The sequence below is a fragment of the Theropithecus gelada genome, chromosome 4 (genome assembly GCF_003255815.1).
Source record: "Theropithecus gelada isolate Dixy chromosome 4, Tgel_1.0, whole genome shotgun sequence".
NCBI lineage: Eukaryota > Metazoa > Chordata > Mammalia > Primates > Cercopithecidae > Theropithecus > Theropithecus gelada.
In genome coordinates, this window is record NC_037671.1 from 28653934 (window position 1) to 28776725 (window position 122792).

Below are 122792 nucleotides of genomic sequence, written 5' to 3' on the forward strand. Positions count from 1 at the left end.
GTCCTGAATTCAGAGGGTATAAGGGGTAGAGATGCCAGAAGGGAGCAGGGACGTATGCAGAGACCATAGACTCCCTCTCCTGCAAGTGCAAAAGAGGAATGACTAGGAAATCTGACTCTGTACTAGGAGTGACTAATGGACTTCTGCAAGTTATTTAAATCCACAGGTAAGTTCCTCCATCTGGAAACCGGGAATAATGACTACTTGTCTCTTAAGATTGCAGTGAAAATTGAACATACATTTATAAAAAGTGCCTGGCACATTGCAAGTGTTCAAAAAATAATAACTACCACTTGGATGATGACAATAGTGACTACTACTACACTATCACTGATGACAGTAGAATGTCAGAGCAGAATGGCCCTAGATGGTTTTAGCCAGGTTAAAGTTTTCTCTAGCCCACAACACCCTCAGGGGAGGCAAGTAGTTCTAGAGTGAACTACCCAGACAAACCTTGAGTTGGGGGGCAGGAAAGAGAGAAAGCTGCATACTTACTCAAGCAAATTGTTTGCCTGCCCAAGGATCGCTCATCATTTTGGAAAATCACTTCATGAATGGCAATATTGCTCATGACAGTTGACTGACCAACATGAAACACCAATTCAGTCTGTATTTTGTAAATGTCACATTTATGGGGATTCTACACAGGCTGAAGCCCCTGACTACTTGATCATGTCTTCTGGTGTAGCTGTGCATGTTGTTACATGTTATAGTTTATGTTGTTTTATTATGAATTAGTTTCATTTACATTACAGCCAAGACATTATTTTATTGTTTTTTAAAAAGTACTTTATTGAGATATAATTCACACACCATACAATTTACCCACTTAAAGTATGCAACTCAATGGTTTTTAGTATAGTCACGGTTGTGCATCCATTACCACAATCAGTTTTAGAATACTTTCATTATACCCTTCAAAAAAATCCTGCTCGGCCGGGCACAGTGGCTCACACCTGTATCCCAACACTTTGGGGGGCCGAGGTGGGCAGATCACCTGAGGTCAGGAGTTCAAGACCAGCCTGGCCAACGTGGTGAAACCCCATCTCTACTAAAAATACAAAAATTAGCCGGGCTTGGTGGCAGGTGACTGTAACCCCAGCTACTTGGGAGGCTGAGGCAGGAGAATTGCTTGAACCCAGGAGGCGGAGGTTGCAGTGAGCTGAGATCATGCCATTGCACTCCAGCCTGGGGAACAAGAGTGAGACTTCATCTCAAAAAAAAAAAAAAAAAAATCCTGCTCTCCTTTGATTTCACCCCCTGTCCCTCCATCCCCCAGCTCTAGGCAACAACTAGTCTACTTTCCATCTCTATGGGTCTGCCTGTTCTGGATATTTCATATAAATTGAACCACACGGTATATTGTTCTTTGTGACTGGTTTCATTCACTCAACATAATGTTTTCAAGAGTCTTCTATGTTGTAGCATGTATCAATATTTCATTCATTTTTATTGCTGAATAATATTCCACTGTATGAATAGACTATATGTATCCATCATCCAGTTGATAATGTTTGGGCGTTTCCACTTTTTAGCTATTATGAGTAATGCCACTACAAACATTTGTGTACAAGTTTTTATGTAGATATTATTGCTTTTTTAAGAAAAGCAAGTACTAGGCCAGGTAGAGTGGCTCATGCCTGTAATCTCAGTACTTTGGGAGACCAAGGTGGGAGGATCACTTGAGCTCAGAAGTTTGAGACCAGCCTGGACAACATGGCAAAATCCCATTTCCAGAAAAAATAAAAATTAGCCAGGCATGGTGGTGTGCAGCTGTAGTCTCAGCTACTTGGAAGGCTGAGGTGGGAGGATTGCTTGAGCCCAGGAAGTTGAGGCTACAGTTAGCCATGATCTTGCCACTACACTCCAGCCTGGCCAACAGAGTGAGACCCTGTCTCAGAAAAACAAAACAAAACAAATAAACAAACAAAAACCCAAGTACTTACGTAAGATTAGTTTTCAGGCCGGGCGTGATGGCTCACGCCTGTTATACAAGCACTTTGGGAGGCCGAGGAGGGCAGATCATGAGGTCAGATCAAGAGGTCAAGACCAGGCTGGCCAACATAGTGAAACCCTGTCTCTATTAAAAATACAAAAACTAGCCAGGTGTGGTGGTACGCAACTGTAGTCCCAGCAACTCGGGAGGTTAAGGCAGAAGAATCGCTTGAACCTGGGAGGGAGAGGTTTCAGTGAACCAAGATCATGCCACTGCAGTCCAGCCCGGGCGACATAGTGAGACTCCATCTCAAAAAAAAAAAAAAAAAAAAAAAAAAAAAAAAAGAAAGAAAAAAAATCAATGATTTTTTTCAGGGTAGTAAAGAAGACCTTACAAGATATTTGTCATAAAAAGGGGCCTTGGGTCTGACGGGACTGAAAACGGCTACTTTAGCAGAAAGAAAACAAGCTTTGACTTCAGAAAGACCAAAGATTGAGCTCTCACTCTGCTACATACTGACAGTAATTTTGAGGAAGTTACTTAAACGCTCTGAGTCCCAATTGGCTCATCTCTAAAAACAGGAAAATTAATATCTACATCTCAAGACCGTTTGGAGGATTCACAAGGTAACGTGAGGAACATCCAGCACACTGTATGTACTCAGCAAATGTGGTTCTGTTTCTCTAGCCACTTGATTTTGCATCTTCTCAGTGCCTTGCATAGATAAATAACTATTGAACTTGAATTGGGAAGAGAGCATAGTCACTTCACTTGCTGGCCAGTACAGCTCTTCCAGGTAAAAGACCTCTGCTAACTTCTTCCCATTGTGTAGACAGGAGATGTTAATCTTCCCTAAAATTCATCTATATCCTCTCAGCTTCCAAAGACCTCCTCTGATCATTCTTTGTGGGATACCTGATTTGGTGACAGCATCATGGTTCCCATGTCCCTTCCTGGGATACAAACCAGGCTCTGTCCACCCAGCAGATGATGAGTAGGTTTTCGCAATATATTTAGGAGTGGAAGTCCTCCCTTCTCAGACTATACTTGCTTTTCCCTTCTCTGACTCTGTACAGGTCCTGCTGTGTCTTTCTTAACCTGCAGCAATGTACAAAAAGAACATTTTGATGTGTCAATATGTAAGTGTACTACTTTTGATTACCAACGAAGTAACACACCAAGCACATTCTGAGCCTCAGTTCCTTCCATTCTCCATCCTGTACAGATGACACAGGATCCAAGGGTCAGAGTTGTGGCAAACATACTCCTTGTACTCAATACATGGATATGTTATTAAAGTGGAAGATATAAAAGGTTTTTTTAGGTTACATCTAAGTGTGTGATGCATGAAAACAATTCAGTCAAAAAACTCTATTCTTGCACCAGAGACTCCATTCTTTGACCTATGCAGCCAGCTGAAGGTCCCTGTAGCTCTGTTGACCATCTGCAAACATGGAAAAGCTTGGGTTTAGGCCACAACTATAGGGATCTGAGCATTCTGAATTGGGACTGCTTAGATTGTATATGTGTGTGTGTGTATATATATATATATTTATGTATATGTATATATAGCTTAATGTAGACCCAGCATGCCCCAGTATTTAGGACATTTTTCTCATCCACACTCATATTGAAGCCTGGAAATGAGCCATGCACACTCTCTCTGCTCCCATTCAGACAGCAAAATTGAGCCACTCTGCTGGAAAAGTCCATCTTTCCTCCCAGCCCATAGGCCAAAGGGGCAATTCTAAACCTTCTCCCCTAAATGACTGGCATGAACATCTGACCCACAGGGGATCAGTCAGGTTCCTTCTCCAGATAATTTGGAAAAGTTGAGAAGAGCTAGTTCAGGGGCTGGCAAACTATTGCCCATTGGCCAAATCTGGCAATGCTTGCTAGTTTAATAAAGTCTGTGACTGTTGATAGTCGCAGCAGATATTTTATGGATCCAGGAAGCATAAAATATTTACTATCTGACTCTTTACAGACAAAGCTTTCCAACCCCAGAGCAAGAAGTTTACAGAGACTTGGAGGTTGAGACCACCATTTGGAGGCAGGAGGGCTGTGGTGTGCCCTCAGAACAGAAGAAACTGCGCTCAGGGACATGGAAGTGAGAGAGAGAGAGAGCATGAAGGAGCGACTGCCAGGAGAAGCAGAAAAGAACCAAGCATTTCAAAGAAAGGGCAGAAAGGGCCGGACAACCTTCCCCGTGAGACACATCAGCCTTGCTTGTGCTCCGTATCTGTGACTGTCCCATGTATACAATAAACCCTTTTTACCTAAACTAGTTTAAATGTATTCCTGTTTTTTTCAACAAATGATTCCTGAAAAAATCAGCCATAGGGGCCATTATGTGACTGCAATAGGCCTGAACCAGTTAAGGTCTTTGAGTCCACTGCTGATTCCCTTGATAAGTTCCAGAGGGAGTTAAGCTTAGAGAACAATGGTAGGCAATAAAAGGTACTTGTTTCTAGGGACCTTTGGCTCTTAATCCATGGGTCCCCTGATCCTGGTGACTCATGCTCGTCCACATTTGAGTGAAAAAGGCCACTGCTGACCTTTAGCCTAAGGTCTGGACAAAGCAGACTGCACCCTCTTCCTCTGGGGCAGCAGCAAGCATCCAAGAGAGACTTTCAGCAGAAGCTGCCTCTGGCCTCCCCAGCAGTCTGTCTGATGAGGAGTATGCAGAAAATGGAGACTGAAGAATAAATCAAAAGGAACATGGGAAGATGAGTGTATCATTAGTTAGTTGAAGTTCCATGATAGTGGTATTTCTGTTTTCATGCTTTGGTTCTTTTTTAGGGAAAACAGTATGTTCTTATGGTGCCCATGCTCGGGAAATGCATCATAACCCTCACTTATATCACATAATATAGGAAAAAACCATGACAACAATTTTACAAAGTAATAAGATCACAGTGCTATACAGTGAGTAAATGGGAAGCTGGTCCGATAGCTAAGACACTGATGAGAATAATTAAAATGATCAAAACCTTCTTTTCTTACAAAACCAGAAGCCAGAAAAGAACATTTTAATAATTCCAACTCTTAATACATGAACATTTTAAAATATGGTCATAAAGATAGTTAAAATATAAGTGACAAACTGGGAAAAATATTTGCAACTTATATTACAGAAACTGGTCACCTCATTATTTAAGTGCATAGTGTTACTATTTTCCTCATCCTAGTGGAGTGACTTTCTTCCTACCTGTGAACAAATCACTACTAACTTTTCAAATTAATCACTACAGTGTTTAGGTATGATTTTAAATCTGGGAAGAAACTGCAAATACTGGCAGAGGCAAGCTAGTAAAAGAGAGATTTAAATTTGTCATTGAGAAGAGATTATCATGGGAACTTCAAATTAAGATGATGAACTGAGCAGATGTGGGAAGCCCTCCCTCCCATCCTAACACCTAACACCAAAAATCTAGGAGCCAGAAAGAGATTGTTCTATCCATGTATGCGTACAGTAAAAAAACTTTCTCCTTGGACTGGAGATTTATCCACAATATGGGACTGCCTCTATGAACAAAGCGACAGGCATAAGATTCTCATGAAGATGAAGTCACAAACAAAGATTATAAAGCAACAAGGAAACCCTCCTGCCAGTGATAATAAAGCATTCTGAATGGTACTTAAAATAAATATGTTAAAAATAAGTAAATATTAAAAAAGAAAAAAGAATCCACAAGACAAAAAAAAAAAAGAAATCTATTTTAAAAGAACAGGTATTTTTTTAGAGTCAGAAATATTGCAGTGGAGGAAAGGTAGCTGAAAATTCTTTACAATGCCTTGCTTTGAAAGGCAGTCTGGGTTGGCCTTGCAACCTGTTTTGATCAATGGAATGTGGCAATAGTGATGTGGTGCAATTTATGAGGGTGGGCCTATCTACAGCCTCCGTATTTGTCTCTTAGAATGCTTCGGCTTGGAAATATTAAATATTAAAACAATATTAAATAACACTTAAGGCATGGTAGGAAAGACTTTATAGACTTTATGGAGGGGGTGTGCTCTATAGGTATAGGAAGCACTGTAATAGAATTTTGCTGTGGGGAAGAGATTGGGCTCAACTCTGAATTCCAAGGAGCAAGATGATGTCAGAGAATAAAAATTTACTAAACTAAGACATAAGGGGCTAAGGAAGATTCTGACTAACTTGACCTAACAGGATTCCTTGCTGAAGGCAGGCCAGGATGATCAGACATTATCTGAGGGATGGTGAAGGCTGAAGAACCAGTCAGATACTGAGAGTGATCAGATATCCAGAAAGGAGTAAGGGACGGTCTTGCTAAACTGACTTAGCAAGGCTCTTGCTAAAAGTGAATTTTACAAAAAGTGTATAGATGAGCCTAGGAGAAGTTTTAGGAGCCTGTCAAAAGTTTGGTCAAGCAAAGAATCTGTCAGAATCCAGCTACCATGCTATGAGAATCCCAGGTGAGCCACATGGAGGGGAACTGGGCCATTTTGCTGGACAGCTCCAGCTGAGCTCCTGGCTGACAGACAGCACCACCTGCGAGCCAGGTGAGGGAGGCCATTCTCCCAAGGCCATTTAGGCCCAATCAAAGTGATGCCACAAGCAGCAGCAATAAGCCTCCCCTGCTGAGTCTGGGCCAAATTACAGCCTTGTGAGCAAGTAAATGACTGCTGTTCTCTACGCTGTGTTATCCAGCAATCAATAATGGAAGAGACCACTGCATAGAAGCTGCAGTTCGGGTGAAGAGATGGGACATACCTCGGTGCCAAGTTTCTTTTGGGCAAACTCTGAGGCAGATACCAGGCAGGCTTTGTTGGAAGGGAGCCATAGATGGAACAGAGAGCAAGACACACATGGTGTTGAGGAGAGAAATGTCTGGCAATAAGGAGCCAGACCTGAAAATGAGCTTTAAGTCATCCTGTAAGCAAGAAAAAATTTCAATGTTTGCTGTTTCAAAACAGGAAGCTTTATCATTTTAAGTAATTAACTTTAATTAACTTGGATCTGGGTTTTTTATTTGAATCTTCACTTGTATTACATGCTGTTTATTGTCAAAAAATCATTGAAAACATATTATGTTAAATAAAAAGAATGTCTTTGCAGATCATTTACTAATTAGTAAGTCATATGCACTATGTTTGCTTCTCTTGGTTACTATTCCTTAAAACTCTGGCTCCCAGGCCACAAACCTCAAGTCTTCTATTTTCAGTTTAGTGCCAACTATCTGCTGTCAGCAGCTGTCCCAGACTGCCCCTGAAAGGTGCCTGTCACTGGGTGGGCTATCAGTAAAAATTTAGACTATTGAACCTCATTGACTTCTTGAATGAGTATAATGTGAGTTACCACTGTCCTAAGGGATTTCAGGGGGCCAATTCTTTTCTTATGGACCAGCTAGAAATAAACTGGCCATTTAAAATGGCTCTATAAACTGAGATCACTTGTGAGAAAGAGTTAACACCAACCCTAAAGTGCCCAACTTCTGTGCTTAGAGAACTGTGAAACAATATGTACTAATAGAATGGAGTAGAATTCATGCTGGCAAATGCTTTCCTTCTTTTTTTATTTTTAAAATTTTATTTGTTTGTTTGTTTGTTTGACATGGAGTCTCTCTCTGTCGCCCAGGCTGGAGTGCAGTGGCACGATGTCGGCTCACTGCAACCTCTGCCTTCTGGGTTCAAGCAATTCTCCTGCCTCAGCCTCCCTAATAGCTGGGATTACAAGCACCCACTACCACACCTGGCTAATTTTTGTATTTTAGTAGAGACAGGGTTTCACCACGTTGGCCAGGCTGGTCTCGAACTCCTGACCTTAAGCAATCCACCCACCTCGGCTTCCCAAAGTGCTGGGATTATAGGTGTGAGCCACTGCACCAGGCCTGTTTTTTAAAAAAATCCTTGTCAACAGCTTTACTGAGGTAGAGTTTATATAATATAATATTCACCCACTTTAAATATAGTTTGATGAATTTTAGTAAATTCATCTGATTTGCAAGCACCACCATCCAGTTTTTTTTTTTTAACACTTCCATCACCCAAAAAGTTCCATCCTGCCTGTTTTTTGTCAAAAAAGTAGATATCCCTGACATGACCATGGATCTCCTTTCTGTCTGTGGAGTTTTGCCTTTTTTAGAAATTTCATATACATTGTAATCATATAGTAGGTGTCTTTGTGTCTGGCTTCTGGGAAAAATATTTTTTGCTCATTTTCTGTTACTTCTCTTATACTTCATCTTGCCTGGTCATATTCACTGGCAAATCATGGGAACTTGGCCACAGGCAGGAGCGTGGAAGCTGGAGATCAGAGTTAGGATCCTGAGTCTGCCACTCTCTGCCTGTGGACTGTGAGCAAGTCACGGTTCTGAACTCCATTTCTCTGCCAGGAGCATTAGGGTCATGCTGCCTCAGTCTAGGAAGAACTCAAATTTAAAAGATCCATCAGCTGTTCCCACAACAGTTGATATAATATGATGTGGTTCCTTACCAATTGGTAATAACCACTGTCCAGAACACCTGCAGGCTGCCTCCCCTACCAGCCGAGCAAACTCAGCCTCTCCATTAGGACCCCTTAGATCTTTCTGTAATCTAGACACCAGCCCCACCCCCCTTAAAGGAATAAAGCCTGGTACAGCAGGGGGCCCGGGCACCTCCCTTAGTCCCCTGCACTGTGTTAGTGTCCTTTCTGATTGTTTAGTGCCCACATCACACCCAATGTGAAATATTAGGAATAGATCCTCTGTTGACAGGAGGCAGGAGGATGGAATAAGAAAGTGGAGGTGAGGGGAATTTGAGGCTGGGACTTTGAAAGAAAGGGCTATAATCAGACTGGAACCAAAGTGCTAAAACGTATTCAGAACAAAACCAAAGTCTTACATTTAGGTTTAAAAAAGAAGCGCACAGTAATAGAGTAGGGTGACTTGGTGGTCAGAGACCTGGAGATTATGGCCAATGACAACTCTCTGTGGGCTCTCAATAGTATGGCAGAACATTCACTAAGAGGTGAATAACAGACCAAATATTTACTTACCTGAAACACTTGGCCAGGGCCCTGTGAGCCCTAAGCTGGGCACCAGTGAATACAGGGCTCTACGTTCAGAGCATGGAAGGAAACTACTCGGCCGGTCTGGGGCTGCAAGTACACCTGAGTCTCGCCTCAATGTTTGTGTAGTAACTAAGTAGCACAAAGAACTCTCCCCATCCCTGTCCAATCAGACTGAGCTAGAGTATTGACTGAAGGTCCCCAGCAGAAGGACCTAATGGCTAGAAACCCACTAGAGTGTCCTGGGGACCACTTGGTGCTATTAAGAGACCCATGTGTGTTTAACTCAAGAAAAGGAAGAATAAGGAGATAAAAGACAGGTATCCTTAAATGTCTGTAAATCTGTGAAGTGAGGGAAGCTTCAGCCAAATCTCTGTGGCTTACGTTGGAGCACTGCAGGGCGTAGATTTTATTGAAGGCAATTTTCCCTGAGTCAGAGCTCTCCAAAGATGGAGTGGGATGCCTCAGGAGGAGCGGACTTTTTCCTTGGTATTTGGGTCAGAGGCTGGACACACCACTGTCAGAAATAATTAGAGGCAGCATTCCCATGGGGAGCATGTTAAGGAGGAATGCTTGTTCTCCTCTCCTCAAATTTCCACAAAAGGGATGCTATTTCCATTCCATACCCCAAAAGGAGAAATCTGGACTAAATAATTGCCATTTTTCTTCAGATGCACATGTGTCTCCTCTCACCTTCTCACTGGTGAATTTAGTGATTTTATAAATTGGTGAATTTAGAAAAAGGGGCTATATTAGTCTGCTTGGGCTGCCACAGCAAAATACCACAGACTGGGTGGCTTAATCAACAGAAATTGATTTTCTCACAGTTCTGGAGGCTAAAATGATCAAGATGCCATCATGGTTGGTTTCTGGTGAGACCTCGTTTCCTGACTTGAAGACAGCCACATTCCCGCTGTGAGCTTACATAACCTTCCATCTATGCACACAGGGAGAGGACTCAATCTCTGTTCTTGCCTCCTCTTCCTATAGGGACACCAACCCCATCAGATTAGGGCCCCATCCTTATGACATCATTTAATCTTAATTACCTCCCTAAAGGCCCTGTCTCCAACTACAGCCATATTGGGGGTTAGAACTTCAACATATGAATTGTGAGGGGATGAGTATGCTGACTCTATAGCTCTGCCTATCCCGAGGTGCACTCTGGCCTCTTCTGTACCACATGATAAGCTTAGCCTCTTCCTATGATGGAGATGCCTGTGGCTGCTTAGCTCTTCCTGTGGCTTGTGGGTACATTTTGTTTGGAAATCAGAAAATATTAGGAAGCCTATGATGCTCACATATTAGCCATATCCTCTTTTCTAGCTTTTATTAGTGATAAAGCTAGTATTTTGATTTTTCACCTAGCTCTGTGTTGTATATCTCAATTGGGGAAAAGGGGGTGTTATTTAATGAATTCCCTAAAACAAACAGGGGAAGAAGCTGGAAACATGAGCTCCTTCTAAGATCGTACCCTCTTTAAGTCCTGTGCTGTATTTCCTTCTGTCTATGTCTGAATAGAAGGCCCAAAGAGCTTGGCTTTTAGATACAAAACAAGTTCATGCTTGGAATGAAACTGTTACCCATGGGTTACTCTGCCATTCCTTTTAAATTTAGCATAGAGGTATTTGGCAACTGGATTTGCCAAATTTCTATCAAGGAAATATTAGTCCACATAATGTCAGCAAAACAACTTGAAATCTCTCCAGGTAAATATTGATGAATCTCTGAGCTTTCTGAAAATGCAAACATCTCAGCAGTTGCTTATAGCCTCATGAAATGCATTCTGTTCAACATAGGGGCAGCTATCCCCAGGAAACAAGTGAACCCTTGTTTGTTCTGTTTATCTGAGGAATTTATTAAGTTGGACTCTCCCATGAAAGTTTGGGTAGGCACCTAGAAAAATATTAACCTTTCTCTGAAAAGAGGCTCAACTCTTGGCATGCTTCACACAAATGCATTCATTCTTGGGAAAATACCAGTTTAAAACAGACACAAAAGGTCAGAATGCTAGAGCCCTCCTGTGTATGCCCCAACTTTTTTCTTTCCTTGGAAGTGTCCTCTTCAGTCCCAAGCAGAAAACTTGAACCCCTCCTGGGCACTTACTGTTGGCTCTAGACATTAATAGGCATACAGACAATACCATGCCCTAAAGCCACTCACCTTTCTCTACGTAGAAAACTCCAGTTACCAAGCATAGGCCTTGGCTGGCATTTAAATGTGCATCAGCAGATATCATACTAGGCAAGGCTTTGTGTGCGAAGGACTTCCAGTTTGAATGAGGTAGAAACTGAAAGAAAACAAGCAACCCAGTGAAATCCTGTTGACCTTCACTCTCAACCACTAGGATTTGAAGAATGGAGTAGTTTGTTCTGCTTAATCCTTAAAAAGATCCTCCATAGGATCTTTCATAAGGATCCTTAAAAGATCCTCCATAGGATCTTTCATAAGGATCCTTAAAAGATCCTTCATGATTAGGGAAGGTACAATCCCTAACGCATATGTGTTTGGTGCTCTCTTAACTTGTCCAAGTGCTCGCATGTGCCCACTGCCATGACTGGGCAATTGGAAGCAGATGATACAAGTCAGTTTTATCCTTCCTCACAACCTTCCATAGATGTCAAGAAAAGGATACAAGACAGCTAGTCGGGAAGCCTGGGTGACCTTAGGCATCCCATCTCTCTGGGTCTTGTTTTTCTCAACAATGCTAGATCAGTGTTTCCCAAATATTATAGATGATTAAAATCTCCTAGATGGCTTTTTAAAATACAGATTCCAGGCCCTTGCTCTAGGAATATTAATCCATCAGATCTTGGATAGCAAATCGGAATCTTTATATTGTATGAGCACCCCTAACCCAAATTAGACTACCCTTAACCCAAATTAGACTATGAGCAGGGAAGGTTTGGAAAACACTGAATTCAATGCTGTAAAACATCTTTTCCAGGATGGGCGTGGTGGATCACACCTGTAATCCCAGCACTTTGGGAGGCTGAGGCAAGCGGATCATGAGGTCAGGAGATCGAGACCATCCTGGCTAACACGGTGAAACCCCGTTTCTACTAAAAATACAAAAAAAAAAAAAAAATTAGCCGGGCATGGTGGCGGACGCCTGTAGTCCCAACTACTCAGGAGGCTGAGGCAGGAGAATGGCATGAACCCAGGAAGCAGAGACTGCAGTGAGCTGAGATCGTGCCATTGCACTCCAGCCTGGGCGACAAAGCGAGATTCCGTCTCAAAAAAAAAAAAAAAAGAGAAAAAGAAAAAATCCTTTCCAGATCTAGTGATGGAAGTTTTAGGTGGATCATCTGAATTTAGCATGACAGTTGCTGTCAGTCCAACTCTCTCCACCTTTACGCATTCAGAGGACTTAACTGTGGGCAGCTCCTTCCTAGTGGGGTTGTGGGGGAGGTTTGTAATTAGCAGAAGCCAAGTAGCTAATTAAATCCAGATTACCTGGTAAATTTGTACTTATTCCATCCTGCATTGTAATTCACCAGCTGGCTTTATTTGAGTCTTCAAAGGTTTGCAGAAAATGTTTCAGCTTGTAATGATAATATCTCTGAAATTCCAAGACTGACAAAGATAAAACACTTTCATTTGACAAGCAAATTTTATAAATCACTTTCTTCTCCTTTGTCATGTCTTTAGCCTCAGGCATCTACTCTATTCTCAAAAAGAATACCACGGATAGAAGAACTTGACAGAGTTGAAAAAAGAAAGGAAAGGACAGAAAGACCAAAAAAGACAGAAGGATGAAAGAAAGAGAGAAAGAAAGAAAAAGAAAGAAGGAAAGAAAGAAAAGACAAAGAAAGAAAGAAAGAAAGAAAGAGAGAGAGAAGGAAAGAAGCCACGCCAAACCTGTTCATCACTATAATGATTGAGATTTACAAAAAATAAAGTTTCACACTTTTTAATTTAGCATCTACGGAGAAAAACTGAAATTTTTACAAGGAGTCTTGACATTAAGAACTCAGTGACCTCTAACAATGTGGTGGATGAAGTATGCTGACTCACCCACTGTATTATATGTGTATACATATATATACACACACACATATATATAAAGGGGAGTTTATTAAGTAGTATTAACTCACAATATCATGTCTCACAATTGTCTGCAAGCTGAGGAGCAAGGAAGCCAGTCTGAGTCCCAAAGCTGAAGAACTTGGAGTCCGATGTTTGAGGGCAGGAACCTTCCAGCACAGGAGAAAGATGTAAACTGGGAGGCTAAGCCAATCTAGCCTGTTCACATTTTTCTGCCTATTTTTATATTGTGGCCGCACTGGCAGCTGATTAGATGGTGCCCACCCAGATTAATGGTGGGTCTGCCTTTCCTAGCCCACTGACTCAAATGTTAATCTCCTCTGGCAATACCCTCATAGACACATCCAGGATCAATACTTTGCATTCTTCGATCCAATCAAGTTGACACTCAGTATTGACCATCACACCCAGTCACTGAAGAAACACTGAAAATGTTTGATAGACTATTTTCAAACTCAAAAATGCTCTGATGCACGGACCATTTGGTAAAAGGTATTAAGGGTCTCAGCTAAGTGAAAATAGAAATGCAGAGAGGTAAGTGTAGGCTGGATCTAGTTTCTGCTTTGAAAATATTTAGCAAATCAGGTGAATTTGTCCTTCAAATTTCACAGCATCAAGAGACAAAGCCTAAGGAGGAGTCCTATCAATGTTAGTGAAATCTAGAAATAATAAAGCCCAAGTGACTTCATTAAAAAATATCTATTCCAAACTGCAGTGCAGATGGAAGAGAAAAATCACCTAACATAAGAATTTCTAACCACAAATTGGCCCTCATACATATTTGCTGCCTGAATTCATTCTAACTGGGTGTTAAACAAAACAAAACAAAAAAACCTCAGTCTATGAATTTGGTTTAAAGTTGCCTTGGGCAGATAATGCCATAGACATCTGGTATAAGCTAATGCAAATCCTCTCTGGAGAAATTCAGCCTAGGCTTTAAAGTATTCCCATAGATATAGTTCCAAGACTTATGAATGTATACAGTCAAAATTATAAAAATAACATAAGAAAATATGTCACTATTAGTGAGATCTAGCAGGAATAACACACAGTAGAATCAGACTTCAGAGATGGGAAAAATGAGAAGTAGAATGTTCAATAGTTAATTTTAATCAGTTCAAATCAGTAAAAGATGGAAAATATGAGAGAAGAAACTACGAGACATAATCAAACATATTTAAAAAAGAACAAAATATACAATGTTAAAAACGTAAATGATGACTTTAACAATTGATTAAATACAGCTGCACTGAGCATCAGTGAATTAAAAGATGGATCTGAAAAAATTATGCAATATGCAGCACAAAGAAACAAAGTGGCAGAAAATATGAATAGTAATGAAGAGGAGGAGACTTAGAGTGAGAAGGATTTATATATTTCTAATTAGAATCCCAGGAGAAAAGCGGAGAGAGATGGTTAGGGGGAGGGAAGGAGTGGAGAGAGAGAGAAATTAAAGAGTTAATGGCTAAGACTTTTCTAGAGCTAATGAGAGATATCAAATCACAGATTCAAGTAGCCCCATGAATTTTAAGCAAGATAAAAAAAAATCTCTAGACATATTGTACTAAAACCACAGAACTCTAAAGACAGAGAAAAATCCTTACAGCAGCCAGAGCAAAACAACGGAGACCTATAAGGGAATTACATAAAGACAAACAGCTGACTTGTCAACAGCAGCAAAGGAATTCAGAAGGTCCTGAGGGAAAGATAATCTCAGCGTTCTAAGAGAAAGTAGCTGTCAACACAAAAATCAATATCTGACAACGTTTTTTTTTGTGAAGAGCAATGGTGAAGTAAAGACATTTTCAGACAGATGATGACTTTTCCTCCAACAGGCCTCGAATAAAGGGGATTTTAAAGGATGCACTTTTGGAAGAATAACAGTAATCCCAGATGGAATTTCTGAAATGCAAGAAGAATTAGATGAGCAAAAACAAAGACAAATATACGGGAAAATCTAAACAAATATTACTAGATGAAAAAATAATGGTAATATTTTGTGGATTTAAAATACACTTAAAATACATAATAACAATAGTATGTAAGTTGGAATGGGGTGGACAGTTCTGAAATATCTTAAGGTTTTAACGTTATGTGCAAGGGCTGTAAATGTATTAATTTTTACTTTAAAAGTCACGTATGCATGTTGATACTTCTAGGATTTAAAAAAACTGAAACAGAAGATGAATGTATAATTTCCAAGTTAATAAATAAGAAAAACCAAATGAAAGAAAAAACCTTATCAAGCAAAAAGCAGAGAGGACAGAAGGGAAAAATAAACATACAGAAGGCAGGAAAAATAACATGAAGTAAATCCAAATATATCAGTAATTACGGTAAGTAAAAATAGCTACATATTCTATGGATACAATCTAAAACAGGCAAGATGATGAATGTAAATGGATAAAAATAGCTAGATGAAGCAAATACTACAAAAGAAAGTGGATGCACCTATAATAATATTAGGTAAAATAAACTTTAATAGAGCAAAAATGTTTACAAGAGATAAAAGGTCACTACACAATAATAAAAGGAATCCGTTCACCAAGAACAGATAACTTTTAATCAATATTCACCCAGTCACATAGTCTCAAAATACATAAAACAAAAAAAATGCAAATAATGGCAAGAAGAACCAGACAGATCCACCAACAGAACAGAAGACTTAAACATATCTCTTCATAATCTTTAAATCAAGCAGGCAAAAAATCAGTAAGGATATAGAAGTTTAAACAATGTAACTAACATACCTGATGTGATGAACATACATAGGACACTACATCCCCAGATGGAGAAATTCATATTTTTTTCAAGCACACACTAAAAATTTATAAATATTTACTTTATAAAGGCCCATAAAGCAATCCTCAACAAATTTCAAAAGATGGCTGCTATAGATCACGTTCTCCACCTACAATGCAATTAGATTTAAAAATCAATAACAAAATAGTTACATAAACCATGTGTATTTAGAATTTAGCAACTTTTTTTTTTTTTTTTTGAGATGGAGTCTTGCTCTATCGCCCAAGCTGGAGTGCAGTGGCATGATCTCGGCTCACTGCAAGCTCCGCCTCCCCGGTTCATGCCATTCTCCTGCCTCCGCCTTCTGAGTAGCTGGGACTACAGGAGCCCACCACCGCGCCCGGCTAATTTTTTGTATTTTTAGTAGAGACGGGGTTTCACCGTGGTCTTGATTTCCTGACCTTGTGATCCGCCTGCCTCAGCCTCCCAAAGTGCTGGGATTACAGGCATGAGCCACCGCGCCCGGCCTAGAATTTAGGAACATTTTAACTCATGGGCCAAGGGAAATCACAGTAGGAATCAAAAGAAAATTATAATTAAACAAAACTCATAGGATGTGTCTTAAGTCTTACTTGGAAGGAAATTTATAGCTTTGAAATGATTGTATTTTAAAAAGCTGCAAATTAGCAAATTAAGTGAACATGTATTTAAGTTAAAAAAGAAATGGTTATTAATGTATCAATATTTCATGAACAAAATTTACAAACTATTTGGGAATTAAATATAGTAATGTCCTTATTCTGTGTAGACACCTAGATTTGGCTATGCCTACCATTTGTTTAGTAAGTACTATGTATCAGACTTGGTGCTGAGATAAACCTGTATGTAATTTAGGAATGTAGACCCAGAAGGGGAAAAATAGGAAGAAAATAAATTTTAAAAGCTATACTATGCATTTGTATTATTAAGTTTGTAAGAAGATGGCTGTCTAAGTGGCTGGAAAAATACTTAGTTTCAACTTACTTTAAGAGACGTAGAGCTTTTAAAGAACTGGTTTTGTGCTTTAGTATAAGTTACAAATGTCTTCTTTCATAATTTAGTGTATCAACTCATTAAGAAAAGGTGGTATCATTGGTGTAATATAGAATACTAAATAGCCACTGTTTGCAAGACACTGTGCCAGATGCTATGTTCTGTTGGGTAGGAAGGGAAGAGAGGACAAGAAATTTTGAAGAGCCACTTAAGTGTGATAGGCTTTTAACTTTAACACTCAGCCTACCTCTTCAAAAATCCCAAATTAACCCAAACAACCACCCATAAAATCGCTATATTGTTTAAATTACCTGTACTATTCATGTGATTGCAAAGGAAACAGTAAAATGTATATATATTTAAAACATTAACTCTATTTCTAGTGTTTTCTTATTTTCTTATGAAAACCACTGTCCAATTTCTTTTGTTCTGCTTGCATAGCCCTTTGGAACTGACGTGGCCTTAAACCAAGGCTGTCTCTTTGAATTCTAAGGTCTACTGTATAGTCTGTGAGGTGTCTACAATGCTTGAATGTTCAACAACATTGGAAGATGAGTACTGTTTATATTTCCAGTTAGAAATATCATTCTGAATTTGTAAAAAGATGCAGATATTTTAGCTTAGAATTGAATAGATGCATCAGGGTTAATTAGCAATGCTTCAGATTATAGACCACTGCCGCTTCTTGTGCAACTAACCATCAATTAGCTATGCTAATGAGAAAAGCAGGAAATGATTGCAGGAGAAAATGAAATCAGTACGGAAAAAAGGAAAACAACTGATTTTGCTCGCTAGTTTCAGCCATCAATTGTCAAAACTTACCAGGATGACATATAAGTATAAATTCTAACCTCTTCTTGGAAGAGACAGTATATTAATAAGAAAGTAATGTTAATTCTTTTGAAGTTTTTTCCTTTTCTTGATTATCCTTCAGAGACACAATACCTAATTAATAAAATGACCAGAATATGAGCAGCAGGAAACTTATAGACAGAAGGTTAGTCAGAGGTTCTAATGTAATCCCTAGGGGAACTCTTAAAAAAAAAAAATGAATGTAGAGGTCTTACTCCAAACTATTAAAATCAGAATCTCTGTGGAAAGTGCTAATTAATCCATAAGATGCATAATGTATTTCAACTTGATTCCAACTGCTGAATATTTGCTTTGCACTGAGTTCTCCTTTTGGACAGGAAGGGACTCTGATAAACCACCTCTGGTTCCTTCATCCCCATCTCCATCACTCCAGTTTAGGCAGGAAAACTTTTCCAATGAGACAGTCTTACAGGTGTCTCCTTCCTGATACACGATCCTTAAATACCTTCCTACTGGCTCTCTTCTCTGTTAAGGGCTTGGATGATTTTCTAAAAGGGAAACCTTTATATGAGAGAATGCAGGATACCTAAGCAGTATCTACCTACCTAGTGCCATGATAAATATTTGGACGCAAAGAAAACAGGAAATAAATTATCGAGCGGAGATTGCAGCTCCCCAGAGAGCTCCAGATGACAGGCTCCTGGAAAGTGTTCCAAGATCTGTTTGTTCTCCAGTCCTGAGAACAATAATCTTTGTGGCTGTACTTTTCTTCTTCTTTCCCTACATTTCACTTTCACAACTTTAAAAAGTTACAATAGCTTGCATTATATGCCTACTGCCTAAAGTTTTAAGACAAAAGAATTACAAATATCAAAATTAAAATAATCTGTGAGCCTCCCTCTTCACCACTCCAGAGAAATATATCATTAATGTCATTAGTGTATATCTTCCATGTTTTCTATGTGTAGAAACATGGATTTTATTTTACAGAATTGAGTCATCATATATGTACACTTTTGAAACTTGCTTTTTAATCTTAACCTTATGTTTTGAGAATTTTTCTGGATCATCAAGCTCAAAATCGAGATTTTTGTGTATGCAGCAAAGCCCATCATAGAGATTTACTATCATTTATTTAACCATCCCTCCATATTAGATCTTGATTATTACTTCTGAAATCTGCTTTGTTTTATCTTTTTCCACTACTTATCAGAAAACAAGATCAGCCCTGGTGAGTTCATACCAATTGCTTTTTGTAACTGGTGCTTGACATTGTATCCAATAATTTCCCAAAGTCACAGATGATAATTATGGATACTGAACCCTTAACCCCTCCTATGCTACATATTCTTTTCTCCAATTTTTGTATCCAGCACTTGTTTCATTGGTGATGATACTGCTTTTCCTTCTTTAGGCTAGGCCACACTCCTCAAAAATCCTGAAGTTTACTTCGTCATCTTCCAAATATGTATGTATGGAAGATTCATCATTTTAGTAGCTAACTTACACTGAATGTTACTGTATATACTGTGACAATAGGTTTATGTGATTTTTTATTTGACCTTTATGATAATAACACAGGGTAAATACTACTATTATTCCCATTTTACAGTCAAAGAAAGTGAGGCTTCTTTTGAGTAACTTGCCCAATATCACACACAACTAGTAAGAGGCAAAGCTGGGCCCCGAACCCAGAACTATTTTCTTCTGAACAATTTTTTTTCATTATTATTAACTAAAGTCCATATTTATTCAAATTTTCTTAATTGTTACCTAATGGCCTTTTTCTGTTCCAGCATCATGTCCAGGATAAAACATTACATTTCTTTGTCATGATCCATTAGGTTCCTCTTGGCTATGACAATCTCTTAGACTTTACTTGTTTTCTCTAATAGAGTCACCCCTCATCAACTACAACACCATAGCATCTATAATTCACTGGACATTGCTATGTATGGTTCTGATCCTTACAGCAACCTTCCAAAACAGACGTTTTAATCCTCGTTTTACAGATAAGAAAATCGAGGCTTAGGGAGATGAGAACTAATGGTGCAGGTTACAAAGCTGGTAAATAATGGAACTCGGATCCCGACCCAGGACTATCTGACCATGAGTGTCATGTTCTTTTCACTACTCTGGTTTAGATGACTTATGTATGTGTGCTTTTTATAAATAATTCTGAATGCTAAAACCAGAGTCAGGGTGCCGTAAAGAAGATCTACATCTGGTTCAACTTTCTTATCTAATATCCAAGCATTTTCTATAGATTATCCAATGAAAGGTTCTAAACATATAGTCAAAAGGTATCAGTGTAGTTTGTACACGTTTTCACAAAGCATCGCCCAATTTTGAACAGTCCTGATTGTTAGAAAGCTCTGTGTTCCCCCAACTGATTTTTATCCTTTGGTCTTAATGTGGCTCTTAGGAGCCAAACACAATCATCTAAGCCTTCTACCTAAGTACCCTGCAGGCAGACACATCTCCCCCAGACTCTCTTTTCCTGGCAGAGTACGGCTTAGTTTATTTTTCCTCAGCATCCTAATGATGCTACTTTAAATCACAGTGACTTGCAGTATCCCGATTTAGTTGCAAGTCCTTATAGTGCATTATAGTACAGCAATGTGTATGTCCTATACAATCAGGACTCAATAATTGCTGTTGACTTACTCCTTGCTTAAAGGGAACCACTTACCACCATCACCATCTCTTCTCACCTACCCTCCCCACACACTACATTTCTAAATCCTCAAGCCCAAAGGGCCCTAACACTGACACTTTCTGCAACCCTTTAAATGAGGCAGCTCTCCCTAGAAAACCCCTTGAGACACAAGTTTGGAAAGTGAGTCAAACGTAAGAGGGATGTCTTCTCTGAGTCTGACAAACAAGTTAAAGGGCAAAAGCAGTGAGCCGTGGACGCCTGGAGACAGTTTCTTTCTTCCTGAATACCCCACGCGCAGAGACAGACAGGATCTGCTAGGACAGCGCGCAGGGCGGGGCGGGGACCAGCGCGCCAGGAGCGGGGCGGGCTTCCAGCAGCTGGTTTTTGCTGAGGGCTGAGGGACGGCTCAGCGACACCACGGCCAGCAGCGCTCGCGTCCTCCACAGCAACAGTTACTCAAAGCTAATCAGATAGCGAAAGAAGCAGGAGAGGGAGTCAAGAAATTCCGTGAAGGAGTCCTTACCAAAGTTGTCTAGGTCCTTCCGCGCCGGTGCCTGGTCTTCGTCGTCAACACCATGGACAGCGCCCGCGAACCGACTCCGGGGCGCTTGGACGCCGCTTGCTTCTGGCAGGTCTGGCAGCGCTTTGATGCGGATGGTGAGTAGAACAAGCTACTTGCACACTCAGGTGTAGACGTGGCTCTAAGCTCAGCCCACTGAAAGGACCTAGAGTTTCCCCTTTACTGTAGGGAAAGTTATCGACCTGGGTTGTTAATGCATTGTACCTAATACAGTATCATTAACAGACGTTTGGCATACTGGTGATACACATCTATATACCTTGTTAAAATTCTAAGTGGTAGAATTTCCACTTTCCCCTTTCCAATCTCTCTTTGTGTGTGCGCGCGCCATATATATGGTAGACATACATATATATTGTTTATATCATGACTAATATCATTGTATACATTCAAGGCTTGTGGGACTCAGCTATTTGAAGTCATCCTTCCCTAAATGGGCTCACTTTCACTCAGTGACTTTGTTGTACACCCTTCACTCTCTCAAAATGAGGATAAATTTTATCAACTTTCAAAACGACTCCTCCGCCAAAAAAAACGACTCCTCCACCAAAAAACTACTTGAAAATAAAATGAAACTACTTAATATTTGTTTTTATTAATAAAGAAACAAAATATCTAAAAGGTGTGTTTTAACTCTGCAAACTGGGATTCAATACTTACACCTGTTAAGTTTCTCCAGGCTTCAGAAATTTCTGGGTTACATTTTATTGTTAAGTTCACGTTTATTCGTAGATTAAAATCCATGGACTTAATAGCCTTTTTTTCCCAAACACTAATATAAACCCTAGCATAAAGCACTTATTCTGGAACGGTGTTTACTGTTCAAACCCATATCTTCTAGAGGTAGGTGTTGGCACTTTGTTATTGGAATAACAAAAATAGTGTTGATGGAAGCTTTATAAATTGTGAGAGTAAAAACATATTTAGATAAATACTGTCATGTGTTATTTTATATGTTACTATTATTTATGTTTATTTTCTTGCATTTAGAAAAAGGTTACATAGAAGAGAAGGAACTTGATGCTTTCTTTCTCCACATGTTGATGAAACTGGGTACTGATGTAAGTACTTGCACACTAAGCCTTAATGTATGCCTCTTAGTAAGATACACACATCCAAGTCTTATGTTGATTTGTACCTATTAATTCCATCTGACCTCTTTTCTTCCTTGCATGTATGTAATTTCTCCCCCTCTCCTAGCAACATAGAGGGATTTAGGCAGGTTTTATAAAAGGCACAACTGTAGCATTAGACATGCTGGTCACTGACTTTCAGTGTAACATCTGCCATCCACTCAGAGATCTTAACTGTAGACTCAGTTAACTTGGTTTTGAATGTCTCCTTGGTTATGTCTCTGCTAATTGATTTATACCTGGGGATAAAGTAGCCCAATTTGTTCAAAAAGCTGGAAAAGATGTTAAGCACATTAAGGCTCTGGGTGTTTCATATGTATGATAGTCCTCTGATAGCAAACTACAAACCATTTAAAATCATTTTTCCATTATTCATTTTATTAGAAGAGGTTACAGATTTTTCAGGGAATGACAAACCAGGAAACAGCCAGCATACCCAGAGCCCAGATATAAATGGAAGCCAATCTATCTAGTGTCCATCTGATGGTAAATCTGTCCTTGGGAGATGTAAGTGAACTCTTGAAAGTCTCTGTACCAAAGCAGAGAAAAATTTTACACAGAAACACATGAGCAGAGGCCAGCCTGGGGATGGGCTCGATATGATGAAAGCTCCAGCAGGGCATGCATAGTAGAAGGAGACGCTCTAGGGACAACTGAATTTAAATGAATGATGGAGATAATTTGTCCTTATCCTTTAGCTGTTTATCTGAAGAATAGAAGTGCATCACATTCTCATGTGAGAGCTCAGTGAGGGAACAAGGAGCTCCTCACCACTGTTGAGAACATGGAAAGGGTATGGGATGGGGGTGCAAAGGAAGCCAGTTCAGAAACAAAGGGGCTGACATCTGCCCCCTTCAGCCGCACAGATCTCTTGGTCCCCCTCTATTTCTGTCTGCCTCTCATATTCTGTCTCTCTTTTTTATGTCTGTCTCTGTCATTTTTCTGCTCACTTCTGTTTCTCATCTCTGTGTTTCATGGCTCTCATCTCCCACTGTTTCTTCCTTTCTCTCTGACCTCTCTGTCGCTCATCTTTCTTGTCTCTTTCTTATATCTGTTTCTCATTTGTTTCTCCATCTGTCTGTCTCTTTGTTTTCCCACTCTTTTTCCAGTCTCTCTGCTTCTCAAAGCTCTTTTGTTCTCTCCTTTCCCCAGGTCTTTTATTTCTCCTTTCTTCTTTCTTTCTTATCTCTCTTTTTGACTTTCACTTCTTTCCTCATCATTTTCTCCTTCACCCTTTTCTTTGCCTCTTATCTCCCTTTTTCTCTACCTTTTATTGCTCTTTGTCTGCTTGCACTCCACCCCTTACCCTGTGCAGCCTGTGAAGTGAAAGGATCAGCAGATGAGAAGGATAGAGACATGAGTCCCTTCTTTCCTCTCGTCAGACCACTTGCACACACTCGTTTTTATCCTTCATTCTTGTACTTACACAAGCTACAGGTAGAGCTGAGGAAGCCTCCACCAAGTGAGGCTTCTGCCTCAATCTTGCAGCCAGGTTCACATGCCAGCAGCCCGTGGTGAAGCCCACCAGCCTTGTCCATAGGGCTTCTATTTATATCTGTAAATGTAAGGCTCATTGTGCTCCAGGAACCCATCTTATCTATCATGAACATGGGTATTTGAGGAAGGCAAAAAGACAAAGTTAAAACCATTCAAAACCTTGGAATAAATGGGATGGTCAGCTCCTAAAAATCTATCATCAGGGACCTGGACTTCTCACCTTTTCAGAGGGCTCCTTGCTCTAGTGATTTATAAAAGGGAGGAGAAAAATTGCTATCAGTGTTGAAGCTGGAGTATCTAATTTTCATTCATCGAGTTGGGGTCTGCTCTAAGCTGAGGATGCTGTGAGATATCTTCATCTGAGGCCTTGGCTAACCTTAGAAGCATTGTTGCCTTTGTGAGAGAAAAGAGGGATGTCATCTCTTGCAGCTTGACTGTTTTTATCACTGCCCCTATCTCAGACCTGGTCCATGGACTAATGCTCTTACACAGGGGCAAGCATAATCCTTGAGGAAAGAGGATAACAAAGGACTCACTGGTGTCCTGCGCAACTGCATTCAGTGCAAATGTCCCTGAGGCTGGAAAGGGGGTTGGAAGGTCTCATAATCCTTAACCTAGTGCAAATCAAATCAAATTTCAGTGTGCCTGAGAGTTATATTTTCTTTGTTAAAATGCAGACCCCTAGGTCTCATCCTGTAAGTATTTAAGTACATTTGGGGTCTGCCAAGGATCTTTCATTTTAAAAGCACTCAAAGTCAGTTTGCATGTTTTTTTACCCTCTTTTCCTCCAGGAACGGTGACTTTTGGAGAGGGGATTCTAATATAATTAGGCCAATCCCACTGAGTTGTGGCAAGAGCCCCAGGCACATCTCATGAGCACTTGGCTGGGAAGAAAGCTTTTGGAGCCAGGATGATAAGTTTGAACTCTTAACTAGAAATGATATCATCTGCCATTGGATGCCTTTCAAAATGCCGAGGCACTACTCTGGGAAGTGTGCTTGCAGGGACCTTCACTGGGCACTCCATGTTACCTGGACAACCATGATTAAGGAAGCTATTCCTAATTTTGGGTTTTGTCTCTGATGAGTAATAAGCAGGCCTTAAGGAAGTTCTTAACAATAGGGCAGGATTTCCAAAATGGAAGCCCTTTCAGTTGAGGAACAGTCACCATTTGACTGTGACATCTACTTTTGATTGGTAATGCCCAGTGAGTACAGAATCCAGCAGCAGGGAGGCCTCCACAATCAGGCAGCCCCTCGCTCTGGTGTTCAGCAGTGGTAAGCCATCCTTCAAAGGCATGAATAGCTCTACTTTCCTCTGCTGATTACTGGGTCACAGAGACCTCAGAAGATATTTTGAGGTTTCTAACAGCAAGCTGCCTGCTAGTCTATCCAGGAGAGCAACCAGCTTGCTTGTAATTACCTGTTCCTCAGAGCCTTGGAGGGGATTGACTTAATGGAACCATCAGCTGCAATTGCTGCTGTTTCTGTTACTCCCTGCAAACCTTTTCTTTCAAAATGCTGAGATTTTAGCCAGTCCATGGATAAGCATCAGATTCTATGTGTACATACCCCTCATGTACAGACTGTAGCACATCCTGGGCCTCTTTCAATACTTCAGGGATTATAAGTACCCTGCTGGAGCTTAGTGTCTCAGATAAGGACTGATAGGAAATTACAACAGAAGAAGCCCCAGTTTCTTTTGCTTTAGGTCAAAGGGATAGTCATGAGCTTTGGGGTTCGGGATCTGAGAAGATAGAAGCCAAGATTCTGTGCCCTCAAACTAAAGGTAATGTAGAATCTGGCTACTGCTTATTTGGCTTCACATTTATTTACTTTAAAATCTAATTTTTCACCAACATGACCCATGTTAGTTAACTTCCTTTGGGAATGCCCAGCCCATCATAAAGAATCATTTATTCATCCAACAGATCCTGTGTTCCAGAGATAAATAAATGAATGCTATACTTGCAGAGTTCTTAATCTAAAATATCAAGCTGAAATTCAAAGTGAAGTTCGACCCTGTTGAGTGATTTCCTGTTGAGTATTGTGCTTTTCCTGTATGGTACATGAACACTCAAATGTAAGACACACAAAATCTTTGGTGCTGAGACTAGACAGGTTAATCCCACCATGATTAAGTGGGGTGTCACATGAGGAAACCTGGTTGACAGAAGATCCTGGAGTCTCAAAGAACCTGTTCACCTTCTACAGAGAATAAAAAAAATGTGCCTCTTGTCTCTGAAGGCCCACTCCAAAGAAGGCTCATGGTCGGGGAAAGGATAACTATGTGTGGAGGCAGAAATCCGATGCTCATTCCCTATCTCTGCACCTAGAGCTGCGTGATAGCAACATGCCATTTAAAACTCCTGTGTCTCAATTCTCCTATCCATAAAATAATAATTATTAGAATAATGTTTTGGTCTGCCTGTTTCACAGTGAAGACCAATAAGATAACATAAGTGAAAGGTGCTTTTAGTTGCAAAAATACCCAACGTGTATATTCTTATGCTGATGCAATATCTTCTTGGGTCCTTAGTTTTCCCAGTGTTTATTCTACGCCCCGCTTTGCCACAGATCCACCAAGTGGTTATCCCACACAGGATCATTGAAGCTTACTCTCTTAAACACTGAAATGCTTTTAAGATTTTATATATATATATATACACACACACACACACACACACAGACACTGTGTGTGTATATATATATACTGTATATATTTATATATATGTGTATATGTGTGTGTGTGCGTGTATATATATATATATATATATATATGATTTCCAGTTTATGAGAGCAAGTTTTCCAAGCTAGGATGCCTTAAGTCATACTCACCACTACCTTTGGTCCTTCATGAGGAAAGGAGGCTACTCAAAGGAAGACACAAGACAACAGACAGACTGTCATCTCAGGGACCTGTTAGACTTGCTCTGTCTTAGACAAATGATACGGGCATTATCTCTCATTTCTTCATTTGATGCTTTGGTTCCAAATCACTAATGTATTTTTTCACATTTTTAGTCTGATGTGTGTTCATTTAGAAAGGTATTCTTTTTTTTTTTTTTTTTTTTTTTTTTTCAGAGGGAGTCTCACGTTGTTGCCCAGGCTGAAGTGCAGTGGTGCGATCTTGGCTCACTGCAACCTCCGCCCCATGGGTTCAAGCGATTCTCCTGCCTCAGCCTCCTGAGTAGCTGGGATTACAGGCACGTGCCACCACGCCCAGCTAATTTTTTGTATTTTTAATAGAGACGGGGTTTCACCATGTTAGCCAGCATGGTCTCAATCTCCTGACCTCATAATCCACCCACCTCAGCTCCCTCAAGTGCTGGGATTACAGGCGTGAGCCACCACGCCCGGCTGGTATTCATTTTTTTTTTGTTTTTAACTAGACCCTTCACTGTTCCCCATTTATAATCACCATATGAATATGTTTGGTTGATGTTTACAGAGTCAGACTGTCCAAGTCCTCTTATTTTAATCATTTTGGGTTTCTAAATACAGGACCAAAGCCAGAGAAACAGCAGATGACCTTGATATGGCTAGGATACACAGATTCATTTGATGGTTACATCATCTCAATCACAAATGCTAGTGGTTTCGGTTTATAACTTCAAAAAATAGCTATACATATAGATGCTATTTTTTAGTTCTTATTCATATAACTTTTGTTTTTTTTTTTAGAGACTCACCTTCACTACAATTTATTTCAAATAAAGTTTATTGATCACTATTTATTATCCATTTGGGAACTATACAAGCCATTAATTCGTTAACTTCTTTCTATTGCATGAATTTCATCTATTTATCATCCCTTGCAGCAAAAGGCAACAAGTAAAAAAGAAAAAAAAAAAAAAGGAAGTACAATTCTATCTTTATACTTACTGACAAAAGTTTGTGTATGATTGAACAGGGAAGAGGCAAACTACTGACTGACATGAAACTTGGCAGTTCCCTATATATCCAGTATCCACACCAATCCTGGAATTTTAGAGAATCAGATATTAGAGGATCCAGTAGCTTAAATTATATCAGCTCACAGCACCTTTTCTACCTTACATCGAACATTTGCTATGCACCCACCTCCTACAATGAGTTGGCACGATGGATGCCAATGTCAGGGGTTGAGGTCTAGCATAATGCCCAGGAACTTCCCTAGCATTAAAATTGTTCTTGCTGACCAAAGTGTTCCCTGGTTTTCTAAGAATAGGCTTTCAAACCTTCAGGCTCTTATAATATTTAAAGCATCTGGTTATCTAACTAGTTGCCAGAACCTATCCTGAAAAATCCCCAAAGCAAGTCATCAAGCTTTCCTTGCATTTTGTTTGAACCATTTCTCATTTATTAACAACTTAATGCTGGAATGCAATGACTCCATTAGGTGTTCTCTGCCTCATCTCAAGCAACAACAAGGTGTGGTGGAAAGTGCACTAGACCAGATATCAAATGTGCTGGTTTCAAGATTGTTCTGCCAGTATTCAGCAGCATCACCCTTCTGGCCTATTTTCTCATCAGTAAAATGAAAGGGGAGTGTCTCAGATCCTTAGAAAAGATTGCCAAGCATCCTCTGATTTTTTTCTCCTTTACTCTTTTGCTTCTAAATCACAAAGACTAATCTGAATGAATCATATGTTTTGATTTATAGTGCAGCAATGGATAAAATTATCATGAATTTGAGTATTAGTCTTCATATGTTAAGATCTGGAAGGTAGAGAGTTTGTACTACTTTTCTACTAGATTTTCTACTCCCTGAAAAACATTTGCCATATGCAGTCTTCCCTGGGTTTTATTCCTGAGAGCAACATGTGGTGCCATGCTAAAGTGTTTTAGGATATTTTGTTCCAGGAAGGACTAAAACAGAGCCTGGGTTGTTCTGGCAAGTTCTTTGCCATATGCAAGAGGTCAACTGAAGCGATGACAGCCTGAGGGGAAGAGGTGAGGACTGACAGCCCCTCCGAGTCAAGAATACAAAAAAACCAAAAACATTTTCTCAGCTAGTGATGGGAAAATGATAAAGGAGAATTTCCATGTAAGAAGCGGGAGCACAAAAGAAAAAACAAGTTTCCCAAAGAGGAAGAAGCTAGTAGGCCAGCAAGGAAGCCAGGGGCTGAAGGGTATAGTACATTTTTTTCTGCCTCCCAGGGCCTTTGTGAAGATCCAGGGAGATAATACTTGTTAAAGAGCATGGCTTAGAGCCCATCCTCTGGCTGGCACTCCAAAAATGTTTATTTACCTGCTCTTCTTTCCTATTCTTGTGAATTGGATGTAGCAGTTGTTAATTCCCCACCACATTTCTCTTTCCACCATCTCCTCTCTTCTTCCATTAGGGAGAGGTCCCAGTGGAAAGGAAGGCTAGACAAAGATGCCTTCCACCAGCCTGTGATGGAGGGCAAAGACCAGGTCTCTTTTGCTGACTATAATGTCACCAGTGGCCAGAATTGTGTTTGGCACATGGTAGGTGCTTGATAGAAAGCAGTGTTTTCTGAGTTTTGTACCTGAAGGCAACATGTGGTGGGCTAAAGTGTTTTAGGACATCTTGAACCTGGGTTGTTCTGGCAAGTTTTTCCTTATCTCAGGATGTTGCATCACCAGCACATGCTAGGGTTATTCTTGAAAAATACAAGTAAGAAAGGCAGAAGAACTGAGTCAGCCCAAGGCCACCCAGATAACTGTCCTGTACACATGTGCACAGATGATGCATCCAGAGAGTGTCCTGAAGGCTGAGTCACTTCCACCCCCAACACCAACAGGGAGGGTAATGAATCAGCAGGATTACCTCTTCTAAGTCCCTCTAACTTACAGCTGGAGGGCTTGGGACCAGAGATAGCATGATAGTATTAAGGAGAATGAATTTAGCATAAATTTCAGCAAGTCTAGAATCTTAGAATTGGGCACTCTTTGGGATTATCTATGCTTCTCAACCCTTGCATCAGAATTCATTATTTATTGTTGGTTACATATGTCACTTTTACTGTAGTAACCATAAAATCCACCAGAGAAGACAATTAAGGTTCAACGTAGAAGGGAGTTGTAACATCTTTGGTTAACTCAGCAATTACCTTATTACTTTGGTCTCCTCTTTAATTATTTCTCCCTTCTCATTATTTTTTTTTCCTTAGAGAATACAAAAGAAGATTAAAAAGGAGTTACATACACCTGGAGGCCCAGAACAACTAGACTTTTCAGTTAAAAAATGTAAAACCTCTGAGTTACTGGGAAGAAAACCTGTAATTACAATACAATCTTTTGTCACAACCAAATATAACACTGTTCAAATTTGTTCTTTCAGCACCCTAGTCTCTAAGCTTCTTTTTATCAATATTTTAATAACTAATTAACTGTAAATTGTACCTAGTCAAGATTCTGATTAGTGCTTGGTTGCTCAAGAAATCTCCAGCATTGCTCTTTCTTCTACAAAAGGATAAAATCACTTTAAATGGCCAAGGAACCTGCTTTCCAGGTTCGAAAAACATAATTATCATGCCGTGTGTTTTGAATATTTGCTATCCCAACTATATCTTTGAGATCCCAGTGGCTTTAATGTGGCTCTGTTTGGTCAATTGCAGGACACAGTCATGAAAGCAAATTTGCACAAGGTGAAACAGCAATTTATGACTACCCGAGATGCTTCTAAAGATGGTCACATTCAGATGAAAGAGGTACGTTTCATGACTGTATCTTTCATGGCTCTACTCTTCTTGACTGTTTTTTTCTTTACTTTGTCATCTTGGGCTGTAATATCCTTTGGAAGACAATGGAAACTTTACATTTGATCAGGAAATTGGAGATTTCTGAAAGGCAGTTGGCTTAGATAACATTTTAAAAGTAATCATCTCTCCTTTTTCATCTACTTAGTAACAAAGAGTGTGCAATTCTTTTATCATTTTATTTAGGTCAATTAATATTTGTACTTATTTTATAATTGGGGAATTGAAATGATAGAGGCCTTGCAATTACTTGATCCGCCATTTGTCTCTTTATATAGTGTCCTGTTCAAACTGAGCAGTGATATAAGGAAAAACTTACTGAAAATAAATAAGGTTAAACTTCAGCATCAGCTCCCAGTGGAGATGGGAAAGATCTATCCCTAAGATCATTAAAAGCATGACAGACAATAGCTGTCTTTACTTCAACTTAATCCACTTTTATGGAGCACATACTAAAGCATGTACCTATGCTACGTGTGCAGCGCTGTGGATGGTCTACAACTTACCTGATCATTTCTCCTTCCAGTTACAAAAATGTTTACAGTTTAGAAAGTACTTCCACATATATTTTATTACTGTATTCCCGTAGTAGTTAAGATGATGATAGGCATGGAACATTATTCCTATTTTGCTGATAAGGACTTGAGTTACTTTCCTAGAATGACATGACCAAATAAGTGGCAATGGTTTTAGTGGAACTCTGCTTATAGATAGGAATCTATACAGGTTCATACTATGTAGCTATAAATCTGTATGTGAAAATGAGTCAATCTGAAACTAAGATATTTTTTCATAGTCAAAACTGCCTGTTAGACATATTACCTGACAATGGGAGAGCTAGTCTCTGGATGTTGTGACACTGCCATATCTGAGCAGTCCATATTATTGAAGAGAATAATAGGACAATTTCTTCAGGAAGTTATGTTAATAGCGCAGGATAATTTCCCTTTATAAAAAGTGTGCGTGTTCACCAGGAGACTGCCTTTTCAGAAAACGAATAAACTAAACTCTAGATTTATGAGTGTAGCTGTTTCCAAACTTTTAATCAAAGGCAAAATTGTATATGTAACCAAAAATTATGATTATACTGGATGTAAAAGTATCAATGTGTGCATCAACAGAACAGTAAATGCAAACAGCAAGTTAGGCATACTAAACAAAAGATTCATAACTACATGTTCACTGTTGTAATTTTCCAGACCCTGGAACAGAGCATAGCATATAGTAGCTCAGTATTTCTTGACCTAATTAATGAGTGAGCAAAAACATAGCAAATAACTGAAAACTATGTCATTATCTTACTAATAACAGAAGACATTCCCCAGTAATTGGCCAACCATTTTTGTCTTGTAATTCTGCATATGAGTGTCATTGAGGTTGTTGTTTGTACGAAAGCTGATGGTGCATGACTGCATCGTTCCCAAGGCTCCTTAAAACCTTATGAGTCTGTGAGTCTAAGGAGCAGCAAGGCCTTTTGTTTCCCCTACATTCCCTTGCTGTACTATTGACCATTTCACTTACTCCAATTACAGGTAGTCATGACATAAAAATCAGCCCACTTTGGCTCATGTTGGATTTTCTAGTAAAAATTAAGATGGGAAAAAGGCCACCATTAGTCTCAAAGAACAGTTCCCTGTTCCAGTTGACCCTGTGTAGGTTGATGGGAAAAGCATGAAGTCAATATGGTGGAATATGAAACCTTAGGCAAGTTACTTAATTTCTCTGAGCCTCAATTTTATCATCTTCACCAACATGGCAGTCATCATTTATTGACTATTTGATATGTATGAGGTATTTTCCTAAACAGTTTATAAATACTGGCTCATCTTACTTTTAGTCTTCCCATCTGGACCAGGATATCAATATTATTATCTCCATTTTCCAAATGAGGAAATTGAGGCATAGATATATTAACTAAATTACCTAAGGTCAAATCATTAGTAAGTAATGGAGAAGACATTTAATTTCACTCTAAAGCCTATCACTTACACTTTGAACTGCACTGCCTCCCATTGACAAAAAGGGGATATTTATACTCATCCTGAAAAACTGGTGTGAGGGCTTAATGAGATGATAACTAAAAAGCATCTTGCTGGTACCTGCCATGTAGCAGGCACTCAAAATCTGGTAGTTATTGTTAACATGATGTGTCCTCGAGCTGACCCACATCCAATTAGAAAATGTGAATGAGAATGTGAGCTAATTACACCTAAATCCCTTCCGGAGCATCTGCTGTGGACTCACTCTGTGGTATTGTACAAGACACTGAGCAAACTACTCAGTTAGAGAAGAAATGACCATTGTCTATGGGAACAGCTCAGAAAGAAGACAACATATACTACAATACCCTAGGCTTGGCAATGAACACAGCCAAACCTGAGAAAAGTATTATAACTACACAGGGGAACAAGATATTATTATACCTTTGTTCAAGGGAGTGCATGAAGTAAATCAGTCAAACTGGTGCTCATATTAAAAAGCTGATTGGCTGAATTTATCATACTTGAGTCAACTGTTGTAGTATCTTATAGACACTAATAATGTAAAAGAATATAAACCATAGCTAACACTCAAGTATCAAGCCAGGCAGCAGTTATTCCTGCTTTTGCACTGAAGTACTGTATATATACAGCATCTCACCAGTAAACCATAGTGATTAAAAGTGTGGGCTTGAGATCGCCAAGCTGAAATACTGACTTCATCACACACTAATTACAAAATGTTGGCAAGTTCCTTATCTCTGTATAGACCAGTTTCCTGCATCGGAAAATAACAGTAATGGTATGTTGTGCACCCTATAGATTGTTATTAGGATTAAATGAATTAGCATATGCAAGCATTTAGAATAATGCCTGGCAAACATAAGCATTATTTGCTATTTTTATCTTCTGTTACTATGGAATTAAATTAATTCAGTATTGGAAGTTCTTAGAATAGTACCTGGAACATATCAACACTTAACAAATTTATAATTGATATTAATGTTATATTCATCATTATCTTAGATTTTAAGCTCGTGGAAGGCAGATATCCATAGCGATTTATACTTAGTAGGAGTGTGATACTTTCTGAAAGAATAAATGAATCAAAGAATGTCAATCAAGAGCACAGAACTGCAAACTGAGCTGTTCATCCTGGAAGATCTGAGACCTTCCGCCCTGGAAGACGTACCACCATGCCTTTCACCAGAGAGCATTCTTAAATGGACACTGGCCAGGGTCCCCGACTGTTATTTTTTCTGTTCCTTTAGCTTGCTGGTATGTTCTTATCTGAGGATGAAAACTTTCTTCTGGTCTTTCGTCGGGAAAACCCACTGGACAGCAGCGTGGAGTTTATGCAGGTGAGTGCTTGGTTATGTCTTTATGGAGAAAGAGGATGGAGACAAGGCTATGATCTTAGCCACCTGCTGTGGCTACCACCACTCCTGCCCAGTGGTCAAGGGAGAGCTGAGCACTGAGGATAAGACCAAGCAAAAAATGCCTTAGTGATGAGTGAGGACTTTGGTCCCAAACCCCAGTGTTCTCTCAGTACTGTCCTGGGGTGCTCCTGAGCTGACAGGCTCCTTTAGTTTGGGCTGGAGGAAACTTTAGACAAGAGGCCAGGCAGGTACATTGAAGAATGGAGAGGGAGGGGAGGTGGGGGACTATGGAAAGGAGAGCAGGTGCCCCATCTGAAGCCAATATCCCTATGGAGCTTCAGCCTTTTGAGAATGCTGTCTAGAAATCTAGACTCTAGAAAATGGCGGCAACTAATTTTAGTTTTGAAGGCATGATGATACAGAACATAATGTATTAGAGTGCTGGTCCAGCCAGGAGGCCTTCTGTTTATAATCATGGGAGAGTAAAAGCTAAAGGCAACATCAATAACCTCTCTTACCACTTTCCCTCTGGCTACCCCTTCTCTCAGCCTCTCAGTGTTACTGCTCTGTTGGTGAAAAACAACAAGGGAAGGGCAGATAAGGGTTTCCCCAAGGCCAGAGCAGCAGATTCAAGACAGCCACTGCATCCAGGGCCCCACAATGGATACAGTTACCATGTCCCCATTTAGGAGATAGTAAGTTTTGCATAGGCAATTTACAGAAGAAATTCTGAATGGACCATGAATTTATGCCAGTAACTCAAGAAATGCAATAATTTTATGGAAAGTAATTTTGGAAAAATTCAATCACGATCCTTTAAAATTTCATTATCCACAGTTATTTTTTTTAAATTTAATTTGTCCTGGCTGGGCACGGTGGCTCACACCTGTAATTCCAGCATTTGGGGAGGCCAAGGTGGGTGAATCACCTGAGGTCAGAAGTTTAAGAGCAGCCTGGCCAACACTGTGAAACCCCATCTCTATTAAAAAAAAAAATAAAAACAAAAACAAAAATTAGCTGGGCGTGGTGGTGGGCACCTCTAATCCCAGCTACTCAGGAGGCTGAGGGTGGAGAATTGCTTGAACCCAGGAGGCAGAAGTTGCAGTGAGCATAGATCGTGTCATTGCACTTCAGCCTCAGGGACAAGAGGGAAACTTGGTCTCAAAACAAACAAACAAACAAAAAAAACCACAAAAATTCTACTTTTTCCGGCATCTATTTTATGGCTATAATCAGAAATGTAGACAAAAGTTTTCTGTACAATGATGTTCATATAATGTTGCAGTGTCACTTATAGTTCAAACTAAAAATAACATAAATGTGTAACAATAGTGGAAAAGTTAGTTAAATTATGATATATTCATATAATTCATTCATTCTACAAATTCTTATGAGCACTGTAATATGCAAGGCACTGTTCTAGGTGCTGCAGATTCATTAGCAAAAAACTACAGTATTGAACATTATTGATCACTGAAGATCAAATTTTCAAAAAATAATTAATGACATGAAGGAAATGCAATATAATATTAAGAAACAAAATTGTATATGGAATTTGATCTTAACTTTGTTTAAAAGTTGTTTACCCTGAGGCCTGAATAAATAAGATAATAGGTAAGTATACACAAATAAATATCGGTTGTTCGTAAGTGGTAAGATTTCAGGTGATTTTATTCTTTGTACTTTTGTATTTTCCAATTGTGTATAAAGTCATAATTATTTAAAATGTATTTTAAGACATTTTCAAAATGATTCTAATTGTGTTTAAAAACACTCAGATAACATTTTTAATAAAAATAACAAAGAGACTGCCCAAGCGTATAGATAATATGACCCCAATTCTGTTTGTTAGTGTATGTTGTAGAAACATGATAGAAATGAAACACATAGAAACAATAAGTAATTATCTCAGGAGAGGAATTTCTGGAGATTATAAATTTTTTCTTTTTGTATTTCATTAATTTTGTACAGTGAACATGATTTCAGAAAAAAAATCATGAATATAGAAAAATAGTATTAAAATGTTAGGCCTAGTGTAGCCTTGAATAATCTTGAGAAGTGGGAAAAGCACATGGCCCTATGGAGGCTTCTTATCTTTTTTTTTTTTAAATTCTACTTTTCCTGCCTTTGTAGTTTGTCGATTTTATCTGTAAAGAAGAGCTTTCCCTTTCTGTACCCAGTTTTTAAAACTATCATTGTAAATTATTCGTTTTTAAAAATTGACTGTCTTATATCCCATTACATTCTACATATTTTAAGAAATTCTAACTTTTCCCCTGAACCACAGGATCTTAACACACTATAACTCTTACTCACCAACTCATGTGCCATTATTGTCCAGAATATTAGTTCTATCTTGTTTTCTTTAATCCCACAAATTTTATGCAGTCAAGATTTGTTTCAATTTGCCCATGTGTCACCACATGTCATATTGCTACCATTGTCTTTGTTCACCATTCCTTTTTTGTGTATCTCAGATTTCCTTCTTCCTGTTCCTTCTTCTTCCTAGAGTATATTCTTTATTGAGAGTCTGCTGGTAATAAACTCTGCTTCTGTTTGTCTGGAAATGTCTTTATTTTGTTTTTATTCTTTAAAGATAGGCTTGCTGAATATTCACACAAAAATCTTTGGCTCTCCAATGACTCAGCTGTAGTAAAACTACACAATAATTTAGATGGAAATTGTTGGAGAATGGCATTTAAAAAGCATGCAAAAAATTTTAAAAATTATTTGAAATTCTCATAGTTTTGGCATATTCATATGATAAAAGATGTAAATCACATTTAACTCATTGATTGTGTAAATTGGACTAAATTCAGACATAAATGACAGGGTCTGAAAGGAGTGACATTTCTGAATTGTTATCACTAAATATCAGCACCAGTGTCGACATAGCATCAGTATCAACATCTCCTACTATCCCTGCAGAGTCTGAGCTCAGGACACTGATTGTGGTTAATAATTAAGGTTCCTGCAGTTGGTTAACACAGAACACAGGCAATCCATCTAGGATCTAAGAAAAATCTGTCAATGGAAAAAAAAACACAACAACTTAGTGTAACCTTTCATTTTGTACAAGAGTTAGGGAGCTTGCCAACTGATGTGAGGCTTGTCCATGGAATAATCAGAGGTGGTGAGAGTAACAGAATTTATTAAAGAAAGTAGTTCGGTGCTTTCCTCAAAGAGTTTCAGCTGTTCTGTCTTCCAGTTCAGTAACTGCATCTTCAGTTGGATGAATGCTGGCCTCACACTAATGAGAGGAGTAGCTTATAACTGGGAATTATCAGTTATTTTATTCCCTCCATCAGAGACAAGACCACACAGGCAAGATTTCTTAGGGGACTTTTCTGCAGTGTAATTTTTTAAGGTTCATCTTTCATTAAGGTTTTAGTTTTGAAGCTTTAGTTTAAAGCGGGCACCTCGATCTGATTTTCCACCTGTGTGGGTCCCATGATTTATTCCCTGTCTACCACATGTGCAGTTTTCTCATAAAACTGCAGACTTTGTTGCCAGGGACCAGCAGATATACTTGGGATAGGCTTTGGTTTCAGTCCTACATTACCACTCTAAGTTTGTGCTTTCCTATCATGTTGGGTCTCTTAGGAGTCCTTTCACTTTCTTGTGATCTATGCAATGTAATTAAAAGTTATTTACATAGGATGTTGCATTTTTAGGTATTTAGTACTGAGAGGGTTTCTTAGTTTGTCATATTGCCCCAAATTGAAGTTCATCACTTTGTATCTTTCCATTCTGAACTTTCCAAAAGAACCCTTTCGATTAAAGCCCACTCAGTGGGCTTTCATTGAAACCACTGTGGCCCTCCTTAAGTGGCTCCAAGTGAATGCAGTGATCCATTTCTGGTGGATTCTGCCCAAAATTGCTGTCACCAAAGAAAGCCTAAAGTTTCCCATCAAAAGTGGAATTTCCATTCAGTTAAGTACTGTTTTCAGGTGCTGAACTGTAGTAGATACCACATAATTATTCCAACTTATCTGAGGATAAATGAATTAATGACTTTTGTGTATTTCAGATTTGGCGCAAATATGACGCTGACAGCAGTGGCTTTATATCAGCTGCTGAGCTCCGCGTAAGTGTCACTGGGTGAAGGGGTGGGTTTGTTTATCATTGGGAATTTGATATGTGTGTATCATGAGTTTGATTTCTGTGGGCCCAGGAAAGATGTATTTGAATATGTTACTCAAAAAATACATACATATGTACATATATGTATATATATTCATTTTTAAAATGTTTAGAAAGTGCAAGTCACATTGCTGTCTCTGGAAAAGCAGCATAATTGAGCATTTATGATAACTTTTTCATGCTGGAGCTAGTCCCTGGGCCCCGTGAGCTCCCTATAAACAGCGACAGCCCTCAATTCTTGGATTTATTGCTTGCTAAAAGCATTTTATTTCCTCCTGGAAACAAACAACCCACAATTCTTGAAATAAGGCCTTTTAAGACCTTTGCAGTTTATTTGCTCACTATATGAAGTATGACTCTTCTCTTGGCGCCACAGAACTTCCTCCGAGACCTCTTTCTTCACCACAGAAAGGCCATTTCTGAGGCTAAACTGGAAGAATACACTGGCACCATGGTAAGTAATGAATAATTACTCACTACTCCATGAGTAATTACCTCCATGAGGACAGCTCCCCCACTCCCTCCCCAGACCCCAGAAACAGTGTCTGCTAGAGAGGTCGTCCTTGAGAATTTGAAGGCTAAATGAATGCAAGAGGAAACCTCAACTCTGAAAAACACTGGCTAAAACTGAACTCTTGTAGCCTCTCTCTTGTGACCAGGTTGCATCTATTTGAGAGAGAAAGCTGTTCACCAGTCTGTGGGGAAACCTGAAAAGTTCAGTCAATATTAGGTTTCTAAGCACCGCGCCAATAACCTCAATGTTAATTGAAGTCACATGGAAGCAAGTAAACATGGACTTAGACAATCAGTACCAAACAGATGGAAGCTGCCTCTCACCACAGTGGATGATTCTCCTCATTTAGCATGTTGATTTAGTGCAGCTGGAGAGTCAGATAGATGGAGGATGCATGTCCTACCTCTGCCACTTACCAGCTATGATGTAAGAAAACTGTCAAGCCTCTCAACTTTATTTACTTCTCCTATAAAATGGGAATGAATAGTACCTAATTCCTGTGAGGGCAAATGCGTTGATGCATTTGAAGGACTTGCATACTGTCCAGAATACAATGAGTTAGCTCTTATTGCAGTAGTTGTCATTATTTCACAATCCCCTCATGTCATCGTTGTTCCAAGTGACCTTGAGACTATTTTTGTGTCAAGCTCCATGGAAAGTGGTGAAGTAGGAAGCTGCCTTTGGTGAACTCATCCTCATGTTCTGTTTCAACACCTAACTTGATGCATTTCTCCCAGTACTCATCAATGATTTGTATTAAATTGTATCTGGCTCCTCTGTCTTTTCTCCTCCCCTATCCCTTTCTCATCCCTAGGTGTGTGGTTCATTCCTATAAAAATCTTCAGGTTTCTTAGTTAGTAAGCATGGAAATTTGCTGATAAAGCCTTAATTACTTGTAGGATTGTTATATTTATTATATAAAGAGTTATTGAGCAGTTTCACCTCATTGAGCCTTATGGTGAAGTCAGGGATACATATTACTGAGAAGAGTTTGTTAAAATGTGTACCACCATGTTGACCTATTTGGGCTTTTAATTGGTATTTCCAAATACTATAATATTTCCAACAACTTCTCTACAGTGTTGGTATTATTCATGCAATTTTATATATCTGATGACTAAGGCTAAGAAAGCGTTTTAAGTGACTAAGTCACCACCAGGTTGAGTTCTTAAGCTCATTTTAAAGATCAGATAACTGAGAAAAAATGTTCCTTAGCTAAAGGCATCTGTTAAGCTGGAAGCTAAGCTCCCCTGATTTTCAGCCCTGGAGCTTTCTCTACTCTCCCTCTGTACTCTGCTCTGAATGTGCCTCCAGTCAGATGAGTCTGTGTTGGGAAGGAGGCAAGTGCTCTTGACCCTGGTAACTTGTAATTGGCCTAGACAGGAGAAAGCAAATGCCAAGGAGAGAATCAAATCTCAGGGCAGGATCTCAATTAAGGAAATTATTCAGCCTCTTACTATGTTGATTTGTTTTAATAGCATGCAAAATGATGTCTGAAATCCTGAGTAAATATGTGCTCAGCACCAAAGGGTGAAGTGGGAAATCCCCCAGCAGTGGGAAGCAGTTTCCCAGCTACAAGAGAATCTCTAGGTTCCTTTTGACCTAAGCTCCAGTGAAGCCCTCTAATAGAATGAATACTATGAAAAAGGAAATTAGATGGAAACTGCTTGGGGTACAGAACAATAAGGAGGTGTTTTTCTAGTTCAGCATATTTTTAACATTGATTTAACAGAATGTTAACACTGGCTGTTGTTATCTCGATTTTATCGACTTATAAAACATGACCTGCTTAATGAATATATTTTCATGTAGAATCTCCAGCATGTTGCCAGTATTTCTTTGACTATCTTTGACTCTGAGGAGCTTGCCCCCACCTCCAACTAACCATACTAAACCACTACTCTTTTACTTCTTAATATAGCTCAGCTTTTTTCCCCTCACTTTTTTCACCTGGTTCTTGCTCATCATTCGATATTCAGTTAGATATCAACTTGCCCTAAAAGAAATCTTCTGTAGCCTTCCCTCCACGGTGAGCCCAGTACCCCTTCTCTGTGCCTGTGTAGTGCCTTGTGCATATCATCATCTTAGCTTCTTAATAATTTAATTCATTCCGCAAATATTCATTACGTATCTACTATGCCCCAAGCATTATTCTAGTCAACAGGGATTCAACAGTGAGCAAAATAGACAAAGGAGAGACTGACAACAAATAATAAACGTAATTAATAATTCATTATATTGCATAACAGAGGGAGATGAGTGTTATGGAAAAAATTAAAAAGTGGAGTTGGGCCAGGAATGGCAGTGCTAGCAGGAGCAGTTGGGGTAGGGGACTGGGAAGAAGGGGTACTTTTCAATAAGGTGGTCAGGGTGGCTCCTCTGAGAAGGTGAGATTTGAGGAGGGACTGAGGGTACAGGAGGCACAGGGCCCCTAGTGCAAAAGCGCGCCTGGGATTTTTAAGAACAGGGGAGACCAGCATGGCTGGAGCAGAGCAAGAAAGGATGAGACTAAACGGCAGCCAGACCATCATGGGATTTTTAGCCCATCGTGAGGACTTGGGTTTTAGTTAGATGGAAAACGGCTAGAGGGCTATGATGCAGAGGATGTCAAGATTTGCCCCCTTGATTGAGAAGAGTCCTCAATGGGCAAGTATGGAATCAGGAAGATCTGCTGAGAGGCCATTGTTGCCATCCAGGTGATGGAGGATGGCAACTTGGACTCAGTTGGAGTGGCAGAAGAGGTGAGAACTAAATATATTTTGAAGATAAACTTGAGAAGATTTCCTGATGAATCACGTGGGAGTCAAGGATGACACTGATGTTATCTGTTTATGGCTCTTGTACCCCACTAGCCTGTGACTCCTCAAGGGTGAGGACAGCATCTAACCTTCTTGTCCCAGCCCTCACATGGGACCTGACACGTAGTAGGCTACTTAATGCATATTAAACTGAACTTTCAGTTGTTACCTAATAGCCAGCTATGATGAAACCATGACAAAATAAGGAACGTTTGTCTTTGGGAACCTCCTATCTCCCCTGTCAGTGTTTCTTATGACCCTGTGCCCCTATTATGGCTCTTGCTCCCTTTTGGGTTGGAGGGAGCATATTGCATATTGCTTGGAGGGTTGCATATTGCACATTTCAGCATTTTGCACAGACCCAATCTTCCCCAAGCAGAGCTTTATGCTCTGAAATTCTCCTTTTCTCCTCTCCTTTAAACCAAACCTGCCAGGGCAGAATCAGAAAGGGTGCAGTATGTGGTTGAAGAAAGATGATGCACATCACAAATCAGGCCAGTTGCCCAGAGCTTTTCCCTTTACAGCCATCAGGCTTAAATTAAAGAAGCTTCAGGCTGGCATCACCTTACAATGGGATGTCCTGAGCTCAAGAAAATTTGGCAGTATGCAACATTTTTAGCTTAGATTCGTAAGTCTAGAGTCCTGGGAAGTAGCTGAGGGAAATCAGAGTGATCTTACCCAATGTTTAAGTATCTAGTTTGAGAACTGTCCATTGGCCAAGACAGTCCTGTTATTCTATGTCTGTTTCATTGCCAACACCTCATAGCTCTTCTGCTCATGTGTGCTGCAGTTAAGTACTCATTTTGGTTCTAAATTGTCCCATGGAGACAGGTCCATAATCAAACAAACTCCAAATGGCCCCTGTGTTAGGCCATTGTTGTGTTGCTATAAAGAAACACCTGTGACTGGGTAATTTATAAAAGAAGGTTTCATTGGCTCATGGTTTTGCGGGCTGCACAAGCATGATGCTGGCATCTGCTTTGCTTCTGAGGAGGCCTCCAGGAGCTTTTACTTATGGTAGACAGTGAAGCAGGAGCAAGCACATCACATGGCAAAAGCAGGAACAAAAGAGAGAGAGCCGAGGAGGGTGCCACACACTTTTAAACAACCAGATGCTGGGAGAAAGCATTCACTATAGCAAGGACAGCACCAAGGGGATGGTGCTAAACCATTCATCAGAAATCTGCCCCCATGATTCATCACGTCCAACACTGGGGATTACATTTCAACATGAAATTTACAGGAGACAACATCCAAGCTATATCAGCTTTTCATTGACTTTTTATGCACTGAGATGACAGCCAAGTGTGGAGGAAGCTGGTGAAACAGTTTGCACCCAAAGATTTGAGTTTGATTAGAAGACAAAATGAGTTCAATGAAATTTTGACCAATCGATTTCATTTTTCTTCCCTAAGTCATAGAGGTGACTTATACTTTCCAACAAACAGATTTTGGAACTTGATAGTTGATTTTTTAAATGACTTTTTACATTTCCCTAGAAACTTCTGGGTGTACTAACTTTTAGGAACTTAGCTTTTTAAAAAACGACTTCTACATCCTGAGCTCTGATATACTAAGCGTGAAATCACGTTATTGCTGCTTTAATGGATTTTTATTGAGCAATGGACATAATCATGGCAATACTGTATTAAAGATTTTGTTCTGAGGTTTAGCATCAAATGCTTTACTTAAGAGATGTAACTTATTAAATGAATTCAAATTGATCTGAATAAGGATTGGCACATTTAAAAACTGGCTGAAGCATGACTAATGAGTGAGTTAAGGCAGAATGACCAATCAGAAGAGAGAAGCAGAGGTCTGCACATCTTGTCTTATCCTGATTCCTAATTAATGTTCTGGACAAGGAAGGAGACAGCCTATTATTAAAATCAAATTATGGTACTGAATTTAGAGGTGCTGCCAACGCCAGGCAGGAGGAAAGATTTAGCTGTCTGGATAGGATATTTTTAGATAATATTTACTTTTGTTAAATGTAAGCTAATATTTCTGGCTGATGTTAAATCACATACTAAATTAGAGCGGGAAACTTGAACTTTTATAAAATAACACATTTAAATCTGAGACTATGGTGAGGTGGTAAATTAAAGAAAAATAAAAAGAAAGAGAAATAAGTTTTCCTGTATTAGGCTGACTTGTCCCAGAGGCAGCAATAAGCACAGCCCAGACCCAGGAAAAGTCTTGATAATACTATCTAATGTGCTCTGGAGACTCTCCCAGCACTCCCTCAACATACGGAGAAGAAAAACAAATTTTCCTTTATTTTATGGAATGAGTTTATAGATTCCTGTTCTCTATAACTAGTGACTTCGGGTATTCTGTTTTATCTAAGAAGTACAACAAAGGTCATAAGAAGCCTGAGTAGGCCTGAACTACAGCTGCCTGGGTACCATAGTGAAGGTTAAGAGATAAGCCTGTGCCCAGGCAAACCTAGATAATGGACACCTGGGTTGCTTGGTAACAGTTATGTGCAATCCTAAGTTTGTCCTGCCTCTGTATCCCTGCTTTCACGCCACTGTAAGCTTGCTTCAAGCTAGCCCATCCCCTTTTGTAAAGTGTATGTAAAAGTCAAGTGCTGTCTTTATTCCGATCCCAGTCTTTTGGACGTGAGTCAGCTGGGCCTGAGTGCACTTAATACTCTTCTGTTTCAACCCGAGGTCACTCTCATCCTCCTAAATCCCACAACAATGGCAGACAAAGAGAATGATATGAGTTTAAGCTTGTCCCCATCCATGATCCTGGTCTTGGCTCTCATATTTCATGCCTGGATTAAAGCAGCTCATATCTGCTTCCTTCTCTGGGTCTAGGCATTCATCACTGTGATCCAGGCCAACCTGACGCTCGTCTGGGCTCAGTCCTCAGATCTCTTCTCTTCTATGTCCACTCTCACTCGCGGTAATCTCAACCAGTCTCATGGTTTTGAATACAAGCTAAAGGCTGACCACCATTGATTTATATGGCTGACTCAGACCACTTCTCTAAACTTCTTGGATACACTTAAATGTGTATCTCTACTTGAACTGCATGCCTAATATACATTTTCAACATGTCTCAAAATGAAATTCTGACCTTTCCCCAAAGACCTGCTCCACTACTGGTCTTCCTCAAGCTTTCAAGTTGCTCAAGGCATGACACTTGAAACCATCTTTGATGCCTCTTTCTCTATCACTCCACATCTAACTGGCAAATCTTATTGAACACATTTAAATTACATTCTAAATCTGATCATTTCTCACCCTGTTCCAAGCCATGATTATTTCTCAACTGAATTGTAAGATGCTTCCCAGCAAATCCCCCTATTTCCACTCCTGTCTCTTACCATCTCTATGAAACACAGCAGCCAGAGTGATCCTGTTATACTATGAGTCAGATTATGTCATTTTTCATATCAAAAACCTCCAAAGGCTCTGTCTCTGAGAAAAAGCCAAAGTTCTTACACCACCTGCTCACACCCCAAGTCATCACCTTTCCCATCTTATCTCCTTTTATCTCCTCCCCAGTGCTAGTCTTGCCACACTATTGCCTGTCATACTTTTGGTTACTCTGACATGCATGTATGTGCTGCCACAGGTGCTTTGCACTTGCCATATCCCTGCCAATATATTTTTAACCCTGGTATGCATTTGATTTACTTTCATCTCTTTCAGGTCTTTATGAAAAAGCCACCTTTTAATTGAGGCTTTCCATTTCCATTCTATTTAAAATTGTACCCCCCAACTTGCTATTCTATATGCTACTTAATTTTTCCTACAGAGCATTTAACATAGGTAACATGTATATTTCACGTTACATATGTAAAGCAGTCAGTATTTTACTTATCTGTCATATTTTCCTTCCCCTCTTCCATCTCCTCTTTCCAAATCAGCTCCATGACAGCATGAATCTTTGTCTGTTCAGTAAATAGAACAGTGTCTGACACATAGTAGGCACTCCATAAATATTTGTTAAATGAATGAACGCATGAATAAATGAATGAATGATGTCAGTCGCCTGTGCATGGATCTACAAAAGTTTAAACTCCTATTTATGGCTTTCAAGCTCTTGCATCATCTGGTCCCATTCTCTCTCCCACTCTAACTTCTCTCCTCCACTCCCAGAACAGCCCTCGTCCTCCCTGGTGACTCTCTATGGCTAACCTATTGCTATCATGTGAATTTCTATCTCGGTGCCTTTGTTCTTACATTTGCTAGTCTATAATGTCTTCCTCTCTTCTCTCTGCCTCATTTCCAAATCCTATCCCTCCTTCAGAACTTACCTGAATTCTTATCTCCTTCCTCAGTCTCCTCCAATATCCTGTCACATTGCTCTGTCTCTTTTTCTCAGGGTTAAGGAGATAATGTTGAATCTTATTAGTTAACGTATATTTCAGATATTTCTTTTTCACTCTTCAATTACAATTGTATACTCCTAAAATCATGTACCATCTTAATAATTGTTTGGGATGTCCCATAGTGTGTAGAATGTTATTAGACATAGTAATTACCTGACAAATAATTCTCAATTGATAATATGGGAGGGGGTTCTAAATCTTTTTTGGAATAGCATATGGCAATAATTTCCAGGCAGGAATGAGGATCTCCTTTAAAGTTTTTTTAAAAAAGAACTGCTGGCCGGGTGCAGTGGCTCGCGCCTGTAATCCCAGCACTTTGGGAGGCTGAGGCGGGCAGATCACAAGGTCAGGAGATCAAGACCATCCTGGCTAACTCGGTGAAACCCTGTCTCTCCTAAAAATACAAAAAATTAGCCAGGCGTGGTGGTGGGCACCTGTAGTCCCAGCTACTCAGGAGGCTGAGGCAGGAGAATGGCATGAACCTGGGAGGCGGAGCTTGCAGTGAGCCAAGATCGCCTGGGCGACAGAGCAAGACTCCATCTCAAAAAAAAAAAAAAAGAAAAAGAAAAAAAAAAAAAAGAAAAAAAGAACTGCTAAAGAATGATTTTTCCAATAATTTATTAAATAAAAAAAAGGAAGCTGCAAAATAGTATATTGCATATGGTCCATTCATCAAAAAACTAGATAGATGTGATATATGTGTGTGTACATATATACACATATACTTGTATGCTTAAAAAGTTTCTGGAAGGATCTATAAGACTCTGTGAATGGTAGTTACCACTAAAACAGGCAAGGGAGGGACTCACACTCTTGACTCTGCTCAATTATTTGCATGTTTTTCACCATGGGCAGGCATTATGCTAAAATTCTTCATTAAGAATTGTTTTAAAAAGTCACAGACTTCCTCTCCCACCACATGACAGTAGTTGTACTTTGAATCTACTGTTTGACAGTAGTTGTACTTTTGAATCTATTGACAGGAAGTTACCCAGTAATGATTTTAAGTGATTTTGCATTTTACAATCGCTACTGCACCTACAAAGGTTTGAAAAACTAAAAGATTATTCAATCTAAGGAGAATTCTGAGTAACTCCAAAGTCCCTGAGGAGTCTCTTGCCAGAGAATGGGAACTACCACACTTAGAATTTTAAGGCATTTGTTATTAAGACATTGTGTTCCATTTCTAGGAGCCTTGATAGCACCTTTCAGGTAGCTAATTCTCAAAAATGTTTGGATGGAGTATGAGTGCAAGTCTTGGAAAAGCAGTGGTAGAGGTAAGAAGAGTGATGAAGGGCTCTTCTCCACCTTTCAGCGATTGCTCTTCAGAATGGAAGGCATGCCCCCTACCGCTGCCATCGTCAACTGCCACAGCCCTCCTGGAGTGAATTAGGATAAAGAGGGAGGAAAAAATAAGGCCTATATTTATTTTCTTTTTTAAAAAATTCAATAAATAATTATTGACTGCCTATTATGTACTAGATATGTGCCAAGTACTTGGGGGCATATCACAAAACAAAACAAAGATCCCTGCCCTCATGGAGTCTGCAGTCTAGCATTTATTACCAATTTATCTGCATCCCGTCTGTGATCCTGTGCAAGTCACCACACCTCTCTGTGCTTCTGACCTCAGCTGCCCAGTGGGGAAATAAGCAGGACTGGCTCAGATATGGGTATGCCTGGTGTTCTGTAGATGTCAACATGACACCCACCCTCAACCCACAACCCAAGCAGTAGGTAGGGCTGGAAGTAAATTGGAAAAGGGCAGAGGGATTTGAACCAGGTCATCAGGGGTGCTGTGGCGGTGGTGGGCAGGGCCCAGGCTGGCTACATGCACTGTTGCTGTTATTGCATTTCAGTGGTTGCCTTGCTCGCTAGGTCCTTGGCCTTCTCCACAGCTGTCAGTGCTGTCTCCTTTGCCTTCCCTTTGGCTTCCTTTGCTGTCCCAGCAGGTGTTTTGGAAGGTGCATCATCTGGCAGCTTGGCCAAGATATATTGAAAACTCTTCACAGTTACAATCATGTTGTTTTTGAAAAGAGCATGACCAAGTTCCTGGATAGCTCTGGAGATACTAGATAAGCTAGAGAACACCCAGGCTTCCCTGAGGATTTCGGACTAGTGCAGTTCTCAGAGTTCACACAGTAAATACATCGTTCCTCCACCACCATCAGCTTGGCATGGTTGATGCTACAGGTGAAGGTGGTCACTTCTGATTCTGTGGGTGCCCGGTAGAGTCCTCCAGGATGGACACTGGGTGAGCATCATTGGCAACAAATAGCCACTCAGTCTAGCAGGACATCCCATTGGTCTTGGTCAGGAGTCACTGGGAGAGGAGCTTCTGGGCAGGGGTCACCTCCTCATATTCTATGTTTTTGGTCAGAACATGTTTGCTATAGGAATTTGAGCACCAATGTCACAAGGCAGTGAACATTTGGTTTCAGAAATTCTGGAGCCTGTTCTGGCCTGGGAATACTTCATCATCATTCCAGCCAGGGTAAATGAGCACCCGTGCAGCTTCAGGGCATGGAGCCCAGTGGGAAGGGGTGTGTGTGCAGGAGATTGAAGGGGAGCTGGGTTGTGGGTTGAGGGCTGGCAGGGGCACTTGCTCATGGAACTCAGGCTGTGACCAACCTGCCACTACTGCCTGGAGCAGTTGTCAGGCACTAGGCTTATATCTCTTGGTTTATAGTCAAAGGTAGAGAAAATAGATAGAAATGAACTATATAAGCGTGAGTCCAGTGAAGTGAAAATTGGCAGTCTTAGAGTTGACTCAACTATCATGAAGTTTCTATTTCTTTAGAGGAAATTCAGACTACTGAGTTGGAGGGAAATCCACATAGTCTTTTTCTAAAAAGAGGCAATTAGAAAAGGTAAATACCACATCTCTGGTATGCTCTATGGCACCAGATTTTTTTTTTTTTTGAGATGGCATCTCCCTCTGTTTCTCAGGCTAGAGTAGTGCAGTGACGTGATCTTGGCTCACTGCAAGCTCGCCTCCCGGGTTCACACCATTCTCCTGCCTCAGCCTCCCCAGCAGCTGGGACTATAGGCGCCTGCCACCACGCCTGGCTAATTTTTTTGTATTTTTAGTAGAGACAGGGTTTCATCATGTTAGCCAGGATGGTTTCGATCTCCTGACCCTGTGATCCGCCCTCCTCGGCCTCCCAAAGTGCTGGGATTACAGGCGTGAGCCACTGCGCCCGGCCTGCACCAGATGTTTTACTTCATAACCAAACATGAAGCAAATCAAATTCAGGATGAGATACCCAGACTTTATAGAGCTAAGAGCCTGGTTTTATGGAAAGAGCTCTGGTGACAGATATGCTTAGATTAAAATCTTGCTTCTTAAACAACCTACTTCAATCTTTCTAAATATCAGTTTCCTTATTTGTTACATGCAGATTTTTTTTGACCTTATAAGGATGTTGTGATAATTAAATGTAATAACATATAAAGTATTGAGCCCTCATAAATGGTCTTTATTATAGTTTAAAAATTAAGAAGCCATTATGTCTCAAACAAATATGCCAAGCATTCAAAAATTCACTAAAGGTTATGCTTGCAAAGAAGCATAATGTCTTAATGTCACACAGGATTTGATTTCTAGTCTGCTGCTACAGGCATGCTTCAAGATTCCCTCATCATTAATATTTGAACTTAGAGCTACAGAGGCCCCAAGAAAGTAGACGAGCAGATACAGTGGAATATGTGTGCCATTCATTCTCACTGGTATACACTCAGAGATGGAAAAATTAGGCAAATGATTTTTTTCCTGATTCTCATTCTTATTTGAGCCATAGCCAATTTTCTGATAGGTAGAAGCATAATTTAGCACACTGATGTTTAGTTCATCCTAGGCCAATTTCGAGCACGGGATTGTTTTCTCTTGGAGTAAGTTTGCACAGCAATGGACTTAGGCCCACGTCTTTCAAGGTGAGTTGTTACTTGCTTAAAGCTCAAGCTGACCTAGCTTTCTATTAAGATAGAACCTCTCATAATGAAAGTGTCACAGAAAATAACTCATGGCTCATCTTCTAGCAAAGTGTATCCCCATCAGACTTTTTACTGGATTCTGTATAGTGTTTATGTTTAAGGGACATAATTGGACATGTAATATGTCCAAATGTATAAAAATATAACCTGTGTTTTAATTCTGTAATACACATTTTTGGTGCCAAAATAGGGATAATGGGTTTTCAAATTCATTTTAAATATTTAAAAAAACTGTATTTGCAGAGAGAGGAAGGATGGGGGACTAATGTATCTTTTAAAGCAAAAATCTGTTGTATATATTTTCAGATTATCTCGCTCCCTCTTTTTCCCTGTGCAGCCTCCTTATATGGATATGTTTAGAGATATTCTGTAGCATTAAAATGTTGTAAAGTCACAAAATTCACTCACATTTCAACTCAGATGTGCAAAGAAATCTATCTCGTCTATTTTGCCCAAACCAATCTTGTGTTTCTAATTTGTGGTTAGTGCAGAAATTTTTAACTTTTAGTCCTATATTGTTTAAAGTTTAGTCTGATCTAATAATGTAAACAACTTCTTTGGACAATGCTAAGTCTCTCTATGAAAGGAAAGGTTCAGCGTCAACACCTTTTGCCTTCATGGAAACATGAGGTTTTTCCTATACCCTATGACAGTACCCTATGATATGAGCCCTCCAAGCCCTCCTTGGTGGCTGATATGCTAAATGAGGGCTATAAAATAATTTCAGAAAACCTTGACTCAAACAAAGAACCCACATTTCAAGCTTGTAATCTTTATAAAAGATTTTTATCTGTTTTGCCTGTCAGAGACTGGTAGTTGTTGCTGCTATCCTCCAAATAAGTAGTTTTCCTCACATGGTAGGATTTTATTATTCTGTCCCTTTGAAGGTGGGTGTGGCCAGGGATCTGCTTTGGAGAATACAATTTTAATAAGTAAATTATTTACTATTCTTTCTTTCTGCAATGACAATCAGGAATGTGGCCAGATGGTCACTACTTTGTCATTCCATGTCACCAGAGTATAGACAACATGAAGTAGACCTGCCAGCTAACCCTTGATTCTCATATAACATGAGTGAAAAATAAACCTGTGTTGTGTTAAGCCACTGAGATTTAGGAGGTTTGGTTCCTATGACTCATCCTAACAGAGAGGCTGACATGCAATTCCTTCTGTGACCAATACTAATTTTCCCCCAGGCAAGTGGGCTCCTCAGCCAATTTAGGCAAATATGTAATCAGAAGAGCAAAATAGTACAGTGTTTTAATAACTTTCAGAATTAATTCCTGTTACAAGTACAACCATTTTCCCTTCTGCATTTCAGATGAAGATTTTTGACAGAAATAAAGATGGTCGGTTGGATCTAAATGACTTAGCAAGGTGAGTTACACGGAAATGATATCATACATTCAGAAATACCTTCCTAGGGGCCTGATGACATCATATATTTCCTTTTGAGACTGGAGATCAAGCCTCACCTGGAGTCTAAAAGAATAGGCACATCTTACCAAATAAGCTGAGTGATTCTAAATCTTTTAGGGTAACAGATTCCTTCGTGAAGATAATAAAAGTTCGTCTCTCCAAAATGTACAGCGCATAACATTTTCACAAATTTTATGGATGGGTCATGGGAAAATCCCCCTACCCTTAAAGGCAAGACATTTATAGTCTCACCTTGTGACTTCATGACAAAAATGTCCCAAATCCCATTCACTGGCTCTGGGAACGTTGAGCAGTTATTTCAGGACACAGGACTACTGAGCCAGACGCCAGATGCACTCTGTGGTCTTGAAGTGTTGGTGTATCCTCAGGGAGGCACCAAGTGCCTGAAGGCTAGAAGTGGAGGAGGACAGGATAAAAGCAGAAGTGGCTCTGTGTCCATAAAAATGTTGTCTTGAGAGTCTGGTGTTGTGGCATGTGATTGGTGTGTCAGTATGTTTTGTTAAGTCCAGCTGATCCCAAACAGCATGGAGTTGTCTACAAAAAAGAGAAAGACATTCTGAGCAAATAGTCAGAGTTGAAATTGGATCTGGAATACACAGATACACCCGTTATAGGGGAGCAGCTATATATAATACCAGGTACTTCAGGGCAGCGCTTGATGGTAATTGTAAATGGCGCAGCAGTTACAGGCTGCAGTGCAGTAGCAAGTATAGCTGGGAGGGAGGAATTCCAAGGACTGAGGCAAATTTTTAATGATGAGGAGGTAACTCGACAAAGTCACAAGAAGATGTTGGTTTCATCTCTTAGTGGACATTAACCTGAGCCCAGAATCACCAAATCCCATACCAGCTATCCCCTTTCTTGGCAGCTACCTCAGCCAGGTTTTGATATCTGTGAAAGGGGACTCACCAGGAAGAATATCTCCTCAGTAACAGCCAGGATGTTGACCTCAGTAGACTAAATGGCCTTCTATCTGTGCCTCATAGGAATTGCGAGGCAGCCTGTGTGTCCTCCTTGGCTACTTTTTTTAGGACCTTCGTTCTAATTTTGGCCACATTGATATAGAAGAGTCACTGAGGGACCAGCCAAAGAGGGACAAAAGTGTTTCTCCATCAGGCCTGGCACAGAAGGCATCTTGCCTCTGCTCCCTGGATCCCATCTGGTTCTCTTGGTCAATAGAGGCAGGGTTCCTCTCAAGTAGAGGTCAGAGAGCTATGTGAGAGAGCCAATCCCAAAGCAACCAAAGAATTCATTCAATAGATGACAATCTAGATGAAAACAAAAGCTTGCAATCTCGTGGTTCCCTTCACCAAAAGCATCTATTCATCCATGCGCTGATTCAGTTGTGCACACCTCAGAGTAGTGAGAGTTGAGGAGCCCTGTGTGCCCTGAGAGGCTGGGGTTAATAAAGGGCTCAGAGCGACTGCTCTCTGCCCTCTTAGTCCATATCCAATATGACCTACCTATGTATACAATGCTAAAATAACTAACATCATGCACAGACTGTAACTTATAAAGGCGAAATAAAAGGAAAGCAGTTAATTATACAATAACGCACATTTTAGTGTATAAGTGCTTGCATACAATCATAGTGAAGATATAATGAAGTGACACATGCTTTCACCTGTGTAGAATTATAAATGGGGCAGCTGAGATGCTAACTGATACAATTGTGGCACTTTGGTAAGTCAGGTGCTGTTGATATGATTTCATGAAATAATAAATAAGTATTGACAGAGTTCCAAATGAGACAAAATACATTCATCTCTCAACATAATTCATCTACCATGTGGAAAATTTATGTAAGTAGTAAATTATGCAAACCTTGAGTTTTTATGCAAATAAGAATTCAGTTCCAAGCACAAATAATTAAAAGCAGGATTTTTACAGACATGATTGCCCCCCTGGACATTTGAAATTCAAGTGAGACATGGGACAATTCTTCATTCTGTGGAAATTTCCATGTAATGCCAGAAACCTAATATCCCTGGCCCTATGCACAAAATGCTAGTTGTGCCCCCTCTATCACTGTGATAACTAATAGGGCCTTCTGCATATGTCCAAACACTCTGTAGAGGCGGGTTTGCTGTGGTCCTGCTGGTAGGGCGGGGACTATGCCTTAACCCCTTGAATAACTTCTCACTTGGTGGAGTGTTGTGCAATGAGGGGGATTCAATGAGTAGTTGTGAATTGATGGAGTTACAGTAGCACTGAACAAAGATGCAAGGCAGCAAAATCAGTTAGTACAGTCTTCCCTAAGTATCCTCTGGGGATTGGTTCCAGAACCTCCGCAGATACCAGATACCCAAATCCTCGGATGCTCAAGTCCCACAGTTGGCCCTGAAGAACCCACAGATATGGGGTGCCAAGTGTATTTCAAAACCAGTTTGATATGGAATTTGAAAATGAGAACTGTGGTAAGCAGAATAAAGATGTCCACATCTTAGGCTGAGTGCGGTGGCTCACACTTGTAAACCCAGCACTGTGGGAGGCCAAGGCAGGTGCATCACTTGAGGTCAGAGTTCGAGACCAGCCTGGCTAACATAGTGAAACCCTGTCTCTACTAAAAATACAAAAAAAAAAAAAAAAAAAAATTATTAGCCCGGCGTGGTGGTGCATGCCTGTAGTCCCAGCTCTTCAGGAGGCTCAGGCAGGAGATTCGCTTGAACTCAGGAAGAAGAGGTTGCAGTGAGCCAAGATTGCATCACAGTACTCTAGCTAGGTGACTAAGCGAGATTCCATCTCAAAAAAAAAAAAAAAAAAAGGTGTCCACGTCCTAATACCCAAACTGGTGACTATTTCATGTTACAAGGCAAGAATGAATTAAAGTTGCAGATATAATTAAGTTTGCTAATCAACAGACTTTAAAATAGAGATTATTCTGGATTATCCACATTGGGCCCAATGTAATAACAAAGATCCTTTAAATATGGAAGAGGGAGTCAGAAGGTCAGAGTCACAGAGAGATTTGAAAATGCTCGTTGCTGGCTTTAAAGTGGAAGAAGAGGCTAAAGAATGTAGGCAGTCTCTAGAACCCGAAAAAAGGCAAGGGAAGGGATTCTCCCTGAGCCTCCAGAAGGAATGTGGCCCTGTTGAGAGCTTGAATTTTGCCCAGTGAGATCAATTTCAGACTTCAGCTGCAAGTGCTGTAAATGATTATGGTCATTTGAAGCCACTATGTTTGTGGCAGTGTGTCACAGCAGCACTAGGAAACTAATACAACAACAAAGAGGCCTTAAAACATTTGCAGATAGGAATTTTCTCTCTCTACTTTCAGCTCTGAAATGCAGCTCAATTCCTCTACATAAAAGCACCTCCCAAGTATATGTGCTGTGACTGGCAGCATGATTTAGGCTGCCCGGGGCCAGCAAATAGTAAGAACAATATTCCTTGCAGACTTCCAGGATATTCTATCTTCTAATTGGCTCAAATTAATTCCCTCTATTCTGAGCATTTGGAGGAGGAAAGATTTTCCACATAGTTGTATTACATTTTTTCTACTTTTTCTATATATCCTCAAGACTATGAATACAACATGAATCTAATGTTGAATCTATTGAAACTGACTGTATCCTATTAAAGTATAATTATAATTATACAGAAAAGACAGACATATTTGCTTTCTAAAACAAAAACAAGATTATTTTAAAATTGAGATATAATTTAAGTACCATAAAATTTACCCTTTTAAAGTATACAATTTGGTAGATTTTAATATATTCATAAAGTCCAGTCATCACCAGTATCTAATGTTAGAACATTTCATTATGCCAGAAGGATACCCAGTACCCATTAGCAGTCACTCCCCTCTTCCTCCTCCCACAAGACCCTGGCAACCACCAATCTACTTTCTCTTTCTATCGACTTACCTATTCTGGGCATTTCATATAAATGGAATCATACAATATGTGCCTTTCCTATCTGGCTATTTCACTTGGAGTAATGTTTTCAAGGTTCATCCATGTTGTAACTTTATCCCTTTTTATGGCTGAGTAATAGTCCCGTGTATGTACATATCACATTTTGTCCATTCATCAGTTGATGTTCATTTGAGTTATTTTCACTTTTTAGAGATTATGAATAATGTTGCTACATGTTTTGGGTTAAATATGTGTTTGTGATTCTCTTGGTTATATATTAAGAAGCAGAACTTTTGGTTCATATAGTAATTTTACATTTAATTTTCTGAGGAACTGCCAAAATGTTTTCTAAAGTGGCTGCACCATTTTACATTCCCACCAACAATGTATCAGGATTTTAATTTCTCCATATTCTAATTAGTACTTGTTATTGTTTGCATCTTTTTTAATCATAAAAAAGAAGATACTACTTCACATCTAGTGGGTGTGAAGTAGTATCTCATTGTGATTTGCATTTTGAATATTTTTTATGTATTATTGGCCATTTGTATGTCTTCTTTGGAGAAATGTCTGTTCAGATCCTTTGTGCAATTAGAAAATTGGGTGATTTGTCCTTTTGTTATTGAACTGTAAGAGTTCTATGTATATTCTGTTTACTAGACATTTCTCAGATGTATAATCAGCAAAAACTTTTTTCCATTTTGAGAGTTGTGTTTTCATTTTCTTGATGATGTCCTTTGAAGCACAAATGTTTTTAATTCTCATGAAGTCCAATTTGTCTAATGTTTTTGGTTGTTTGTGTTTTAGATATCATATCTAGGAAGCCACTGCCAAAATCCAAGCTCATGAAGATTTACCCCTTTGTTTCCTTCTAAGAGTTATATAAATTATAAAGTTTCTGTTTTATGTAAATCCATTTCATGTTAATTGTTTAATATGGTGTAAGGTGGGGGCACAATTTAATTATTTTGCATGTAGATATCTACTTGTCCCAACACCATTTCTTGAATATTTTTCCTTACTGAATGGTCTTGGCACCCTTTCTGAAAATCAATTGACCATATGTATGGGTTTATTTCTGTACTCTCAATTCTTTTCCATTTATCTACATGTCTGTCATTATGCCAATACACACTACCTTGATTCTGTAGATTTGTAGGCAAATTTTGAAACAAAAAATGTGAGTCCTCAAACTTTGTTCCTCTTTTTCAAGATTGTTTTGGCTATCCTGGTTCATTTGCATATTCACATGAATTTTAGGACCAGATTGTCAATTTCTGCAAAAAAGCCAATTCAGATTTTGATGAGGATTGTTTTGAACTTGCAGATCAATTTGAGGAGCATTGTCTCCTTAAAAATATTAAGTCTCCCAATGTATGAACGTGGGATGTTTTTTCATTTACTTAAGTCTTTAATTTGTTTTAACAAGGTTTTGTAGTTTTCAGTCTACAAATTGAACCTCTTTCATTAAATTTTTTAAATATTTTATTCTTTTTGATACTATCATAAAAGGATTAGTATTCCAAATTCCACTTTTGGACTGGCCATTGTTAATGTATAGAAATGTCATTGAATTTTTTATATTAATCTTGCATTCTGCCAGTGTGCTGGATTTGTTTATTAGCTCTAGTAGTTTTTTGTTGGATTCCTTAGGATTTTATATATACAAGATTGTATCATCTATAAAGAGATAGTTTTACTTCTTTCTATTCTGCCAATCTGTGCTTTTAATGGAGTATTTAATATGTGTATATTTAACGTGATTACTGAGAAGGTAGGATTTATATTTGCTATTTGTTTTCTCTTTGTCTTAAGTTTTAAAAATTCCTCTATTCTTCCATTACCGCTTCCTGCACGTTAAACAGACATTTTCAAATGTATTATTTTAATTCCCTTATTTTTCTTTTGCTATTTTTTTGAGTTATTTTCTTAGCGGTTGTCTGCTAGATTACAATTAACATTTTAATTTAGATCAAATCGAATTGTGGATTAGTAACAACTTAATTTCAATATTATACCCCAAATTTTACTTCTGTATAGTTCAAATGCCTTTCTCCTCCTTTCTGTTGTTAAAATTATATCCTTATATATCGTGTGCTCAACAACATAGATTTTTAGTTATTGTTTTATGAAATTGTAATTTAAATCAGATAGCAAAAAAGTTACACACAAAAAAATACATTTATGCCGTATTTTATATTGGGTTATATATTTACTGCTTCTGGTGCTCTTTATTTTTTCATGTGGATTTACGTTATTGTCTAGTGTCCTTTAATTTCAGCCTGAAGGACTCCCTCTAGTATTTCTTATAGGTCATGTTTTTGGTGTATTGATGATTTTTGTTGTTATTTATTTGGTGACTTTTCTGAACTAATTCTATGAAGTCTATATTCTTTGTCAGGTGTGTCCACTGAAGTCTCTGCTAGGTTAGTTCAATGGTCAGTTCATGATTGGACAGAGATTTTCTAAAATGTCTTGGACCAGTAAGTCGCCCACTCTCTTGCTAACGGGCTCTGTGTATGTATTAGGGCAAGTTAAATGCTACAGTCATTGTTCTAACCAAGATTCAGCTATTTTGGGGGCCGGGTGCGGTGGCTCACGCCTGTAATCCCAGCACTTTGGGAGGCCAAGGCGGGAGGATCACGAGGTCAGGAGATCGAGACCATCCTGGCTAACACGGTGAAACCCCATCTCTACTAAAAATGCAAAAAAATTAGCCGGGCCTGGTAGCGGGCACCTGTAGTCCCAGCCACTCCGGAGGCTGAGGCAGGAGAATGGCGTGAACCCAGGAGGCTGAGCTTGCAGTGAGGCGAGATCGCACCATTGCATTCCAACCTGGACAACAGAGTGAGACTCTGTCTTAAAACGTGGTGGCTCACGCCTGTAATCCCAGCACTTTGGGAGGCTGAGGCGGGCGGATCACAAAGTCAGGAGATCGAGACCACGGTGAAACCCCGTCTCTACTAAAAATACAAAAAATTAGGCGGGCGCGGTGGTGGGTGCCTGTAGTCCCAGCTACTTAGGAGGCTGAGGCAGGAGAATGGCGTGAACCCGGGAGGCGGAGCTTGCAGTGAGCCAAGATCGCGCCACTGCACTCCAGTCTGGGCGACAGAGCGAGACTCCGTCTCAAAAAAAAAAAAAACAAAAAAAACAAAAAAAGATTTAGCTGTTTTTTTTCAGAGTAAACATTCCCCAGATTGCTGCAAGACTTTGTTTTCCAGAGCTCTGGGAAAATTATTTTGACTATTTTTTCCAGTTTTCTCATTGCTTTATGGAGGAGAGAATTTCCAGAAGGCCATACTGTGCATTTTCCACCGAGATGAACTTTTAAAAGTCTGTGGTGACTACTAATCTCTACGAGTTTTTCCCAATTAATTTCTCTGTTTTTGTGATGTAAGAAGTTCTGTCTTTCAAGTACCTATTCTGTTCTGCAGGAAATTGTCTGTACTTTCCACACACCAGGGCTATAAATTTTCATATAACTGAGAGCTGAACGATCCTTATGTGGATTTTTTTTTTTTTTTTTTTTTTTTTTTAAATTTAGGATCCTGGCTCTTCAGGAAAACTTCCTTCTCCAATTTAAAATGGATGTAAGTAGTGACATTTCTATAGATGGGTTTATGTCATTGCTGTTTCTCTACGGATTTGAGCAGGAAAGAAGAAGGGAAGGCATCTATTTGCTCTACTTTATAAATTATTTAGAAACAGACAAGGCTCAGTGTGGAATCAAGGGATCTTAAAGGTCATTGACTCAAAGTTTACAAAAGTTGTCCAGGACTCTGGAAGAATTGTACAGCTGAATTGTCACATTGCTGGACTGACATAATGTTTTTTCCTTACACAGGCTTGTTCTACTGAAGAAAGGAAAAGGGACTTTGAGAAAATCTTTGCCCACTATGATGTTGTAAGTGTGCCTCTTTATATTGTGCTGGCCATCTTTGAGTAGGAAACTTGTTTAGCCCCTACGTGGAACCATCTTACCCAACAGACCCTAAACTTACATGATGAATACCAATCCCATCTGTGTGTTTCTAGGTCAAGGTACCCTCAACTTCTCTATAGACCTTCTGAGAATAGAGTAAAAAGAGCCAAAGGAGTACACATGGTTGAGAAAAGAAAAAAAAAGATAACTTTATTTTTGGCTCCTCGGACCCAAACTACAAGTTTTCTCCTTCTTGTAGGACTAAGAGTTCATTTATAATATCATGCATAAAAACATACAACCCCCCAACCCAGTATTCAACCCAAAGAAATAGAGGACAAGTCATACCTATTTATCATAAAAACTATTTTTCTTGTAGAACCAATTATTTGATGAAAAGGGGAGAAAATAAAAATTATAAGTACAAAGTATGGCAAAGAGATTAAATTTCCTAAGGACATGATAGTATGATGTAAGAAGGAAGAAAAGTAGAAAAGCAGAAAAAAGTTGGGAAAGATTATAAGGATGTTTCCCTGAAACTAATCAGACTAGATAATTATGTGTCATGTTCTGAGCAGAAAACAGCATCACCTGGGAGAGGCAGTCTAGCATAGAGGTGGCTAAACATGTGACTTCTGTGACCAATTACCTAGGTTTGAATCATGGCTTATTACCTATGGGACCTTGGGCAGGTTCCTTAGCCTCCCTGTGCTTTGTTTTCCTTATTCGTAAAATTGGGGTGATAAGGATAATAATACCTACCTTCTGGGGATGTTATGAGAATTAAATGAATTCAGGTTTAGAAAGCTTTTATGAGAGTGCCTGATAAGTACTATGTAAGTGTTTGGTAAATACACTAGGGAATGGAATTTTTAAAATGATATGTGAAAGGCTCAGGATTAAGAAATCACAAAGAGAGCAGATGAGTTATTATAGTGGAACTTTAGAGAATAAACAAATACTTTAATATGTATTGTATTTTATAGATGTTCATATTTGCATGTGTTATAAAATGGGAATAAAGGGTCTCATGTACAGAACAAATGATAATTCTAACATGTTCATTCAATGTAGTCTTCCTGGATTTAAAATAAATATTTTAATAATCACCATATCATTGCCAAATTATAGGGCAAGATAAAAAAGTTTCAACCTATACCTCAAAGGATTAATATTATGTACAATTAACATTTATCTAAACTGAAGCCTAGGACCCAGGAAGCAAATAAAGTCAATATATGACATATGACTGCAATCTACAAAAGCCGAGGAACTCAAAAGTATGACTTCTCATTTGGTTACATGGAGCAGTTTTCAACGAGTTATTTTAATTCATGTGGAACATTCACGTCCTGCATGGAGAACATAAATTGGAACATGCCACTTCTAAATCTATTTGCGGCCACACAAGAATACTGATACGGTTTATTTATCTAATTTATTCCTTTGCTTTTTGGCTTAAGAAAATGATTTTTAGGCAATTGGATCTTTTCCTTTTCAGAGTAAAACGGGAGCCCTAGAAGGTCCAGAAGTGGATGGGTTTGTCAAAGACATGATGGAGCTTGTCCAGGTGAGTGCAGGTTCTTCTTATTATGAACTGCGGTTGTCATTTTGATTGATTCCATTGTTTATGTATGGGAATCAGTGAGACTGAAGGTTAATGTCAAAGATAAAATCTAGAGATGCAGTTTATTTAATAACCTTTGAATTGCTATAAAACCCAACAAACCTCCCTCACTTTCTTAAGATTGTAGTTTAAATTACTTGAAGTTATCATACAGGTATCTTTTTACCATCATTTAAAGGCCAGCTATTTTACCGAAGGACCGCAGTGCCACTGAATATCTTTCTGTTCTATTTTTTGGTTACAGAAAGTCCCTTTTCCCTTTAGACTTGGTTATTAGAATAACTAAAACATTTAATTGAATTTCATGTAATAAAACTGATCTTCAGAATTTTATACATATATATATATATATATATTTATTATTTTTTTTTTACTAAGAGGCTTATCTAATACCTAGCCTAAGATGGTTGTTTATGGGTTAAGACATTGCTGAGGTTGGGGCGGATGAAATTTAGATTATATTTATATCACACAGCTGTTTTATGTAGGATAGACAATGTTTAAAAAATTTCCTTTGAGGTCCTGTTGAACTGTATTGACCAGCTACATGATCCAGTTCAGCAGATCATTTCCAATTCTTCCATTTCCATGGGATTGTGTAGACAATGAATTTAGTAGTCTTGTATCCTCAGGGAGTTTTTGAGGTTTGTTCAGAACACAATGATTCTTTTCTGGTCAGCCCAGATGGCAAAAAATTAGAGTAGCAATTATGAACTGTTTGTGGAGTTCCAGACTTCTTTGAAAATCCGATTAACACTATGGAGCCTTGCAGCTGAAAAATGTCCAGATATCAATTTTTGCATGAATCTCCAGAAAGTTTGTGTACTGTGATAGAGCAGGCATGGATAAAACCCTCTCTGACGTCTAATTAGCCTGATGAGACGTCTTCTGTGACTCCCTTCTTTTGTTGTTCTCATCCCAACGGGTCCCTTGCCTCTTCTTTTCCTCGTTCTCTTGTTGCTCCTGTTGGAGATTTTACAGGCATTTGCACAGCCAGAATAATTGATGGGTATTGGTGTGATATTGCTTTTTATATTGATTGCTAGAGGAAAATCCCATTTCACCCATTATCTATTTAATGCCAGAATGGCTTCTGTAATAGAAACTGAGCAGTTATCTATAGGAATATTAAAGTTGCATGGCAGCATTTGCTGAACTAGAGTTTTAATTTGCTTTTGAGAGAATGAATGGGACAGTTTTTTGAGAGCTGCCTGGTCTCTTATGCATTGGATCCAAGGGCAGTGACTGCCTGAGTGTAGAGCCTGGGGGCTTTGGAACCTTACTGCACTCTACCCCACCACCCTCCACAGAGGTTCTGGCCTTCTGCTCTTCCATGGCCCACACACACAGCCCAGCTGTGAGTGTGGATGCACAGTCACAGTGAGTAATCAGTCATTAACCAAATCAACCTCCCTTCTTCTTTGCTCCCCCTTTTCTTTAGTCTCAAACTTGTGGGAAACAATTTTTTCTCAGGTCAGAGGTGTCATTTGTTGCTGAAAACAGTTTTGCGGCATCCCACGTCTTCGCCAGGCTGTGGGAGGCAGCTGGGCTGGGCTGAGGGATTAGGCTCTGCTTGAATCAGAATACATCTGATTTACAGAATTTGAAGCAGTGGTTTCCAGAGGGGCTGCCTTGGTTGGGGGTGGCTGCTGCTCTTCCTCTTTGGTAACCTCATTTTAGTTCTTCTCCCTTCTTTCTCTTTTCCATCGCTATGAAAAGAACTGGAATTTTTTTTGTAGATGAGGCAGTGTAAAATGGGAGACAGTGCTTTGGACTGTGACAGATCTGAGCTTTAATTCCAGATCAGCCATTTATGAACTGTATATCTGTGGGCAAGTTACTCAATCTCTCTGATACTTGTCTTCTCATCTGTTATATGGGCACAATATTTACGTCCCAAGGTTGTGTGCTGACTAGAAATAACATAAACACTGATCACAGACCCTGGGATATCGAATGATTCCCAAAAGTAATAGTCTTTGTTATTTTCTTAGAACAAAGCTGGTGTAATATTTGGAGTACATTTCTAGCTTGAGAATAGTTATTGAAAGAGAATTTCATAAAAGGAATCAGCAGCTCAATGCATGGCTATGCCATTCTACTGGATATTCCTGTCCAAAACAATAATGTAAAAAAAGCCAGTACAAAAGAAAACTTCTAAAAGATAGGTATGTCAGATGGCAATTAACTAACATATTTTAGTATGCATAGCTTGAACATTTTTGCTTCCTTTCTGATTATAAAATTATCTCTGCATACTATAGAAAAATGTTGAAAATAAAGGCAAGTAAAAGTTAAGAAGCTGACGAGAATTCAAGCTAAGAATTCAGATTCTAGGCTGACCCCCGGGGTTCCAGGCCTGATTTTACCACTCCCTGCCATGAGACCTTGGGCAAGTTGTTTTGCATCTCCAAACCTCAGTTTTCTCATCTGGAAGATGGAAATTGTCATAGATCCTACTTCCATAAAGTTGCCATGAAGATTACAGAAGGAAAATCTGAATAAGGCAATTAATATTGTGCTACTTCACTAATTAATACCATGGTAATAAATTATTATTAAAAACAGAAAACATTGGCTTTACCACATATTGATCTGGAAAGTGATATAACTGTCATAACTTTAGTGACTATGATACTTGCTATTTCCATATGATTTTTCTAAGAGAAAGCCCAGATATCTGTAATCAGTGTAATTTTACTGGATCCCTTCGTAAAAAAATCATGATTTTTGAATCTGGATAATCTTAATAATCTTCAATAACTCTGCCTTTCAGTTGTCATTGAGTTTGGCAATGGTTTCCAAAGGCCAGTAGGAGGAAAATCCAAACCAACAATGTAGCAGACAAGACATTTTTTCCAGAGAAAATGAAAGAGATGGGAAAAATACTAGACCATGCAAAAAATTAGTTGGAAGCAGAGATCAGCCTCATTCTTCAATGGATTTATATCACCTCTATGGGAAGGTGAAGATCCTTGCCCCTTTTTGCCTCTCTGTTTCTGTGGAGCTGCTGGGGCAGCACAAAGGCACCTCTCAGTGTAAGCATCAGGCCAATCTGAGACAGAGCTAGTTCCTAGGGACCTAGTCAGACTGTGGTCAGTAATTCAGAAGGAATTTATTGGGATTCTCCAGATGATTTGTTGAGCTAAAACATATGTACACAGTAGTTCATTATTAATGTTCTCCTCCGATAATTGAAGGTGCATACACTTACTGTGTCTTTCCTAGTCTTTACTGGACCTTCCTTAGTCTTCTAGGTTTCTTTAAAAATACTCACCATATAATTTGTATGCTGTAGTCAAAGGATGACCAGTAGTTGAATTTCACATTTCTTGGCTTTATAAACAGAGTCTTTCCTGTGACTTTTTTCTTTATTTTCATTTTATAAAAAAGGGCCATGGGAGAAGTAAACAAATCAGTATTTGGAATTTATTTTAAAAGACAGTGTCAGAGAGCATATACCATGGGGTCAGCAGGAACGTGGCCCAGTTACAAAGTCTGGGTCAGGGTTTTTGGTGTTTGCAGTAATAACTCTGAAGTAAGCTTATCTTATAGTCTTTTAATTCTTGGACAATCATATATGATGTATATATTGACTTTACATGAACAAGATTATTTGGTTATCAAAACACCTCATTCCCCAAGCTCTGAAAAATGGCACCCAAGTCTTTCCTCTGTCAATCTGATAAGATAGCAGGTCCCTGAGGAATAAACACGGTTTCTTTTTTTCCAACAAATGTATTGAGATATGATTGACACTTAAAAAAGCACTGTATATACCTAATGTATACAATTTGATGCATTTGGATGTAAGTATACATCCATGAAACCACATCATGATCAATGACATAAACTTATCCATTATCTGCAAACATTTCTCTAGCCACCCCCTCCACCTTTTTTTTTGTCTTTTTGTTTTGTTTTGTTTCCTTTTATGTCAAGAACACTTAACATAACATTTACCCTCATAGCAAATTTCCAAGTATACAATATTGTTAATCATATGCACAATAACTTCTGTACAAGATTTTTGTTTGTTTGTTTTTGAGATGGAATCTCACTCTGTTGTCCAGGCTGGAGTGCAATGGTGTGATCTTGGCTCACTGCAACCTCCACCTCCTGGGTTCATGTGATTCTCCTGCCTCAGCCTCCTGAATATCTGGGAATCACAGGTGCACGCCACCACACCCAGCTAATTTTCATAATTTTAGTAGAGATGGTGTTTCACCATGTTGTCCAGACTTGTCTCAAATTCCTGACCTCAAGTGATCTGCCCACCTCAGCCTCCCAAAGTGCTGGTATTACAGGCGTGAGCCACTCTGCCTGGCCTACAAGACTTTTTAACAATCCGTAGCTCACTCAGAGCAGCATAAAAATCAACACAAAAATCCACAACTTAAATTAGAAAGTAGAATGGCAAGAAATTCAAGATCTCCCAAGAGAAGGTATAAATGTGAATGGTAACATCGGAAGCCAAATAAATTGGCTGCCTGGAAGTGATGGGAGTTCCTGCCCACAGGCTTCCCTAAAGTTCTTTCTTTTCCTTGATGGACACCCCATTTGCTTTTTCTCTGCTATTGACAGGAAAATGGTTGGTAAGAGGGGACAATACCTCTTGTTATTGATAGAGTCAATAAAGGATTGAATCTAACATGTGCCTCTCTAAAGAGCTAGCCCTTCGCAAACATGTTTCTTTTCACTTTTAAATTGTAAAAATGATACATGTGTCATAGAGAAATCAGAAAACAGAAACCAGAAAAAACAGAAGCATAACTTCTATGTTCTAACAGACTGACTGTGAACTGACTTCTCTCCTATGTATGTTTTCATATGGTTGAGATTATAGTGAATAATAGACATTACAATATAATAGTATATTATATGTAATATAGAGTATACTATATATAGCCTATTATAGAATAATAGTAATGGTCATTCAGTAACCACATAATATTTCACCTGTGGTTAGATCATAATTTACTTAAACATTCCCCTATTACTAATACTTTAGATGGTGTCCCATGTCTGTGATTCAAAACAATAATGCAATAATATCTTTGTGCAAAAATCTTTCTCTATATTTGGCCTCGTCCCAGGAATAAAATTACTAAATCAAGTGGTTTGCATGCTTTAAAATTCCTGGGATCCATTGTCAAGTTTTAGCAAACATCTGAAGAAAGAGCAGGTGTGTTTTCCCATTTCGTTCTTCAATGTCCTTTCCTCCAACCTGACTTTTCTTCCCCTCACTACCCAGAAAGTTGATGATGACTTCATTTTGACCTAGCTTTGTCTATCAAGGAAGATAGCATTCTGGTATATATAGTATATGTTTTCACACTATTAAGTTAGGGACTTAAAGTGCTGCCATCTCTTGAGTGATGAAAAACTGAAAAGAGAGGATAGGTGGCAAGGAGAAGAAAATGTAATCCCAAAGAGTGAATATCTAACAAAAGAATGTCTGGGGTGGTGGGAACTAGTGATGGGAAGAAAGTTGGAAGATTGAAGAGGTTCTTCCTGGAGCTTCTCAAATTACAACACTGCTAGGAGACTTCCCAGTATCTGAGCAGACATTTCCATTTGCCTAGTAAAGTGATCCTAAAGGAACACCAATGTAATTTCTTATTTTCATTTTAAAAAGCAATGGCAGGTGATAATTTGTAAACAAGCTGAGGCTTGTTGGTAGAGACCTGAACAGATATCTAAAGCAATAATATCTTAACTTGTGCCTGTCGCCTCAATGTTTTAAAACACCACTGTGGCCAATAAATAGTAAACTGGAGACCGAAAACATGTTGTAATTTTGCATGGTTAGAGAATAAGTTTCTGGTTAATTAAATATTTTGATTGATAGAGAATTATTTTAAGTGGATTACAATAAAATGCACTTACCATCAGTGAAACTCTAATTCAGTTCCTCTAGTGGTCAGAATATGGTCCAGTGTTGGAGTCATGATGACTCTAAGATAGAGATTTGTGGAGTGCTGGTTAACAGAAGGCTTGGATATGAACTTTAATTATTTTAAGAGAATTGGAATGTACAGGAAAGGGTAGTTGTATGACAAAAACAGGAAGGCTGCATTTGAGGATAGTCATTCACTAATTTCATAGATATAATTGAGTATCTACTACGGGCAAGAATTGGGAAGAGAAGGCCAGACCCAAAGGTCCCCCAACTGCCAGGATTAAAGGGAAACAGGTCAGCATTTTTCAATCAATTTTATCTCAGATCCACTCTCACACTGTCCTATGAGATGAATGAGGAAAAAATTACACTTTTACATGAAAGGTTATGATACAGTGTAGTGATGAAAAATATACACTTTGGGACCTGCCTGCCTGGATATGTATCTTGGTTCTGACATGGCTCAGCTGTGTGACAGTGGGCAAGTTAATTAACCTCTCTGTGCTTTAGTTTACTCATCTATGAATTAATGATGAAAGTAGATACAACCTCCTAGGGTTGTTCTGAAGATTAGAGTTAATGTATTTAGAGCTTTTACCTCAGGAACCTATCTGCAATTATATTAGTCACTTGTTATAAAAACTCTTGTTAAGACTGAGGCTCCAAGGGTTTCTGGTGATGTGTCTTCAGTGACACGTGCATTTTTTGAGCTGTGGCATTTAGGTCTCCTGACTCATATTGAGTTGTTCAATATTAAAAACATAACTCAAAAGGTCCGCAGGAACTTCCCTTACATACATCCGCATTCATTTCCACATCCCCTAACACACATACATTCATACACCAAAAATATTTTCCACTCACTGGAAGGAAATAATTACTATGGTGGGAAACAAAGCCCATTATTCTTCAATTACAAAACAAAACAAAAACAAACTTAGAATAGTTTGAATGAGGTAAATACATTGGCAAATTAATTCACACTAATGTGTAAATGACTACCACTTGAGTATTTTTCTAATCTTGGGATTTGCCAAAAGGATCCTGGGGCCATTTAGTGGAGAAAAGTTTTAGCAACAAGTCACTGAAGATGGTGAAAAGCAAAAATTCCCACATTGCACTGTACCACAAATGAACTCCCACCAGGGGGGTCTCAGAATGCAGCCTGTTTTCAGGACCTCTGAGCCCCATTTCCTCGGGCCACATCTATACTTGCCTGGTACTGGCAGAGAACTACAAGAGAACCTATTGACAGGTCGAGCTACATTGTGGCCTCAGAGTCTAATCATTCAGGGCACTCTCCACAGAAGAGTGAAGTTGATCAAATTTATCTTCTGGTCCCAGACTTTCAGCTCCTGATCTCTCTCTGAACACCAGCCCTACTCCGGTGTTTATTATTCCCGCTCTGCCGTCTGGCTCCCAATTTCTTTTGCTGTTTCCTCCTTCCTCCTATTTAAAAACTGCTATCAATAATAGATTTGGTGTCAGTCATTTGCCCCATTGGACAGTGCAAATTAACGAGTCTTAATGTGGCTTGCTAGTTAAGGGACAGTTTGTTTTTCCCCTACTGATGACGTTTTTAGTGATTTTGTTTTTGGAAACGAAAAAAACCTTGGGGCAGGGTTGGGTAATGGAGAGTGCTTCCCAGAGCCCCTGAAATCAAACCTGCGGGTGGCTGCCTTCTCTGTTCACTCATAAAACTACTCCAGTAATCAAGGGGCTTGGAAATTTGACTAAATTTGTTTTTTGTTTTTTCTCTTTGTATATTGACTTTTAAATTTAGATTTGTGAACACAAGTTTTCTGAAAAGGAATTTGGTGGAAAGGCTTTATTCCCGTTAATAGTTTGAAAATGGGGCTGGGCATGATGGCTCATGCCTCTAATCCCAGCACTTTGGGAGGCCGAGGCCGGTGTATCATCTCAGGTCGGGAGTTTGAGACCAGCCTGGCCAACATAGTGAAACCCCATCTCTATGGAAAAAATACAAAGTTAGCCGGGTGTGGTGGTGGGCACCTGTAATCCCGGCTAATTGGGAGGCTGAGGCAGGAGAATTGCTTGAACCTGGGAGGTGGAGGTTGGAGGTTGCAGTGAGCTGAGATTAACCACTGCACTCCAGCCTTGGTGACAAGAGTGAAACTCCGTCTAAAAAAAAAAAAGAAAAAAGAAAAAACGGGAAAATGGAGGACACACTCTTCAGTGTAAACCAGGGTGCAGAGAACAAAAGGGGGTTTGAATCTTACAGTCAGTGCCCACCCAGGTTTCCAGCGAGTTCTGTTTATGCAAATAAAGGATTCAAACTTGCTTAGTTCCGATTGGTTGTTGGAGCTGAATTCTGATTGGTCAATAGAGCTGAGCCCTGATTGGTTAATTTAATTGAGTTCTGATTGGTTGGTTCACATGAGCTCTGAAAGCCCCCAAAAGAAAAAGGTGCTGGTTTTCAGGGAACTTGAGTAAGCTGTCATCTCTAGTCAAAAAAGGACCACTTGGATCTATTTTAAATTTAGTGCCAGTGGCTGTGCACGGTGGCTCATGCCTGTAATCCTAGCACTTTGGGAGGCCAAGGTGGGCGGATCACCTGGGGTCAGGAGTTCAAGAGCAGCCTGGCCAACATGGTGAAACTGTGTCTCTACTAAAATACAAAAATTAGCCGGGCATGATGGCGGGTGACTGTAATTCCAGCTACTTGGGAAGCTGAGAGGGGAGAATCGCTTGAACCTGGGAGACGGTGGTTGCAGTGAGCCGAGATCACTGCCACTGCACTCCAGCCTGGGCGGCTGAGACTCCGTCTCAAAAAAAAAAAAAAAATTTAGGGCCAGTGAGCCACGTGAGATCCATTTTGAACAATGGGCTCTTTGATTTTGACGTTTATTCACAGTTGCATCAGCACTCATGTAGTTTCTTTAGGCCAGCCTTTTCTCCACAAGAATGGTATGAAATTTTGCAATGAGCACTCAATTGGAATCAGAGGACTATTGAGGACTATCTCCAATTGTCAGAGGACTGTTGGACTATTCTTGGGCTCAAAAATGCTGCCACAACTTTCCAGCTTGGCAGGAAGCTTAAGCTTTCTCTGCACCTCTGTTTCCTAATCTGTAAAAGAGGTGGAATTATTTACTTCCCAGCATTATTGTGAAGCTTAAATGAAGTAACCTATGGAGAATCAATGTTAAAGCACTTCTCACTTTTGCAGGCCTTTGAGCTTGAAGTAAAAAACTTTTCCTAGCTAACATGTGTCATATTTCTAGCTAACATGCTTTCTTGCCCCCTAACATATCCCTTGGAGTAAATGTTACATCCCTAGCTCAACCACATGTTTTAGATTTATATTCAGTATAACCATTTTTTTTTAAACCACAGGCACAAAAATCTCCTACAGGGAGATAATGAAATGTGTCTTCTCTCATCAGTGCAGCAAGGCAGAAATTTATGATTATAATTCTCTACTTTGAGGCAACGTATCTTTACTATGCTTGCTAATAAGGCAGTGTTTCTCTAAGAACTGCAGGGAAGTGATGTGGAAGTAAAGGTTTTTTGGCCTGAAGGGACATGTTGAGAAATGAAACTGTTGGCAGAAAACTTATCCTTGGCAGCATTTGGTGGGATGAGGCGATAGACTCATTCCCTCACTCCCCGTGGCCTGTCTCCTCCAAGGCAGGACACCCTGAGTTTAGAGCGCATCAGAGAGGGTGTTAAAGGGTGGGAACACCATTGGCTTGCCTGTTAACATGTTGCTTTTGTCGCCCTCAGCCCAGCATCAGCGGGGTGGACCTTGATAAGTTCCGCGAGATTCTCTTGCGTCACTGCGATGTGAACAAGGATGGAAAAATTCAGAAGTCTGAGCTGGCTTTGTGTCTTGGGTTGAAAATCAACCTGTAATCCCAAACTGCTTTGCCTTTTGCTCTTACTGTGTTTCTGTGCTCTTGCTGGTAGAATTGTATCTGTGCATTGCTGTTGGGGACACAGTGGGCAAACTCACAAATGGTGTGCTATTATTGGGCAAGAGGAGGGACGCTAGGGCCTTCCTTCCACCGGCATGATCTATCCCTGCCTCACTGTGCAGTGTCTGTGTTGTTTTCGCCTTGACCCTGGGCTTTCCTATCCTCCCAAAGAGTCAGCTCCCCTGTTACATGGCTCTGCCTGTCCTTCCCTGGTCACCAGGGGGACAGGGGCAGCTGAATGCATTCATTTTGTGCTTTTCTTGTGGGCTTTCTGCTGAGTCTGAATGGTGTGTAGCGTTCATGGCAATTCTGTAACTTCAACATAGATTTTTTTAGTGTGTGTGGAAATAAATCTGCAATTGGAAACAAAAATGTACTGGTAATTGCTTTTGTCCTGTGACCTTTGAAATGTTCTAGCTGGTGGTTTGACTAACAAACCCCTGACGTAATGGAGAAGGGTAGAGAAGGAGAGGGAAGGGCAATATCTTAAAAGAAATCCATACCACCAATCCTTCTATAGTTCTCACATGCCCTCACTAGGACTGACTTCCTGGTGAGCTGGCATTAAAGTGAGAGCTGCCAATAATCACTTTTTATTGGAAGGAGGAGACCAGAACACTCATCCTGGACTGGGTTTTGTTCTTAAGTGCTTGGTGAGCTCACATGGCTAGGCAGGTAGAAATAGAGAAGAAATATGAAGAAAATGTTTCCCAAGTAACCCAGGCTCCCCTCTCCATCCCTTCCTTTTCCAACAGTGCTGTCCAGCAAATCTGGGACACGGCAGCCTTCTTCTAGGTACCTGAGCGTCTCTCATGGGTGCCTCTGCATGCTCCTGGCCCCAACATGTGCCCTGCTCTCTTCTCTCCTGGAACTCTGATGCCATCCCCATGGAAAGGAGACTGCTGGGGCAAGGGCAGAGTTTCTGTGGGGCAGGCCCCACTTTCCCTTACTGTCTTCACCCTTTATTTTTCATGACACCCCTACCTTATACTAGACTGTGCAGTAATTTCAGGTTTCGTGAAGTGTTATAGATAATTCAGAAAAATTAGTGTAGAACAGTGTATTTAGAGCTGTTCATAACCCAAGAATTCTGTTTACAGGGGTTCCCTTCATTACACACCCTTTTCGTAACTTGATTTTCTTCCTCTCAGGTCTCCCTTACCTCCAACATATAGATAATTCATATGAAGAACTACTATTTACTAAGTGCTTTCTATGTGCTAGGTACTTCTAGGTGCTTTCCATACCTTAAGTAATTTAGTCTTCACCAAATCCCTGTGAGATAGGTACTATCATGATACTCAGAGATGAAGAAACCGAGGTAGATAGAAGCTAAACAACATGTTCGTTATCACAGCTCTTACAAGTGGGAAGTCAGGGAGTCTGACTCTGGAACCCCATGCTCCTAACCACCATTTTATTTATTTATTTATTTATTTATTTATTTATTTATTTATTTATTTAAGAGATGGGCTTTCACCATGTTGCCCAGGCTGGTCTCAAACTCCTGGGCTCAAGTGATCCACTCGCCTCAGCTTCTGAAAGTGCTGGGATTACAGGCATGAACCACCATGCCTGGCCAACAACAGACAATTTTCATGCACCTTTCAGGAAGCCTTGGCCCCTTTCTGCAGGTTTTTTCTCACAGTGGGATCTGCCACACCTCCCAGAAGGACAATTCTCCAAGTCTGGGTCATTCAGCCTGGAGTACACTTTGTGGGAGCTTAAAGAGAGTTCAGGAAGCACCACAGGGTGAGCCACACATGCCAGATTCTTCTGTTGATTGTCCAAATGGTGAGCTAACTGTGCACACATACACCCTTCACAGGACAAACAACTATTTTCGGAATTGAGACCGCCTGAACCCACAAAGAGGAAAAGACATTCTCTATTTCCACGACATCACATTATTCTGCAGTGATTAATTCTTCTTAATCTCCTGTTTTCTTGTTGTGTTTTAAATAACAGAAGAAGCCTTTTATTTTAACATAGTTGAATTTATTTTATATTTATTTATCGCAACATACTTTATGTTTGGTTTGAGAAAACCCACTCTATATGTCACAAATGCATTCTCTTCCACTATCACTTTTTTAAACTTTAAAATAATTGTAGTCATAGATACATATGTGTGTGTGTTTTTAGCACACCAATTGCCATTTAACCATTTTTAAGTGTATAATTCAGTGACACTAATTACATTTACGATCTTGTGCAATGATTACCACTATGTCTAAAGTTTACTCATCACCCCAGACAGAAACTCTGTACCCACTAAACAATAACTCCCAATTTCCCTCTTCTCCATTCTCTGTTAAGCTCTAATCTATGTTGTCTATATGAATTCACCTATTCTAGATATTTTATATAAGTTGAATCATATATTTGTCCTTTTTTGTCTGGTTTGCTTTACTAAGCATTGTAATTTCATGATTTATCCATGTTGTAGCACATATCAGAATGTCATTCCTTTTTATGGCTGAATTATTTTCCATTGCATGAGTAGTCTATATTTTGTTTATTCATTTGCCTGTTGATTGACACTTGGTTTGTTTCCACCCTTTGGTTATTGTAAATAATGCTGCAAGGAACATTGTCGTATGAACATCTGCGTCCCTGTTTTCAATTCTTTTGTGTATATACGTAGGAGTGGAACTGGTGGTTCATATATTAATTCTATGTTTATCTTTTTGAGGAAATGCCAAACTGTTTTCCATATAGCTGCAACATTTTACATTCCCACTAGCAATGTATGAAGGCTCTAATTTTAATCTCCTGTTCCTAAATAGAGCTTTTATGGAACTGGCAAAAATCAGAACTGGACCCAAGGCTGAGCCACATCCATGTAATTTATGACTCTTCCTTTAGCTACATGAAGAGAATCTTTCAGGTTTGCTGCTCCTGCAATGGGTGTACTGCATTCTTAGCTAAGGATGTGCATCCTCCTCAGTGTCTACCTAGTGGTGGCTGAGTGGAGGATAAGGGTGGGAAGGGACGTTTTATTCTTTTAGGAATAACTTGTTCAGATCCATTGAAAGAAGCTACATACCTTGAGCACCAGCAAGCTTTCAGTCATGGCACATAGCTGAAACTCTATCAGAAGCCCTCAGGTTTCCTGCTCTATTACAATCTTAAGTTGATGAAGACCTTTCCAAGCATGCAAAGAAAGAGCTGGTGAAGATCTTTGAATAGCAAGAGGGTGGGTTTGTTCCACGTGAGGAATGAGTTAACTATATCCTATAATGTAGGTGCTGGTGGATTCATTTATGGATGACCAAGGAAGATAAACGGACTTAGGTTTTTGTTGAAAAACCAGAGGCAGATCAGGGAGCTGAAGTAGAGGCTTCTAGTAGGCAGAAGTCTCTTATCAGAGCCCATGTAGTATGTATTTGATGGGTTGGGAAAAAGTGGAATGACATCCTGAAAGCTGTGCTTTGGTCCAAAGATGTGTGTTCATCCATTCATTCAACAAATACCTATTAAGAATGAATGAAGCCTTCTTCAATTGGTCAGGCCCTCAGACATACCACTCCCTCCCCTGAATTATGATCCCAGGTAGTCACTGTCCTACTCATCTGCCAACTATACCTCCAAATAGTGTTAATTTATATTTATGGATACTTTTCTTCTTAAGTGGATTGTAAAGTTATTGATACCAAGGAATTGTGTCTTGCAGTCCTTTGTATATCAAGCATTTTAGTTGTAATCAAGAATGCTGTTGACAGTGGTGGTGGTGATGATGGTGTTGGTGGACTAAGAATCTACTGCACAACATAGTTGGGGATTGGGCAGTGCTTAATGTAATCTTTTATTGGGTCTACATGATTATAAAGCAAAATAAAAATGTAATCATATTTGCTGCATAGTGTAGCCTAAAATAAATAGTTAAGTGATAGATCTCAATCACTCATTTTTGTAAAATTTCAGTAAAATTGGTGTGGGTATCCAGCTTTACTTTATCTCTTGATATTGCAATTTCTGGTCAATTCAGCCCCAAATTCTATAACACCCAGTAGCTGGAGTGGACTTAATATAACACAAGTAACGGACTTTCTGATTAAACCTGGACAAAGCTTGGTGTAAAAACAACTTCAGAGGCCCTACTGCCAGTCCCATAAGCTTCCGTTTTGCTTCTTGATTGCTTATTTGTTTATAAGTTCTTGAAGGCAAAAGCTTACAGGTTTTTATTTTAGCAATAGTTAGCTTACTTTTGCTTTATGAGAGTTAGGGATACTTACAGCCATAACCTCCTCTATGAGACTTTTAGGACAATGTTGAGTTTCTAACTATAATAACAAACAGTCACAACCTAGGAGATAAACTCCTGCTTCTGCCTTCTCAAGGACCTTCTCTCTTCATTCCCTCCAGGGTTAAAGGAACTAATTATTTCGACTGTGGACCTTCCCTTGTTTTTCTTAACATTCTGGGCCATCTTAGTCTCCCTGACTCCTTCCACTGACATCAATCAGTTCCACTCTCCTCTGCTCCCACAATCCCTCCACCCTCGCTCCTCTCTCTGCAGTGACTTCACAGCTCCCTAGTGTCTCTTCTTGATCTTTTTCTAGTCTCTTCTTTCCACCTTCCACTTCATCCCTTTTGCCCTTGACCAATTAAAATGTACCCTTTCTTCTTGGATCTTCTTAAGTCCCAAGTTTTCCATAAATCTGCTCCACTCTCCATATCTCTTTTCACCCAATTTCTATTATTCTTTAATTAATATCCATAATTTAATCATGATTCTCTTGTAGTTGCTGTATCTGTGGGGCTCTGTCATCTCCAACGAGGTGAAAACCTTTCAGTAAGATCTGAAACCCTTGTTTTAGACTTTGGTAGCAACTCCAACTGGCCCTGCCAGACCACTATATGAGTATACATCTCCTAGCATAGTTACCAGCACGGATGAGAAACTTTCCTCACCGAGCGATGGAGAAAGCCTTGCCTCTGAGGCTGGTTCCCTGGTATTTATTTCCAATTCTGACTTTTGCTAGCTGTATAGCCTGGGGAAAACCAACAAATATCTCTATATATCCATTTCCTTATCTGAAAAATAATACTGACTTCCAGTGAAAATGATGCTGTATGTTCAGGATTTGAGAAAGCATCTCACCGGGCCACCACTCCAAATGCATAGCACTGTCAGAATCAGCGATAAGAAATAATTAAAAAAAATAAGGCTCACAAATAAGACGAGACTTTTCCTGTAGGATAAAGCGAGCCTGAGGTCTTGCTGGGCTCCAGATTGTGAGGCAAGAAGGAGCAGCAGCAGGCACCAGGAAGGTCCCTGAGCAGGGAGAAAGGAGTGGGTCTCATTGCTCAAAACCAGGGGCTGGAGATGGACTTCACAGGCATGAAAAGAGGCTGGAAAAGCTGAGTGGCACCGCTGGGCCAAAGGCTTACAAGTGCCTCAAACCTAGGGAGCTGGACCTGTGCCAAGTCACCCACTACACCATTATGCAACCTCTAATATTCAGAGTATTTTTAGAGGGAAGGAGTCATAGGCCCCCAGTGCAAAATGTAGGTTTTTAGCTATGGCCCTAAGAGGCCAATCTTATGTAAGCACCAAACTACCTGACAAGAACTTAGAAGAGACAGAGAGAGAAAGAGAAATAGAGAAATAGAAAGAGAAAGAGAAAGAAAGAGATCATTATTCACATAAGCCTGCAAACTTTAATTCTAAAGTTCATAAAGTTAGAAACAGAACTATCAGCAATCCTTCTTCTGAGTATATGCCCAAAATAGAAGAAATCACCATCTTGTAAAGATATCTCACCCTGATGTTCATTGCAGTATTATTCACAGTAGCCAAGATATGGAAACAATCTAAATGTCCATTGACAGGTTAATGAATAAAGAAAATGTGGTATATACATTTAGCCTTAAAAAGGAAGGAGAGCCTGCCATTTGCCACAACATGAATGGACATGGAGGACATTATGCTAAGTGAACTAAGCCTGGCACAAAAAAGAAAAATACTGCATCATCTCACTCACATGTGGAATATTTGAGGTTTTGTAAAAAAGAGCTCAAATACACAGAGATAGAGGATGAAACAGTGGTTGGGAGATGAGGAGGGGAGGGCACAGGCAGTGGGGAGATGTAGGTCAAAGGATATAAAATAGCAGGTATGCTAGGATGAACAAATTTCGAGATCTAATGTACAACATGAGGACTAAAGTTAATAAAATTGTATTGTATTAGGATTTTATGTTATATAAATAGGTTTTACCTGCTCTTGTCACAAAAAATGATGTGAGATGATAGATATGTTAATCTGCTTCATTATAGTAACTATTTTACTATCTATATGTGTCCTGTAACATCATGTTTAAGACCCAAATATACGCAATACAATTTATTTTAAAAATAAATAAAACAAAAAGTTTTTAAGGTCATTCGGAAAAAAGCTCATGAGAAAAGCTAATGCTGAAGAGACTATTACAAAATCAATATTCAGGGAGTAAACAAATGAAATAAAAACAATACAGCCATATAAAAATACCTTTAAAATAGATATGTTTGTGTTTGCTAAAATATATGTAACTTATGTTTATAAAGGAATCTGTAATTTACTTTCCTCCAGGAAGAGGCACTGGGTGACAGAGTAGGAAGGAGACTTCACGGAATATTCTTTGTACCTTTTGAATTTTGAACCATATGAATGTATTATCTACTTAACCAAATATATAAATATAAAATTTAATAATTATAATATCAGTATATGTTTGCTTAGAACCCTTACAATAATAAAGGTATAATAATTAAAACAATTATTTAAAAATAGGCAGAATGAAATATAAACAAGTGGACATAAATAAGAACCCATTAAAATCATGAAAATAAAATATATAATTACTGAAATAATATTAGTGCAAGAAATAACTTTTGACCGGTCACAGTTGGAATCAGTGAATACACATATTGCAGATAATTCACATAGGAAGACACAGACACACACTAGATAAAAATTAAAAAGAAGATAATTGTTTTTAGAGTCGACAACATATGTCTATAGCAACTGCAAAGAGAATAAAAATAGTGGATCAATACAACTTGAAGAGATAACAGTTGAGTTTCCAGAAATGAAGACATGAATCCTCCAAATGTGAATACATAGTGAATTCTAAACCTGGTAAATAAAAATAAACCCACACCAGAAACTTTACATTGAAAATGTAGAAAACAAAGGCTAAAGAAACCTCAAAAGCTGAGAAAAATGAGAAAATTATGTACTAAATAATAACTACATTGCCAGTAGATTCTTATCAGCAAAGCCAGATAATAAATGGACAGCGGAGTATTTCCACGTAAGAAAGGAAAATAGCAGTTTATCTAAAATGTTACCTATCTAAACTATCATTCAAAATTAGGATGAAAGACTTTACATAGACAAATATTTTGAGGGTTTTACTCAACTTCCACCATATATTCTTATTAAGAACTAGATAACGCTATATTTAAACAGAAAACTAAATCCAAAAGGAAGTGTGGGATGCATAGAGTATGGTAATTGATTTTAAAATATTTAAACCTTAAAATGGACAGAGATTTGGCTAAAAATTGATTTGTAAGGATGTTCACTACAGTACCAACTATAACATATGAAAGTATAGAAACAACCAAGATGCCCAATAGTGCTACTCCAACCTTTGTAGCACTTCATTTGTATTAAAAATCTGGACTTTTAAAACAGCTGGTGTTTTCTTTTTCTTTTGAGACAGAGCCTTGCTCTGTCGCCCAGGCTGGAGTGCAGTGGCCCGATCTCGGCTCACTTCAACCTCCACCTCCCGGGTTCAAGTGAGTCTCCTGTCTCAGCCTCCTGCGTAGCTCGGATTAGAGGTGTCCGCCATAGTTTTGTATTTTTTAGTAGAGATGGGGCTTCTCCATTGTTGGCCAGGCTGGTCTCGAACTCCTCACCTCAGGTGATCTGCCCGCCTCTGGAAGCGCTGGGAGGATGGGCGGAAGCCACCACGCCCGGCCTAAATAGCTGTCTTTCACGTATTACATAATAATCTCAGAAACTGTCTTTGTGGCCTGTTATTTTCCTGGGAGTAGAGGTTAAAATATTTTTCTTTAAAAACATGGCCAAGGTACAGTGTTGAAAAGGAGCAGCTCCCTTGTCCTTCTGGCAGGGAATGCGATGAAGTGGCCTGCTTCTTCAGTGCCCCGCTGCTTAATTCTCTAGGGGAGTACAGAGGGTCAGGTTGTGGAACTCAGTGCCTAGAGGATTAATGTTTACAACTCCTGAAGCCCCAGCCGACTTGTTACAGGTCCCTGTAGTTTGTCTTGTTGTCTATAGGCGGTTTATGTTAAACAGCTCAATTAAACTCTCTATTTTGAAAGGACAGAGAAGTTTCTCTCAAATTCTTGATTTGGTGTACGCGTAGGTGGGCTTGGAGAACGAGTGCAAAGTTTTGACAACGCAGCAGAAATATAATGTCGTAGACTGGAATGATAAAGCTCTACCACGGCGCTAAACGTCCGCTGAGCAATCTGGGTTCTACTGGTTGCTCTGAACAAACTCCGCCTCTTTCTAACCAAGTAGATAACTTCCCGGTGGCGTACTGGTACCCGTTTTTGCGTTGCCCCAGCAGATTACTTTTCTGAATGAACACCTGTCTAAGTGTGCACGCACTACGGTCTCGGGGGGGGGGGGGGGGGGTTTTCATAGGCACATGATGGGGGCGTGGCAGGCCAAGAAGGTCTTGGGAAATGCAACATTTGGTCATGGGAAAAACAATGCCTGTTCTCACCTAGGTCCGTGGGCACAGGCTGGGGGCGGGGGGGACACTTAGCCAAGGACCACGCCCTCCTCTACCCTGCACTTCTCTTTTCGCTTCGGTATCATTTAAAGGGACCATGCGCTTTCCTTCCATACCAGTATTACGCAACTCAAAAAAGTGCAATGACTTTTTAAGATCATTAAGAGTACAAACAAAAAGTTACTAAAAGTGGACAGGAATGAATTAGGAATTATACCCAAAGTAAAGCTCAGATTATTCACTATTTTAGAAGTAGCATTCCAGCAATTTAGAGATACTCTTTAGGAAAAAGAAATGGGTCTATCTTGACTCTATTCCGTTATGTTAAATTAGAAAGAAAAGGCCAGGTGAGGTGGATCACACCTGTAATCCCAGCACTTGGGGAGGCTGAGGCGGGAGGATCACGAGGTCAGGATATCGAGACCATCCTGGCTAGCACGGTGAAACGCCGTCTCTACTAAAAATACAATAAAAATTAGCTGGGCGTGGTGGCACGTACCTGTAATTCCAGCTACTCGGGAGGCTGAGGCAGGAGAATCTCTTGAACCAGGGAGGCGGAGGTTGCAGTGAGCCGAGATCGTGCCACTGCACTCCAGCCTGGGCAACAGAGCAAGATTCCGTCTCAAAAAAAAAAAAAAAAAAAAAAAAAAATTACAAGGAAAAACTCCCAATTGTCTGTGGAGACTGACAATGGAGATGCAAGAACGTTGAGGGTTGGGTGGGGCCGACCTTCAAAAAACCTGATGCATTTTGTGGTATTTCTTCTGCTGTGATTCCTCCTCTTCCATCATCCATCTTTATCTTGTCATAATAATCTATCTATTATCTTCCTTTAAATATAGAATTAGTGCTTGCCTAATTGGCTTTCCTGGAATCTAATTAGTTTTAAACATTTTCTCAACTTAATTTTTTGTATGTAAAAATGAAGATGGCGTTTGCAACAGAGTTGAGGTAATCATTTTCACAGGGAAATCATTTCCAGGGATTTATAACTGTATTCACTAATTTGTTAGAGCATGAAATGATAAACTCCATTTTTTTTTCCTTTGCACTCCAGATTACAGTCAAGGGAACATCTTTCTTCTCATACCATCATAAAAAGAGACACAATAGCCAACGGCTTGCCTGCCATCTAGTGCTTACCTATTACCAGAAAAACTTCATGGTAGTGAAAATATGATCCTTCACTACTAATTTGACTTCATTATTTGCAATCAACAGGATCAAAGCCAACACTTTGGCACAATTTCTTTTGCTAGAAGTTTAAGAAAGTTCACTGGGTTTTTATTTATGGCAATCTCCTTTGATGTTTATTGAAATCGTTCTAATGACTAACATTTTCAAGTTTTTTGGCTGTCAGATTGATGTTTTCCGGAATAAATGTATGAGTGGTCCACAAGGCTGCTCAATTTTAAATGGGCAGCACTTGGTAATTGGTATTGCCTGGTGAGTTAACATCTAGTGAGACTATCTGATATATACAGAATCTTCTTCTACGAGGGGCTGGAAACTTCCCTCTGACAAACAGTGTGGTGGAAGAGTTATTGAACCTGGGGTCTGGAATCCTGAATGTGAATTCCAGCTTAAGCCATTTTATCTTGGACAAAGTCACCTGACTCTCCCAGGATTACATTGCTTGTGTAAAATGAAAGGCCAGACTGATTGATTTCTAAGGTTTCTTCCAGTTCTAACACATGTTGAAGAATTAATAACCTGATGGAAAAGTACGCCAATATTTTCATCTTGTACTTTAGTTACAGATATTGTTGTTTAAAACTACTTGCTAATAATTGTCGCCCTAAAGAAGATTCAGACCGGAAAGTAGCTTTTATGCACTAACATTCTTCACGGGGCCTGTATACATGAATACGGCAGATGCAAGCCATTTGGGCCAAACAAATCCATTCAAAGTTAGAAAAGATCTAGGATATTTCAGGTCAGAAAGAACATGTGATAGGAAAAAAAACCTACGTAAATGAGAGAGAAAGTATATGAATCCAGTTAAATTTTTGAGCCCACCACTTGGCTATGTGCTATTGAAATCACCACTGCAAAACTGTAACTGCCCTAAAGAAGATTCCGAGCTGAAAGTTACTTTTATGTACTAACATACTTAATGGGGCTTATATACCTTAATACAGGTTTTATAGCAAAAGTTCCATCCAAGTTCCTAGTCAGGTCTGTTTATGCAAATAAAATATTCAAATTTGTTTAGTTCTGATTGGTTGATACAGCTGAGCCCTCATTGGTCAATACAGATAATCCCTGATTGGTTGGTTCAGGTGAGCTCTGAAAATTCCAAAGTTGAACAGAGGTGTGGGTTTACTGGGAACTCAGAGTACTCCTTGTGATCTCTAGCAACTGGTCCTTGGCTCTATTTTAAATTCAGGTCCAGTTAACCACTTGGGATCCATCTTGAAGGATCCATCTTGAAGGACTGGCTTTTTCAGTTTCATATTTATTAATGACAACTTTGCATTTTTTAGTTACCTTGTTAATCAATTACGATCAGCTTGTCCAGGCACAGTGGCTCACGTCTGTAATCCCAGCACTTTGGGAGGCCGAGGCGAGTGGAACACCTGAGGTCAGGAGCTCGAGACCAGCCTGGCCAACATGGTGAAACCCCGTCTCTACTAATAATACAAAAATTAGCTGAGCGTGGTGGCGCATGCCTGTAATCCCAGCTATCCAGGAGGCTGAGGCAGGAGAATTGCTTGAACCCAGGAGGTGGAGGTTGTAGTGAGCTGAGATCACACCATTTCACTCCAGCCTGGGTGACAAGAGCGAAACCCCGTTTCCAAAAAACAAGAAATATTACCAGCTTGAATTCTCCCCATTGCACCCTGGGAAGTTCATAGCCCTGGTCTGCAAGTCTCCCAGGTTGTTCCTAAGAACTTCGTCTGTGGAAAAGATATAGAATAAAGAAGAGGATTTGGGGGAAGATCAGAAGATCTTAGAGAACCAGGAGAGCAACCTGGGCTCCTGTCAACCAAAAAAAAAAAAAAAAATCCCTTAGCTAGAATAAGAAAGAAAGACCGAAAGGCCTATGGGTCCCAGAGCAGTGGAAAAGGGCCTAGCTTCATAACAGAAACCCAGGGAAACAGCAAGCTGTTGGAGGGGAGACTGCCATGTGTCACATCAGGGTTCCCTGTGACCCAAGCATAGCAAAGAAGAATCTGAGAACAAATAGTCTCAAACAGCTCTTCTTCATCTGTCAAAATACAATGCCCATTTTTTTCTAGACAATGAAGCAAAATTTTACGCCCCTAGTTATTTGAGTGCAGATGGTAGCAAAATTGAGTTAGGGAATGTTGTACACAGTTGGGAAGAGGGAGAGGGAAGGATAGTTTGTGTGGAACCCTTACTTGGTGCACACTTTGTATTTTTTTTTTTTTTTTAATAAATCTGTGCCATTCTGACTCATCACTGATTACTACATGCACAATGATAGCAATCCACAGGCAAGCGTTCATATTGCTAATGATACTGCTTTACAGAGTGATTATCTGAGAGCCATTCTCAGCTGCTGCATCAGGATTAAAGCATTTGTGCAACCACAAATTAAGGCAGGGGTGAAAAAGCCAGCACTTGTTCAGTCAAAAAGAGCTGGCAAAGAGGGCAGCCTGCAATTAGATTAAACATGTTTGTCACCAGGGGGCTGGCAGGCCTGGGTCACATGCTCAAGAGTTGGGGATGACCTTTAACAGATGTAGATTCTCAATATATAAACCCTTCAGTCCAAAGCAGATAAATGAACCAAGTTTTGTAGCTGGCTGCGTCATGTTTTTATCTCCATTTGAATAAGCATTTTCTGGGCTTACTGTTGAGATACAACAAGTCATTGTTGAGATCTCTTAAAGGACCACACTAGCCAGCCCCATCAGTGATCTTATGCTTGGATATCCCAGGGATCAGTAACCAAAATCATTCGTTTGTGCCAGTCCCTTCAACACTTTCTGAAAATTTTCCCTTTGGCTGTTTTGGATAAGAAAACTTCATTTTCAAATGTTTTGCCTAATATTTTTACCTTAACACGGGTACACAAAAAAGTCTTCCAGAGACAGAGGATCACTTGTAATAGTCAAAGATTCAACTAACTGACTCAGGAGAGAAGTGTCTGCTAGCAGTAGGACCGGGCTATTTGATATATTTCATGGAACTTCTCCCTCTCTACTTCCCATCCTGCCTTTATTAGGAAGCCAAAGAAAAAACTTGATTTTACAAAGCCTGATCCTTTAATTACTGGCACACTCAGGTTCACAGAAATCCTAAATGGCTTTGTATTGGTCACAACTTTTATCTCCAGCAGATTTATAAACCACTGCAAGGCCATATCGCTAGTACTTAGCATACACAAAAGTTTTAACCAGATATACTTCCTTATACGGGTTCTCTGTTCTAGCCTTAACTTGCCTGGAGCATTCCTAACTCTTGGTGTGACCCTCAGTCTCCACTCTCTTTTCCACACATCAAAACATTCTTCACCTTCAAGCACAGCTCAAAGCTCACTTCTTCCAGGAGGCAGTCCCTGATTAATCAGATGGAAGTGGTCACTTCCCCTCAGGAAATGAGACAGCTGCTCTATGAAGAAAAGAGCATTAGACTGAGAATCAGAAGGGCTAAACCCAAATCCCAGCTTTGCTAAGAACTCACTGAGGGACTGTATTAGTTTCCTAGAGTTTCCATAAGAAAGTATCACATACTAGGTGGCTTTAAACAACAGAAATGTATCATTTTACAGTTCTGGAGGCTGGAAATCTGAAATTAAGGTGTTAGCAGGGCTGTTTCCTTCTGAGAGCTATGAGGGAGAATCTCTTTCACGTTTCTCTCCTAGCTTCTGGTGGTTTGCTGGCAATCTTTGGTGTTCCTTGGCTAGTAGGAGTGCTACCCTGATGTCTGCCTTCATCTTCACATGACATTCCCCCTGTTTGCATGTCTGGCTCTGTATCCAAATTTCCTCTTTTTATAAGGACACCATTCATATTGGACTAGGGGCCCATCCTATGCCAGTATGACTTCATCTTAACTAATTACATTTGCAATGATCCTATTTACAAATAGGTTGTATTCTGAGGTACTGAAGGTTAGACTTCAGGATATGAATTTGGAGAGTATGCAATTCAACCCGTAACAGGGCCCATAGGAAAAAAAAATAATCCCTCTCAGTTTCCTGACCTGTAAAATAGAGGTAAAGTCGAAATAACTACTCACAGAATCCTTGGAAGGATTAGTGTAGGTAGTTACCTAGTTCTGTGGCTTAGTGGATGCATATGTTCGATTCCATATGTTATCGTTTTTATTTTCTGCTGTCTTATTATGCTTTTTACACCTATATATGAGTGGAAGCAGAGCGGAGAGAAGACCCAAACATAATTGATGGCTCCTCCCTGGGGGAAGTGGGGACACTGTAACGGCTTCCTTCAGTGAGGCACCAAGCTAGGCAAGGAGACAAGCTGTAAGCAAAGAGCTTACAGTCTGTTGGAGGGATTGTAGTGCCAGATGACCCAGCACAATTCATGAGTTAATGTTTGAAAGGTATAGTGGCCTTTCCCTCAGTCCTTTAGCTGCTGCCTGGGATGCAGGATTTACTTCAGTGGAGTCAATTATGAGATGCTGCAAGAAGAGAAAGTGCTCTCCAAGTGAGTGTTTATTTTACTCAAAATTTCATTTTAAAATGTATGTTTGCGTAAAATGCCTGTACATTTCCTTTGGATCATCTGCTCTAGAAGTAATAGGTCAGTTTCAAGGGTGTTCTTTCCCAGCGGGTGTGGGGTCAGACTGACTCAGATCTTGTTCTCCTACACAGGCAGGGAGCCCAAAACTTGCCTCTGCTGTCCTTCTCTGAGAGTCTACCAATTGGCTTCCTTACTATTGTTGCACAACACCACACATAATTCGATTTCTTTTAGAAGCTGCACAGAAGGACATCCATAAAATTAGCCCCAGTAAGGTTCTTACTGTTTCATTAAATGTTTCCGGTAACTTTCTGATCTGATGGAACAGTCATAACTACAAATGTTATGCATTTTGGATACATGATATAGGCGTTTGCTTTCTTTTTAGAAAAACATGAAACTAGAAAGGGAGTGTATTGAGAACTGAGCTCCCTACCTGGCTGATGACAGAAGCATGGGCGGTGGAGGAGACAGTAAGTGAGCTCCCAGGCATTCAGCTCACTCAGCCCCGTAGCCTCCCTTAGAGTGCTTTTCCATACTTGTGTCTTAAACAATAGGCATGAAGTGATGAATTCAGAATGGACACACAGTAGGTGCTTTTAAGCGTGATTCCATCTGCCTCTAGCTGTCAACATAAGGCCACACTAGAGTAATTTTGCGGCAAATTCTGAGCTTGGTTACAGAACTTTTGGGCAGGGAGGACTCAATAAGCAAATCCCCCCCGAGAGGGGGATTATGATTTATATTTACAAAGCACCAAATAAAGTTCACATAAACCTCATGAGAGATTCCTCCTTCCATGCTATAAAGTGGAGGCCAGAAACATCAAGACTTTCCCCAGGCTCCTCAGGAAGAAAGAAGCAGAGCCAGGACTCACACAGGACTTCGGACTCAAAAGCCTTTTCTCTCATGAGCCACTGGCCATGTGCGGTGGGCAGAAGTGGCTCTTACTCTCCTCCGTAGCTAACCGCAGGAAATGCCTCAGGGCTGAGGGAGGGGATGTGCTGAAGGGTCAGCAGGTGAAAGCTACCCTCACATAGGCCCATTCTGTAGGAAAGGGCAGAGCCCCTGTGCCCCAACATCTACTGCAGCAGAGGCCAGCACTTGAATACGAAGGGCTGAGGAAGTGACCAGCACTTCTTTCTGAAGCAAGCCTAAATTAAGGGATAGCAAACCCCAGGAAGGAAACTCTTCTGGATTGCTCCGCTAGCATGGAGACAGCCAGAGGGCACCCAGGGTGCTCTGCAACCTTGTGCTCACAGAGGTGGAGGTGCTGAAGGTGCTTACTCTAAACTGAAAAGGGGTGTTCTCTGAACTTTCCTCACTCTTTCCCATCCCCAAACTAGCAGACGGTGAAAAGCCATAGTTCCACTATTAGACTGTAATCCCCTGCATGGCAAGATCTTTATATTTCATGGTATTTCCAGAAACTCAAATTGAATCCAACATAGAATAGGCTCTCAGCAAAGGAGTATTAATGATGACATTAGATTTCTCCAGATAGATAAAGATTACTCAACCCTGGCACTTTTAGCATTTGCAGGCTGATAATTTTTCGTTTTGGGGAGTTGTCCTATGTAAGATGTCTAGTAGCATCCCTGGCCTTGACTATGAGATGCCGGACCTGCCGCTAGTTGTGACAACCAAAAATGCTTCCCAACATTGCCGAATGACCATTGGTAGCAAAATCAGCCTTGGTTGAGAATCACTGATTTAGATGAAGAAATGAACTAACACATCTGAGCCTGGGCTATGTGCCGGATGCTTTATTGATATGATCTCAGTTTGATCTTCACAATAACCATGTGAGGTAGGTGTTACCATGTACAGGTGAAGAGACTGAGTCACAGAGAGATTATGTAACTGGTTCAAAAACACTCAGCTTAGAAGTAGCAGAGCTGGATTCTGAAGTAGACATGTCTGATTCCTATGCTGACAAGAGGCAGAAATAACAATGGAAACAAGATCTGTACAGGCATTCGTGGGTGTTCTACAACTGCTGTTCACATAATCATCATTCTCGTGTCTTTTTCAGTTTACTAAAAGGTTGAAGTCTGAATGTATATTTTAAGCACTGACTTCTGTTTTTTCTCCGTAGGACTATTAAATGCAGTATTCATAGTTTCACTGTATATTTTCTCCAGTGTCACTTCAGAAACATATTAAAAGTCAGATGTATTTTCACAGGAAATGACTACTGGGCTCCCCCTGGTGTTAGCTTTGATTATATTTGACTTCAAAGGAGCTCATGTGTGACTGCATTTCAAATTAATGAGCGCTTTCTCTAAGAGTCAGTTTTAAAAATTCAACTGGCTCTCATTGACTACATTATAAAATTGTTTTATTCAGATTTTACAAATATTATATTTAAGAGCCTAATATAACTTAAGTTTTATAATGTTACAAAACAACTAATTTGAATTTGTTGTTTAAATTATTTTTTATGGACCCAAAGAGACATTTCAGAATATGGGAGTAACTGGCAAAAACAAACATATACAGTCATGAGCCGCATAACAATGTTTTGCTCAATGCCAGACCACATATATAATGGTGGTCCCATATATTATAACACTATATATTTACTGTACCTTTTCTATGTTTAGATATTCAAATACTTACTATTATGTTACAGTTACCCACAGTGTTCACCACAGTAACATGCTGTACAGAAACCCAGGAGAAACAGGCTATACCCTATAGCCTAGGTGCGTAATAGGCTCTACCATCTAAGTTTGTGTAAGTACACTCTGATGTTAATACAACAAAATCAGCTAATGATAAATTTCTTAGACTGTGTATCCCTGTTGAGCAATGTATGATAGATGTGTGTTACACACACACATATATATGTATGATAGATGTGTGTGACTGTGTATATATATATATATATATATATGGAAATGTTCAGTCTCACTTTGATGAAAAGAAGTGCAAACTAAAATAATGTGGTAGTGCTGTACTCCACCAACTAAACAAATTTTTCTTTAAATAACACCAAATTATGTGAGGGCAAAATAAAATAGAAACGCCGTCATGCTTTGCTACTGGCCTTCTGGTGCAATAATCTGGAATAGTAACAATATGCAGAAAAAGGCATAAAATCTTATGTATTCTTTGACCTAATCATCCCGTATCTAGGAATGGTTTAAACAAGTACTTCAGATGGAGTGAAAGCTATTTTTGCATAGATGTTCATTACACCATTGATTGCAATAATAAAATATTGGAAGCAGCCTAAGTAGTTAACAATGATCAGCTCGGCCTGGCCTGGTGGCTCACACCTGTAGTCCCGGCACTTTGGGAGGCTGAGGCAGGTCAATCATCACGTGGTGGCATGTGCCTGTAATTTCAGCTACTCAGGAGGCTGAGGCAGGAGAATCATTTGAACCCAGGAGACAAGGTTGCAGTGAGGGGGATGTTGTGCCACTGCACTCCAGCTCCGTCTCAAAAAAAAAAAAGAAAAAAAAATCCCCCCCAAACAATGAAAGATGGTATATTTAACTAAATTATGGTACAAACACTTTAGTATAGTCACAATTAAGGTGGGCGTTACAGTCAGACTATCTGGGTTGAAATGCTGGCACCAGTGCTAGCTCTGTGGCTCCTGTCAGGCCTCTGAGCCCAGGCCAAGCCATCGCATCCTCTGTGACTTGCACGTATATGCCTAGATGGCCTGAAGTAACTGAAGAATCACAAAAGAAGTGAAAATGCCCTGGCCCGCCTTGACTGATGACATTTCACCACAAAAGAAGTGAAAATGGTGGGTCCTTGCCTTAAGCGATGACATTATCTTGTGCCTGGCTCATACTGGCTCAAAATGCTCCCCCACTGAGCACCTTGTGACCCCCACTCCTGCCCGCCAGAGAATAACCCCCCTTTGACTGTAATTTTCCTTTACCTACCCAAATCCTATAAAACGGCCCCACCCTTATCTCCCTTCGCTGACTCTCTTTTTGGACTCAGCCCGCCTGGACCCAGGTAATTAAAAAGTTTTATTGTTCACACAAAGCCTGTTTGGTGGTCTCTTCACACGGACGCCCATGACAGCTCCAAAGAAGTTTAATCTCTTCATTGGTAAAGTGGGTATAATAGTAGTACCTAGCTATAGGATTGTTTTGAGGATTAAACAAGATCAAGTGCATAACACATTTAGAAAAAATGTGTGGTACAAAGTAAGTGCTCAGTATATGTCTTGATGCAGCTATCGAAACTGAGAATTAAAAAACAAGAATTATAAAATTACATAACCACTTAAAAATCTAATGCTATGATATATTTTAAAAAACATGATATTGAAAGAGAAAAATGTTCTCTCTAAGCATAAATATTGGAAGAAATACAAAAATAAGAATAAATATGTCAAAATGGGAAATGATTGATGACCTTTCCACTCTGAATTTTCTATTTTACTATTATCACTTAAATACTAAAACATAAGCAGCTGGAACCCAGAAAAAAGTGTTTTTATTTATGTATTCAACCAGTCATTAATTGGTGTCTTCTGTATTTTAGGCACTGCAAAATTTGGCTAAACAAAACATTCTCATAAAAAACTTTATAGTTTCATAAATATAAAAAGCTTTATGTTTTAGTAGAAGAGACAAGCATAAACATTAACACCTTTAACTAGAATGTGCAACAGGGTCACCAGAGGGACATCTAAATGACTCTAAGATGGGGGGAAATGGTCAAGGAAAGTTTCACAAATGACGTAATGTGTAAGTGTATCCTTGAAGGACGCATAGAAACTAATTAAACGAAGAACAGCAAGAACATTCTAGAAAAGTTACACAACTCATAAAGACACAAGTGAATTAAAGCGCAATGGGTTCAAGGAACTGCAAGTAGATTGGTTACGACCACAGCACAGGAGAGTGTGGTAAGAGCCTGGTGAGACAGCTAGGGGGAGCAGTTGAGAGATGTTAATCGGAGAAATGGCAAAGGGAGAAAAGACCTTAAGATTTGATGATGGCGGGTATACGGGTGGTGAGTGAGAATAAGGAACTTGGGCTCCAGGAGGACAGGATCTCATCTGATTTGTACAGCACTGTCTATCCAATGCTGGAAATATCTATCAAAGAACCACTGCAGGAGAAAGAAAACACCGCATGCATGTAGATGTTTGCTTCAGCATTATTTATAATAGTAAAACGATTAGAACTGTGACTGGTACTTCGTAAACTCTCAATATTTGTGGAACAAATCATAAATCTATGACTCTAAAGTTTAGGGAAGAGGCCGGGCGTGGTGGAGGCGAGCGGATCACCCGAGGTCAGGGTTCGAGATCAGCCTGACCAACATATAGTGAAACCCTGTCTCTACTAAAAATACAAAAGCTGGGTGTAGTGGCACAAGCTTGTAGTCCCAGCTACTTGGGGAGCTGAGGCAGGGGAATCGCTTGACTCCAGGAGGCGGAAATTGCATTGAGCCAAGATAGTGTGGCTGCAATCCAGCCTGGGCAACAGAGCGAACCTCCGTCTCTCAAAAAAAAAAAAAAAAAAAAAAAAACTTTTTTTTTTTTTTTTTTAAATAAATGAAGTTTAGGGTAGAGGACTCAGGTTTCTTTGGGACTCTTAAGCATATATATTACCATTAATAACATACATTTTAGAGACAGAGATAGAAACAGAGGCAAACTCGTAGACTAACACAGAGACAGACAGACACACAGTAAAAGGTTTATGGTTTTGCTATTAAACTCATGAATTATGCTTTAGTGTGTTTTTAACATTCCAATATGTGGTAGCGGTGATTACCTTTTTCCAAGACAGATATATTAAAATATACACTATAATTGTGAATGCATTCTTTGTCATACATTTCTGCTGTTCGTTTCCTTTTTTTTTTTTTTTTTTGAGACGGAGTCTCGCTCTGTCGCCCAGGCTGGAGTGCAGTGGCCGGATCTCAGCTCACTGCAAGCTCCGCCTCCCAGGTTCACAACATTCTCCCGCCTCAGCCTCCCCAGTAACTGGGACTACAGGCGCCCGCCACCTCGCCCGGCTAGTTTTTTGTATTTTTTAGTAGAGACGGGGTTTCACCATGTTAGCCACGATGGTCTCGATCTCCTGACCTCGTGATCCACCCGTCTCGGCCTCCCAAAGTGCTGGGATTACAGGCTTGAGACACCGCTGCTGTTCGTTTTCTATAAAGCTGTTTTTGGGTGTTAACGCAATGAGGAATAGGGTATCTACCTAGATAATTTTTCTGCTTTTAATTTGTAAATTATATTTTCATTAAATATTATCTCTGCTATTAATTTTGCAAAACAATTTTTTTGGGGGACAGTTTTTTCTGGAATGTATTTTTTCCATTCCTTTACTTCTAAGTGTTCTGTGCCAATAAATTTTAGGTATTTTATAACCAAGGGATAGCTGTGTTTTACTCCTAGTCAAATACTGTCTTTTAAATGGCAAATTTAATTGGGTAACCTTCATTTTGATATTTGGACTCATGTCTTATATTTGACTTTGCATTCTAATTTGTCATGCCAGTCCTTTCTGATTTCCTGCTTTCCATTGGACTCTTTTTTTTTTTTTTTTTTGCTATTACCCCCTTCTTTCTAGTCTACATTAATTTTATTATTTTAGTGGTTACATTTAACATAAAATATAAACCTCACTTAAGAAAATATAACAATCAGTATGTCTGCCCTCCTTATAAACAATACAAGGACATCAACATGCTTTAATTTGTTTCAGCCCCGTTCATCTTCTGTAACTATTGTCTAGTGTTTTTGGTTGTTTTTTCTTAATATTCTAGTAAGTATTTTTTTTTTTTTTACAACTAGTATATTTATTTAGATGGATTTATACTTTTACCCCTTCCTTGGTAATATTATTGCTTATTGCATCTCAGTCTTTCTTCTGAGTTCAGTCTTTTTATTTCAGTACATTCTTTAGCATTAATTCTTCTAGTATGAATCTGTGAGTGGCAAAACTTTCCAGTCTTTGTCCAAAAATTATTTCAGCTTTACACAAAAAACAGTTCATCTGAGCACATAATTTTAAATTGAGAGCTATTTTGCTTTAGAACTTTGAAGGTATTATTCTATCATTCCATGACTTCTGTGATTTCTGATGAGAAATCCATAATGTTGTAGTGGAGGAAGCAAAACTTTACTTCTGCCCTCAGGATATTTTGGCTGGGCTTGAGAATTAAATTGACATAAGAGATGTCAACAGCAGAAAAGCATATAAATTTATTGAATGCAAGTTTTACGTGGCACAGAAGTAGGACAAAGACAAAGAATGGAATGCTTATATGAAGAATTTGACAAAGTGCAGTAAGCTGTGAAAATGTGACAAACAAAGGGGGTTGGGTTACAGTAATTAATTAGGTGGAGAAGTGACTCGAGAGATAAGGGTTGGTGTAACAAGGTTTATTTGTACAGATTTTCCTTGGCCTTAATTTTCTGTCCTTGACGAGAATGATACTTTCCTTCTGGTATAGGAAGGGCATCTTTCATCTCCTACTTTTAAGAAACAAAAGGAAGGTCAGAGTGTTTGTGCACCTGCTGTTTTTCAAGTGTCTTTAATTCCAAATAGTCAATATGTCAGAGTGACATATTTTGGAGTGGTGTGTTCTGAATTTCTTCAGTGTGATTTATCATAAAAAGTAAAAGGAGGCCGAGCACAGTGGCTCATGCCTGTAATCCCAGCCTGTAATCCCAGCACTTTGGGAGGCTGAGGCAGGCGGATCACCTGAGGTCAGGAGTTCAAGACCAGCCTGCCCAACATGGCAAAACCCTGTCTCTATTAAAAATACAAAAAAAAAAAAAAAAAAAAATTAGCTGGGTGTGGTGGCAGGCGCCTGTAATCCCAGCTACTCAGGAGGCTGAGGCAGGAGAATTGCCTGAAGCACGGGGAGGGGGGTGGAGGTTGCAGTGAGCTGACATGGCACCATTGCACTCCAGCCTGGGTAATAAGAACAAAGCTCCGTCCCCGCCCCCCGAAAAAAAACCAAAAGGAAAAAAGTGGCATATATTTGTCTCCGTTGCTGCTAAAGTTTTACTGTTAATAGCCAATATTTATTTTTAATTAACAACTCTTAGTAATTTTGGAATTACACCAATCACATAAAAACCTGGCATTAGGCACTAAAAGTGTCATATTAGTCTGATTATAAAAAATAAGTCAGCCAGGCATGGTTGCTCACACCTGTAATCCCAGCACTTTGGGAGGCCAAGGTGGGTGGTCAGGAGTTCGAGACCAGCCTGGCCAACGTGGTGAAACCCCATCTCTGCTAAAACTACAAACATTAGCCAGACATGATGGTATATGTCTGTAATCCCAGCTACTTGGGAGAATGAGATAGGAGAATCGCTTGAATCCGGGAGGCAGAGATTGCAGTGAGCTGAGATCAGGCCACTGCACTCTGGGCAACAGAGGAAGTCTGTCGGGGGTGGGGAGGGGGCGGGGGGGAAGAGTCAATATCACCATTTTTGTTTGTTATCACTTATAACTATTCGACAATGCATTTAGACAAGAAAGTCAACTATTTAAAACAATAGGGCAAAATTATATGATTTTCCTGCCTACCTGGAAAACCACAAAGGAAAAAAGCTAGACAACAGAAATGACAGAATTTAATAAGGAAGGAAATACAAATCAGTACAAAAATCAAGAATGTTCTATCTGTAAAACATGGTCAATCAGAAAACATAATAAAGAAACCCTTCTAATATTTCCCCAAAATACACTAATAAAAAAGAATAGCTGGAGATAAATTCTATGAAATGTGTGAAAGTTCTGTAAGAAGAAATCAAGGCTGGGTGCGGTGGCTCACACCTGTAATCCCAGCACTTTGGGAGGCTGAGGTGGGCAGATCACCTGAGGTCAGGAGTTGGAGACCAGCCTGGCCAACATGGCGGAACCCCGTCTCTACTAAAAATACAAAAATTAGCTGGGCATGGTGGCAGGCGCCTGTAATCCCAGCTACTCAGGAGGCTGAGGTAGGAGATCACTTGAACCTGGGAGCTGGAGGTTGCAATGAGCTGAGATCGTGCCACTGCACTCCAGCCTGGGTGATAGAGAAGACTCTGGCTCCAAAAAAAGAGAAGAATCAGAAACTTCTATAAGTAAATTGTTTTGAAAAATCAAGGGGCATGTCTCCTTTAACATGTATTCACCATTTTTTATACATTTTATTCTATCTAAACATTTAGTTTAATGTAATTTTAATAGGATTGCATTAGATATGGAAATAAAAGTATTATGTAGTGCATTTGGAATAAAAGAATATGAAAGTTCTCTCCTATAAAGTCAAGTCCCTCTTCTTCTGCCTTTCCATACTTTGCTTTGGCACGTCTGGAGAGTTAAGTGCCACTTCCTTGACAAAGTATATCTACATTAATTACTTGGAATTCATCTGTTTAGATTTATCTTATATCCTGATTTGAAGTTTCACATTTGCCATGTTCTAAATATTACCCAGTTTTATTCAACATATAGTTGCCATTTCTGTTTTCAAAGATCTTCAGTTTTTTCCTTCTCTAATTGCATCCCTTACTTATTATTTATGCAGGTTAATTCAAGGGATGACTGACTTTTGTGACTTGATTGTCCTTACTTGGCATGTTTTATTTTATAGAACTTTACTTGCTTCTATATATGCCTTATTATGTGTAGATATTAAGTGTTTAGCAGTTTTTTTTTTGGTAACCAAATGAGATTTTTTTTTTTTTTTTTTTGAGGTAAGGGCAGCTGTTGAATATCGTACAGTAATTTTTAGTTATTTGGCAGCATTACTGGATGGGTTTTGCTTTTCAATTTCTCTTGGTGTTACAGCACAAACAGCAAACACAGATCAACAAACTATTTTGCCTCTTTTTAGTAGTCAAAACTTTTGAAGCATATACTGTTCCGAAATTTCTAAACTTCAAGTTATGTTAGGCCTTCTAGTCCTATTCCTGCCTGAGTCTGACACTAGTATCTCACCATCACATATGGTGTAAGGCTTCTTTTTAACATCTTACTTACATTTTAAGAAATAATTCTATTATTCTTTACAAAGTGCATGAAGCCACAGGTATCAAATATATATATGCTTACCCAAATTTTAAGATTATTTTACTTACACGTCACATTTGAGTATTTCGTGAGACTGCCATACTTGAAAGGAAATTCTTCTCTAAAATGTACTTTAAGCAACCAGCCAGACTAATGTCGCCTAGACTTGAACTCTAAGGTTATACCTCTTCTGTTTGTAATGCAATCTTCACTTCCATACGTAACTCTTAACATGACATACATAACTAGTTTGAGATACAGTCTCGCTCATGTCACCCAGACTGGAGTGCAGTGGAACGATCTACATTAACTGTAACTTTCACCTCTCGAGCTCAAACAACCTTCCCACGGCAGCCTCCCGTGTAGCTGGGACTACACGCCTGCACCACCAGACCCCACTAATTTCTGTGAGATAGGGTCTCAATTATGTTAATGGTTAAGCCCCGGGCTTAAATGACCCTCCCACTTCAACCTCGGTGCAAGCACTGACTGCTCACAAGCGTGAGCTACCTCGCCCAGTGACACGTATAATCAAAACTACCTCAGACTAATGGTTGATGCAACGATCCTTGAAAATTCATTCAATCCGCTGACATTCCCGAAATGCCCTTAAACGGGTGTTGCTTCTGACAGGTGCCAGCTAACATGGCTGCTTAACAGCACTTAACGTTCTGTAAGGCACAGCCTTTTCTGAGATGGTAAGTGGCTCTGAAAAGAGCCTTTTGTTTTCTGACACTTAAAAGTCACTATACCAACGACAGCCCGAAGTTACTTGCTTTGGGCTTTATGGTGGTGACTCTCAGTCTTCTTGGGCAGCAGCACTGCTTGAATGTTGGGCAGGACCCCGCCCTGTGCAATGGTCACGCCGCCTAAGAGCTTATTGAGTTCCTCGTCATTGCGGATGGCTAGCTGCAGGTGGCGAGGAATAATGCGAGTTTTCTTGTTATCACGAGATGCATTGCCAGCCAATTCAAGAATTTCCGCTGTCAGGTATTCTAACACCGCCGCCAAGTACACTGGTGCGCCTGCCCCTATCCGCTCTGCATAGTTTCCCTTACGAAGTAAACGGTGAATTCGACCTACGGGAAACTGCAAGCCTGCTCTAGAGGAGCGAGACTTAGCCTTGGCGCGTGCTTTTCCCCCCTGCTTTCCTCGTCCAGACATTTCTACACAGAGCAATCACAGCAACACAAGAATCATTCCTAACGCTGCTACTGGGCCTATTTATAGTCTGACTGAGGTTGGACTTTTTGCTATCTGATTGGCTGATGGCCTTCTACCCAATCAGAAAGTCTTACTAGAATCGCCTTATTTGCATTCACGCCACTTCGCATTGTCCAATCAGATTTTAGATGCCCAACACGGCATTTGAGGGCCGTGCCTATAAATACCGCACCTTTCGGCCAGCAGCGCTATTCGTTTACTTGGTGACGGTGGGAGTTGAGGTGCTACAGAGCTGTTTAACACTGAAGAGCTGCTTAACACTTAAAAGAGCTGCTTAACACCTAAAAGAGCTGCTTAACACTGCAGAAGTGCACCGCAGTTATGCCGGAGTTATCATCTAAAGGTGCTACGATTTCCAAGAAAGGCTTTAAGAAAGCTGTCGTTAAGACGCAGAAGAAGGAGGGCAAAAAACGGAAAAGAACCCGAAAGGAGAGCTATTCCATTTACATCTACAAGGTGCTGAAACAGGTCCATCCAGATACTGGAATCTCTTCCAAAGCCATGAGTATCATGAATTCGTTCGTCACTGATATCTTTGAGCGTATAGCGAGTGAGGCATCACGCTTGGCTCACTACAACAAACGCTCCACCATCTCCTCTAGAGAGATCCAGACAGCAGTGCGGTTACTACTGCCGGGAGAGCTGGCTAAACATGCTGTGTCTGAGGGCACCAAAGCTGTCACTAAGTACACCAGCTCCAAATAAGCCGGCCAAGTAAACGTCTTTATAACCCAAAGGCTCTTTTCAGAGCCACTTAAACGTACTGAAAGAGCTGTGGACTTACTGTATGTTTCTGTGAAGGCTGTCTTCGTAAAGCCATTCAAAGATAATCAGCTGTGGACTTAAGGTAGACGAACTAGTGCCAACAAGACCAGCCTGGCGGGGAACCGTTGTTAACGCCTGTGTAATCCCAGTATTTGAAAAGGCGGACGCGGGCTGGTTCACGCAGTTAGGAGATGGAGACCATCTTGGCCAACAAGCTGAAACTCCCATCTCCGCTAAAAGTTCGGAAATCAGGTGGGCGTGGTATCGCTTACCGTAGTCCCAGCTTATTGGGAGGTGGAGGCAGGAGAATGGCTTGAACCTAGGAGCCGGAGGTTGCAGTGAGCCGAGGTCGTCATTGCACGCTAGCCTGGTGACAGCGAGACTCTCTCAAAAACGGTAGTTTGTATAAAAGCTACATCTTGATCGATATTGGTATGTTTAAGCTTAGTTAGCATTATGTATATAAAACTACAAAGTGCAGCCACGTAGACAATGTAACTTGCATTATGATCCCAAATTTCTATAGACCTCCCAAAAAGGCAGTAGTTGAGAGGAAATTACGTTTTGTGCCACAGGGAAGTCAAGGTGTGGAAATCATTTTGGGAACTCTGGAGAACTCACAAATCTGATTTGCAGGAATGAAACATTTAAAGTGTCTTGTAATTTTCTTAAATTTACAATAGTTTCCTTAATTGTCGTGTTAACTGGTTGTTGACCTCCATCTGTAAGGGCTCTCAAGCATTAAACTGACTTCAGCCACCTTAAAAACGAATCAAATGTTACTTCTTGGAAACCTGGTTAGCGGGAATTCTCAATCTGTTTAACGCATGTTCATTTAACCTTTTAATGAAATTTTGGATGTGTGTATGTGCTTTCTTTACATTAAAAAGTTAGTACCGGCCGGGCGCGGTGGCTCACGCCTGTAATCCCACACTTTGGGAGGCTGAGGAGGGCAGATCATGAGGTCAGGAGATCGAGACCATCCTGGCTAACACGGTGAAACCGTCTCTACTAAAAGTACAAAAAATTAGCCGGGAGTGGTGGCACGGCCTGTAATTGCAGCTACTCAGGAGGCTGAGGCAGGAGAATCGCTTGAACCTGGGAGGCAGAGGTTGCAGTGAGCCGAGATCATCCCACTGCACTCCAGCCTGGGTGACAGAGCAAGACTCCGTCTCAGAAACAACAAAATATATCGATGTACAAGACCTGTTAAAATAAGTGCCCCCACACTTTTGTGAACAGTAAGGCAGTTCCTGCAAAGCCCCTGCGTGCTTTAGCTGGGAAATCTTCCAAGGAGGTGACAAATTGGGGGGAAGGTGCATCTAGCATCTATGCTCACCTTGTACTGGGGATGGGATCATCTCCAGTCAGGTATTCATGCTTCTCTAACACCTTGGAAAACAGCAGGTATCACATAACTGCCAAATAACCTGTCAACTTTGTGATCACTGTCAGTAGACTATCCTGATTATCCAAGGACTTTTAGGCTTATTTGGGCAATAGATAAGTAGGAATACCAGCAAATAAAAACTCTTTTTCAGACTAAACTTCATGTAGCTTTTATATCGATGTATTTTGGCTCCAAATAACAGGAAATGCTAGCTGGACTGGTTGAGATAATAAGTAATGCAACCAAACAGGACAACCTAAAGGCAGAGAAGTTCCACCAATAGGATGATCACAGCCCTAGCTCCACTACCCTGCAGTCTTGCCTCTGCCCTTCTCCCCATTGTGATTTTGCCATCATACTGGTCACAGTTCCAAGTGTTCATGCAGAGATGATAAAGTAAAGGCAGGAAGAGTCACTCTATTCCACTGGGTCTTGGATTGAGAGCAAAAGGAGTCTTCCCAGAGGACCCCATTCCTCTCAGGTCCGTTTTCTAGAACTGAGCCTAGTTCAGGTGCTGCCTGAGTCATTCACCTACAGAAGACCACAGGATGGGTGTGAACTGATCATCTACCTTCATACATATTTGGCATTTTAAAAAGTTAAATATAGTTCTGGGTACTTTGTTTTTGTTGTTACTGTAAATGAGGTATTTCCTATTCATTATTTTTTAACATTTTGTTGTTATATATGTAACACTGCTTTCTGTGCATTTTTATTTTTTATATCCTTCTAGTACCTCACTGAATTGACTTACTTTGCTATTGGTTTCCTGGTAGATTTTCTTGAGTTTTACATGTCTGCAATACAGGTTGAGCATCCGTAACCCAAAAAGCTCCAAAATTCAAAACTTTTATTGTATTATGGATTTCTTTCCTAGTCTAGCTGATCCTATACACAGCTTAATATAAATTTCTATGTACATGCAATAAAATATGTTTAATATTAATGAAACAATGCCAGATTGAGTTTTCAAAATATTTTTAAAAATGATATAGTAATATTTGTGCTTCAAATAAGATTGAAAATTATATTTTAGTGCATACATTGTGGAAAACACTATAGAATTTCCTCAAAAAATTAGAAATAGAACTACCATATAAATCCAGCAATCCTACTACTGGGTATATATTGAAAGGAAATAAAATCAGATTCTCAAAGAGATATCTGTACTCCCATGTTCATTGCAGAATTATTCTCAATAGACAAGATGTAGAGAGAACATAAATGTCCATCAGCAGACGGATAAAGAAAATGTGGCATATATACAAAATAGAATACTATTTGGTCTTAAGAAAAAGAATCCTGTCATGGGCAGCAACATGGATGAACCTGGAGGATGTTAAGTGAAATGAGCCAGGCACAGAAAGACAAATGCTGTATGATCTCATAAGTGGAATTTAAAAAATGTTGAACTCATGGAAGTAGAGAGCAGAGTGGTGGTTACCAGTGGCTACAGCTGGGGAGTGGTGGGAAGATATTGGTCAAAGGATATGAAATTTCACTTAGGAGGAATAAGTTGAAGAGCTCTATTGTACAATATGCTGATTATAGTTGGTAACAATATGTTCTATTCTTGAAAATTGCAAAGAAAGTAGATTTAATTTAAGTGTTTCCGTAACAAAAAATATGTGGGGTAATGCATATGTTAATTAGATTGATGCTATTCTGCAATGTATACATATTTCAAAACATCATGTTGTACACAGTAAATGCATGGTTTTTATTTGTCAATTTAAGAAATGAAAATAGTTGGGCGGAGAGTGGATTTTAGGGAGGCAAGATTAAGAGCAGTGAGATTAATTAGAAACTGTAATTCAGGTGAGAGATATGAGTATGCAGACAAAAATGGTAGCTGTGGAGATGGTGAATAATCAGACAACAGAAATATGTAGGAAGTAAAATTACCATATCTTGAGAGATTGAAGTGGATAGAAGTTGAACAGAGACTATTAGAGAAAAAATACATTTCTGGTTTGGACAACCATGTGAATAGGGTGGTACTCATGGATATAGAGAACACAGATATCCAGGAAAGAGTTCTGTTGGAATCATCTGGAAATCCCTGTGGAGAGAATTCTTAAGTAGCTAAGCAACATTAAGAACTGTGATATTGAGTAAGCAGTTTACTGGAGTTCACAGAGACGCAGAAACCTGCGGCTTTAAACCTCAAATCCCAGCAGATAAAGGGGAGTTAGCCTGATCACTTTTCATAGAGTGCAAGAAGAGGAGCGTAAAAAGCACAAATCTAGATGCTGCAAAGAGAGCTATTCTATTTACATCTACAAAGTGCTGATCAGGTCCACCCGGACTTGGAGGATGTTTTGCACACATTATGGCCAAAGTCAAGAAAAAGCAAACAGCCTAATGCTCAGTGCCAGACTTCCCTAAGTGGGCCTTTTTTGTCATCGTAGAGGGTTTGTAGTAGAAAAAGTCGTAGACAAAAAGTCAAATTTCCCCATGGCACTATCCACAGAAAGAATATCCCCATGAACCCAGGATTATGGGAGCTCCTCTTGGATTGCTTCAGCTGTGAGATTTTAGCTTTCACCCAAACTGCTGCAGAAAGAGTTAATGCGAAGTTTAGACTTAAAGATAACCATGTATGTCTAGTCCAGGAAAAAAGTTTATCAGTCTGGCAATGACGCATACCCTATAATAAAATAAACATTCTACAGCCCTATTAGAAGCTTTCACTGGCTCTTAAAAGAGCCTTTGGTTTGTGGAGCTCATCTGCTGGCTGGATTATGTTTTACTTGGAGCTGGTGTACTTCGTGACAGCCTTGGTGCCCTCCAACACAGCATGCTTGGCTAGTTCCCCGGGCAGCAGCAAGCACATGGCCGTCTGGATCTCCCTGGAGGTGATGGTCGAGTGCTTATCATAATTCGCCAGGAGGGAAGCCTCACCTGCAATGCGCTCAAAAATGTCACTAACAAAAGAATTCATGATACTCATGGCCTTGGAAGAGATTGCAGTGTCCGGGTGGACCTGCTTCAGCACCTTGTAAATGTAAATAAAATAGCTCTCTTGGCAGCATCTCTTGCGCTTTTTACCCTCCTTCTTTTGAGTTTTAGCGACTGCCTTCTTGAAGCCCTTTTTGGAAGTTATAGTGCCCTTTGAAGCAAGCTGCAGCATGTTCATCTCACAAGTTCACTGGCAGATCAGTAAGTGACGTTTGACTGGAGCGAAGTGTGATATTTACAGGGATGGCCCTCAACCTACGTCATTTGCATCCAACATCTGATTGGATAATAGGTGGAGGAAGTATGTAAATAAGGCAACAGCAGTAAGGTTCTCTGATTGGATAGATGGCTATCAGCCAATCAGTCAGATAATAAGCCACAATCTGCCGTCAGACTAGAAATACGCTGACTACCCGTTTTAACGGGTGTCTTTTTCCGTTATAACTTTTATTTTTAAGCTATGTCTTAGACTGGGGAAGTTCGGGGAAAAGGCAGGCGCTTTTCATTCAGAGAGGTTCTGCAGTTCCTCATGGGCTGTGTCCGCCGGCTGCTCAGCAAGGGCAGCTATGCTGAGCGGGTCGGGGGCGGCTCGCTAGGGTACCTGCCTGCGGTTCTGGAGTACCTGGCCTCCAACATCCTGGAGTTGGTGGGCAACGCCGTCGGGACAAGAACACCCTCATCATCCCACGCCACACGCAGCTGGCCGTCCGCAACGACGAGCTCAACAAGCTACTGGGCCGAGTGACAATGGCCTGGGGTGACGTCTTGCCCAACATCCAAGCTGTGCTGCTGCCCCAAAAGATTGGGAGTCACTACCACAAAGTCCAGTGTGAATAACCCCGCAAGTTGTAAAAGCCAGCGAAGTGACTTGAATGTCTAATGTCTAGAAGAAGAAGAAGGAAAAAAAAAAAAAAAAAAAGAAAAAAGAAAAAAAACCCAAAGCTGAAATCAAAGGCTCTTTTCAGAGCCACTCAATTTCTGAGTAAGAACTAGTTTACAAAAAGGATTACAAAATGCTGTTTCGTCAATAAGACTACAGCTTTCATAAACAGGACTCAGAACAGTTCTGGTTATTGGGGTATCCGAAGCAGTTTCCTTTAATACTCGGTAGTATTGACAGCAGAACTTGATGTTTCTGGGGGAAACTGTTTCAGCACCTACTTCAGGTAGGCAGGGCAGTCATCATAGCAGGCTCCTGGAAGGGGAAATGCCATCCTTCTTGGAAAAATGAACAAACAAATTAGGACGTTATCGTGACAACCTTTCCTGAGAAAAATAATGTGAAGACGGGGAATCCTATTTTGGGAGTTGAATTTTAGTTAGGGAGTTGAATTAGACTGATTAGAAGCAAAGGAAGAAGATTTGTAAACTTGCAGCTTTCAGTACAACTCTTGTTGGGAGAGTGTGCCTCTACTCAGTCAAGGAATGGGCATATCTAAACATACTGCTAGGGCGCATGTTTTCTTCTGCCAAAGAATTTCCTTCCGAGAATTCTAGGATGGTTATATGTCTAGAAGACCGTAGCCATGCCATGTTAATAAAGCAAAAGATAAAAGGTACATATGGATATTTGATACCTTGTTTATGTGAAAGTGCTTAATACACTATAATAAAGTTTATAATGTTTATAAGGTTTATAAGCTACACACTAAGATACAAACCCATAATTAGGCTTTGGTTTGAGATATAACGGACACACTGAGATATAAGTATCTTCATACTTATAAATACTTATAAATAAATAAATAAAGATACTAATATTTAATATGTGGGTTATATCCCAAACCAAAGCCTAGTACTCTGTGTGTGTGTGTGTGTGTGTCTGTGTTTGTGTGACAGAGTATTGCTCTGTTGCCCAGGCTGGAGTGCAGTGGTGCAATCTCGGCTCACTGCAACCTCCGCCTCCTGAGTTCAAGCGTTTCTCCTGCCTCAGCCTCCTGAGTAGCTGGGATTACATTCACGTGCCACTACACCCAGCTAATTTTTTTGTATTTTTAGTAGAGACGGGGTTTCACCACCATGGTTAGGTGATCTGAAACTCTTGACCTCAGGTGATACGCCCACCTGGGCCTCCCAAAGTGCTGGGATTACAAGCGTGAGCCACTGCGCACGGCCAAAAGTTATTTTCTTCATAATGCTTGTGTCCATAAAATTATTACTCCAAACTTATAGAATTAAATAAACATAAGAACTATTTGTTGAAAACAATTATTAAACCTCTGGGAACTTAATTTAGATAGAGATATTTAGGAATTGTTTTAAGGTTACAAGAACACAGTTTAAAAAAACCTATGTTAACATTTTTAAAAATATTGAAGAAATGTAAGAGTTTCTGAAAAAATAGAAATTGCTTAAATTAAACCTAGAAAGCAGTGAGGACTAAGATGAATGGGGAAAAAATGAGGTCACCAATGAGTTAACATCTTCAAATATCAGGCTTCTTCTTAGACATTTAAGAAAAGGATAAATCTACAGCCAATGAAATGGTTTCGAATTATTTAAAAAATCCCAAAAGTGAATGAAGAAGGCATGCTACTAAGTGCAGCACGTTCTCAGTTAGAAGTAAATATGCACAAATCTTCCATTACATATGAGCAACCAACTCTGATAGCCAATTAAAAAGTTAACAGTGATAAACCAGGATCCATCTATGAGTGTAAGGATGTTTGAATGCTGAGTAAAATGCAAACCTATTTGCTAAAGGAAAAATAAATCTTAAACTCAGTAGATGCTTAAAAGACATTTGTTAATATGTTTAGATGGATAATCTTTATTTCTTAGTGGAATACTGGTAGTTCTTGTTAGAGTACTTTTAAAATCACTGTTATTTAATAATGTTCTTGATGATTAGACAAATCTTTAAAAAGGGTACTAAAAAGATTCTCCTACATTAGTACAAGGAAATAAAATCAGATTTAAGTAACATCTGCAGGGCAATGCCCCACAATTAACTGAGAAATAATTATTGGAAATCATCAGTTCTCCTCAGAGCCATACACCCTTTCAGAAAAGGAGCTGTGATCAAGTTTCAAAAAATATCATTTCAGTAACTCACTGATGTTCAATGTAGTAACTGCAGCTGCTTCAAAATGATGGCATTAATCTGTCATCCTCAGTTCATGCAAATTGTATTACATGACAAGGGACTTTAATAAGTAAAACAGAACATTTTTGGTGAGTGTTGGCTGCTTTTCATTTATAAATTCAGAAAGCCATAGTAAACATTTACTAAAGGAAATGACAATTTTCTACTGTAATTACACTGCGGAAAATAGGGAATGTAGGGGGATTAAAGACAAATGAAATTGAGAATGAGCAAGGACACATAATACTTGGTATTAAAACCCAGAAGGGAAATAAGTACATCTGATTATCCTCCAAAGTGGGTGAATGAGGAGCAGAGAATAAGCAGTGAATAAGTGAGCAATCATGCTCTAATGCAGTCTGTTCTGCAAAAGACCAAACAAGGGAACTGTCTTACTGCTGTAACACATCACAAACTCCTAATCTGGAAACATCAACATTGACAGAATGCAAGTACCCAAACTATACAGTAGAGCTAAAAGTTTTTTCACCTTTTTTTTTTTTTTTTGACTACAAAAAACATTTAAGAAATACCTTTTACTGCATGACCAAAGTCACAGTTAGGGAAACATGCACATACCAAGAGCTAAGACAAAAATTTTCAAAAACAATATGCTATGGTGGAAGCATTCTGACATTCCTTTCTAAATTATTGTGTTGTGTTCTATTGTTTTCTTGTATGTTGTATTTCACAAGTGGTTCATGACTTGCTGTTCCGAACAAGACTGGGATGATGAAAATGGTCAATCAGGATAGTCCACTCTGCACTCAGGTTTAGTCAATAAAGGAACTGCACTCACTGGGGTACCATGATTGGTTCAAAGGGTGGGCATGCCACCCAAGCTGAGCCAATAAGAATCTTTTCTGATATTTTCAGACCTGGAGATTGAACAGACACATTTATAGGGTGCAGGACAAATCAAAAAAGTTAGGAAATTAATCCAGAGCTGCCAGTGGCTGAATCTCTTGCTCTTGGAGCACTTTAAAAAATAAAGGTGACATCAGAAATAAAAACTTCTGTGGCTGTTCAAAGAGAAGGTAGTAGGGGTGGGGTGGTAGGGGGAATGTCTGTGTATCTCAGATTCCACTCTCTGAGGACTTCAGTCCCAGCAGTTTTTCTTTCCAGTCTACAGTTACCCCAGAACAGAACCATTAATGGGCCCCACCCTTTCCTCCTTAATTTATCTCAATAATGAGTTTCTTTTGTAAGCACATCTGTCTGACAAATTTAAGCAAAAATTTTCAGCTTGACACAATAAAACCCCTCCCCAAAATCATAGTCAGTTAAGTGTGTTTGGTCTTTAATCATGGCCCCATATCTCAGTACTCATGTTGGTGATATTAAATGGCTTTGCTCTTAATCAGGGTGTGCCAGAAGGGATAAATGAAGAATAAGAAAGAAGCATGAAATTAAGCTAAAAGATGGAACTTTTCTCTTTCCTTTAACACTGTAAACCAATTAGAAGACAAATTTAGAGCCAAACAAGGGGTATGGCTGGCGCTTTGAGAAGATTTTTGAATCCTCAGAACATTTTGACTCCTTTCCGTGAGGTCATTAACCCATTCCTTCCCTTCTGCTGTTAAGAAGCCCTATCAGACCAGTAGGATGGGCAGGTCTGACTCTCAGTGTCTTCTGTTACACCAAGATTCTTTTGAAATCCTGAAATTTATGAGAACTGGACCATATTTAACTAAATTTGTTCTCAAGGTCTTTCTACACAGTAAAAATAAAATTAATACCCTATTACCTTTTCCATCTTAAATTGTACAAAATTACATGGTCCAACTGAACTCATTATGAAATCACATTTGCAAAAATTTTAAGAGTGAGAAAATTATGACAGTGAAAGAGATCTGACCTAACTGACTTCATCTTGCTAGATCTTGTTAGATCTTACCTAACCAACCTCCAAACTGCCCTTGGTTATTTCTGAGCATGGACCAAGCTAACTTTGGGAGAAATTTAGTTTGTAGTTTAAGTTATAATAGCCCTTCTCAATAAATTAAACCACCTTTGTTAAACTAATGAAAGCCTACCAGGTTAGGAGGATGAGAGGGTCTTAATTTGTAGTTAAAACATTATTCCATTACTAGCCATTATTCTATAGGTGACAAGTCAATTACTCTTGTAAATAATGTCATTAGTGTAGAATCTAAGATTGGATTTTTGGATGTCTTTTCAGGCGTTTGCATTCCTGATGACTGGATGGCCCCACTGGACCCATGACTCTTGACTCAACTGGTCCTATGGCCACTACTCAGAAGTGGACTCAGCTTCAGAAAGGTCATTTTCCCTATCCCTATGATTGCATTCTCAACCAATCAGCAGCACCCATTCCCTAGCCCTCTGCTTGCCAAACTATCTTTGAAAAACTCTAGCCTCCAAATTTTCAGGGAGGTTAGTTTGAGTAATAATAAAACTCCAGTCTACATTCTAGCCTGTTTTACATGTATTAAACTGTTTCTCTATTGCAATTTCCTTATACTGATAAATTGGCTTTATCTGGGCAGCAGGCAAAAGAAAAAAAAAAACTCATTGGGTGGTTACAACTGCTATTACAACCAGTAATATATGACCATCATATGGCACCCAAATAATATGATTTTGGAAATATGAGTTACTGCCTTCCAATGAAATATAACAATGTTACTAGATCACTGACAATTTCCCCCTTTCAAAATATAATAACAAAATTAGGAATTCCTTCAAAAGAGTCTTCTCTACCATTGTTACTACAGAGAAATATAAGTCCTACATTATATAAAGTGTTTCATTCTTAACATGTTTCTTCTGATTCCCCTTAATCCTAGACATTCAGATTCTACCTGGATTCTAGATTGGTATCTAAGATCAGGAGCAAGGCAAAATGTTCACTCACAATTAAATTCAACTGTATACTGGAAATCCTTGCTAGTACAATAAGGCAAGAAAAAGAAATTAAAGGCATATGGATTTGGGAGAAAATGAAACTCCCTGTGTTCACAGATGATATGATTGTTTATGTGAAAAATCACAATACATCTTTAAAAAAGTGCCAGGAAAAGGAACTAGAACATCTAAAACTATTGTGAAAAAGAATAAAGTGGTAGGGATCACTGTAACCAAATTCAGGACTTACTATATAATACAGTAATCAATATTGTGTAGTAATGGCAGAATAGATCAATGGAACAGAAGAGAGAACACAGAGATAGTCCTACACAAGTATGACCAACTGAGTTTTGACAAAGATTAAAAAGCCATTTAATGAAGTGTTTTCAATAGCTGATGCTACAGCAATAGGCAAAAATATGTATCTTGACTTAAACCTTACACCTTGAACAAAATTAACTCAGATAGATCATATATTTAAATATGAAAAATGTAAAACTATAAACCTTTTAGAAAAAATATGTAGGAGAAAAGTCTTTTGAGTCTAGATGTATGTAAAAAGTTCTTAGACGTGAAATCAAAACAATCCAGAAAAGAAAAAAAAAAAGTAAAAGCTTTTGTTCTGTGAAAGTCTCCTCAAAGAAGAAACAAGCTACAGACTTACAGAATATATTTGCAAACCATATATATGACAAAATACTCGATCTATATTAATATAAAGAATTCTCAAATCTCAACAATAAAAAAACAAACTATTCCAGTAAAAAATGAACAATATTCATGAAGAGACATTTCATTGCCAAGGACATACAAAGGGCAAACAAACACATGAGGAGATGTTTAACATTAATGCTCATTAGGAAAGTGTAAGTTACGACTAGGAGGAGATACCACTACATACCTATCGGGCAACTAAAATTAAAAAATTGACAACATCAAATGATGGCATGAATATGGGAAAACTTCATCTCCCATACATTGCTGATAAAACTATAAAATGGTACAGATCACCGTGGGAAATATTTTGCAGTTTCTGAAAAATCAAAACATATACTTACCACGTGATCTAGTACTCCCACTCTGGAACATGCATCCCAGAGAAATGAAAATGTATGTGTTTTAGTCAGTTTGGGCTGCTACAACAAAAATACTATAGACCGAGTGGCTTAAACAAACAAAAATATTTCTCACAGTTCTGAAATCTGGGAAGTCTAAGATACGGTTGCTGGCAGATCAGATCTCTGGTGAGGGCACTCTTCTTGGTTTGTGGATAGCCTTCTTGTATCCTCACGTGGCAGAGAGAGAAGAGAGATAGAAAGCAAGTTTTCTGGATTCTCTTCTCATAAGGGCACTAATCTCATTCATGAGGGTTCTACACTTATGACATAATAACATTCCCGAAACTCCACCTCCTAATACCATCACACTGGAAGTTAGAATTTCAACATGTGAATTGAGAGGACACAAATATATGAACTAAGGGACACAAATATTCAGTCTATAATGTTATGGTCATATAAAAATCTGTATGCATATATCCATAGCAGATTGTTTTTAATAGGTAAGCCTTAGAAACAATTAAAATGTCCTTTAATGAGTGAAAGTTTAAACACACTGTGGTATATTTATACCATGAAATATTACTGAGCAACAAAAAAGAAAAGCTATTGGTAAACAGAACAAGTAGAAGGGACTTCTAGGAAATTATGTTGAGTGAAAATAAAGTCAATCTTAAAAGATTACATACTATATGATTCCATTTATATAACTTTTCAAAATAAAGTCATAGGGATGGAGAATAACTTAATGGTTTCCAGGGGTTTGGGATAGTGAGGCAGACGGGATAGCACGAGGTGTGGTTATTAAGGTGTAACATTAAGGAGATCTTTGTGATGATAGAATTGTTCTGTACTTTGATTGTGATGGTTACACAAATCTACACATGTGATAAAATTATATGGAACTATTCACACATTGTACCAATGTCACATGCCTGATTTTGAAATTGTGCTATAGTGATTAAGATAAGGCCATTGGGATAAAATTAATGAAGGATACAGGGCACCTCTATATACTAGCCTTGCAATTTCCTGTGAACCTATAATTATTTCAAAACAAAAAGTTAAAGAAAACCAGCCCCTTTTAGCTACAAGGCAACAGTATAACTCATATTCATTAGTTACTAGGTTTAAAAAAGCCAGAGCTGGAGAAATCTGGGATGAAATAACATTATAAAAATAAATTAAAATTTTATGAAGAGAAATGTAAAGTCACAGGCTGGAGCAGGAACTGACTGATACAAGGGAAGACAATGATCCTAAACCTTAGTTACTTGGAAAACTAAAATATGATCCACATTCTCCAGACAATGCAAAAAACAAACAAACAAAGCACCTGGATATTTACAAGATATAACAACTTTAAGCATCTATGAAGTCACTTTTTAAAAAAAAATGTGGGTTTCTCAAATATTAGAAATTACTGATTAATATATTTGTTGGATTACAACAGTTATTAGACTGAACTTCTAATTTCATTAGGAAAAGAATAAATAACCATGGGGATGGTTTAAAATTACAATAAAATATAAGTTGCAAAAAATTTAACCACCAAAGAATGGACTATATGGAATGCAAGATACTGACGTTACTGATGAGTTCCTTTCTCAGAAAAGTGAGTTTATTCTCAGATTTTTACAAAGATAATCCTGAAAATGAAATGGTTCAAAAAACCCATCTCAATTCTAACACATTAAGAAAATATATAAAATGTCTGCGCTTCCATGTTAATTATAGCATTACTCACAATAGCCAAGAAATGGAATCAACTTAAGTGTCCATCAATGGATGACTGCAATTTAAAAATGTGCTATATATACACAGTGCAATACTATTTAGTCTTTAAAAAGGAAATCCTGTCATTAGCAGCAACATGGGTGAAACTGGAGGATGTTAAGTGAAATAAGACAGGCATAGAAAGAAAAATATCACATGTTCTCAGTCATATGTGGGAGTTAAAAAAGTTGATCTCATGGAAATAGAAAGTAAAATTATGGTTACCAGAGATTGAAAGGTGGAGGAGGTGGTGGGGAATGAAGTGAGGTTGGTTAATAGGTAGAAAATAGAAGGAATAAGTTCTACTGTTTGATAGTATAGTAGGGTGACTATAGTTAACAATCACTTATTTTATCTTTTAAATTAGCTAGAAGAGAAGATTTGTAATGTTCCCAACATAAAGAAATGATAAACATTTGAGGCGATGGATATCCTAATTACCCTGATTTGATAATTACACATTGAATGCATGTATCAAAATACCACATTGTTAAAGTATACAAAATATGGCTGGGCTCTGGGGCTCACACCCGAAATCCCAGCACTTTGGGAGGCTAAGGTGGGTGTATCACTTGTGGTCAGGAATTTGAGATCAGCCTGACCAACATGACAAAACCCCGTCTCTACTAAAAATACAAAAAAAAAAAACCAACCAACCAAACAAAAAAACCCAAAACGGCATGGTGGGTCACGCCTGTAATCCCGGCACTTTGGGGGGCCGAGACGAGTGGATCACCTGAGGTCAGGAGTTTGAGACCAGCTTGGCCAACATGGTGAAACCCTGTCTGTACTGAAAACACAAAAATTAGCTGGGCGTGGTGATGGGCGCCTGTAATCCCAGCTACTCGGGAGGCTGAGGCAGGAGAATCGCTTGGACCCGGGAGGCAGACGTTGCCATGAGCCCAGATAGCTCCACTTCACTCCAGTCTGGGTGACAGAGCGAGACTCTGTCTCAACAACAACAACAACAACAACAACAACAATTAGCGGAGCATGGTTGTGCATGCCTGTAATCCCAGCTACTCGGGTGGCTGAAGCACGAGAATCCTTTGAACCTGGGAGGCAGAGGTTGCAGTGAGCGGAGATCACGTCAAGACTGAGTGAGACTCTGTCTCAAAAAAAAAAAAAAAAAAAAAAAGTCTACAAAATATCACATTATTGAAGTATACACTTGGCTGGCAGACAAAACGGACTCCCTGTGACAAACTGAGGCTCTCAAAACTTCAAACAGAACCAGAGGGCCATAGCTGGGTGAGTGAGTGTTCAAATACTCTGTGTTCTCAGAAAAATGTTGTTAAAGTATCACAAAGCCTCCCTTTCTACAATCAAGCCAAAACAGTCGTTATTGGTGCCAAAGTAAAACTACAGCCAGAGCCTCTGGGCAACCACTCCCAAGGTTAAAAGGATCATCCAACAGAGACTTCTGGGCTTGGAAGCCAACCAGTGTTCAGCAATGGTAGCCAATCAGAGTTCAGCCATATCAGGACTTGACTGTATTGACCAATCAGAGCTAAGTTACATTGATCAATCAGAACTAATTGAATTTGAAATCTTTATTTGCATAAATGGCCCTGACTGGGAACCTGGGCAGGAAACTTTTGTCATAAAACCAAAATCCAGTGGGGTGTAGGGACTCATGCCTATGATCCCATCATTTCGGGAGGTCAAGGAGGGAGGATGGCTTGAGACCATGAAGACTAGCCTGGGCAACATACTGAAATGCTGTTTCACCAAAACAAAACAAAACAAAACAAAACAAACCTGGGTGTGGTGGCATGAACCTGTAATCCTAGTTACTGGGGAGGCCAAGGCTGGAATAGAAATAGGCACACTCATACAGCTGCTGGTGGAAGTGTACAATGGTATAATATGTATGGTGGGAAATTTAACTGGATGTGGTGGCACACACCTGTAGTCCCAGCTACTCGAGAGGCTGAGGTGGGAGAATTCCTTGAGCCCAGGAGTTCAAGGCTGCAGTAGGTTATGATCCTGCCACTGCAATGGGCAACAGAGGAAAATCCCATTTCTCAAAAAATAATAATAAAATAAAAACATAAATTAATACATTTCGTGGGGAATTTAGTAAAACCTAACAAAATAACATATGCCTTAACCATGGACCCAGGAATTCTTCTAGCAATCTACCCTGAAAATAAAACTCCACATATATGAAACAACAAAGATGTACAAGGTTGTACATGCAGATTATTTGTAGTATAAAAAATTGGAAATAATGTGAAAGTCTATCCACAGAGAAATGTTGAGTAATGTCTAGAACAGACTCACAGCAGAACACCTGGAAAGCCATGGAAATGAATGAGAATCATCTTCATGTGTTGGTACAGAAATCTCCATGATATATTTGAAGTTTTTATAAAAAAGGTGAAAAAACTGTGTATTGAGTACTACTTTTTTTTTTTTTTTTTTTGGTAAAAAGGAGGAACAATTTAAACCATGTTAATGATTTACAGGTTCAAGAAATAAAATTAAATCAAAAGGAAAATAAGCAAACTGACACTGAAAGCAAACTGAAATGAATGAAACAAATTGTATTTTGTATTGGCAACATGACTACACAGAGAATAGATTATTTCCAATGACTTTTGAATATAGTTCTCTAATGATACAGTCTTTATGAGATGCCTTCTATTTCTGCCAGAAACTTGAAAAAAAAAAAAACTTTCAGGTTTTGTAAACCAATTCAAAGTATAGGAAAATACAGCACCTTCTATGTAATTCTGTGAGCTAGTGTTACCATGAAATCAAAACTAGATGAAGGAAACACAAGACAACCTGAAGCTAATCTTGATTACTAGAGTAGATGCAGAAGTACTAAGCAGAATAATATGAAATTCCATTAAGTAGTTTATTAAGAAAAAACTAATTGTGAAAGTACTTGGTTTATGCTTGCAATGCCAATATAGTTAAGGTCTTAAATGTCATCCACATTAAACAAGGGTTACGGAGCATGCACGTGTGACAGATACTGCTTCTGGCCTGGGAAAATTAGGTAATGTTTCAAGGAGTTTTTGTGTAATAAAATGGATAAATAAATAAACCACATGCTTTCAGAAAATCATAAATGTGAAAGAAAGCTGTGCTATAGCATATATATATATACAAAAGTTCATGAGAATTACTGGGTTGAGCATATGGTTCTGACTGGAGGGAGCAGAGGGTGAGAAAAGTTTCCCAAGGGGAAGAATATTTGAGTCAGATCTGGAAAAGGGTGTCACTAAGTTCCATGCAGAGAAAAGGGCAAGGTCCATTCAGGGAGATAGAAGAGAGTCATCAAAGGCACTAAGGTGTGGCCAGCCATGGCTTCTTTGAGTAGTAAAGACTAATCTAATATGACTAGAGAACATGGACATACAGTGGGGAGATATGACTGGATGGCAGCTTGATGTCAGTTGACACAAACCTTTGTGTGGCATGCTAAGGATACTGGAACCTCTAATTTAAAAAGTAGACATCCAAGGCTTCTGAGTACAGGAGTGAATGGTCAGATGTGTGAGTAATCAAGAAACTGATGGCATCAATGTGGATAGATTGTAATGGGGAACTGGTGAAGTATGAGGAAACACACCTGTCCAGTTTGCTTGAGACAGAAATTTGGGATTCTCTTAGGCAGTCATTTAATCTCTATAAGCAGTCACAGAGCCAGGGTTGTGCTGGAGCTGGCTCAAATGAATGCAATCTTACTCACGAGGACCAATTATTAAAATTGCAGGAATTTTGCAAACTTGTTGTTAAACACCACCATTATTAAAAATTAAATTATAAAAAAATACAGTTAAATTTAGAAAGATGAAAATACAGTACATTTTACTATTTGCTCTCCATGCTCTTGAGGTTATTTATGTCAATTCTATCTGAATGGTAGAAATGCTATTTAGTGGTATGCTATTGTGCATCTCTTCCCAAATCTGCATTCACTAATGTATGGGTAGCTGGAAATTAGCCTGGCGGACATTCTCACACCATGGAAATCAACAAACACTGTAAATTAGGACTTTATTGTTGATTGTCTAGACTTAAGAAAATCTTGGAGAAAATGTTAATAATGTAGATTAATCTTAAAAGTGTGACATATCTGTAGCTATTACATTCTGAATAGACCAAAATATTATAGAAATATTATTTCAGTACCCAAAAACTATTATCTATTATCCAGTTCAGCAAGTAGTTGCTCATGCCATTGACATCTGAGCAAAGTTTTGACATACTTTCATATTCCTTCATTTTTTTGAAATATGAAATAAAAGCACATAACATTTATGTCAGGACTGCACCCATTAGTTAATGTGTGAGTGACTTCTCTGATCAAACAGATAGTGAATCAAGCAGTTTGCAGTCTGATTTTGTGACACTATTGTTGGCAATAAAATTCTAAAATTGATAACATTTTTACAAGAAATAGTAATTCCTCTGAAGTTATAGGTCTAAACTGAAAATCAAGAAAGCAGTTTAGCTTAAAATTTATTTCTCAAATTATATACAGAAATGTTAGTGGAAGTTTTTACATTAGCCTGCAAGTGGTAACATGGATTTTATTAACATATATATGTATGGATATAGGTGTGTAAATGTTTTGTGCGTGTATATGTGCATATTCACTTTTCTCTTAGAGCCAGTTGTTAAAAATGTACCAGCACATAACTATCTATAAACTATACATTTGAGAGAGGCCTCCAAATGAAATACGTGTATGGAGGACAATGAGAGAGAAAGGAATACTTTAACATTTACTTGGTCTTTGGTCTGAAATTCACACATGTTTTCCAATGGGTGTAATGCCAGATCATGGCAAGAACACCTTTTCCCCTCACTAAAAAACACAGAGAAAAAGTAAAACTTGCTCAGTCTGCGTTACAGACTTCCCTAAGGTGGAGGCCTTTTCTTAGGCTCCAGGTCTTTCTATTTCAGACTTACAGAATAATGAATCATCAAAGTAACAAAAACAGATGATCTGGCCTCTTTCTAGAAGGAACTAATCCATTACTCACAATACTCTGATATTGTGGCTGAAAGGTTCTGAGGGACCAAACCCATGTGAGTTTGGGCATCATCAGGGCATTTATTAGCTTGTCTCTTTAGAGCTTCTCCCTTACATGAAAAATTGGTTCTACCATATTTCATCTGTAAAGTTCAGCCAACAGATCCTGATAGGCTTTGTAGAAAAAGTGTCGTTGCACAAGATTGCTTCAGAAGTCTTTAAAGATATACTTGGGAAGCAAATTCACATATTTGACTTAAAAGACAGAGAGGATCACTCATAGGCAGATTTTGCAATCCTAACAATAAATAGTATTAGCTGTTATCAGTCTAGTGAACTTAAATGTTTGCTGCAGCTTCAGATAATAAATTAAAACAAAAATGCATCATGTCTTATCTGTATTACCTGTCTTATCAAATTAACTGTATGATTCATAAATAGCATATAAATATGGAAACCATAGTTAAATCACAGCTCTTATTTTTAAAACTTAGTTGCTCTGAAAAAATCTTTAGTTTTGATGATCCTTCAGCAGCTTATTTTCAGGTGGAGTCCTCATGGAGTTCTTCAAAATGCAATGACATCCATGATTCTGGTATAACAACATTTATAAAGGTAATTAACTAAATAAGTCAATACTGATAAAATATTATATTCCTCACAAGAGTTGCTAAAATGCATTAAAAATGCATTTAAAGTTTAAAATTCTTAATAAACTAAGGGTATTGGGATAAATTATAAAAATTGTTGAATGAATACATGCCAAAAGAAGGCGTAGCATCCTGAGTTCAGTAGTAAGATAGTTTTATTGCCATTAGAATCAGAAACCTCAAAAAAAAAAAAAAATCAAACTCTTATCACCACCATATGCCTTGTTGTGGAATATTAGACAAGTCATTAAGCATAGAATTTAGCCATGGTCAACTATAAGACAATATCATACTTTTGGATGACTTAATTGTAGTCCTAGTATAATAGGTATCTTCTAAGGTGGCACCCCATTATTCCTGCCTCCTGCTATTCCAACCCTGTGTATCCCCTTCTCACCCTGTACCAGGCTGCGCAACCAATGAAAAACAATATGGCAGGATTGATGGTATGCCACTTTAGAGGTTAGGTTTTAATGCGTAATATAACTTCTTTTAGTCACAAAGTAGGAAACAGAGCCAACAAAGCCACTGACTGATTCATCAGGGATAGACTGACAATAAAAAGAGTACTTTGTCACAGATCTTATTTTATAAGTTCACAGTATGCTAAAAAGTACCTTCGATTGTAATGACAGGGGCCTCTCAAAGCAGTTCACCAAGAATATCACCAACAGAGAAACTCATGATGTTTAAGGCTGCAGAGAGGATGCCAGTATCAAAGTGGATCTACTTTAGCACCTCCTACAGTTAGCAGAGCAATCAGCCCAGTGTATTCCTGCAGCAACATTGCCGTTCTTCCGGGTTAGGGCATTCAGGGTAAAGGAGCAAAGTGCAATTGTTTTGACATTCTGACAACAACACAGTTCCTGAGAAAGAAGAATAAATATGTAGATCATGGTAGATCCATGGGGAAATCTTATTTTAGGGCTTGCATGTCCACAATGTAAGAGCTAGGCTTAAATGCTGGTTGGATTAGAAGCAATGAAAGGAGGCTTGTAAACTTGCAGCCTTTAGCTCAGCTGTCTGGAGAATATGATTCTAGGATGTCAGTAAATCAGCCAACAAATAACACTACACCTCCAAAGCTGCACAAATTCTTCAAGTATCTTTTAGCCAGAAATATTCTTCCAAGAAACCTACTGTTATGGACTGAATGTTTGAGTGTCCCTCGAATTCATATGTTAAAATCCTAACCACCAGTGGGATGAGATTAGGAAATGATTAGGTCATGAGGCTGGATTCCTCATGAATGAGATTAGTACCTTTATAAGAAGAGACACGAGAGCATGCTTTCTCTGTTCTTCACCACTGGAGGATACAACTCTCTGGAGTTGGAGAACACAGTTGTCCGCATACCAGGAAATGTGCCCTCATCGGATACTGAGTCTGTCAGTATTTTGAACTTCTCAGCCTTCAGAATTGTGAGAAATACACTTCTGTTGTTTAAGCCATCCAGTCTATGGTATTCTGTTACAGCAGTCCAAATTGACTAAGATGCCTAGGATATATTGACATTTGGAAATCTACAATATGGAATTTATAATTCCAAGCCAAAAGATTAAAAAAAGTGAATTCAAAAAACTCAAAATTTGCTAGAAGGGCAGATGTGTATATTTGTTACTTATTTTACATGAAAAAATTCTTAGTAAAACAAGAATAACATTATTCGTAATACATGGGCCAAATATATCTTAACCTAAACCCCAATGTCTTGTTTTATGGTGAAATATCAGTACTATATCTATGACAGTCAGGAACACAAAAGGTCTCAGATTGGTGTTACTGAACAGAGGCAAACACAACACCTCTCTGGAGAAACAATCTCTCAATCCATGGCAGGGTTAGCTGAGGTGAAACATTAAATATGAACTCACAATCTGAAATTACACAACACACCTGAAACAATCACGTATGAGCAAGAGTCAGGAGAACACAAAAAGATTGGACATTCTTCTCCAGATCTTCAGATAATAAAACATCATAAGAAATTACAGAAACTAAGAAAGTAGATATATAAAACACTAATAAACTATTTATAAATACTATAAAGAAAAGGGAAAAAATGGGAGGAGTGAAGCGATGGCCTGCCCCTCCTACCTGTCGGTATATCTCGTCAGGTGGGATGAGAGATAGAAAAGAAATAAGACACAGAGACAAAGTATAGAGAAAGAACAGTGGGCTCAGGAGACAGGCGCTCAGCATACAGAGGACCTGCACTGGCACCGGTCTCTGAGTTCCCTCAGTATTTATTGATTACTGTTTTCACTATCTCAGCAAGGGGAATGCGGTAGGAGAGCAGGGTGATAGTGGGGAGAAGATCAGCAAGAAAACATGTGAGCAAAGGAATCTGTGTCACAAATAAGTTCAAGGGAAGGCACTATGCCCGGATGTGCACGTAGGCCAGATTTATGCTTCTCTCTACCCAAACATCTCGGTGGAGTAAAGAATAATAAAGCAACATTGCTGCCAACATGTCTCGCCTCCTGCCACAGGGCGGTTTTTCTCCTGTCTCAGAATTGAACAAACGTATAATTGGGTTTTATACCTACCCATTCCCAGGGGTAGGCAGGAGACAGAAGCCTTCCTCTTGTCTCAATTGCAAGAGGCCTTCCTCTTTTACTAATCCTCTTCAGCACAGACTATTCACGGTTGTCGGGCTTGGGGACGGTCAGGTCTTTCCCATCCCATGAGGCCGTATTTCAGACTGTCATATGGGGAGAAACTTTGGACAACACCCGGCTTTCCAGGCAGAGGTCCCTGCGGCTTTCCGCAGTGCATTGTGCATTTATCGAGAACGGAGAACGGCGATGACTTTTACCAAGCATACTGCCTGTAAACATTTTGTTAACAAGGCACATCCTGCACAGCCCTAGATCCCTTAAACTTTGATTCCATATTTGTGAGCTCAAGGTTGGGGCAAAGTTACAGATTAACAGCATCTCAGGGCAAAGCAATTGTTCAGGGTACAGGTCAAAATGGAGTTCCTTATGTCTTCCTTTTCTACATAGACACAATATCTGATTGTGTCTATGTAGTCTGATCTTTCTTTTCCCTACAAGGAGACAAATAAAACCTAAAAAAATGAAGGCATTGAAAATAAAACTCAATACAAGTGAGTTTAATACCAAAGTAGACACTGCTTACTTCTTGAACCGTATGCAGGTAATGGCTTAAACAGATAGATTTTTATTTTTCCCAATTTATAGGCAGTTCAGAACTGGTATACCAGTTCAATAAAGCCTGAGGGACCCAAGTTTTTTTTTAATTTTTCTACTCGACCCCATGGTAGAATATATTATTGTTCGCAGATACTTGCTGCCTTCCTCATACTTCTTGGCTGCATTAATGTCCATCTAGATCATGTGACTTACTTTGATCAATTCAATTTAATTACAAATAACATGTTTCCAGCCATAAGTTTTTACACATATTCTCTCTTTTCTGTGCCATGAGACTGGCTGCAATGTTTCAAATGGAAGCTGTCCATAAGCCTGGTCTCAACAGGAAGATGATGTGGATCACAGCTGCTGCTGGTCTGTGCTAGACATGTATCTTGAAGCAGGAAATAAAATTACATTGTATGCCACTAATTAAGGCTTCATATCTTACCACAGCATAACTCTCCTTTTCTAACCAATACAGAAATTAGTACAAGGTATAGCATAGGGTGTTGCCATAAATTAAAAACAAAATAAGACAAAGCACCACCATTTTTGAGGCATTAGCTTCAGGGATGGGATAGAAGCAGAAAAGAAGCTGTTATTAGAGTTTAGAAGGGCAGTAGTACTTAATTTGCACAGGTGAAACATTTAGAAAACTTTAGAAACTAATTTATAGGTAATTTCCCTATTGAGCTTACTATTTTTGGTGAAATTCTTGGCATAATTAATATAAATTGTGTGATTTACTATTGACTATATTTAACAAAGTATAATAAGACAAGACATAATCTCACAAAGTAATTAGCTGGTTTGAAAATCAGAATGAAGGAAATTGAGAGAAACTAAAAACTCTAGACTTACTGAGTTGAAAGACACTATTTCTCAACTCCCAACAGTTAAAGATAAAACTGACAAATGATTTAAGTAAGAAAGTCCTTTTAAAGCTTGGCCTTGTGCAAGCATCAAACCAAGGTGGTAACCATTCATAAAAACAATGAAGCAAAGGTGATGGCTTTTCTATTGAAGTCTGGTAGGCTCAAAGTAACCCATGTCATAGAGAGAGAGAGAGAGAGTGAGAGAGAGAGAGAGAAAGGAGGGAGAGAGAAGCACTTATATAGGAAACTGGTTATGATTTTGAGTGACATAATACCACAGAACTACCAGCCTGGATAAAGGAGGCTGTGACTCATCAAGGGTTACATCACTTGTGTGTGTGGGGGGTGTCCTCTTTAAAAAATTTTTTTTTTGTCAGCAATGGGCTAAGCATTCTGCCCAGTCTGCAAGGACTATTCAAATATGGTCAAAGGAGATATTGGAAAAGGAAGGACTGACCAGAGCGTGAAGCCAAGACCTGTGAAAAATAATATCCTGGGGGAATTACTCATGGTGTGCACAGCCACAGATTTATTAGTGACTATCTCATGTGGGGAGATAGGACGAAGACTGAAATAGCTACCCACATGATCTCAGATTTCTTTAAACTACAAACTACTGTGCAATTCTGTCTGCAATTATCTTTTCTGTGTCCTAGCATGACACATTGGGTGTGCATGGGTGTGTAGGCACACACCTTGTCTCATTAGTTCATGAGTTTCTGGAGCAAGACAAGTCATATTCAACCTGATGAGAGAATATCATAAAATTGTCAACATTAGCCCTGAAGCTATAATTAAATAAGACTTTGAATCGACTTTTCATAGGAAGGGAGTAAGTATGTTTTGTGTGCAGAAGGGATAGTTAACTAACTAAATAATTTTGAATTGAAGCTTGGACAGTGATAGCTTATATTATTATTCAAAAATTTTCCCTGGTCCTCCCCTGGAAAGAATTATATTTCTCTATCTTGGTTCTATTGGGCTTGGCCATCTGACTTGCTTTGCCCCATTAAATTTGAGTGGAAGTGACACCTAGGCAAAACCTGTAAGAGCGAACACTTGGCTCGCCATAATTTCTCTTTTACTTCTGCCATGAGACCATCCGTGTTCCAAATAAAGCCTGATTTGTCAAACTGGGCCCTGAAGTGAGGAAAACATGGTGAGAAGCCGTAGCCAAGACACAATGGTCATGAATTGTGAACAGCACATAAAACTTTGTTATTATAAGCAATTGAGATTTTTGGGTCATTTGTTATCCCAGTGTAACTTAGCTTATCCTGACTGATACAGCCACCATCAGTTTATTGGCTTTCATCTTGCTCTTGACTCATGAGCCATCAGGTACTTGCCACACCTCGAGACCTGACATCCACTGTTAAGGCAGAAGGAAAAAGAAAAAAGAAAAAAAGATGAGACACAGGCCTACTTCTTTTTATGCATCAATGGCCAGAAATGTGTAGGTCCCATTTGTTTCAAGGAAGCCACAGAAATGAAGTTTTTGTTTCTGTATTTCTTATAGTAGATACAAGCTAGGGCACAGAAACTTGGAAATGTAGTTTGGCTTAACCAATTAATAGTGCCAGCCACAGAAACTCATCTACTGCTTCTTCTCCCCACAGAGTATGTGCTGTATATTTGCTATAATACAATCGTGCAATGCTTAACCATGGGTATACATTCTGAGAAATGTGCTGTGCGGCAGTTTTGTTGTTGTGTGGATACCATAGAGCGCACTTACACAAACCTAGATGGTAGAGCTTGCTATACACCTAGGTTACATGGTCTAGCCTATTGCTCCTGGGCTACAAGCCTGTACCACATGTTACTGTACTGAATATTGTAGGCAATTGAAACAGTGATATTTGAGAATCTGAACATATCTAAACATAGAAAAGGTATAGTAAAAGGATAAAAAATGGTACATCTAGGACACTTTTCATAAAAGGGGCTTGTGGGACTGGAAGTTACTCCGGCTGAGGCAGTGAGTGAATGTGAAGGCCCAGGACATGCCTGTACACTGCTGTAGACTTTGTAAACACTGTGCACTTAAGCTACACTAAGTTTATAAAAAAATTTATTTCTTCAATAATAAATTCTAGCTTACTATTTCATTTTGACTTTATAAACTTTTAAATGCTTTTGAACTTTTTGACTCTTGTAATAACAGCTTAAAACACAAACATATTGTACTGCTGTACAAAAATATTTTCTTTATACCCTTATTCTATAATCTTTGATCTATTTTTAATTTTTTAAAATTAAAAAATATTTATTAAAACTAAGACATAAATACGCAAGTTAGCCTAGACTGACACAAAATCAAGACCATATTAGAAGCTTCTTGGAAAATCTATTTTCATGTGTTTTATTTTTCTAACAACATTGGTAAAACATTTGCAATCATCTTGGGGAGCTGGGCATCACTGACAGGAGGAACTGCAAGTGCAGAGGCCTTGAACTTCATGGAGAAGGCAGAACTGGATGGAATTTAGTGAGGGAAGAACAACAGGGCAGAGGTCAGTAAGGTTGGTGTGTCCGAGGTGATGTAAGGCATTGGAGCACCTTCAGGAAGGTCAATTTGCTCTCTTTTGTCCTAGGTTCTCTGGGAAGGCTTTGGAAGACTTTTATACCAGTAAGTAACATGAGCATATGTATATTTCCAATATTGTGCCTGCTATGCGAGATGGATTAAAAGAGAGAGAATTGAAACAGTGGGGCCAGGTAAGTAATCATTTTATTTACCCTGGTGATAGATGATTGTGATAGGAATGGAGGAAATAAAAAATAATGGAAAGAGATGAAGGTGGAACTGATAGAACATACTGTTGGAATGAATGTTAATGGAAAGTATAGAATGAAGGCTGATTTTTTTTGGCAAGATTAACAGGGAAATGGTGATGCCATTAACCAAGATGAGGAATCCTGGGCCAAGAGTAGGGTTGGAGGGGGATTCAGTTCTGCTTGCCATCATAAGACTGTGATACCTAATGGGTACTCAATGAGAGACGGATGAAGTTGAAGTCGAAGCCCAGAGAAGAGGTCAGAATCAGGTGTGAAAGGAAAGGGGACTGGCTGGGATCTCCTTGGGAGTGAGTTTAGATAGGGAGGAAATTCAAGGACAGAGTCTTGGGCACATCAACAGTAGAAACCAGAGAAAAGGTAAGGATTCAGCAAAACTTATTGAGAAGGAACAACCAATGAGACACGAGGAAAATCAGATCCGATGGAATCAAATGAAACAAGGCATCAAGAAGGAACAAGTGATGGAATCTGTCAAGCACTGACAGATGAGGCCTGGGATGTGACTGCTGGATTTGCTGGCAGAGAGGCTGATGATGGCTTTGCTAAGGGCTGTCTTGTTGCTGATGGATTCATGAGAAAACTAGAGGTGGGGAAACAGAATGCAAATATGTATGAGTCTTCTGAAATGTTTTGCCATAAAAGGGAGGAGAATCACAGAGTTAATTTTCACAGAAAACTCATTGGCCTTTGTGCAAAAAGTTATAATCAGAAAACCACAAAAATCACTCATG

The 122792-nt window shown here is 39.3% G+C and overlaps 4 protein-coding genes and 1 pseudogene across 4 annotated transcripts; 3 read left to right on the top strand and 2 right to left on the bottom strand.

Moving 5' to 3' along the window:
* The first annotated feature begins 20428 nt into the window (after window positions 1-20428).
* Window positions 20429-70375, top strand: SCGN (secretagogin, EF-hand calcium binding protein). The gene is made up of 11 exons (XM_025382958.1): window positions 20429-20901; window positions 21815-21885; window positions 30020-30112; window positions 33411-33500; window positions 37549-37605; window positions 38038-38115; window positions 50636-50691; window positions 58159-58204; window positions 58459-58518; window positions 60038-60106; window positions 69813-70375. Exons 1-11 carry the CDS (start codon window positions 20820-20822, stop codon window positions 69939-69941), a joined length of 831 nt encoding a protein of 276 aa, XP_025238743.1. The 5' UTR covers window positions 20429-20819; the 3' UTR covers window positions 69942-70375.
* Window positions 70376-95172: 24797 nt separating this feature from the next.
* LOC112623800 (histone H2A type 1-A) lies at window positions 95173-95640 on the bottom strand. The gene has a single exon (XM_025384473.1). The coding sequence runs from the start codon at window positions 95609-95611 to the stop codon at window positions 95216-95218; it is 396 nt and encodes a 131-aa protein (XP_025240258.1). The 5' UTR covers window positions 95612-95640; the 3' UTR covers window positions 95173-95215.
* Window positions 95641-95868: 228 nt separating this feature from the next.
* On the top strand, window positions 95869-96443 carry LOC112622930 (histone H2B type 1-A). Its single transcript, XM_025382995.1, has one exon. It carries the CDS (start codon window positions 95993-95995, stop codon window positions 96374-96376), a length of 384 nt encoding a protein of 127 aa, XP_025238780.1. The 5' UTR covers window positions 95869-95992; the 3' UTR covers window positions 96377-96443.
* A 4132-nt stretch (window positions 96444-100575) lies between these two features.
* Window positions 100576-100959, bottom strand: LOC112623349 (histone H2B type 1-A-like). The gene has a single exon (XM_025383726.1). The coding sequence runs from the start codon at window positions 100957-100959 to the stop codon at window positions 100576-100578; it is 384 nt and encodes a 127-aa protein (XP_025239511.1).
* A 173-nt stretch (window positions 100960-101132) lies between these two features.
* Window positions 101133-101624, top strand: LOC112622533 (annotated as a pseudogene).
* The last annotated feature ends 21168 nt before the right edge of the window (window positions 101625-122792 follow it).

Excerpts from the sequence above, each read along its gene's own strand:
- SCGN (XM_025382958.1), top strand. The coding sequence starts at position 20,820 with ATGGACAGCGCCCGCGAACCGACTCCGGGGCGCTTGGACGCCGCTTGC. Across the intron at positions 30,113-33,410 it reads GTCACATTCAGATGAAAGAG|CTTGCTGGTATGTTCTTATC; the intron begins GTACGTTTCATG and ends CTGTTCCTTTAG. Across the intron at positions 37,606-38,037 it reads TATCAGCTGCTGAGCTCCGC|AACTTCCTCCGAGACCTCTT; the intron begins GTAAGTGTCACT and ends TTGGCGCCACAG.
- LOC112623800 (XM_025384473.1), bottom strand. The coding sequence starts at position 95,611 with ATGTCTGGACGAGGAAAGCAGGGGGGAAAAGCACGCGCCAAGGCTAAG.
- LOC112622930 (XM_025382995.1), top strand. The coding sequence starts at position 95,993 with ATGCCGGAGTTATCATCTAAAGGTGCTACGATTTCCAAGAAAGGCTTT.
- LOC112623349 (XM_025383726.1), bottom strand. The coding sequence starts at position 100,959 with ATGCTGCAGCTTGCTTCAAAGGGCACTATAACTTCCAAAAAGGGCTTC.